Source organism: Watersipora subatra, chromosome 4 (genome assembly GCF_963576615.1).
Source record: "Watersipora subatra chromosome 4, tzWatSuba1.1, whole genome shotgun sequence".
Taxonomy (NCBI): Eukaryota; Metazoa; Bryozoa; class Gymnolaemata; order Cheilostomatida; family Watersiporidae; genus Watersipora; species Watersipora subatra.
The window spans coordinates 26,596,530-26,722,247 of NC_088711.1; the positions used below are offsets into that span (position 1 = coordinate 26,596,530).

A 125,718-nucleotide genomic window follows, 5' to 3' on the forward strand; every position below is an offset into this window, starting at 1 on the left:
AGCAAGGAAAGGCAACTCTGTAATAAGCCAAATATTTATGTAGTCCAGTGATTTTACCCATATCTTGTAGCTACCTCGATTTGTTACAGCAATAACAGAGCATCCATGGCGCTAACCCATTTGATTGTTTAGCCTGTGAGCAAAAAAGTTCACAAGAAATATGCTTACTGGAGCTGATGCTCATGTTAGAGTTGATTCCAGGAGGAATCAACCTTACACACTTTTCGTTTGTCTTTTACAGGCCAGTAAAAGACATTCATTCAGTACTGGAAGTCACCATATATGATGAAGATAAGGATATGAAAAAGGAGTTTATTGGAAAAGTTGCTATTCCTTTAATACTGGTAAACATTTGAATTTGTTTACAGTCGGTCACAACGTATTAAAAGTTTGTCATTTGGTTTTTTAGTGTCTGCTTTATCCATAGTATACCAGCCTGCTTTTACAGAATATTTATTCTATTTTTAAAGAAAAGCTTTGAATATATCTTTGTTTAGCTATTTGAAAAAGATATTCTGCAAAGACAAAGATATGTTTAAATTTTTCAACTTTTTGCAAGGCTTCGCCAACGTCGTTGTACACAGGATATCTTCCGGTCTTTTAAGATCTCTTTAAAAATTTTTATATCAATCTGTTGTTGTGTATGTGCTTTCTAGATAGACAATGGAGTACAGAAGTGGTATGGACTCAAGGACAGAAAACTCTTCAATAGAGTCAAAGGAGAAGTGTTGCTAGAGCTCGACTTGGTCTTTAATCATGTGGGTAGTGTTCCTTTCCTGTTTATCATGTGGGTAGTGTACCTTTGCTGTTTATCATGTGGGTAGTGTACCTTTCCTGTTTATCATGTGGGTAGTGTACCTTTCCTGTTTATCATGTGGGTAGTGTACCTTTCCTGTTTATCATGTGGGTAGTGTTCCTTTCCTGTTTATCATGTGGGTAGTGTACCTTTCCTGTTTATCATGTGGGTAGTGTACCTTTCCTGTTTATCATGTGGGTAGTGTACCTTTCCTGTTTATCATGTGGGTAGTGTTCCTTTCCTGTTTATCATGTGGGTAGTGTACCTTTCCTGTTTATCATGTGGGTAGTGTACCTTTCCTGTTTATCATGTGGGTAGTGTACCTTTCCTGTTTATCATGTGGGTAGTGTTCCTTTCCTGTTTATCATGCGGGTAGTGTACCTTTCCTGTTTATCATGTGGGTAGTGTACCTTTCCTGTTTATCATGTGGGTAGTGTACCTTTCCTGTTTATCACATGGGTAGTGTACCTTTCCTGCTTATCATGTAGCTAGTGTACCTTTCCTGTTTATCATATGGATAATGTACCTTTCCTGCTTATCATGCGGATAGTGTACCTTTCCTGTTTATCATGTGGTATTATATCTGTCCTGTTTATCATGTGAGTAGTGTACCTTTTCCTGTTTATTATGTGGGTAGTGTATTTTTCCTGTTTGTAGGAGTATAATCGGCTCTATCCATAGTATAATGATGATAGTAGAATAGGTTTGACTGCAGAAAAACATCAGACATAGAATTGTATATGTATTTTTCTCTACATAGTACTCCCTTCATACGTGGATCTAACTCTATTAAATATCTAGCTCTATTTCTAAAATAAAACTGCACATTTTTGAAGATATCTGGATAAATCCTCATGTTTTTTCTCATTTTATACAGTGTTTTGCATGTTATCACATTACGCCATTCTACACTATTACGGGTACATATGTATGCACCCATATGTAGATTGGTAGATCACTATTTTTCTTGTTATTAGGTCAAGGCCGCAATTAGGACTTTCAACCCAAGAGAAGAACGAATGCTGCAAGACGAGCCCAAATTTAAAATTTCTGTAAGTACATCACAACATCTTATCTATTTATCCAGCATGTCTTTGAGAATCTATTGATAGACTTTTGAAATTTTAGCTTTTCAAGAGGAATGTGAACAGGGTGCGAGCTATCGGAGCAAGTTTGATGGCAGCTAAGGACTGTTGGCAGAGCCTTGTCGACTGGCACAACCCAACAAAGACTCTCGTAGCCTTTCTGGTAAGTTAAGAGTTGTCCGCCTTTTCTTAGCTCTCTGCGCCTAACGCTACATTACTATCCCGACTTAGGATTACCTCAACACGCGGAGTTGTGGGTATATAACATGAAATTTGAACAGAAATTTATTTCGACATGAGAAGTAATTTCCAGCATACTATGTCTGAATCTACTCAAAATGATGCAGTTTTTTTAAACAGCACATGCGTACAGTTCTTTTTCGCATAGTTTGGTACTACGCTGCTCAAATAATATTAAACACCAGTCTTCCTTTTCAGCTGTAAAATTCTGAATCGCAAGAAGACTAAGATGATTGGTAGTGTCGGTGACAAAAATCAGACCACAATAGTTTTTTTAGAATTAAAACAACAAGTAATTGAAAACAATGAGCAAACATCTAAAAATAATTTTGAAACCTTTTCAAACCATCTAGTCGTTATCTCCACGAAGTAATAAAAGTGACGTGAAGAAAAGAAAACCTAAATTTAAAAAAGTCAAGAGGCTGTTCATGTTAATTAAATTATTAAATACGTTCAATATGAAATAACAAAAATGTCTCACGAGTTCAATATAAAATAAAATATGGATAGGTTATGTTAATTTAAAGTTTATGCAATCTAAGCTAGACTATCTTTAAATCATTCTCACCAGATTTACTTACTCTCCATTCATCTCCTATGTCATCAGGTTTACTTACCCTCCATTCATCTCCTATGTCATCAGATTTACTTACCCTCTATTCATCTCCTATGTCATCAGATTTACTCACTCTCCATTCATCTCCTATGTCATCAGGTTTACTTACCCTCCATTCATCTCCTATGTCATCAGATTTACTTACCCTCTATTCATCTCCTATGTCATCAGATTTACTTACCCTCCATTCATCTCCTATGTCATCAGATTTACTTACCCTCCATTCATCTCCTATGTCATCAGATTTACTTACACTCCATTCATCTCCTATGTCATCAAGGCTATGCCTCAATCCATCTGTCTTTAATGTAAAGTGGAAATGGTCATAAAACCTCTTTTCTTCAATTATTATTTATCTAGCTTTCATCACATAATTTAGTTTTATACATGTAATTTCTTACGTGAGTTTTATTTAATGTCGAATTTGTTTTTATGCTACATATAATGGCAGTAATTAATCATAAAGCGTTTAAACTGTGGAACAAATTAAGCAAAATGCGAGATAGTCTTTTGAACTACATGTATATCGCATGAGATATAGTTCAAAAGACTCACATTTTGCTTATAATACTAAATTATTAGTACTATATCAGACTTATATATTCATATACATGTAAGTCTAATATAATACTAGTACAGTATCATGTCCGATGTCAGATTGTGAACACAGGGAATATGTATGTTCACAACTAATCTGAAAGACATGAAGGCGCATGATTAGTGCAGGTGGCAGCATGCTGGGCGGCTAAACCGAATGTGGCGAGTTCAAATCTTGCATGATGCTGTCTTTTTCCTAAAGTGCATCCGTAGCTTCAGACGGACACTATTATTATAGTAAAGATTACTTGTCCCATCTTATGATAGTGTTAACATTGTTATCTTATGATAGTGTTAACATTGTTATCTTATGATAGTGTTAACATTGTTACCTTATGATAGTGTTAACATTGTTATCTTATGATAGTGTTAACATTGTTACCTTATGATAGTGTTAACATTGTTATCTTATGATAGTGTTAACATTGTTATCTTATGATAGTGTTAACAGTGTTATCTTATGATAGTGTTAACATTGTTATCTTATGATAGTGTTAACATACTAAGCAAATATAAATGGATTAAATTTGTATGTCAAGGTTTGACAGTACTATAAACCTCTGCTTATCGCCAAGCATCAGTTTGCCCAGTTTTGTTTATTTAGCTTAAATAACAAATGTTGGATTCTTGTTCTGTAAATTGACATTGCTTAGGAAGGTGGAGATGTCGAGCGTTTTGCAGGCATTGGTTGCATACCATGTGAGAGTTAGATTTGCACTTTCATTGTATGTGGCTTATTTTAGATTCGAAAAATTGATGTCTATCCGGGTGACTCAATGTTTATCAGTTTTTTGAGTTCTCAACCGTGTGTAAGTCAATCATCGAATGTGTATATGGATAGGCTTGTTCAAAAATGAGGTGCAACAATCGAAAAACATCAATTCGTATTCCATATATATGAATCTCACCGTTTGTCTGTTGGTCTGTCTGTTGTGTGTCCAGTTATAGCGATTAAACTCTAGAAATGAAAAGCCTTCTTCGCACTGGATGTGAATTCGAAACCTCAAAGTCTGCAGACAGGCGCGTCTAACCTTCACGCTAAGCTGTCTTTATCATGTTAATTACCTTATCTATCCTTATCGCGGTTCCAGATTACATTTTCGTTAGTTTTTCTTTTAAAAGCCTTACAACCATTACCAATTTTTTTAATTTGTCCTTTTTAAATGTGCTGTTTCAATTTCAAATGTGCCGTTACACACCTTCTATTTCTGGTTCTTTCAAAGGCCAATCGCTAAACGCCATAAACACTAAAAACCAATATCTCATTTTCCAGTATCGAGAGGTATGAGTTTCATTGTATTCAAAATTCCGATGAATAGCTTCTGCTGCAACAGTAAACCTTTTATACACACACTTCTATGTACTCATTCTTATTATTAATTCAACATATTCATGTTATTTGGTTTTCTCAGTTAGTATCAATTGTATCAGTATCAAATCAGTTTTCATTAAAATCATTGTAGTAGAACAGACTATCCAGCCAGTACTTGCTAACTATATCACATTTAAACACCATCACAGTTGTTTTATTTCTTCTCTAACTTTATTTGAACTGCTCAAAACACTTGTCCCGTAATATGAAGTTTTAATTGCTAGAATAATAAATGTTGTATATGATAAATAAAAATAAAATTTCTGCACAAAAAATGTTTTGCTAGTCGGTCAACGCCGGGCATTCAACTAGTATATATGGTATAATATAAGATGCATTGTATAATAATTCACTCTGCATATAGTATATTGAGTGCTTTTTCTTTATTATTTATTACGATAATAAAACATATATACATTTACATGTATATGAAATTGCTTCGCTTTTTGATTCCATCAGAAGTCTATGCACTCGGGTTTTTGTTCTACTTTTTGAAGGCTTTTATGGTGGCTGTGTGGAACTTTGAACTCTATATGCTGCCGCTGACTCTCATCATGCTGTACATGTGGAACCGTGTAGTGCGAGAAATTAAAGGAAGTGCTGGCGATGACATGGTGCTTTTTGTAAGTTCTTCGCTTGATAATGTCTAATCTTCTGACACACTTGATCAGAACACTTTTACTACTGAGTTCCATCAATATATTGTTGTTTACTGCACGCAGTTTGGCCGTGTCGTACGAAGGGTAAGTGTGGAGTGAGTGCATACTTACAGCTTTGTTCTTTGGTTTTCTTATAAAAAGTTTAAATGTTGTTCTGCCTACAGTGGGTAATATACTGATAGTCCTTATAGAGTAGTGCTAATTAGTGTTTCATCAGCCACCGCCTCAAATACCCAAATAAATGAGATCATGCTCAATCTAGCTGACCCTATTTTATGCCTTCTTATATCATTTGTTTCTATTTCTCTAACACCAGGTTCGTGCTTCCAGGTTCTAGCTGGTGCGTGAGACACTTGTTTTGTCATTACTATGTTGGTTCTCAAAAGTTATACACAACTCTAAAATATTAGCGTTTCTGGACTAATAGTTATGGTCAAAAATGTAAATAATATACATGTATATAGATTATGGCACCATTGACCTTGCAAACATTTTTGGATTTTGGATGACTGGCACTTTGTTCCACACAGGAGCAATCGGTGTTTCCAATAATTACACAATAAATTTAATATATTTAATAAATTTGACCAGCCAAAATGTTATGGAAATTATGTGTTAAGTAGTTGAGAATGTGGGAGTTTATAAAATATGTAGTTTAGGAATACATTTCCATAAATCAATAGTTTATATACACCCTCAAAAATAAATGAACTGATGTTTGAATCTCGACACTTGGACCAACTCTGCATATTAGACGTGTAGAATGCTTTTGCATATATTACTGTGTTACCCTTACTGTAGGAGGCAGACATGGAGGAGGAAGGGGATGAGGAAGAGGATGACAAGGTGACTAGGATTGTATTTATATTAACAGTAGGCCGAGTGTAAGACTAGAAAGAATCTGGAAAGTTAAAAAACTGGTCTGTCGACATTTAAAAATCAATTTCTTAAATGATCTTAATATACACATATTTAAAAACTTGACTGCAGTTTCATGTAAAAAAATATAGAGTATTTGGTGTTTCGACAATCTCATGAGTATTTTTTAATAATTTTAAAGTAATGTCTTCATATTGATTTTAGTCTCTTGTTTAAAATTTTATACAAAGTTTTGAAGGCGAGTTACTTTTGAGTCAGGTCTGTCATAGATCTGGCCCCAAACCATTCTTGTAAAGACGCTCCTCCAGACCTTAATCCTGTTCACACTAACTAATAAAGCTTACCTGCTGTACTAAATATGCTTACAGGAGAACAAGAGATCCTTTAGGGAATATATAGATGTAGTCAAATCGATATGCTGTACAATACAGGAAATTCTTGGCCAAATCGCTGACCTTGGCGAAGCTATCAAAAAGTAAGTAACATCATCAATGTTATTAAGGAGACCTGATTTCACAAAAAGTTTATCCGATAGTTTGCATCTTACCAAATAAGTGCAAGCGATGTACCTAGTTGATAGTTGAAACGCAATCTATTGCAGTGCATGTCAGTGCCGTTGCGTTTATTGGGCGCTATTTAAATACCATCAATGGAATAGGGAATGTTTCTAGTAGACAGTCTCAAGACATGGAGGAAAATTCCTCTGCTAATAGATATTACACCGAGTATCATTTTGAATCTTTATGTTGCAGCTCGGTCAACTGGACAGTGCCTTGGCTCTCAATGTTAGCTGTCTTCGCTCTCCTAGTTATCATGCTTATACTCTATGTGATTCCTCTGCGCTATATTGTGCTTCTGTGGGGTGAGTAAACACGTTTATGCATCAGGGACAGCTCAGAAATCATTCAAATAGTGTTCAGAAATTACTAATGTTATTTTGCTGCATATTGATTAGCGGAGCTAGCTCAAAACTTAATCTGTTGCTTTTCCATGTCTGGATTTTCTAAAAAGAGCAGACAATTCTAATTACAAATAGCTCGCAGCAAATCGAAACTTGTTATAAAATTACTAGCTCAAAGACTATAATATAAATTTCGTTAAAATATCATCTATTAGTCAGCCTTTTTAATGTACTGTAACTGTTGTAAGATGTCTACATGAAATATCTTTATTGCAGGCATAAATAAGTTCACGAAAAAGTTAAGGAAGCCAAATTACATTCCAAACAATGAGGTGCTGGATTATTTGTCTAGGGTGCCATCAGATGTGGAGAAGGTAAGGCAAACTTGGCTTTTAGTCCTACATTCGGTTAACATGCTCTTTAATCTAAACCTTTACCTTTAATTTAACCTAATAGGCCCTTTTCTGTGCCATCTTTTAGATGATGTACAGAGAGATACGCGCTGATCCCACTCGCAACTCTCCGCTGTTAAAAAATCGGAAAGCCGCTAAATCAAAGTGATTGCGAGTTGAACGAGTGTAATACAGATCTGAATTATTTTTGTTATGAACTACATATACGTAGGATGTCTAATTTTGATTCATTTTCTCGTGTATATATTTATTTTTCAGACGTATTGTTTTGTTGTATTTTTATATGCATTCCTTTCTACACTGGCACTAAATAGAGATAATTACACATTATATCATTACACCCTAAATAGGTTGTAATGATTTTTTTATTTGTGGATGTAAAATATTATTATCAAGTCTTTGTAAAACAAATGAAACAACCATTTGCAAGCAGCTTTGTGATTTGCCAATACGCATTCTATAGAATATAGAATAGATGTTACTATTTTTGCAATATACATAATTATATATAAATGTATAGAAATATGTGAGTTCTGTTTTTATACTGCAATGGCTATTTTGGATAATACTTGATCAAGTTAACAAAATATAGTTTTAAATTTAACAGAATTTTTTAAAGTCATGTCATGCAATGTGACACCACCACTAACTATCAGAAAAAGTACCAATCGGTTCAAGCTCATCGTCACTGTCGCTGTCATCTTCGCCACTTTCGCAACTGACAAGCGCTTCCGCCTCAGATCGGTTGAGACTCACCACTTCTCCTGTACATCTGAAGGCTTTGAGATTTGTCTGCAGCTTGGATGTAAACAGCTTCTCATTGACTAAAAACTTACAACCATCTTCTAACAAGCGTACTACAAGCCGTGCAATATTGATGGAGTCGTCTAAACCTGAGTGAGGCTTACCGACGAAAGAGAAGCCAGCTGCTTCTAGCATTTTGCTGAGACTCAGTCTTTTGCAGTCATAGAAGTTGCTGAACGACTTTCGTATGTTGATCCATTTCCTAGCCCACTTGGGAAAGCGCAAACCGCTGAACTGGCATTGTAAGTACATGAACCTACTCATGTCCCAAGGCCTGCGAGAATCATAGCAGGATTAACATGACAGTGGTTTGTGGCATAACATAGTAACATTCACATTTTAGCGACACGCAACTTTATCCAATATTCTAGATCAAAGACCTTTTTAAAATTGACTAATTTATCACATTTTCAGTTTGCACGTTGAGAAACTATGTGAGTAAAATGAAGTTCTTGCATGCAAAGAAGTGTCATTATTTTAATGAAGACGCTGACTAAAATGACATTCTACAGAACAAGTCGACTAGAAATTTTCATATCGAAGATATAGCAGTGTCTGCTCCTTGAGCCCTTATATAGAATATACTATTTCTCACCTTCCTGTCTAGTAATAATCGCAGACAGACAATTAAAAACTTGAAAATAAGGTGAATGAACTGTCTAAGCACTATTCACATTCAATAACATGCAGGCAACTTCTAGATTTCAGACAAAACTTGTTTTGTTTTCATTCTGAAAACATCCATACGTACCCGTCTGTCAGAACTGCCATCCTTCTATCATATTTGTTAGTCCGCACCCAATTCCACATTTTCTCTAGCACCACAGGAAACGGCTCTGCAGCACTGACTTGAGATTGCTGAATGCCAGTGAGAGTGATGCAGAACGGTGTCAGCGTAGGATTCATGGACGGCCTGACGTAACTGTGAAACTGATCCACCTGACAATTCAAAGTAAATGATAAAAATATAACAGTTGCCTATAAGGAGGAGTGGCACAATCTCTGCAACACAAGCATTGTTCGATAAACAAGAAAACATGTGATAGATACTTCATATTTGATATAGGCACAGGCTACATAGTAGCTGTCAAGGTTAAATGACAAATGCAAATGATATACTGTAGCACGCACACTGAGGACTACTCACAATGCTTTTTGTTTCACAATCGACCACCACAACTGGAAACTCTATTATTTCATGCCTGTAGTTGTCTGGGTTCACACTGTCACATGTTGCCTCAAAGTCAATAACTGTAATCAAATATTCAAACATGTATTACATGAAAGTGTCTCCCTTCTTTTGACACATTGTTTATTCGAAAAGCACTGTACAAGCAGCACCTGAAAATGCGACTTGAATATGCCATATATAAGCAATAGCCATAAAGAAGGCAAGGAATGGGTAAACAAACCAAGCCATAATGATCAACCAACTACCTCTAAGTATGTAATACAATTATTTTAAGTCCTTCATACCTAAAATATAATCATATTTGTTCTCTCTGTCCGTTGGAAGTCGTGACTGTACCAGCTTCCGGTTTTTCCAGTAGTTCTTCAGACGTTTCTTTATGACTTCTTTAGCACCACTGAAAAGTTTCATACCCATCATTTAAAACCAATATTCTATAGCTTACCTCGTGTAGAATTAAAAGAACTGAATATAATGTCTGTATTATTGTAACAATAAATAACTTAGTTTACTAGAATTAAAAACAAAATGTTATTTGCAGCTCATATGTCAAAGATTAGCCTTTTAAATTACGATATGTTGTGTAAGAAAAGCCTGTGTCGATTTTCAGCAACTTTAATGATATTGTTCAGAATGTATCAAATGTTAAATACAGTACGATAGAATCTTTGAGGTAAAGAACATTTTGATGTCAGTTGAACTTTTAAAAACTATTAATCAGTTTACAAGTATTAAATAATTGTAAAAATGAGGCTGATTTGGACAAATCCAAAATTGTGAAAACAAAAATTTATTTTTAAAAATCAATGTTTGAACCAATGAATGTAATCAGTACACATGACTGTGCAACGCCTAACTATAAAATATTCAATAAAACATTAAAAACGACATCTTGTCTTGTTCAGAGCAAGAAAACAATTTTGTGTGAAGGTCTTAAAAATATGATGCACAAAGCAAGCTAATCATCCAAAAAAAACGCAGATAGTGGCTTACAAGCTATTGAGGCCCAGAGCTTCTAGTTGCTCTTTCACTTCATCTTTCTTTAGTTTATTTATGGCTCCGTTTATCTGTGATAGTCGCTTAAAAACAGGATGAGAATAGTCTTTGGCTTGAATCGGTGGGTCAGCAGCATCCTCCCTGAAAACCTTTTGTCTAGCCGATTGATGCAACTCTGTCATTAGACTGGTTGTTGCATCCAAAACTGTAAAGAGAGATAAGTAAACTTCAACATGACAAAATGTTTTGATCCTATGATAGTAATCCTTGGTTTTATTAAACGTGTCAACCTTTCATCCTCATGCATACATTTGAGGATAAACAGCTTCAGTCTATTGCTATAAATTAAGCAGGATTTGGGCAGATAAGTAACCACAGAATCAATAATTGATCAGCGAATAATTCAGCGAGTGAATCACAGCTGACAGCAGTATATTGCTCTATATAAATTCCAACAAGGAGACAGGGTGAGGCTGACTGAGGTGGACTAAATGTGAGCGAGAAGGTCATATACTTGGCAACAATGCATGCGTATTATAAGATATTAAACACAATTTGCAATATACTAGACAAATTTTTTGCGTGAATGCAAAATATCTATAAATGTTACATGATAAAACACGACTAGCTCAGCGAAAACATTTATAAAACTGGAATTGGACATCCAGAAAAAAATACCGATTTTGCCTTTTGCACACGAACAGTACAAATAAAATGTTAACCCACAAATAAACTGCAAGTTGTAACCAAACCAAATGTGCACACAGTAGCCAAATGAGTCACCACGCGTAAACCACACTGTGTTACTGTGTAGCCTTTTATTAGTAAAAAGGGCATAATCACTTTTGTTAGTAAAAAAACTATTCAATGCCAAAATCGTTTGATTCCGCGTTGAACGTCACTTGTATCGTTATAGATTCTACATATACATTGGTAAGTCGTAGTCATACCTGTTCCAAAATCGTGGTAAGATTGCTGCAATTTTAACGAGTAATATTGCTGATTGATTAAGAGCGTTGTATATTTAGCTCAAATTTTATAAATATACTCGTAGCATGTACGTGAGCTAACCAACAAATACAGTGTATTGGAAGCAGGCGTGTAAACGTTTCGCGTTGCTGATGAAGCAATATTGTTAATCGACGACTGTTCGTTTGCAGATAGCACGAAGCATTTCTCTTTCAAATGTAGGATGCGCGTGAGCGGCCCCGTAGCTTGATTAGACTATAAAAGGTCAAGGTAAATGTTGACACTAATCGTTCATAACACGCGTCGGTTGAGGGTATGTACCAACTGCCCTTTTGTATTGCAATGTTTGGTTTTAGGTTACGAGTCGCACGAGGGAACCTTTTCTCAACGATGTGGCCACCTAAAGCTCGTAAGCTACTGATATGAAGAAGTATTCGTTAATGTTCCCGTTAGAGCAGTAAAAACTATTTATGGCTTCATTTTGCTTTTTGAACGATAAAACTGTCAAAAAATTTGAAAAGGTAATTAAACAGCTGGATCTGCTGGCTGACATGCAAGTTGTTTAGCAGATACGATGTATACTTACTCGATAGTAATAGTACACTTGTAATTAGCCCCAGGGGCCTTGAGAAAGTGCCTCAGAGGTAAAAATTTGGATAAGACTTTCGTTTACCTAGATTCCAGCATTAAGCTGAGTTATGTTTCAGTCTGAGATTTAAGTCTTAGTCTCTAACGGTTTTGGGTAAAAAACTGTTATAAAAGGGGCGAGTCACGGCATATATTGATGTTGGTTCACCACGGGCAGCAGCACGTGTAATTATGACAGTGTCCTTTCTGACAGTAGTAAGTTCATCATAAGCAGAAGCTAGCCCATTATGCTTTCATACGATAGAATCTTCATCAGTAAAGCTACTCTCTGATTCCTTCTTCTGTATTCAAGCAATTGTGAACCTAGCTTTTCACGGGTGTTACTGACACTATCTCTACTTTTAAGATTGGCTATGAATCGTGTTGCTCGGTTTTGAACCATTTCCAAGTTATGTACTGTCTGTCTGTCACTCGGATACTGTACAAGCATATTTCATCACAGGACGACACAAAGCTGTATAAGCAGGTTGTTTAGACTGTGATGGTGCATCGTATAGGATGTGTTTGATGCATCCAAGAACCTTGAAAGCTTTGGTTTTCTCAGTAATGTGTGCATCAAAGCGTAGGTTAGACTGTAAGGTGACGCCAAGATATTTTACAGTATCAACACATGTAAGAATCTTATCACCCAGTAAATATTGTGGCTGTTGTTGCTCCAAGTTTCCAAATATTATCAGTTCACACTTGGCTGAGTTAAAGCGCCTTTTTCTATTTAGTTGACCAATCATAGACTGCATAAATATCAGCCTGAAAATTTCTATGGCCTTCTGCAGATTTTGCTTCTGAATAAAGCAGTGTATCATCTGTGTACAGACTGACTTTGCACTTCACAGCTGCAGGCAGGTCGTTGATATAGATAAGAAACAGTGTGGGTCCCAGGACAGAACCCTGCGGGCCTTCTGAAGTTACTGAGAGCTGAGAAGATGATGTTTCTCGAGGCACTACAGCTTGATTTCGGTTTGTTAGAAAATCTTGAACCCAATTTGCTATAAGGGGATTGAGTCCTTCGATTTGTCATATTTCAAGCATTATTTCAAGCATATTTCAAGCAGTCGGTGTGGCACCTTATCAAACGCATTTTTGAAATCAAGGGCAACAGCATGGGTACAGGATCGAGTCTCAGCGGTCTTAACTAAGTCATGATAAGTAGAGCAGAGCTGTGTCTCACATGAGAGACCTGAGCAGAAACCATGCTGGCGATTGTGCAGTACTTTATCAAGAGCAACATTTAGATAGTGGAGAACAATATGCTTTAGGATTTTACAAGAAATGCTAGTGAGTGAGATTGGTCTATAATTTGATGGTTCATCAGTTGGGACTTTCTTGTGAATTGGGGTGACATGAGCAGACTTCCACCAATTGGGCAGCTTGCCACTATCAATAGAGACCTGGAATATGTGTGATAGACACTGTACAGTAATGTCTGGGCCTATTAGTTTCTCACACTCTCTTATATCATCTGGTCCAGGAGATTTATTATTTTTCAAGTTTTTGATGAGTGTTCTTACTACTTTCGCTGTAACTTCCATCAAGGGGAGATCTGATATCAGCTCAACTTGGCAGAACTGTTCGTGAAAAAAGAGTTTAAAGTTTCTGCACACATTTTCTCATCACTAGTAGTGAAACCATTCGGTAATTTCAATGACGATAGGATGGATTTAGAGGTATTTTGAGACTGTCTGACATGCTTATAGAAAGGTTTGGAGTTACCCTTTTCAAGAGGCTTACAGACTTTATACAAGAGATAGTGTTTCTTGAGTTTTTTCAAAACCTTTTTACTTTCCCGTCTCTCCTGCTGGTAACGACAAAGAAAGAATGGATTCCTGTTGCCTTGTATTTTAGATGCGTTTCTCGTTGTTTAGCTAGTAGTTTTTCCCCATGCTTGGTTAGCCATTTTGGCCGATTGTTCTGAGCTGGGAATGTTTTAGTGGGTACATATAATGCGACAGCTGATCGAAATGAACTACAGAAAAGATCCCACATTGCCTTCACATCATCCATAGTAAACAGTTGTTGTTCTACCAACTGCATATCATTTTCAAAAGCTTCAACATCTGCTTCATGAAAAATACGAATTGTTATTTCAAAACTAGCTTTAAAAATTTTAGAATTCTGCACTGGAATGCAGATCGCAGCTGTGACAATAAAATAATCACTAAATCTAGGCATAATCATGTATGTAATGGTGACACATGCAGCATTATTAGTACACAGGAGATCAAGTGTGTTACCCAACACATGAGTAGGTCGTCGAACTAGCTGACATAGGTTGTTTTCATTCATCATGCTGATGAAGTTACGATGAATTTCTTTGTACTGGGCATTTGGCTTTACAGAAAGAGTTGTTCAATCAATTCCAGGCAGGTTCATGTCATCAGCAAATATAACGTCATTGTTTGGAAATTTAGCATAGACATCAGTGAATATGTCATTCAGCGTTTTAATGTTCTTGATAGATACATATGGACGATAATAGCAGCATACTATAAGCTTTGAAAAATTTTGATACTAATCATTTCTTCATCATAAGTGTTAATGACAAGATGTAAGGCTTGTAGAGACTTTTCAGCAGCTATCAAAACACCACCACCATATACATTATGGTCTAGTCTAAAAAAGTCAAGGTCAGTAGAATCTATAATATTGTGATTACTAATTGTACAGTCAACATGTGTTTCAGTTAAACAAATAAGATCATAATTAAGAGTGAGGCTAGAAAGTTCTGAACATTTTCCTTTTGATGACCTAGTATTCGCAAGAAAAAGTTTTAGACCCTGGTTGAATGTCTGTTGTCCGTCGTCAGATCTACCCATTCCCCCGAGTTTGATGTTTTCTCCTGAATTTTTTGGTTTCTTATTCTATACTCAGTATTGTTGCCATTGCTTTTCTGTTTAAGGACATGTACGTTCTCTCTAAGTGCGAATTCTCTATCACGACTTTTTTTGCAGAGGTCTAGCTTACAGAAAATGTTTTCATCACGAAGGCCAGAGTTAGCCCGTTTGAGAAATTCTCATTTGTCTTTTTCATCAGAGAAACATAACTTTATTGGTCTTGCTTTGTCATTGTTTTTGTGGCCTAGCCGAATAGCCTGGAGAGGTTTATTGTGGCCCTTGAACATCTTTCGTCTTTTTTCATCAGTTGATCCACCTGGTCAATTACAGATTGCTCAGACTCAGGCAAACCATATAGAATGGCATTTACCACTCTACTTTCATTGTCTTTGTTCTCTAAGTCATGGGAGATCATGGCTTGGGTGTTGATTGAAACTGCAACTGCTTTCTTTACTTCTTTAGCCAGTTCACCTTGATTAGACTTTGCAATATCTGCCCACGAGGTTTTAAGATTATCGACACTTAGAGATGGTTCTTCTTGATATTTTGAAAATTTCTCATTCAGTGTATTGACAGCATGTTCAATAGAAGTAAGTTTCTGAAGTGTTGGGCCCTCTGTTGCTGCGCCTGTTGAAGACAGACCAGGAACACAGCCTTCATAGTGCCATCTCACACCACGCTTCTTTAGTTTGGTGATCATAGCCACTTGCTCCATTTCAATACTTTGACCAGTTCCATGGTATCATTGCATGCATGTGTCACACTCAATTCATTTCAATCGAAGTTTTGTTTGTTTTTTTTGATTAGCTGCTGTGGTACCAAAACATTCTTCACGCTTGCATTGGAAGCATATCATATCTTTATCGTTCACTTCAGCACTACCGGAGGAGTTAGTCTTTTTAGCAGCACCCCCTCTTGTCATAATGTTTCTTTTGAACAAACCGTATTTGTTTGCCTAACAATGTAAATCTAATGTGAGCCCAGGTAACAGAACAAGTTCTGAGAGCCGATGGAAACCAACTAGGTCAAGTGTATTATCACATACGAGTGATTCTTTTTCTCATGTTTTGGTTTGACAAAGGAAGCTATATGCTAGATTTGAATATCAAGTCGCGTCTGAAATTCTTTTAATGCAAAGGTAAATATATAGTAAATCCTCAAAGTTGCTCATTAACAGTAAACAATTGGGGACACAGTGCTCTAAAAAAGCCAATTTCATTACATGCCCAATTTAAGCTGATACAAATTATGACTCAACAAATACGAGCACTATCAAGCAGCTATACAGTAGACGCTCCATCCATTCCAGGAATGTTTACGTTGCAGGGATTTACATTATACGAACAGTAAAATACATATAAATTGCCTAATCCACTCGAAGATCTTTCCAAACTCACCCCTTTGGCCATAAAAAGAAAACACTAGGCTTAATTTATTTTTTGGCTGTACCGTAATTGCAACATTATTAGTTTGCATCGACAATTTTTCTCCTTTTTATGAGCAATTTCACTGGTTTTATAGACCATTATTTGTGGTAATCCTACAATAACTTGATGGGGAGGGCACATCATCAATGTTAATTTACAACGATTTGCTTGTTTTTTTAAACAGCAGTCTATTCTGAAAAGTAAAACTAACAAAAAAATATTTTATATATGTATGTCTACAATAAAACAAAGCAACAAAATATTTAACTCTTAAATATTTTGTTAAATTAAAAAGTTATTTTAACTTCAACAAATTCAAATTAGTTTGTTGGCCGTATCATAATTGGAATATTATTGGTTTGCATCGACAACTTGTCTCCTTTTTTTGATCAATACCTCTGGTTTTATAGACTATGATTGTGGTATATTTTACAACCAGTTGATGGAAAACGCACATATTCCACGTTCATTTACAACGATTTGTTTATTTTTCTTGTAGACAGCAAAGTATATTTTGGAAAGTAAAACTAATAACAAATATTTTATACGTCTGCAATAAAGCAAAACAAAAATATATTTTGTTATAAAAAAGCGGTGTCTAGCTATTTGTTGTCTATCTGTATCTAGGGTCAAGGTTAGGATAAAAGTTAACTTTTGGCAGTACTCTCAACTCGTGACATTCAGATTAGTAGACCGACTCTATAATACCTGCACTAATCGATGGCGTATAAGTATTTATTAACAATTATGCAGCTACCTATTTACTGTTTTGTTGACACATCTGACGATCTATCACGACGAACTAAAATGTCATTGAAGTTGTATATATAATAGATATAACGCTATATGAACGTCGTTTTTTTTCTCACAAGTGCAGCGAAATATCTTACCATTTAAATCGAATTTGAGAAGTTGCCCTTATTTGACACTTTACGTTATATGGAATTTTTTACGTAGTACGAAATAAAAATTTTGCATAAATTTTCAAGTTATCTAAATCTACATTATAGGAGGTATATATTATAGAAGCATCTATTTCTACTGTATAGAGCTAGTTAAAGTTGAACAGTTTATTTATGGGAGCTGAGCAACAGAAGCAAACAAATACTCAGTTATAAGTTAAATCTTTGCATGACGCAAATATTTTTTCATCCCAATTTTTTAAAATCATCACCTTGAGACCTCTATTAGGCGCGTGATTATTATTTGAATTATATCTTCACCTTATTGAAAAGCGCATGAAAGCAAATGTAATAATTTAGGTTGTAGATGTTGACCAGAGCTGAGTACAAAATATTGTTGAAAATACTGATTCAAAGGAAGTTTGAAAGTGTTTTGACCTGGAATCTTGGTTTTATCAAAATTTTGATAGATTTCTGATATTCCTTTCAAGAAGGTCAAGACAACTGCCTAAGCTATGAAACAAAATTATATACTTTAGTAGCTTTGATGAAGGCTTCTCATTTTCCCCCAAATTTTATCTAAACACAGAAGTTAACAAAGCTGTTTTAAAGACACTAATATAACTGCAGTATGTTTCAGCAAAGCTGTCAAACTGAATACAATTTGGTATTTAACCGTGATCACTTGTCATGGTTATAAATAATTTGAGTGGTATCAGAGCAAAAACCTTTGTAAACTGTGAACCAGAAACACCTAGCTATATATAATTACATTAAAACCGCTTATTTGCTTGCTTAGATCTATATTTGTGAATTATCTGTTTAAAATATCTATTTCTATAAATAGATGTTGTGTGGATGGCTGCATAGGAAACTTACAGATGCAGAATAAAATTGTAACAGTGTTAAGTTAAATGGAATGAATGAGTTGGTATGGTTTATCGGTTAAACTAGGTTTATAGTTAGAAACCATCAAGTTCATTACAACAATTAATAGGACAGGAACCAATTGTGAATGAATTACTGACAAATTATAAGTGCTAGCGGAACGCCCGGCGTTGCATGGGTATTAAAAATCAGTTTATAAACAGTGACAGGTAATGTAGTTGCTTGCCATTAGCCTGGCACATTGCCAATGGCTAACTTGAGCAAGCTAGTAATGTAAACTTACTAATACGAGACGCGAGAGCAAGCTTAGTGACGTTGTGCCGTAATGTAATAGTATAGGCCCTACGTATTTTAACCTAGATAATCACTCACATTGCCCAATGAAGCGCATCAATCTCACATACGGTAGTTTAATTGGTAAGATATTTGCCTGGCGAACGGGAGGTTCCAAGATCAAATCCAGCAGAATGCGAGCTTTTAATTTTAAGATTTTAATAGCTATAGCTGGGCAAACTGAAGTACACACAAACTTTGAGATTTATATATATATATATATATATTTAAAAAGGAATTTTTTTGCTTTTTAAAGTCAAGTTGAAAAAAAGTATATACCAAACCTGTTTTCGAGTTGATATTGTAAGCATGGACTAGCATCAGTTATAATTCGTTATTTCTAATTTTTTTTTAGGGATTATTGCAGCGAAGTGCATTTTAGAAATTTAGTAAACTCAGCTGACCATTTTGTTCCTGCAGATAATTATAATTCATGAAGAGAGAGCAGAGAACTTAATCAGACAGTAAAATAATGAACAACCATTTGGTTTAAACAAAATATTTGATTTTAGACATCAACACAACTAGCAGGCCTGTATTCCCTGGTTGCAAATTGGGGCGGCTAATGTTAGGCGACTAGTTATGAGCATCTGGGGGTTTGGAGGCGCGGTATCAGCCCCCTCAACAGGTTTCTTTCATGTAGGGCCTCATCCGGGCATCTCACGTAAAGTTTTAAAAGATTTTATTGGAAAATATAAACATTTTTTCTATTGTTTGAGATTTGTTTGTTTTAGGGGATGTGACTGCCAGGACGTTTTCAGATTAAAATAGGCTAAACTTGACCGCAGTTGAAACGCTCAGATAAAAAACATCTTTCTTTTGAGCGTTTCAACAAAGATCAATTTTGCCGATTTTGTTTTAAGTTCATTCGAAGGTTTTTACACTTTCGTTGGGCCATTGGCAAACGGATATTTGGTAAAACTTGACCTTTGCAAACCTTTATAAAAGTCGTTAACAAAAATATTTTGCCGATCATGATAATAATGACGCCCAAGAACTATTAAAAGTTAACGTTTATCTCTATGGCTTCTATATTCTATAGCGATAAAAACCGTTCCAGTAGCCGTTGGTCAAATAACTGTTCGAGTTAATGATGTTGAGGTCGAGTTATCTAAAGCAGTTTATCATTGCGTGGGAACGGACCAAACAAATCCGTTCGAGTTAACCAAGTGTTCGTGATAAAATTTTACATTTTATCCGAGGGCGAGTTCTCCGAGTTTGACTATACTTAGCCGCCAAAAATTCCTAAAAAGTTGGGGTGGCTCAGCCGGCCAGCCGCCCCAGGGAATGCAGGCCTGACAACTAACTCTATGATAAGCCAAGAAAATATTGACAGATATATCTTTCAATATTTTCTTGGCAAACACACTAACAGATAATCACAACTATTTAATTAGTCAGTTTATTAGTAATAATATATATGTTAATAATCATTAGTTATCTATATGCAAAGAGTATTATATGGTGTGTTTGCAGAAACTATTCTTATCTATTTTCACAATTTAGCTCGATATCTACAAGAAGTTACAGCAAGTCTTAGCTGTACCGCCCGCTTACACTACACTTCGAGTAAACATCCTTAATGGTGATCCGAGGCAAGTCATAGAGTCAGTACGTAAAGAGTTATCAGAGGTGTGGACACCTACTATATCATGTCAACACTCAAATGAATGGTGCATGCTCGTATAACATCACACCCGCAAGTAGTTGGAAATTAAAAATATTTTCTGTTAATATTCTAGAGACATCCTACAGTTGAATTCGATGTTCGTCTGCATCCAGTGATTACCGACCTTTTAGTCATCTCTAGCATTAATCATGGACCCATTCCAAGAGAACAGGTAGGACCAGCTCTTCCATTTATAATACTTGTAATACGAGTAAATAACAGGTTGAAATACGAATTATAATCTTGTTTGATTCCTCAAAGATTATCAGTTGTGCCCGAAATCTCTGAGCTATGATAGAACCCATCGAGTGAGGGCTTACCACCACCTATGAATGGGTAAGATACAGGTCTAATAGTTTGAGCGTTGCAGTTGGCTATGAGTTGAAATTTTATTGTTAGCTCTGCATTATTGCGATAAAATCTTTTTGATTATCGATAGGTCTTGACTTTGTGGGAAGTCAAGGTCATCACTGTTAGTCAATAGCAGTCTGGGCATGAAACCATTTAACCAGACAGTCTTTAATCGAATATATTTCAATAATAATATGTTTGCAATGCTTAATTCCTCTGAAGTATATTTATGGTTCAGCTAATGGTGTCCATCTATTCTAGTTGGAAAAAGAAGTGGTGGTAGACAGATTCTGTGGAGCAGCTGTGTTGAGAGGTGCTGATGTGTTCGCTTCGGGACTTCTTGTCATGTCACCCAGTAAGTTTTTACTTTGTGTAAATTCTGAGCTAAGGATACTGGAATCCACTTTCATGGGGAGGTAAATGTCATGCGTAGTAGTAAAATGTGTAACAGACTCCAGTTGTTTGGTTCATAGATGGTTATGTTATCTGTGGTATACATGTAATATGCATGTAGAATCTACAGCGGTTTTGTGATGGCTGCGGTCAACTGTTCGTTTTTGCGCTTTTAAGAGCTTGTAATCACATTTCCACATACATGTATTTTGCACTTATAAGACAGCAGAGTAAGACATGGTGAATCTTTTTTTTATATCAAATAAGTGTAATGTGAATTTTGTTGCAAGTCAATCTTTAAGTAGAAGTGTAACGGCATATTTGAAATTAAAACAGCACGTTTAAAAATTACAAATTAAAAAAAAAGTAATGGTAGCAAAAAATTAGTTTTTAAATAGTTTCGAAAAATAATAAATGCAAAAGGTAATAATAGTTAATAATCAAAAGTGCGCATTTAGCGTGTGCATACAATGTATGGTATAGGCTAGGGGTCGGCAACCTTTTCCACTCAAAGAGCCATTTGAACCCATTTTCCACAAAAAAGAATGCTACAAACCCCCTTTCATATTTCAAATTAAAAAATAAATACCACATGTAACTTTTTTGTTTAGCTTTTAATGTTTTATACAATGTTTACATCATAAAACGTAAAGTTGTTGCATGTATAATGATTTAACTGCTGAGAAAACAAAATTACACTTTTGCAAAGAACAATAAAATAATTTCAGTGGTTTTATTGGTGCATAAATTGTTATAAAGTGTATTACGTGTGTTAGTGTTGTTGATTGTCAGTAGTGTTGTTGACGATATTGCAGACCTAAGTGGCTGGCCAGCCTTACTAGATTTCTAATTGTTTAATTAACCCAGTTCGTTGACATAATATCAGAAGGTATCTTGTAGCGGTCTGACCTTCCTCGCAAATCCGTTAGTATGTTTTTCAGTACTTTTATGTTACAGTCACGTGACGATCATGTGATAAAGTACTAATAATACAACATAATGTAAATAATGACGCGTAGCGAGCGACAATGTTTGATTTATCGCCATACTTACAATTTTTAAAATTATGTTACAAAATCTAGTTATAAAGTTTTTATATTTTTATGAATTTCTTGGCATATGGTAATAAGAGGAGAAAATTCCAAAGTCAGAGGGAGTCGCATCGAGGGGATGAAAGAGCCACATGCGGCTCCAGAGCCGCAGGTTGCCGACCCCTGGTATAGGCTATGATAAAAGCAGTGGAATGCTAAGCACTGCATAGCTCGGTGGTTAAATGCGGGGTTTGAATCTTGCGGTCGCAATCTCAGTCAGTTCAGATCCAGCACGCAGCAAGCTCTTCATTTCAAGATTTTAATAGCTATAACTGGACACACAGGAAGTACACACAAGGCACACAAACTTTGAGATTTATATGTATAAATAATATATAACTTACATTTTGCAAGCACTTTTTATTGCTACAAAATTTCGAATATTGTCGGTTCTATATTAATTACGGCTGAATTATGTATTTCTTCAAATGAAAAATGTATATTCAAAGAAACCGGATAATTTGCAAGGTACCAATCTATGTACTTTGTAACAAGATTTCTGATAAAATCCAAAGAACTTCTAACTCATCTGAACCAATGATCTAGTATAAGAATCAAGGTTGGCATTTTTCCCGGGAAAAACTGTTTTTCCAAGGGCAGCAGGAAATCTGGTACAAACCGGGAACCACTGGTAAAAACCGGGAACAACTGGGAAATATAACACCAGAATTTTTTATCCAAATTTGCTAAAAAATGAAATTCAATAAAAATGAAAAATTGGACTAAACAATTAGTTGTGTGACTTCATATTTATATCAATCAATAGCAATGGAAATAAAATTGTGTTTAAAAGTGGAAAAAATTAGAAAAAATCAACACCCAAGGTATGGGCCAACGTTAAATAACGATGAGCCTTTTACAGTTTAATAAAAGAAATGTTTTGACGTGTATAATTGTTTAGCACTTTTTCCTTAGTGCAAACCAAGCTGCGCAACAGGCTTGGAGTGGGAAAACGTCCAAACTGGTAGCTTGATACCAAAACCTAAAAACAATTTCTTTAGGAATTGATTCGGCCGAATACGAGGATTAACTTTTCTTGGACAATCAATTCTCAATACTCTAATCCGTTTGTTCAGTTCACCGGTCTCGACTACTTGGCATGATCTTCACGTGTTTTTGTTTTTCAATTATTTTCTAATTGTTGTATTATGCTTACTGTCATGTTTCACACATATCAATTTTGCTTTTCATTTAATATTACTATTTAATATATGTAAATAAACGAATATTATCTTGAGATCTGGTCTTTTCATTCAATATTTAATAAATAAACCAAGTATAAAGGTTATGCGCTTTCTTAGTCTGTGTACCGTTAAAGAAACATAAAGGAGCTCTATGGCAGCTAATAGTATAAGTGTATTGCCATTCTTTGCTTAAGCATTAGTTAACTTGTCAAAAAAGAGGTTTTTTAGTTTTTCCCGCTTTTTCCCACTTTTGGACAAAAATGAGTTTTTCCCGGGGCGGTATAAACCGGCGGTAATAACCACCATGGGAAATACTATGCCAACCCTGGTAAGAATAACATAAGACGGGTCCCGTATTTATCTGGCAGCTTGGTAACGTCAGAGGCGGCTCTTGTTCTAAAGTTTCTGTTACTCTGAATGGCCTTTGATGGTATTATCGCAATTACTGGTTGGTTCCTGGTTGCTGGCTTTAAAATACAACATCAAGTCACAACCGTTGTCATAACTCTTTATTAGCATGGTTTGTTCTCAGAGCATTCACACCTGATTACTCCTATCAGTGAAGGAAGTTTCTGTTTAATTCTTTTAGCAATAGTAGGAAGTGTACGTGGTATGTGAAGTGGCAGTTGTTATTTGTCTATACAATTAATAAGAGAAAAATTTTAGCATAGCCACATATCACTTCATGCGCTTGCTTTATTATCGAGATTAATGTAATGCTGGTATTGCGGCTGCTTGCTCAGTAATCATCCCAGGTTTGTATCTGTTTAAATAAATGATGGTTGTATGAGCCACCATTTGGTACCAGAATTGCTTTAGAAATGGACAAAAAAGTCAGCGATACTTCTAAAAACATCTTTGGAGATACAAAACTGAAAAAGATTGCCAAAAAATTTTTTTCACATTGTTCCTCTTAAATATATGCTGCGTATATCGGCTTATGTTAGAGCATTTGTTTTCTTATTATGTGTGGTGGCCATCAGATCTAGTCCAGTAAGCAGCCTTTTGTTTTTCAGACATTCATGAAGGTGACAAAGTATCAGTCTATATGGATACATTTGGCAAATTCCTCCGTGGCAGCCTGCCCCCTTACACCTTTCCTAGGGTGCACATCGCTAATGGCATATCTATGTACAGTCGTCACAAAGTTTTTTCTGGAATGGCATCTCTCAGGTACGTCTTTGGGAGGTACAGTGGTGATCGATAATATGGGACCACCTAGTAATTTTTTTGCGTTCTGTCACTCATGGCATATAATTTCTTTATTATCTCAGACCGTTCATACTATACATCTTTGAGAAGCAAGTTTTGTAGCCACCAAAAGTATTCTTAAGAAATACGGTGAAACTCGGATAACTCGCCCTCGGATATCTCGAACACATATCTCGAACGGATTTGTTTGGTCCGTTCCCACGCAATGATAAATTGCTTTAGATAACTCGACCTTAACTTCGTTAACTCGAACAGTTTTTTGCCCAATGGCTACCGGGACGGTTGTTATGGCTTTAGAATATCACTTTATTCCAAGTCATAGAGATAAACAACTACTTTTAGTAGTTCTTAGGCGTCATTATTACCACTATCGGCAAAATATTTTCGTTAACGACTTTTCTAAAGGTTTGCAAAAATCAAATTTTAACAAACATTCGCTTGGGGATAGCCCTCCGCAAGCAAGGAGAAGCGAAGTAACCTTCAGATAAACCTTAAGAAAAATCGGCGAAACTGATTTTTGTTAAAACGCTCAAAAGAAAAATATGTCTTTTTTTCTGAGAGTTTTAACCGCGATCAGGTTTTGCCTATTTTAATCTGAAAACGTCCTGGCAGTCACATCACCTAAAACAAACAAATGAATCTCAAGTAATAATGGGAAATATTTATACTTTCTGATAAAAATTGTTAAAACATTACATGAGAGGTCCCTTAAAGATGTGGTTGCGTCAAATTTGAGTCGATCTTAAAAGAAAGCATTTTTTTCTCTATCAGTTGATATATTGTTTTTTGTGTTAGACGATCTCATTGCCAAGATATTTGAAGACTGAAATCGAAAAAATCTGATCGCGGTAAAAATGCTCAGGCCAAAAAATCATGCCCAGACTTGCCCAAAATGATGTCACTCGTGATTTATCTGTCAATATATCTCAGATTCACATCATCTATTTGCGATAAAAGTCTAGTCCTACGCGGCTCTTTTGGCATATATTTTATTTTGTATTTGCTCATGTTGGTTCGAGTAAAATTTTAAACCCTGCTACAGATACATTATTATGAATGTTTCAAAGGCCTCAAATAACGAAAATTGAAAATTTGTCTTACTCACTTTCTCCAAATGCTGTGTAAACATTTGAGTACCGACTACCATTTCTACCGGTCTACGGTAATTCTGTCAAGCAAACTATGTAGAATAAGGTCTTTGTATCAGCACAGTTCCGCCGCTACCCACACTAACGATATACAGCCTCTCAAAAGCCCCGCCCACATTATGTTCGTCGCCTATCCTTGGGTCGGGGCTGTATATCATTGCCCACACCGAAAACTAGTTTCTTACTACCGTAAGTAAAATGAGCAAGCTGCGTCTTTGAAAAGAATATACATAGGGATAGAGTTTTAAGGATGAGAAGTCTGCTGCAAACTGGATTTGAACTCACATTCTCCAGTTCTGCGGACATCCATATACCGTATCCAATTCACTACAATATTTTGCAAACCATGTTTTGCATTATCTTCAACAATATTATTTTATTTTATAATTTTTACAAGCAAAAAGATTTTCATCTCGGCATAAAGCTTTTATTAAAAATATTCATCAAGTCGTGGCCACTCACATAGTTTTAGCTGATACAATAAGACAAATTCATCTACTGCAACAAACTCAAACAAAACATCATGGTTTATGCAGCACACATTCAAGTCTCTCTTTCTCCTTTATGGCAGTTTCCACACTGACAAAGCTGCTTCGGCAGGTGGGACCACATAAACATCCTGTAATCAGTAAAACATATGCAATAAATATATGTCATTCATAGATATGTCATTCTAAAGCGTATCTACTGAAAGCTTTCAAATTGGGAGTTTGATAGATTGCGAGTGTAATTTTAAAAACGAATAAATGTTTAACAAAGGCACAAGTACGCCAAGCCAACGATTCGAAGCTTTGGTTCTGGAAGTTGAAGATTAGCATTGATCAATCAATTTTCTTCACTTTCTACAAGTGAAAAGTAAACATCTAAAGTCAAATCATAAATCTAATTTACTAGATAAAACTGCCACAAAAAATTTTAAACAAATGTAGCTAGGTGAACCGATAAAAAAATATAAAACGATGATTAGAGATAGCAAAAAGTTATAATTTTATTAATTAGTACATGTATTAATGAGTACTAAAATATTACCTTTAGCATATTCATCAATCTAAGCCATTGTATTGCTAGATGCTAAAGATTAAAAGGAAGCCGTCAAGAACTCACTGTACATACATATCTCGCACGCGCAGGAAATTGCATTTTAGCCTCAAACAGGGAAATATAATCTGAATGTAAACTCAACAGGAAACTCTATAGGAGACTCAAAGTAAAAGATAAATTTACCTCCATTCTCCGATCTTCCTCCGTAGAACTTTAACTACCTGATGCCAAGAAAACTCGGAGTCACCTTGGCAGTAACTTCACGGCAATTTTTACAATTATGTTGTTCGCCAATAAAACGTGTCGATCGAGTAATTCATTAAAGTAGCGATGTTAATTAATTTAGTCTAAATATCGATGTCCATGCGATTTAATAATAGAGTAAAATCCCTAAATTTGAGATCACAGACAACGCGTTTTACGAGTGATAACATTTATTACGGCCTATATAAAAATTTTGTGCTGATGATTGGCTAAGGAAGCGACCTCATATTTATCGCTCGTGGTTTCTTTTCAGATTTATTGCTTGTGATGTCGCAAAAGAAGCACCCGCGGGAACATGAGCTTTTTAAAAGAGGGCCTCATTCAAATGCATATATCTCTGGACAGGGTTGGTCTACAAAGACAAAAATGGCATCAAATTTTAGCTGATGTTTTAGCCTTTTATGGGTCTTAATTTCATTCAATCGAATTTTTTGACGCAACCACATCTTTAACTTGCAACAAGCAGCAATCAATGCTTTTGATTTATATATAGTTTGTATATGTACTGATAAATACAATAATACATGCACTTGTGACAGTGTTCTCATAACTTGAACGCTCTGATAACTCGAACACTTTCTCTCGGTCCCGTGAAGGTCGAATTAGCCGAGTTTCACTATATAATTTATTGGGCACCCATTTTATCCGCTCCTTTGATTGACAATAGAGACTGACCAACTAAATTTTAAGACGCTACTAACTCTCCAAAGGTCACCGATTTACTTTCATATAGTTACATGTTTACGTATGTTCAGATACCGCGTTAAATTTGGCCAGTTTTTTTGATGAATAAAAAATTTTTTGATAAACTTTTTTATAAACCAAGTTTTTATTAAATTTTTTGTCATGATGTCTAGATACCACTATGTTGCATCAAAATCAGGCTAAAAAGGCTATTATTAGGCTAAAAAGTTGTTATTAGATATTTAATAATATTCCTCTAAAGAGCATTTTCAACTTTTCATTGACGTGCATATTGCCATAATTCATTTAATAGTTACTCAGCTGACTATGAATTAATATCAAATAACGTGTTTATTCTAAGCAGTCCCATGATAACGATCACAGCAGTAACTTCTTCATGCTGTTGGAGCCTCAGGTAATGACAACTCCCATTAATTTCAATAAAAAAAATTGGTAAAATTTATGAGCAGATTTTTTATTATTACTCTCATTTTAAGGCGATGGTGTCGCAATTATTAATATATATATAGATATATGTGTGTGTGTATATATAATCAAGTGTTTGTCTGTCTGTCATCGTTCAGTTAATAGCGATTGGTAAAAACAAGCACACTTTCAGTCCAGTGCGCCATGAGAGATCATGCTGTGTAATGATTATATGCACAATTATTCGGAAGTGTGGCAAGATGGCTGCATGGTAGAATAGAATACAGTGGTAGTGCAATTGGCTGCACATGCATGCATCCGAATGTGTGGGTTCGATTCCTGTGAGGTGCAATCTTTTTTCTTAGCACTCTTAACTTTTTTCGGACAGACACCGCTTTTATTATAGTAATGATTAGAAATTAGCTAAGTTGCGTAAAGAAATTTAGCTAATGGCAACCACACCTGCCACTGTTTATAAGCTATTTTAAATTTTGAGTGATGTTGTAGCACAAAAAGTAAGAGATGTTTTTCAACAATCTGTTTTAGCTGCGCCTTGCGCTTTCAAATATTTGAATTACCGTATACATTGGCTGAACACGCACAGAAATAAACAAATACCTTTATTTCTAAGATAGAATGGTAATTGTTGTATATGTTGATTAATAATAAATTGTCTATGCAAAAAAATTTTAGTACTCGTACAACGCCAGGCATTCAGTAGTATTTACATAATTGGTATTACTATGATTAGCAGCACTTCTATCCGTCACACCATGTAGAGTCTTGCTAATCGTTACAGAACATAAGCTCAAGGTTTCTACAGCAGACCCCTCCTAACTACTTGTAAAGTATCCATTATATAAAGTAAAAATATTAGATAAAAAAATGTACAATTCAGAGTGCAAATCTGTTTATGTGGCAGGGAAATGATATAGAATGACATGGATTATCATATCACTCATGCCTGCCTAGTATGCTACTATAGGAGTAGTAGTTGCCCACAGTCATCTCAGATTTTATCAGCACTAAGCGAATCAGTCTTCATTGTTTTTTATCTGCGAGATTGTCTTACTAGCTGGTACGATTTTATCAAGAATTTGAAAAAGGTATAAAATCAGGAATAAAATTAAAGCTATTGGCAGATCTTGTTATTTAGCTGTTGTCTCGTCTCATTCTGAAGTCAATGTTTAATGCACGTCGAAGGGAGATGAGAACTTGTTATACTTACTTTTAATTGCCGCTCCTTAAGATCAGCGACAATGTCATTTATGGGTCAGTTAAAACCTAAGGCTATTTTAGTTTTGTTCAATATGTTTGTAGTGGAGTTGGTATAAACATAACAGAGCCATTATATACAGCACCAAAGCTAAACAATTTCCTGCCAAATCTATTATTCGCTCAGAACCTTCCATCTTCACTTGTTGCTCACATCCTTGGACCAAAGGCTGGAGAAACAGTACTGGATATGTGTGCAGCTCCAGGTCTGTGCCTCTTCATGCAGATGTGTTGAGGAATTCTCGGCTTTTATTGGTTAACCTTAGTTACATCCATTTCTTCAAAATCTTTAAAATTGTTTTTCAGAGATGGTAGCTTTTGAATCGGTATAAGTTGGCATTAAACCTTTTAGCTGAGCAACTTCAGACGGCTATATCACGAAAACATAATGGATGATTTGGATTGTTTTGTAAAACAACATAGAACAGGCATAGAACCTTTCGTATTTTACAAAAAAACTTTTCTTCACATAAGAACAAGTGTTTATCACATTTTAATGAAAGACCTAACTACTCTTGTAGAAACACAACTGCGAGGCGATAACTCAGAAACAAATACAACATCTTCGTAAGCTTGACAAATGTGACAAAGCACTACTGTTGAGTATAAATTAACAAAGGTCAATGGTCAACAATAGTTAAAACAAACAAAACAAAGGTTAAAAATTCATGACATGAGTTATTTTTCACGTAAACTTAGACCTTCGGTCTGTTGAGTTATCTCCTTAGCCAATGAGCTACTGTGTGGTTTGCTACTGCAGGATCGTTACTATTACAATGCTATTTTTCTTATTTGCAGCATTGTTGATGACTAATATTACTTTGGGATTACTGCCAAAAGCATATCTCGGGCTATTTGTAATGAGTGAATTTATATTCATGCCAATTTCTGGCAATCATTTTTGTTGCAAACGATCCCAAAAGCCATGCTTGGAAAGCCAGACACTTTTAGTGGAGAGTTATATTTTTTGCTGCGTTATCCCACCTACCAAAGTTACATATGAATATCTTTATCAATAATCTACCATTATTATGCAAATATTTCTTCGTACGTGAAAGAGATCAACACCTAGCATGTGCTAGATTTCAGTTCATATGTAAGTTTTACCTCTCCCTTACACATCTTGTGATTGGCTACGTATATTCTAGTGCTTTTATCATAGTCAACAGCCACAAACTATGTTTAGCTCTGTCCTGGCTCCTTCATACTTGTTGAATTGAATGAAATTCATAAAATTATATCAGGATACAATTCGGGACCATTTTGATCAAATTCTTTGCAGATGTCAGCTGCGCAACCAATGAGGTTGCATTTGTCACCATTTTGTTCAAAGTTAGTTCTGTTTGCTTTTTCCTTGTAAGAGTGTAATAACTTTGGCGCATAACCATGCATAGCTTAATGCATGGTTAATGATATAATGCCCCTGTTTTCCTATGTACTCCCTACTTTTTCTAAACTTCAGCTTCTCTTGGCATTTTGTAAACATGTAAATATTTAATGCAAAACAGAGATTTTGAACATAAATTCTGATAGTGTTGCTTAGAAATCTACTATCGTAACCATGTATTACTCGTAGAACTAACCTAACTATGATATCTGGCTATCTGCCAATTGTTGTCATAGAATGATATGTTGCTGTTTTAGTGAACACTTGATGACAGTTATAATTGGCCTTTCAAATGTTAAGATAAAAATGTTAAATGATTACTGCACCTTCCTATTGGCTCTGAAACTACTAAATGAAACCTACGTCATTCATGAGGTTGAAAGTCAGCTCTGAAGAGACCATTTAGCTGTGTGCTGTTTGTAGGAGGTAAGACTGTCCACCTTGGTAATCTCATGCAAGCAACGGGTACCCTTATCGCCATTGACAAAGCAAAGAAGAAGATGGATGTGTTAAAAAATAATCTATCTGCCAGTGGCTGTCATTTCGCTCAAGCTTTCTGCTATGATTCTGCTAAACTTGTCTGTGAAGAATATGGTTAGTGTTTGTTTTATTTAGAGAACTTGGCCTCTCTGTGTTCATAATTATATCTTATTATTAAAGGGAATAACAGCCTAAAGAAATCGCATACTAATATTTTTTCACAATGTTAAATTTTAATTAAATCAGCATTATGATAATGTTTATGGCAGTATTCCAAGAGTTCAGATCGCTTGTGAGAAGGTAATCAACACTTAATGTCACAGTTCCTTTGACAATTTAGATTTTAATAACTGGGAATGTGAATAATAAACCTGTGTGTATGATTGGTGACAGGAAGTCTGATTAAGTCTACTTCTGCTGGCATGATTTCGCATGCGGGTGTCTTAACCTTGATTAATTCTCATTCGGTTTTGCCATGCGCCATCTAGGAAAAATTATGCGCTCTGTAGCGATGACCAGCTCATCGGTGTTCTCAAATTAATAGACAGGAGTGTATATATGTAAGTCTAAATTGTGACTTTTATTTGTAATTAGCTGTTAGAAGTGGCTGATCAATGGCACGAATTTAAAATTGTACTCCTTTAACTTGAACAGTTTAAACAATTTTTTTCTTTTATGTTTTGACTTGTGAACACTTCAAAATCTGTTTTTTAAATTTTCATAAGGTGATTCTCAAACATTGGCTAATGGGCCTCCATATCCAGCTGGCAGCTTTGACAAGATATTGTTGGACGCTCCATGTAGTGCCTTGGGCCAGCGACCATCCTTCAGCAACCATATAACCTGCAAGGAGCTCGGGAGTTATCCTAGTCTGCAACGAAAGCTTCTGTCTTCTGCCGTTAGCTTGTTGAAAGAAGGCGGGACGCTTGTGTACAGCACCTGCACCTTCACAAGTGAGGAGAACGAGCTGCAAGTCAGCTGGCTGCTCTCTCACTACAAAGAGATGCATCTGCTGCCTCAGGTTAGTCATACTTAACTCATAGTGTGCTGTTTAGTTTCTTGTATTAAAATCTAATGTATTCTCTAGTATTATACCTAATGTACCGCTTCAGCTGACCTTACATTGGAGAGTTGTGTTACCTTGGTCAGTTTTACTGTTAAGTTATTCCTCAAGCCTTTTCTAATTATATGCATCTCACCTTTCTACAACATAATCGATAACTTGATTTTTCTCCTTGCGTTTTATGTTTGGTCTTTGCGCTGACGTGAAGTAATAGTTGTAATAGCCACTGTTCCACAAGTAAGAGCCACATTTATGCTGCTCGGGTTTCCTTACTGTACCCACTTCAGGATAAGTAGTCTATCTCAGAAAGATAGCAAACATGTGATATCCGGTTATTACTTTGTATTAACCATGTGATGGTCTGCTGCAGGGAGAGTTTCACCTGAACAAGCACTCTAATGTTAGGGCAGTCTATCCGGATTGTACACTTACTGACCAACAGCTGTCTCTACTGCAAAGCTTTCATCCTGCCTTCTTACCAGCTGATAAATCAGCTCTCAACTATGATAATGATACCATTGGATTCTTCATTGCTAAGTTTGAAAAGGTATCTAGTTGAGTCCCTATACTCATAGTTGGTCTTTGACGAGGAGAGCGATAGCTAGCATTTGGGGAGGATATGGACAACTGTATCAGGAGAGGACAACACCTCATGCTGATTTTTTCAGAAGATAGATGTATGTAGCACTGGTTTTGGAAGAGGACAACACCCCTTACTGGCCCTTCGGAAGAATAGTATGTAGCACTGGTATTGGGAGAGGACAACACCTAAGATTAGTATTTGAAAAGAATGGGATGAAAGGTTGGTGTTGGAAAAAGACAGCGTGCTATACGAGCACTTAGCAAGACAAGTGGATAAATAAATCCATTATTTTAACAGCTATTTTGTAAAATGTATAAAGTTTTACACTTCGTACCCTTAATGATCTTCGAATTTTACATCACTACTATATCGTATTCCTGCAACCTCTGTTCAATCATTCTACTTGCGACTGGTTGACATTCAATTAATATAAAGCAAGTAAAACATATGTCTTCAGACCCGTCTTGTAAGTAATATCTTAAAGTAATATTGTTGAATGGTGGTATTATATGCCGGCTGGTCTTCAGGTTTGCCCTTCAGATGCTCTCTGCTAGGCTTCCTTGGTAGGCTTCTATTGTTTTACTGCGTAATCTCTCAGTTAATAATCTTTTTTTTCAAAATGGCTGTCGTTTTAAGTCCAAGTAATGTTAGTCCTTGATTAGTTATGAATTTAAACTTGTAGAATATGAAAGCGATAACTACGTATTAATGGAACACCGCAATAAAACCAGCTCATACTCTGGCTCCTGTCTACTAGATGATCGTAGTTGATCACAAATGTCATTGTTGTGTATTGTAGTATCATATTGCTTTAGTTAGTATCCTCCCAATTTACAAAAGCAGTCAAGAAAGATATTTTAGCTATGCGTTATTTTACAGGGAAATAACATTTTACAATGTCATTTCTAATTTACAAAATTTTGTACATTTTAATGAGGCACCAGCAAATAGATTTGTTTCCATATAAAACAGACAATTTTAGCTACAGCTCAAAATGAGTCAGATCCACTCACCTTTCTACCCAATCCATCTCACAGCTGCCTCCTATATCAAGTTGTTAGAAATGTGACAGTAGGACCACCTCTGCCTCACATTTGTTTAATAGTAAATTACTTTTTTGAAATACTTCATTCCTCTACAACTGTGCTGTCATCTTTCATTATCTGTAGTATTGATTGTCTAATTAAATGCCCCCCCCACATTTAGTATAAAGGTAAAGACTTAGACTAAAAATGTGGCTCATGTATTACTAAGTTTTCTACTATGGAATAGAGCAATGTAAGTGAATAAAACTGAAACAGTTCTAGACAATTTTCAGTTTCTGCATGACAAATAAAAAACCATGGTACTTACAGTACCCTAGTTAAGCTGAAGAATGCAAAGGAGTTCAAGTGGCTGAGAAGGGAAGAAAGAATAGTTTTCTTGCAATTATTTTATAGCATTTATTCAAGATAAGAAATCAGACTCAGTCGGGAGAGTTTCAAGTCGATCGGATTAATACAGTGGTTCCTAATCTTGTTGGATGCACCGAATCCTACCAGTTTCACGTGCGCTTTCACAGAACCCTTCTTTATTGAAAAATGAAATAAGATTTTTTTCCATTCAATTGAGGTATATGTTTTACTGATACATAAAATAAACTGAGCAGTGACATCACTGTTTAAAAACAACCCATATAATGCATGAACTCACAACAAACTACATATCTTTTCATAAAGACGTGACCTTGCCAATTATTGTGACTTCTGCTGTTGCCTTTCAGTGAGCTCCAAAGACTGACTCGCCGAACTTTGCGAGTTCGATTGAACCCGGGTGAAGCACCTCTTTTTTAACAGAAAGATGTTGCGTCTTTCTTCAATCATTGCATCAACTATCCATTGTTGAATCTAGACAGTTGTTTTTTTAAGTTAATAGTCATATTATGGTATACATATTGGAATTTGAAAACCACACGATATCAGATACAAAAGTGATGATTAACTCATACCTTGTGTGACAAGTTCAAATACATCTCAATAGGAGCGACTGTTCAATTTGCTTTACTAACTCTTTCTTAGGGCTAAAGCGTTAAGGAGCTGCACTAGGTGGCATCTGCTGCTGTATCACTTTTTGTTCAGATTTTTGTCAGTTCGCTCCTTCCCTTTGTCCGCATAATTACATCACAGTGCATTGCTGCATCGGGTTACGTTTGCAAATTTATTACACAAAACAACATATGCATGGCGCTAGCACTTACTCGTGTTATGCACTGTTAGTTGTTATACCTGTACATACAAGGCAGAACGCAAGAGTGCTAAAATACCCAGTGATCAACGTTATTTATTCAACAATATGTCCATTTAATCGTTCTCTACTAGAGCATGTTCCAGTACTTCGCATTGACCTCCTGCGTTCAAAAGAGTTCAAACACAACTTCATCGGCTTGCTAGTGGTTGAAGCACTTTCGGTTGGAGACGATTTTAACAAACGTCTCAATTTGCTTTTTGAATGCGGTATTATTATATGTACAGAGGATCATTTTATGTTATTAAAATCTTCAGATTATAAGCAATCTAACATATCGAAACATGCCATAGTGTTTTTGACTTCATTAAAAGTACATTAAGAGAAATTAGATTTTTTATTTAAGTAGGCTATTAGGTGACCTAGTTTAAAAGTTTTCATATGTTCTATGAATATTGGGATACCACCTGACCTGACAAATAGATGTATAAGAGCTATTCTGAAGTTGTCTACTGTTACAAAATTGTCATCTCTTGTTTATCACACGTTGTTTATGGTAAGTTCACATCTTTATGAGTTGTTTTGTTTGCTTTAGCACTTCTCAATGGCAAGTCTTAAGCGATGACAATATCCTTTTGACATATGAAAAGAATTATAGCCTCGTTATTACGAACATTCGTATTGACTGATTAAGTAAGGGCCATGCTGTCTGCGCAGCCTATATCGATGTGCACCGAGAGCTGAGCAATTCAGTCAATTGTAGATAAGCATGGAGAGTGCAAGTGACATACGAGTGTTTGTGCAGTTACTCGTCTTCTCCCGCATTCTTTCTTCTGGACTAGCAACCTGCCCGTCTCAAGCATTCCAACCTTTTCAAACTTCTACTAGACACTTTGGAGGTTATTGTTATGCACTTGTCACGTCTCATCAGGTAGTATTTATATTAGTTCATGTTTATTAGCGGCTGTATATACATTTTAACTTATCTATTCTGTTGCAGTGACAAGTGTGTTGTGTTACAGGTTATGTATTCATGCATGGTGTTATTTTACACATTCTGATGGTCTTTACTAAAACATTGTCATTTGAGACGTGTGTATATTCATATGTGTAGGTTCTTAAAACATATGCTAGCTCTGCTCTCCAGTGAATGTATCGAGAGCAAATGTATCTAGCAGTCAAATGACTAGTCATAGAATGTGATGTTCTATGTCGCGTCTTGTTTCGATCAGAGCATCAACTATACTCCACTGAATTGCCGAGTTATTTTAGATTATTGGATGTATTATGGTATACATATTGGAATTTGAAAACCACACGATATCAGATACAAAAGTGATGATTAACTCATATGTTGTGTGACAAGTTCAAATACATCTCAATAGGAGCGACTGTTCAATTTGCTTTACTAACTCTCTCCTAAATACACTGTAGTTAGTAAGGAGTTAGTAGCGGCTATAAAGACTTCACAGCAAGTTCACTTTACGGTAAATTTGCCGTAGAGTAAATCACTTTACAGTGAGTTAAAGTGATTTTGCTCTCCATATACTAGAAGTCTTTTACTGCATTAAGTGGCTGTACGTATAACTTTTATTGGCGTGAGTAATCGTATACAATGTGATGTTTCTCGTTATATGATAAAAGAAATAAGGTTTGTTTTGGTTCAAGGCAATCGCGCAAATATTGCTCTATATAGCTGAAAATGGAGTACCGTATGTTTCACAATGCTTATATCAAGTTCAGTCTTTTATAAAATGTGCAGGTGCAAAAATCTTTTGTCTCAACTCCATCAAAAACTGAAAGTTAAAACATACGGAGTATTAGTAACCTAATATCATCTACCACTAGCGGATGACCTATTTATCCAGTCTGTAGTATTTACTTTCTGTAAACACAGCAGATTTGCAATCAGATAAATAGACATTCCACTAGTGACTAAGTGTATATGCTAATGAACTTGTTATTACTCCACATTGTTCATTACTCTATGAAGTATGAATAGATGTATATTTTCATTACTTAATGAGACATTAATAGATGTATATTATTCATTGCTTTATTAAACATGGATAGATGTATATTATTCATTGCTCTATGAAACATGAATAGACGTATATTTTCATTACTTAATGAGGCATTAATAGATGTATATTATTCATTGCTCTATGAAGCACAGATAGATGTATATTATTCATTGCTCTATGAAACATGAATAGATGTATATTATTCATCGCTCTATTAAACATGAATAGATGTATATTATTCATCGCTCTATTAAACATAAATAGATGTATATTATTCATTGCTCTATGCATATTTTCACTACCTAATGAAATACGAATGAGCGTACAGCATTTTGTGAAGCCTGCTCCTATTAATCTGTCATTATACAGCTTGATAACATTTCTTATTAGCTGTCAAATCCAGCTGTTATCAACTGTACTCATGTCAATACCATAGACATGGTGTGAGATTACAAAGCATTTGCTGCTTAATAAAACATGCCTCTTAAGAGGATGGACTAAATTAGCCGGTGTCTGAACTTCCAGGAGCATTCTATGTAGGTCATCCAATACTGATGAGCATTCTATGTAGGTCATCCAATATTGATGAGAAATGAAACTGTTGGTTGTGAATGTTGACACCCTGCAACGTGTTTTTTTTTTAATTTTGATCAATGTTTTATTCCTAGTCAAGTAGAGCTAGAAGTCAACTAGATTTGCTGCTATGGAGTCTCTACAGGGGTTTTTTTTAGTTATGGGGTTGATTAATTTTTAAGACAGTATAACTTAAATTTGAGTGTAAATTGGAACATTCTGAATAAATTACTCAGCGCTTTTATTGATATCTTGTTTCACGCCTATGATGATGGCCCTTCTTCTCTTTGATGCATTATCAGTAGGAGAATCAGCCTTGCTCTTTGCAGTTATAATCAATGTACAAAAAATAAAAGCTCAAACAGGTGTCAGAGCAAGAACCGACAGGCACAACAAAAATGGTATATCACTGAAACTGAGTGACACACTTGTGCTGTCTTCCTCCACTGCAAGCACAACAAAGAATATTCATCCCTGCACTGGATACTAGCTCACAATTGTCTGCTCTGCGTCGCTTATATCGCAAGCAACGCTAAGACGGAACTACCTTAAATATTATTGTAGATATTTTCACCGAGTGCATTTGTAACCTCAAAGCAGCATAAGTTGAGATTGTTGTAACCTGAGGACTCCTTGTATCTCAGCTGCCTCATGATGTGACTAATGCTCAACAACTGATCTGAAATAAACAAAAAAGATAAAACTTGGCCTATGCTTTTGCAAGAGTGAAAAATAACTGATTTATGTAAATTATCGTGTTGCACGGATAATAAAAAACAGCTTATAGACAGTGGCAGGTAATGTAGTTGCTTGCCACTTGCCATTAGCCTGGCACATTGCCAATGACTAATTTGAGTAAGCTACAACCATATTGCTTAACTTGCTAATAAGAGCCGTGAGAACAAGCTTTATAGCGATGTTGCGTAACGCAGAGTGCTATGCGTATTATAATCGACAACAACTCATATCACCAAACAAAACAATCGCATCTCGCGTAGCTTAATTGGCTAGATTATCACCTGGTGAACAGGAGGTCCGAGATCAAATCTAGCACGCAACGAATGTTTCATTCCTAGATTTTAATAGCTTTAGCTGAAAAGACTGAACAACAGACTCCGAGATGTATATATAGATTTAATAAAAATAGTACTACTGTGATTCCATTGGTTGGATAGAGGTGAAATAACAGTTACAGCAGGTGGCTCCACATTACCTCATTTGTATGATATGCATTGATGGTTAATTGTTGGCTTCTATTGAAGACCTGGACACAGGCCCATCATGCCTGCAACCTGACATCTAGTGGACAGCTTTTACAACTGCAAACAATATCTAAATGGAGTTTTCTGCATTCTTGGTTGTCTTACCGAGAGGTGTGGACTGCAGGTTTCATCATGGACTCATTTGCTTTGAGCACATCGACTCCACTGGACCAATCAGACCATTGGTATTGGGCCAACAGCTCAAGTGCAGGTAATCCAAGGTATAGGGTATGGGAAAAAGCAAATCTTACTTGGGGTGTAGGAGTGGATAATTTTATTAATAATAATGCATATAGTCTATTTCATGGTCTATCTTATAGTCTATTACACAGACATTGGAATTATGTCTTGCCAATATCTTTATTATTTCATGCCAGCATCCTAAAGGTTACTGAATGTTCCCGATGTCTTTTTTTATGTCAAAGTGCTTTGTCAGAAAAGCATAAACAACTTATGCTACTGATATATCTGGTCGCGTCCATAAATAGTAATTTGACATTTAGAGTTATTTGATGCCAACTGCATGCACATTTACTCCCATTATAAAATTCTTTGAATTAATTGATGCAGTATTCTCTTGGCTTTCAGATAATATAAAATTTACTACTTTCAAAATAGTAGTTCTGGAGCTGTGAAGTGCAACATGCGTAAATGGTGGGACATCACAAATGTCCCATCATAACTCTAAATGTCAAATTATTATTTATGAACACGCCCATCTATAACATGTTTTTTCTTTTCCCCCTTTTCTGCATGCATTGGCTTGTTTTACATGGTGTGTCTTTAACAGTTTCCGTATTTTGTTTAAAAAATGTTTATATGTAAATTATGAGTGTTACACAGTGATTGAATTCAAGGGTAAATTTAACCTTGATAAATAGGAATATAATTCAAGAGTTAAACCTAACTTATATGAATAGATATAATATTTGAGGGTAAACCTAACCTAAATGAGTAGGTATAATATTTAAGGGTAAACCTAACCTAAATGAGTAGGTATAATATTTAAGGGTAAACCTAACCTTAATGAGTAGGTATTATATTTAAGGGTAAACCTAACTTAAATGAGTAGGTATAATATTTAAGGGTAAACCTAACCTAAATGAGTAGGTATAATATTTAAGGGTAAACCTAACCTAAATGAGTAGTTATTATATTCAAGGGTAAACCTAACCTAAATGAGTAGGTATAATATTTAAGGGTAAACCTAACTTATATGAATAGATATAATATTTAAGGGTAAACCTAACCTAAATGAGTAGGTATTATATTTAACGGTAAACCTAACCTAAATGAGTAGGTATAATATTTAAGGGTAAACCTAACCTAAATGAGTAGGTATAATATTTAAGGGTAAACCTAACCTAAATGAGTAGGTATTATATTTAAGGGTAAACCTAACCAAAATAAATCTTTACTGTAATAGTGGTGGTGTTGGTCCGTCCGTCGGTCCGAAGCCACGCTAAGAGCATGAGGAAAATCAAACGCAAATATTGGGATTTCTTGCCAATCACGCTACCGTCAGCACCACTCGACCACCTTGCTGTAACTTGGAATAATTGAGCACATAGTTATTACACCTGACGATCTCTCACAAGACTGCCAGAGTACTAGTAGATATGATATTGAAGAGGTACATATACTACAAGAATACTAACGCTACTAGCTCTAGTAATGCATTCTGTTAAATACGTACATCGAACTGCAGGATATGAACATAGTATCCAAACTTTAAACTCTTTGCTTTTGAAAGGCGGCTCATGTATTGGTCGTGTTGGCAGCCCCTCACTTGGTACTTGTGAAGTTAACTTTAGTTAAACTAGTGTACGGGCAGTGTTCTAGGTTCACTCTGGCTTTATTAGTTGTTGGTTAGTTTACTGGTCTTATTATCAAAACAGAGCAAGAAGCTCAGCTACCTGATCACGCATAGAAAATAACCGATCAAAATAACATTATCTATTGTCAGTTAGACAATACCTAGCAGGTACATTACAATTCTAGGTCTGATCTTAGCATCTTTAAACGTTAGCAAGGCATTTGCTAGTTATAAATGCTCATTGTATTTGATATTGCTGTCGATGGTGATGGCAGGTCAATCATGTTTCAATAGTCTTTTTGACAGGTTAGTAATCTTTGTTCTCATCAAGCTTGGCAAATCAATAAAAGTGTATTACTGCGAGTTTCTTCTTTATCACATTTTCCTCGGGGTCTTCTTTAGATCTCAGGGACAGTACGAATGAGGCTCGTCTGGATTGGCTGAATATATCAACAAGTGCTGAAGGTCAATGCTTGGCATTGAAATCCTTTTCCGGTGTTTCTTCCGACTGCACTTCCAACAAATCGTACGTCTGTGAATGTAAGATTCTTATTGTTTCTGAATGCGGGGTAGGCCTATACTCGACTTCAGCAGTTTTCACTGTAGCTGAGTAGAGCAGGAGGGGAATGGAGCTGTACCGGCCAATGTTGTGTACCAAGGTGTTTGACGCATGCTTCCAATGGCATCAGCACAAAGGGCAATACATCGCTTTATTACTTAATTCCCATTGGTTAAAAGTGGTAGTGCTGAGCCCAGTTGTTACATTTTTAACAGTTATTAACATTGATAAGACTAGCGTTTCAATAATTCTTCTAGCAACTGATCAAAATGGTAAAGGGTTATTGAAAATTACTTTGAACTTGCAATTTTATTACCTGTTAATTAGCCAATGCAGACATTATTAAAACCTACAAGTTCACATAAAGCATCATAGAGGAAACATTAGAGAGTATATGATAGGACTAATAGTATACAGCCCCTGAGATTTAAACAACCGGTTTGGGTTGAACTCCTTGAAAGACTAGAGGTGGTGGCAGAAATGGCAGGTGCTCTTGGACCACCTGAGTTCTAAAACAACACCCTATATAGCTATACCCATGGTAGACTATCAGTGCCATATGACAACAGCCTTTATAGCTATACCCATGGTAGACTATCAGCGCCATATAACGACAGCCTATGTAGCTATAGCCATGGTAGACTATCAGTGCCATATGACAACAGCCTTTATAGCTATACCCATGGTAGACTATCAGCGCCATATAACGACAGCCTATATAGCTATACCTATGGTAGACTATCAGTGCCATATAACGACAGCCTATATAGCTATACCCATGGTAGACTATCAGTGCCATATAACAACAGCCTATATAGCTATAGCCATGGTAGACTATCAGCTCCATATAACAACAGCCTCTGTAGCTATACCCATGGTAGACTATCAAAAGGTGCCACACTTCTCGAACTCAAACTGAAGAGACCAAAACTGTTACTCTTATTGTAATTTTCATCAGAATTCATTTTGCTCCCATAAAGGTGTCACGCATGAGTAGCACTGGCAATATGAGTTTGTTTATTGACATATGAATAGGGCATAGTATGATGCTAAAGGGCTAAGATGGCAGCGGTGAAGATGTCTACATGTCTAAACAAATATACTCCTCCCACTCGTGGGCTACTCCTTGAAACACCGAGTGGAAAAGGCTTTTATATATGAATAGAAAACCACATTTAGAAGTGCTTACATTAGGAAGTAAATTTTGAATGCTTTCATAGCCTCAGGTTTTTCGTGTAGAAACTAGCTGTAGGGGCACAGTCTTCCTATTTCAACAGTTAATGAACAGTTAATAAACTTGTTGAATAGATGTGAAGCCCTAAGCTAATATTAACTAGGTTGTTAATTTGTATTGAGTTGTACGAGTGCCTGAGGAAACGTTAAACATTATGTAGTTCTGCTAGCTTGACCTCTTGCATTTGATCTTTATATTCCATCCTTGGTATGGTCAATGTATTAATATGGTCTGCTGCCATACGTAGCCTGTCAGCATGCCATATGTCTAGAAGGCAAGTTGTTAGAGAACATGTTGCATATGTCTTGTCTACGAGAATGACATGATGTTTGAGAGAATCTCTCCAATAAGCCTTAGTTCAGTGAATGATGCTGTTGTTATTTTTGCAAAATTAGGAGTCAGTTTTTATGCAAAGATCAGTTATAAATACGTCACATCTTTATGGCAGCTCTATTGAGCTCTACAATTTACTGGTGAGAATGTAATTTAGTTTCCCTGGCCCTTGTTCTTAGCACAGGAAGCCATTTACCTGGTGTAATGAAAGATTATACCAAGGACTAGGTAAGCCAATTAACGACTTAGCATTTTTAGTCTTGGACAAGTTTGACTAAATTATCTTAAACCGGATTTTGTGTTTTTTTATTTTGTGTTTCAGATTGGCAATTATCGTCACATTTCCAACACAACGTTTGAAGTTTTTTGAATTATTGCAATTTACAAGGAGTTAGTAAAATAATAAGTAAATGTGGGAAATTGTAAAAATACGGAAAAAATATGTAAAGCAAGTTAATTTAAACTTCTCTCAGTTTCAGTTCGAGTGAGTTGACCTTAAAAAAAGTTAATTAGTAAAATCCAAGTTACAGAGAGTTTAGAGTTAGCGTGTAGTTTAGAGTTAACCTCGTTTAATTTAGGGTAAGTTGCACTTTATATATTTACCATTGCCAATACTTTCCAAACTTACACACCGCCTGTTCAAAGCTTTCATTTGTGAGTTTCTTACGTAAAAAGGAAAATCTTTTTTTATTGATTATTACTCTTTTAGTTTATGTTTTTACACATAACTTAATTTTGTTTTATAGTTTTATATAACACATTTGTTTGCATATTATTTGTAATTACCTGTAATATTTATTTATATAAGTTTTTTGGCTTTGGAACGAATTAAACATGTTACAAAGTCTTCTTATCCAAATGTTTGCCCCAACGTACAAAGGTCTTAACACACATATGCAGATTGTGAAACGATTAACTTTGTGTGTTGTGGTTTGACTGTACAAATGTACACTACAGATGATCATATTATGCACTATATTATCAATAGAAGCCTCAAGCTGTAGGCCTTCTGACACTTATAACATGTCATTTTTGGTGTATGAAGAAAAGTCTGAGATTGGCTCAGAGGCATTTCTCTTGAAGAGGCATATTCAGTATGTAATCTATCAGTACCAAAAGTGTTAAAAGAGTAAAGTTGAGTGATACAGTCAGGTGTTTATATTCTTTCGTTTCAGATCCATGTCAAACATATTTAAACGGGCAGCGGTTGGAAGTTATATCTCCTAACTTTCCTAATTACTATCCATCAAACACCGACTGTGAGTGGTTTATTGATGTTGGCACAGGAACTGCTGTCTTGCAGTTTCAAACCTTATATATGGAAGAATCTATTCCCGACTGCCACTTTGACGCCGTTGAGGTAACCCTGCAGATGTTTGTTTTGCTTGTCATGAAGGTCATGGGTGTATGCGGAGCCCTCTCTTGTTTAGATGTTTAACCACATAGTTTAAAGGCATCAACTTGCCTAGTCATATGAGATAATCAGAGGTCTAGGAATAAACTCCATGTCAAAGTAATTCTATTAGAGAAGAGATTGATAAAAAGATAAATGTGGCAGATGTTGAACTTCAGTATTTAGTTGCTATAAGCCTGGAGTATTCGAGTAAGTCTAGCAACATATCAGGTGTATTTAAACTACTGAGTAAGAAACTAGCAAGTAGGGCATAACATCAATAAGGAAAGTACCTCATTATGGAACCAAAAGCACAAAAGCACCTGGTTGGTTCAAGCAGGCGTCAGTATGTAAGACAGTTATTGGCAAGGTCACGCGACATCAGCAAATGACAACCAGTACATATCTCAACACCATACTGTTTGTGTGGTGGGTAAGAGCCAGTGTTTTCAAATCCAGTAACCTTGGGCTCTTGTTGAGATATATAACCCTTGTTATGGTTTATGTTACATGGTTTTCTAAAGTGCTTCTGGCTACATGAATTTAGCTATTTTAATGTATGGAAAACCAATTTACTTTCAAGCGAAAGCTACATAGTTTAAGATGTGAACAGAATTGGCAGCTAAGTGAAAGCATCAGAGACACGATCTTTGGATATGCTAATGCCCGAAATATGTGAAGTAGGCTGAGAGATTCTTTACTGCACAATATTTTTCCTGGCTTAGTTACACCATTACAAGATCCCTCTGCAATCTTCTCGCCTGGTCCGTTTTTCCAAAATTTTACTGAACTTAGCATCCTGATATACAAACAGTTTTCTTTGCAAGAATTAATATTATCCTACTTTTGATTAGCAACAGCTTACACTCAGCTCTGATTTAAATGCTGAAAATATTGCTCAAAATTTCTTGCTGAAAATATTTAAATATTTATTCGCCAACTTTGGTTCCACATTGAAAGTATTATTACCAGGACAACTTCGCTAGCTGCGCTTTTCCGTTTACCAATTCATTCATATGAATTTATCTCGTGATCCAATAACAATAACATATAGAGTTGTAGACACTAGGAACTGAAGCTTTGCTTTAGTTACTAAGCCAGAGTATTGATTCAATTACTAACTCAATCTAGTTCAGGTCGGTCAAAAACCAGGAGTGTGATGAAGCTTGGATGTTGGGAGAATCTGCATTAATAAATCCCACTTTAACCTGTATGTGTGTCGTTCTGTTAATCCACGTAAATGCTAAGCGTTTCCACATTTTTTGGCTTCATTCAAACTTCCCACACCCCGTGCATACGCTCCAAGTTCATACTCTCCGTTCATACGCTCCGTGCATACACTCCAAATTTATACGCTCCGTGCATACGCTCCGTGCATACGCTCCGTGCATACACTCCAAATTCATACGCTCCGTGCATACGCTTCGTGCATACGCTCAGTGCATACGCTCCGTTCATACGCTCCGTGCATACGCTCCGTTCATACGCTCCGTGCATACGCTCCGTGCATACGCTCCATTCATACGCTCCGTGCATACGCTCCGTTCATACGCTCTGTGCATACGCTCCAAGTTCATACGCTCCGTGCATACGAACCAGCCTTTTACAAATGCACCCGTGGACTATCTGATTGACAATGATATATCATGATATATATGATCATATATAATATTATAAAGTATCATATATGACTCGCAGGGCTTACTACTAGTCATATATAATATTATAAAGTATTATATAGCAGTGTTTATAATCTCTTATATTACATAATTAATTAAAGGAACATATAACCCATAATAAAGAGCTAGAAGATGACAGATAAGTGCTAATTCAACTCAATGCTCATTGTATCTGTACTTACCGTGTCACATTTGGATGTTTGCCTTCTATTTTATACATGTGTAAGTACATTGTACATTTACTTGTTTTAATAAAATAAACCAATATACATGTATATGGTAACACAATCAGCAAAGGAAACAAAGGTTTTAACACATAATTATCACCAAAAGTAGCTAAACTTTTACCATCTGAACGATTAGAATAATTAAACTTACTAGCAATGACTCTGTTTCAGTTCAAATGCGATGTGAACTTCTTTTTTATATTGCGGTTACTTTAGATATATGAAGACAGGAACTCGGTAAACCTGCTAGGAAAATTCTGTGGAAGCTCTATGCCTAGCCATTATATTCGCAGTCCCAGCAGATACATGTATATCAAGATGGTGACCGACTCGTCAGATCAATACTCTGGCTTCAAAGCTCTCGTGCAAAGCTCCCTCGGTAAGTATAGACTGGGCTCCCTCGGTAAGTATAGACCGGGTTCCCTCAGTAAGTATAGACTGGGTTCTTAATCAGTTTGTTTGTCACTCTTAATGGATATTATAGATAGAAGCTCTCTGAGAGCAGCCGTGGTCTAGTGGTCTTATTCCGGACCCGCAAACAACAGGCTAGGGTTCAATTCCCAAAAAACATCCAATCTCAAATTGCTCTCTGCAACTGGGCATGTCTCTAGTCACTGTGGTTGCACTGTACTCAGATATGTTCAGCCAACAATCACAGAGCTATTGTTTGTGTAATACTGGCTCTTAAAAACATGCACAGCCTCTGCTTTCAGTAAGCTAAGCAGACATCATACTCCATCTTTGAGGGGTTGCTCACACCACCACCTCTGAGGCTAAGCAAAGCTTTGCGGGTGCTTAGAATAAAATTTCATTGTTTTGAAGTGTTCATATGTGCAGAGTTGTGTTTAGGTGTCAGCAATATGATTTTAGTGCACTGGGCTAGTAAATGCTGTCATTTGAAAATTGCTTACAGTTTGTTTTGGTAATATTATTTACGATAGACACAAGCTTCACCTTTGAGTCTCAACCATTTTAGGTTCTTTCAGAATTTCAAGGTGGAAGCAACTTCTGGATAACGATTATTTATGTTAAATTAAACTGGTCATATTTTTTTTTTAAATATTTACAGTATTTTCAGCTACATATTGTTTATTTCTTACACAACTTTATTCATATTTGAAAAAGAAAATCAACTGTAAAATCATTTATCACATCAAAATGTATGGATGATGAAATACGTAATAATAAGTTGCTAAGTAGAAGCAACTGGCAGTTTAACTGATCAACTTGGTCATTCGGCCTGAATATAGCAAGTCAAATAAATAGATCAAATGACTCAAATAGATTAAATCTGTGAAAGAGAATGCTAGCGAACTTCTTTGTTAACTTGATCGCAATTCATACAAACTTCCCATGTGAACACTACGCTACTTAGTAACTCTTCCTTCTTATTTGTAGCGGTACACTAGATGCAGTGCAAGCTGTTTGTTGTCATGCGTTTGTAATCTAATATCATATACGGTATATTGTATAGTTCCTATAGAAACCAGACTAGAAGCTCCACAAGGTGTGGTATCATCTCCCAGTTACCCCAGTGATTACCCTAATAATCTCAACATGGCTTGGATGATCGATGTCCAGTCAGGAGACATTAATCTTGTTTTCACGCAGTTCAGCCTGGAACCAGGAAATGGCTCATCTTGCGATACAGATAGTTTGACTGTAAGCATATCATTTATAAACAAGTGTTAGCTACTGAGCTGCTGCTTGTGTTGTAACGATCCATATACGCTAGAGATGCTGTGGCCTAGTGGTCTAAAACGCCTGACCTCCCATCAACAGGTTTGGGTTCAATTTCCGAGAGCTACCAGTTGTTCCAGACATGGCTTCTGACCTTGAATTGCTCTCTACAACTAGGCATGTCTCTAGTTGCTACGCAAACACCGTAATCGATCTTCAAAGGACTACTCACACGCAATAGAGATACCCCGATTCTGGTATCGGGGTATCTCTATTATCTGATATCGTCATCAGTTGCTCTGACATAAAGGTTATGCATTTAGGTTTGTCTCAGCAAATTTTTTCTGAAACTTGAGATACGTTCTAGAAATCTCTATTGATCGTGCCAATAGCATCTTTAGCTGCCAGACTACCAGCGAATCAAATGAACTGCAAATTATTATTCGATATAAATATCTAAAGAATTTTAGTAAACTACTTGCATACGCTGGAGCAACATAAGTGGTAAATTTGGCAAACCTTTTATTATTTTTTAGTCAGAGTGTAGATAATATACATCTAAATTCCTATTTACAGTGATGAAACTTTAGTACAGGTAATCAGAGTCTAGGAATGCAATGTAATACTTTTAGTTGCATGCATTATAAGATTAAATTGAAGTTACCGGTATATACTTAATCTTTCTTAAATTCAAACAATTATATAGATGTATATTTGTTATCTGTTTTGTACAAAATGAAACCATCCACCACGTAACTTGATTGGTTTATAGATCGACTTTTGTATTTTGTTGATAATATTTATAATGGTTGTGATATCAGAGATTATGGTTACTTTTTTTGATGATTACCAAAATATATTTTGATTTCAAGTTTATCTACAGGCAATCATAATATATACTGAACTTTACCTTTACTAGCTGTATAATGAAAAGTTTCCTGCTCTCTCTTTGTGTAGCATTGTATATCACACGGCACATGATGTAAGTTGGACCAGATGATGGATATATGTCATTTTTGAAGCATGGTTGGTAAGATAGTCTTAGAGATATATGTAAGATGTAGATATTACATCCTTTTATGAGAGGTTGTTTTGAGCAGGTTCGCTCCGGCAGCCGAGATGGAATGATTGTGGGAATTTACTGCGGCGCTGAGATTCCTCAAAATATATCCAGCTCTACCGGTATCCTACATCTCACATTTAAAACTAACAGCGCTCAAACATATGCAGGATTTCGGGCTATATTCTGGAGCAGCGATGGTAAGCATTTCCGTTTCTAATGCTAAATATCTTTCAGAGTAATATCTAAGTAGTATGTTAATATGATCTACCAATCAGTATTAAATTGTTGCGATGTGCTTAGAATAATACTGATACGTATTGGAAGTATAATAATATAACATAACAATATACTAATAATATTCTTTGTAGCTATATATGATAATATAATAAATTCAATGATACCATTACAATACTAATAATATTTATTGTAGTTATGATGATAATAATCCCACGACCAAACGAGCGGAGCGAATGTTTGAGAGTTTTATGAGAAATGCATGCGCACACAACTCACGAAAATTATTCATCAACAACGTCGCCAACCCTTGTACCGAAATCTCATCAACAAATTTAACCATTTTTGTGTAGAGTCGTTTAAGTATAATAACGATACAAAACACATAAAAACATATTTAAATATGTTACCAAGCCTTTGAAAATTGTCGACATATTTCTAAACCTTACCCATCTGATTGGATCACACACAAATAGACAGAATAATTTGGCCGAAAATCGTTATTAATACTTGCCAAGCCTTGTTTTTATCAAAATTAAGACCGGCAAACGAACCGCCGAGCGACAGAGAATAGAACCATCAAGTCGGGCGCATTTCACGAAAGAATAACGTGCACATTTCACCAGTTTATAGCATTGGCGAATTGCCGAAGGTTTCTGTAATTAACGTAGAAGTACTGAAATCATTTCTTTTTTGCCGATTTCAAAGTAACTGACATTTTGGAAACTTCTGAGTACTTTGGTATTCTAACTGATGTCCAAAGTAGTGAAAGTAAAGGAAATGACGATGATATCTTTTTCTAACGATTATTATGAGATTATTACAATATTTAATTATAAGTTTGGATGACTATTGAAGTGTTATAGTCGCACTAACAACATCGATGATGGGCAATATGTTACTGTTATTATTTTTTTTAAATAGTTTTGTTAAATAGATTTTCTAAAAATCTATATAAATACCACAACTTTTTGATATTGTTAGCTATGATGTTTTGAAATGTAAACAAAATTGTGCATTGGTTTTCTATTATTACTGTATTACTATATTAATAATATTGGTTATTCTAATAATATCAGTGCATTTTACTTCTAATATTGCATTTCTCCTATTGCAGGGGAAGAGATATAAACATATAATCTTTTTCTTTCATTATTGCTGTTTGTCATGACTAAACACTTTTTTAAATAATTTAAAAAAAAATCTATATAAATATCCCAACTTCTTGATATTGTTAGCTATAACGTTTTGAAACGTAAACAAAATTGTGCATTGGTTTTCTATTATTACTATATTAATAATATTGGTTATTCTAATAATATCAGTGCATTTTACTTCTAATATTGGCCAATATTGCATTTCTCCTATTGCAAGGAGAGAGATATAAACATATATTCTTTTCCTTTCATTATTGCTGTTTGTTGTATATAATAACACCCACACCCAGTACATTACAGCTACCATTGCAGTTATCCTATTGCACTGCAGTGCCATTTGACTGCTAATATTGCATTTCTCAACCATTAGTACCTTTTCTTTTTTCCAATATCACTTTGGTCGGGGGCTGTATGACAGGGGAATTTCTAGTATATATTGCAATTATGATAATATGATAACTTCAATGATATAACTATGAAAATAACAAACCAATTCCTCAAGGAAGACGAGTCGGAGAAATCGTTTAGTAAATTTAAGCCCTGGCATATAGCACACCATGCTACTTTCTACTGCCAATTGCTTGAGATATATTACCAGCGTTTCCAGAAGCTTATGTGTAAATTTGTGTCATAGACTTCTGGGTCAATTATAGTAGGCCTACATGATTATTTATATTAATGACCAATTTTTGTATAGAGTTTGCTGCAGAAATGGCTTTTGCTTTGAATAAAAGCAAAATTACAGTCAAACCTCAACTTATGATACTAATTTTTTAAATAATGGCATGTGATCATTTGTTTGAGACGTTACAGTTTAGTAATTAAACATAAAGAAGTTGCTAGAAATAAAAAATAAAACATTAAAAACGTTATAAGTCAAGATAGTTTAAGTTTTATCCGTATAATTATAATTCTGCCTTCAGGTCCAAAAATACAGCCTGTAGAATGCAGCAACATTAAAAACATTGAGTTTTAGCCTTTTACATAGTTTTGTGCAATATTTCCCAAAGTAATTAGTTCTTTATCTGTAGCTATGATTGTATTGTATAATTTGCGTGCTTATACATAAGTACATCTATATTATAGAAAGCTGTATTCACATTATCAAGCAAGAGAGTGGAGAAATAGAGAGTTTCATGTATCCTTCTTACTTCTCTGGAAAGTGTACCTGGTACCTCGATGTCATTGAGGGTACTACAAGAATTAACTTTTATGCATTACCCTACTCAATGCCGTTTCATCTGATGTCATATAGCTCGTGTTCATCAAGTCGTTTGGAGGTACATTATTCAGTTTCATTTTCATACGGTAGTAAAGCGAGCTAATAGTATTAAGTTGTAACAATTATAATACATTGTAATAACAATAACAAGAATAGCAATAATAATATAATAATAATAATAATAATATTAATAATAATAATATTAATAATGATAATAACAGTAATAATAATATTAGTAGTTGATTGGATGCCTATAGTAATACGGTAGTTAATGTGAAAAAATAGCGGTTGATACAACAGACAGCCCTGTTATGATCAGCTAACATCCTTAACATGAACAATGATCAGATTGATTTTTAAAGACACTCAGCTAGAGTATTACGAATCGCTGACCTTTTATACAAAGTGTTACAAAGTTCACCAGATTTCACTGTTAATACAACTATTTTTTAACATTATCAATGCCAGTGGACACTTTGTTTAGAGTTGATCTCAAACAAATGCTAAGAGCAGAGTTATGTTAATAGGCTTATACAGTGCAAAAGGATGATAGTTGAAATTTATGGTTAGTAGGTTAGCTTGGCTTTGAAAGGAAAATAACTCTAGCAATAACCCTATTACTATTTCTCTTTATCGAGTTGTTCTGATGGAGTCCTTTCTTTTTAAATAAACAAAGAACGACTATGAGCCCAATCTAATGAATTTTCATTCTTGTTTACTATTTTCGTTTAATTTTTCTAATGTGAAATTAATTTTTAGTTTTTTTACAAACTAATTTTAATTTAGACTTTTTTAAGACTTATTTAGATGAAGTTGAATATCCATGAATTGCTCATAATTGGCTAAGCTTAAAAGTTCAAGAAAATATTAATAAAAATGTTGTTCTTAAAAAGACCAATCATTAAATGAAGTTGTGCATGTTTGACTTGTAAATTAGACAAAAATTGTTGCTTTGAACCGTATATTTAAAGACACCGTAGATAGCCAATAAAAAAATTAATTATATTTTTGGCCAAAATTTGTACTCAGATTGCAACATGGTCAGTGAATTCAGCTAAAATATAACACATGTAGGCTAATGCACTTGCAGGTTTAGCGACTATTTCAAACAATGTTTGCTTTAGCTATTGTCTAGCCAGTCAATATCATTACCTTTGCTGACACTTCATGTCACTTCATGTCATGCTTGTTTTAATAATCGTTGTTCATTGGTTAGTGTTATGGTGCGTTTACACTGGCCAATTTTGTCACTGATTTTGTCGAGCACAGACAAATTTGATGAGTCGGTGTCGGCGTCGGTAGGTGTGAACAGAGAGATCGGTGTCGCTACCGATCTGAAAGTCGGTGTCGGTGAAACCCAGCAGTGCCCGGTTGCATCGACAAATCAGACGCTCATCAGCCAATCAGAAGCTAGGAGCCTCTGATTAAATGAGCCTACGCTTTAATGACTGCTAAGTTTATGAAACGAAAGGGCTAGGTTTAATGAGAGGCTAGGAGACTGTCATTAAACTTTCCCTCGTGCTCTTTTTGATAGTGAACTTTTATTTAAATTAATTAAAAGTGAATAGCCAGTTGTACGACTACTACTAGTACTACTACTAGTTCTACTACTAGTACTACTGTAAAGGAATTTGCCGGCCCTTATTTGGCACGGTCTAGATTATTTCATACAGAAATAAATTGCGTGTGATTTCATTCAATGTTTTATTAGCGAAGGAAATTCTCTAGCCGAGGAGCGTACGGCCATTTGCTCTGTCTACTAAGTGAGCGTTGCTCCCTTATATACAATAAAATTGCCTGTTCCGGCTAACGGGACCGAGTAGGAACACGTGCTAACAATGTTTAAATGGCCAATAATTAGGCCCGCTAGTGCGTTGATATGACAACATAAACGACGACAATTGATAGCACAACGAGTAACAAGGCTATAATAAAAAGGACAACACATATAATAAAATATTTACAGACATATAAAATATATACAAACATATAATTACATATAATACAGACTGTCAGAGCTGCCGCAGCCGATCCTGCCATCAACAAAATCTCATTGTCATCGGAAGACTCCATTCGACATTCAGTAGTTGCTTCTAGCGGTAGTAGTAGGAGCAGTAGTAGCAGTGTAGTACTAGTATATAATTTTTCACATCAAGCGCGTTGATTTTTATGTGTACTCGTCTTCGCGTGGTCGAGTGAAGGTCAGAACGGCGAAGCGCTGTGATTGGCTGTTGGTACCGACAAAAATAGTGTGATTGTTGCAATGTAAAGGGGGAGTCGGTGTCGGCACCCATACGTGAAATGTCTGAGGTACTTGTCTGAGTCGGGGTATTGGCACCTAATTGGAGTCTGTGTTGGCCAGTGTAAACGCACCATTAGAGTTATTAGGTTAATAGTTACATTCGTTATGAATATATTATGTAATAAATACATGTTGAAGATGCTGCCATTTTATAAAAGGAGTCACTTATTTCGACACTGTTAATTATTAGTTTGTCATATTAGCAGCTCTTTAAATTAGAGTGGATTTTGATACATGGTAAGCTAGTTTTGAAAAACCTATAATCACGGTATGATTATGGTATAATTGTGGTGTGCATATGGTAAGATTACAGCATGATATGGTATGATTACAGTATGATTATGGTATAATTACAGTAGCAGACAGTGATTAAAGGGTACGGAAGGCTTTCAAACATTTCACATCTCATTATGCACTGGTTAAAGAGCGATAAAATCCTATTTTACAGGTACTGTGTTCAGTATTTCTTTTTTTTTCTGATGGTACTGAGAAGACCACCAATAAAACCTTCAACAAATCACGTACATGTGTTTTAAACAATACCATGAAAGTTTACATCGATAAGCTGCGTATATTTATATCACTTCATTTTAGGGATTATTTATTGAATGAACTTGTAATCATTATGGAATCTACCAAACATAGCTACTCGTTTAAACTACAAAAAATAAATACTTAGTTCAGCAAAGCTGTATTTTTTGCACAAATGTTCCAGGACAGATGGTAAACCTCTCTCTAGTGTTGGTTGTACTGAAGACGATCTCACCTTCATGTAGTTGCGAATTCTGTATACATGAATATAATTCTCTTCTCTTTCACACTGAGAATCTTTACAGATTTATGATGGTAGAAGCTCCCAAACTAGTAGCAACCCTTTTCGGTGGTATTGTGGTGAAGAGCCACGATTCAATTTGACCGTACCTTCTAACTATGTCATCCTAACTTTTATGACAGCAACAACCGGTCGCCGTTATTCTAGCCAGAGGTTCAAGGCTTCCTACAGGAGCTCGAGTAAGTATCACAATACATGTATGTACTACTAGGTGAATGCCCAGCGCTGTCCAGGTTATAAAAATTATTACTTTTAGTTAACATATTCAACACTAGCTGAGCCTCCCGGCGTTGCCCGGGTATTAGCAATCAGCTTATAAACAATGAGAAGTGATGAGATTTGCTTACCACTTCCTGGCAGGCAACTCTCCAGCAAGTGGCGGGCCATTGCCAAGTGGCCTGGCACATTGCCAATAGAAAATTCCACTAACCTAGTTAATAAGCTTCAAATGCCGGTAGGTAGGCAATGACATTGCGTCAGCATTGTTATCCAGCTAGGCTATTCTAATAATGGCTATAGCCGGAATGCAGACAGACATACGACACACGGACATACTTTGAGAAATATATATATAGATTTACTACTCTAACTTTTAAATAAATGGGTTTTGTATATTTTTGTGTACTGTGTTTATTTATGTGTAATTCATACTGTACTGGCTGCAGTGCCTACTACAGCTCTATACTGACTGCAATAGTCTTGTTGCCCGTACGAGTTTAAACATTTTTCTTCACATACAGGTACGTAATTTTTTCTGGTATGGCTTTACGCATGATGCTAGCTGAAGGTTAAACATGAAGCCATGAATTATTGGCAGGTGTAATAAGTATGTGCACAATTTATTCCATAGTATAGCCAGTTGGACAGCGTAGCGTATTGAATGAATGCCTGTCTGCAAAATTGGATGCTCTGACTTCCGATACAGGGCAAAGTAGATTTTTCATTCCTAAAACTTTATCGCTATAACTGACACGCGGACAGACAGACAAACAAACAGACAGAATACAGACAAGCTTTGAGATTTATATGTATAGAAGTGCATGCTTGTGATTAACTCACTATCAATTGAGTAATATACATATATATATGATTACCTCACTATCAAGTGTATAATATACCTATATTTGTGAGTACCTCACTATCAAATGCATAATACACACGTATATGGGATTACCGTACTATCAAGTGTGTAAGGTAATTACACAGTAATTACTACGGCTTTATGATCACCTTAATATCAAGTGTACTATATTATATAGGTATACTATATTATACAAGTGTATAATATATATGTGATCACCTTACTATCAAATTTGTAATATGTATGAGATCACCTCATTCATATTACAGTTTTAAACAAAGCCCGCTCCCACTCCCCATGGTTTAAAAGTAGAGTTTATTTTAAACTCCCAAATTTTATGGGTAGAGTTTAGTTTAGCTACATAAGCCTAAGGAATCAACGTTTAAAATACCTTTTTTTAATAAGAATACTACTTCATGACAACGTAGAAGTAGTAATATTATATGACAGCATGATAATAGTAACTTCCTATTACAGCATAGTAATACTAATAATACATGACAGGATAATGATAGTAATATTACAAAGCAGCATTATAATGTTATTGCTAATAAAAATGATGCAAATGTTGTTCCATATTGAATACAGGCTATTTTTAAACCACAACATTTGCTGCCATTTTACTATATTTCAGCCAACTGTTCATATTCGCTGACAGCGTCAAATGGGACTGTGACATCACCAGAGTTTCCGAGCTACTATGATCCTTATTCCAACTGCAGTTGGCTTATTAACGTGCTCTCCGGCCGCGTCACACTTCTCTTCGATAGCTTCGCACTGGAAGAAGCTGAGAAATGCTCAAAGGATAGATTTGAGGTGGCTAGTCATTAATGTAGTTTATTATCAGTTGAAATTAGCTATTGTTTCACTGTGTGAAACCAATGATATAAACCCCCCACAAGGATAGGCGAAGGCTATCATATGGGCGGGGTTTAATGATCGAGCTCTGTTGGGATTGTGCTAGCCTGGGTTTCGGGGCTAACACAGTTTTTACAGGGTGGTCGCGTTGCTTTGTTAAGTTTTTGGGTATAGGTTTATATTGCAGATATGTGTTGATCGCGGATAACAAACCATGTATCAGCAAACCTTCAACTTCTACAGTGTAAGGGTAATACCTAACTAAAAAAATGGATCCATGGAAAATAAAACATTTCAAATTACATATTTTTACCAACTTTGAGATTGGTAGGGGTAGTAATATATGCTTAAAGTTAAATATAATTTACCCGAAGTCACCCGAACAAAGTCCTTTTTTCCATAGTTTTTTATTAATATTTTGCCACCCCTAATATAAAATGACAGTCTTTCATCGCTGTCACATTGTTTGACCTGGCCAACAAGATGGGACAGCAGGCAAACCTGTGCAGTGTAGTTTTCATACTCAAAATCTAAATATAAAACCTAATGTGTGCTTTCCTAATGCGAATTTGGACTATTTCACAATGGCGATTATTGCGAATGCTTGTGAATGGCAACTGACTGATCATAACGGTGACAATATTTGGCAACTATATTTATTTGACAACAAAATGAAGAAACCAACAGAACAGTAAAATAACCACCATTGTTCGTAAGATTTGTAAATTTACAAGAAGCTTTATTCAGGATAGTTTTTTGTTCTGGTGCTATGTTCAGGTTCATCCCAACAGAGCTCGATCATTAAACCCCGCCCACATGATTGCCGTCACCTATTCCGGGGGGGGGGGGGGGGGGGGGGGGGTTATATTAATGCTTGAACCACTTCGATTTATAGTTGCTGAAAATACTCTTATTGTTTAAGAATCTTTCTCTTAGAATATAGATCTAAGATCTAAATTTAAGAAAGCTTTTTTCTTGGATCTGAAAGCTGAAGTTTAATTGTAACAACCCAATGATTTCTTTTATTTTTAATAAGATCTGTGCATAATAACATGTGGCTTTTCTTTTTTTACATTTTTATAGCCAGAGAGTTAATGTGTAAGAATGGGGAGGTTGAAGCAATCTGATGCAATTTGTCACTATAAGGCTGATTGTAAGCGCAAGGCTAAATAAACTTGTAGAACAATACAAACAAAATATGCGTAGTTTTAAACCATCAATCAGAATAGGCTCCCTCAACTTAAATCTGAGACTTTTGCAAATGAAAATCAAGAATACTGAATATTTTTATATGCTAAGGTACCATTTTGCACTGAACTCGTGTATGCAAATTAACATTTGCAATAGATGTATTGGACAATGCAGACGCATCTATTAAATTTTCTACCTCGTTCTAACTGCTCCTACGTAACTATTTGGGTTGTTGAGATTTCCAGCACTATAAAGACTCCAATCCAATTCCATACATCACAATGACACACGTTTCTATTCGCTGTGAATTTTGCCTGCGAGTATTCAGTAGGCTCAATAGCTTGTAGCCAATCTAAAGCCAAATGAGAGAGAACGGGTTGGAAGTGCTGATTGGCTAATCACTAGCCTTAGGCTCTTTTCGGTTTTAGATATATGACGGGAACTCGACAAAAGCTCGAAATTTGGGCTTGTACTGTGGCTATTCCAAACCTCATTCTATCATTTCCACCGGTCCTCAGCTTTTCCTCACCATGACTTCCGATGCAACTGGAGGCTCTGTAGGGTTCTCAGCCCAGTTTTGGAGTTCAGGTATTAATCAGACCTTGTTAGCCTACTTTTAATTTTTAACACTAATGTTAAAGGTAAATATAAGGTAAAATTATATAACTTTAATGGTGACAGTCTTTACTTTTGAAGTTGTTCTCTCATGTAACTTAGCCAGCATATTATTATTATATATGTATAATTATAGAGTGTGACAGGTTGGGCTATGGCATCAACCTTTAGCAATTGATTCTTTTATGAAAAATATGTCTGAGAAGTATTCAATGTTGTCAAGTTCTGAAACGATTAGCAAAGAAGATGAACTCTCTGTGTTATTTTACCATATTTCTTTTACAGCCCACCTTAAATCTAATTTACATTGCAGTATGCTTTGAGCGTGGCTAGCATAGGCAATTAATCTCTACTTATGATCAGATCACTTCAACATAAAAAGATTTCCACTTTTTATATAACATTTTATCAAATATTTAACTTGACAGCATAAGTAATTTTCAGCGTAAAAGTTTTTGCGAGCATCCAATTATTGTTTAGCGGAAACGTGAAGAATATAGTAACAAATTAAACTCGCGCTATGGCTCTAGATAATGAGCCAGATGCGTGTGAAATGAATTTGTGTACATCATTGAGCTGATTGTTCACTAGACTCATGGAAAGGGAACCAGTGAGAGAATTTTAAGAAATCAAAACTTGACTGGAAATGCTGGGTACTTTACCAAATAGTTTATATCATACATTTTAAGACTTAATTACTTGAAGTATTCATGATTAGCTTTAAGAACAGATTAAACTAATTTTAGTGTATTTTAATGGGAATATTTGTTTTGACATATGAAGCATATTTTAAAACAGATCAACTTTGTGTGTGGAGATTTGATTGTACACGGAACTCACTGCTGATGTTATACATTTCAAATCAGTGACCATATTTTTACAAAAATAGAACATCTTTGACAATATCATATACTTTATAGACCTGCCCTGTCCCATGTGGGGAATTCGTGATATCACGACAACTAAGTTCGGCAATATATGCTACGGGCTACTCGAGTCTACAAAGTCCTGGATGGATGCCCGTGATTATTGTGAGTCGCACAACTCGTCCCTGGTACGTTTTGAGAGTCGCGCAGAGTTCAATGCTATTAGCCAATGGCTTTATTCAGTTCTTGGTCTCAGTTTGAGTACTCGCGTCTGGACTTCAGCTTACCAACGGACAAGTAGTGCTAATGTCTGGTACTGGAGCACGATAGATGGAGGTAGGAGACAACTCTCTTAGGTTTTATAGAGTTAGTAAACTATTTTGAGTAGGTAAAATATCATTACAACATTTTGCTTTGATAGTATCTTAAGGTTGTAACCATTGTGTACTTTAATAGTATCTTAAGGTTGTACTCATCGTGTACTTTAATAGTATCTTAAGGTTGTACTCATTGTGTACTTTAATAGTACCTTAAGGTTGTACTCATTGTGTACTTTAATAGTATCTTAAGGCTGTACTCATTGTGTACTTTAATAGTATCTTAAGGTTGTACTCATTGTGTACTTTAATAGTATCTTAAGGTTGTACTCATTGTGTACTTTAATAGTATCTTAAGGCTGTACTCATTGTGTACTTTAATAGTATCTTAAGGTTGTACTCATTGTGTACTTTAATAGTATCTTAAGGTTGTACTCATTGTGTACTTTAATAGTACCTTAAGGTTGTACTCATTGTGTACTTTAATAGTACCTTAAGGTTGTACTCATTGTGTACTTTAATAGTATCTTAAGGTTGTACTCATTGTGTACTTTAATAGTATCTTAAGGCTGTACTCATCGTGTACTTTAATAGTATTTTAAGGCTGTACTCCTTGTGTACTTTAATAGTACCTTAAGGCTGTACTTATTGTATCAATACAACAACAATTGCCATATTTATCCAGACAAGCTTACTTGAGTTCGCTGTTATCATCAAATAACTGTTCTATATCTAAGATTAAATTTCCACGCTTAAATTTTTCAACTAGTTTATTTTTGTCCGCTTTCTAAACAAATTATCTGCTGATCAAGCTGCTGATCCCGTTCACACTTGTTTCCTTGGTCAGCAGAAGAGGTGGTGAAAGCTATGCATTTAATTAGTTTATTGCGTGCCAATCGTCACATGAGTTTGGCGCAGATGTATGATTTGTATTATATTCTATGTGTTTTTAAGAATTTGTTTATGAATATAAAATAATAACTGGTTTTTATATTTTCAATATTTTATTAAACAAAAGTAAACAAGCAGTGGCTTTGCTACTGAACTAAATGTTTTAGTTTTCTATTATTTTGTAGTTCAGTACTGCTGATAACCAATCAGAGTTTTTATGTTTCTTAGAATATATTTCAATGTTACGCAAATAAAAATGCAGAATTTTTACTCCTTTTTTATTACACATCTAAAAAATAAAAACATGTCAGCTACTTTAAATGTTTTTATGAGCAAAGGTGATACCATTTGAATACTGTATCACACTGGTTGTGTATCAAGGAAGGTGAGCCTAAATTTAGTTTCAGCTTGCATCAGAGAATGTAACGAAAGAGTCTCTTTTAGAATAAACTGTACATTTCTCACCTTTTAAAGCCCAAACACTGGCTTGATAGAGTATTTGATTTGATCTCAACTTTGTTTCAATGGCGAATGCCGACGTACATGTAAGCAAATCAGGCAGCATAGAAAAAATATCATAAATTAAATAAAATTATAACATCAGAATTCAATAGTATAAGATTCTTATGATAAAAGGAGTTGTGAAGGTTTAACTGCCAGAGGATTTTTTGTTTTGTTGTTATGGAAACAATAGATGATTCTCAGGTCTGCCATATTTCAGCATTAACCAGTCAAAACACGCACAATCTGCTGCATAGTTTATAAAATATTTGCACAAAAGTTGCTCTTAATTTTTACAAATTTACCTTCTACCTTCATTCTTGTTGAGCTGCCAACATATATGTTTGTGAAAGGTACTAAGAAACTTTATTAGTTCAAATTTTGGAATGAAAGCTCTGTAACTACTATCACCTGACTAGCAATATAGTAGTATACTTCGTCTATAGATTTTTAAGCTAGCCGATGTGGCTGTCCAACTTTAGACCACTCTCACTTCACCTGAAATGAATCAAACACTTACTATAATTTACGACAAGCAACGACCTTTGCTGTAGATATTCCTTTGACAAACGATGAAAACAACGAACTCTGGGCTGCTGATGAACCAAGCACAAGTGGCACGTCTTACATGCTTTCTGACGGACTTTACGCCTTTGACTCAAGCTATCCTTACTCATTCTCTCTATGTGAAGGTTAGATGCCTATAATGTGAAACTTAGATATCATGAAACCTTTATTTTCAACCCTTCTCTTAAAGTGGCGCTTTATTAGAGGTGGCATTCAGATAAAGGGTATGTTGTATTTTTCAAGCACCTTGTCAGAATATTGAGAAGACAAAGTTAATCCATTCACGGGCAAATTGAATGTTCCCTAAATTTTGCAGTCTCCTTTGGGTGGTGCGACATCAGGCCTTTGGATGGAGAAAATTTGCTAGCTTACCTCCAACTTGTTATAGATCTCTAAATATGCACAAAGAAGCTGAAACATATCTCTACCAGTAAATAACTATTGCTTGCGATTAATCTACAATGATCTTATAGCCTCCGTTGCAATTTGTTAGAGCTTCCAACTTTCTTCCAATTAAAAATTGGAAAGCGTATTTTCATTTCATAACTGTTTTTAACAATGTTGCATAATAGCTCATTGCACTCATTGATATGTTTTCTAAAGTTTGCAGCAAAAACCGGCTTTTTATGTGCAATTGAAGAGGAGTTATGAGTGTCTACCTGTTGTAAGCCAAGTTCATACTACTGCAATGAAGCTATTAAATAATATCCGGCTATTAATCTGAAAATGTATAGGTTATATACTAATAATAATTTATCAAATAATACAAATGTATGTAATAAACAATGTCACAAACAAGTGACATAAACAAACCATATTTATAGTACATTCAGACACAAAAATTAACATTTTAAAACCAAAATTAAAATTTTTAAAACAAAAATATTAGCATGGTTTGCTCAGCCAGTTCTGATTGATGTTTTTGTTTGGAACCACTCTGTATTCTTTTGGCTGTTCAATACCTTTCACAGTGTCTTCTGACTTCAAATCATCTTCTGCACAATTGAGCTAGTCAATATTACTCTCAACAGTTTTTTAGCAGAGCAAAACTGTTACACGACACAATTTAGACTTCTCGCGCAAATAAAGATAAAGCTCGTGTGATCAGAGTAGCCTCAAAATTTTCACCTCAAAATACGTAGTAGCACAGATTCTATCGAAAATATCAAAACATTTTTATATGCATCGAAGCATCAAGACCGCATTAAAAAAAAAAAGACTATTAACCTGATAAAGTTACTAATTGTTTTAATGAGGTTGCACTTGATGTAATCGAGTCTGACGAGTCATTAATAGTACGGTTTTGTGGACACGTTTCTGCTGATCACTTGCTACTATGGATTTGTAAAGATCAAGAATGTCAAATAGGGGCAGTAAATTGGAAGAAGTGTTTAATTAAAGGGTCGCGCTCTATTTTTCAACTGTTCTCCCATAGTGGCGCTCAAATAGAGGTGGCGTTCAAATAGAGGTGGCGTTCAAATAGAGGTGGCGCTCAAATAGAGGTGGCGTTCAAATTAAACTGGCATTCGAATACAGGTTTCACGGTATCTATAATATAAAGTTTAGATTTCTACAATGGGAAGATTAAATATCTATAATGTGAAAGTTAAATATCTATAATGTGAATGTTAGATATATATAATGTGGATGTTAGATATATATAATGTGGATGTTAGATATCTATAATATAAACGTTAGATACCTATTAACGACCTTACCGCTCTCAACTCAATAAAAGTAACCTGATGTCTGAGATACCAAAGGGTGGCAATCTGTAAATTTTAACTTTGCTGGTGCTTTTACATATCTGTAAAACCTTTTTAGATAAACAGAAAAGTAATATCAAAATTCTGTTATTTTTTACTTAGGTAGATTAAACATGCATTTAAACAATCTATATACAAGGTTGCAATTAAACTGTTAACACCTTGCATATTTTAAGCAGAAGTAATTAGACGAGCTCGCTATCACATGTCAAGTCTAAAGTAGGCATAATGGGCGTAGCTTGCATGATTGCTAAAGCAAAAGGCATAAAATACAATTTGTTCTTATCGGTGTTGAAATGCATATTTTGAGTCAAATAAATGCATGCTTATTATTCATGAATCTTTGTGTTTTATGTAAAGTCTAGTTGTCACTACGAACATCATGAGTAGCTTGAATTGTAGAAAAGACGAACGGTAGCTCAGTGCGGCACTTAGCCAATGGCTGCTCTCCTCCACCTAACATTAGATACGGTGCATATTCACCTCCCTTGACTGCATATGCTGACGCTGCCAATATAACCTTCAGCTGCTATGATGGTTACCTCCTGGAAGGCAATGATACTCTCATCTGTAACAGCGGCCTGTGGTCGGCTCATATTCCAACATGCACCTGTGAGTAGCAATACATCATGACTATATTAGTACCTTATCAAGTACCATAGGATGTGCGACATGGAGTTTTAACAACTTTACACAGAAATAATTATGTTTTTATGTTTAAATTTTATATCAAAGCTAATAATAAAAGTGTCTCCCTTCGTATGCCTGTTGTGTGATGAAATGACAAAATACTGACGACTATCTGTTTTATTGGCTGAACACGCAATATGCAGTAATAAAACGATTTGGCTGTTTTCAGGAATTGTTATTTGCTGTTCCTCGCTCATTCATCAGGTCAATGGAAGAGTCAAGGCATCTTCAATCAAAAAATAGATTAATAATTTAAGGAAGACATATTTTTATATATAAAGATACAAATCAAAGGTCATTATTCGACTAATGCTAAAGTCAAATGATCAAAGTCACATACAGTCACATACAGTCACATACAGCTAAAGTCACATTATAGGCTTTAATAGTTTAATAATGTGGCTTTTAATAGGCTGATTGCCATCCAACGGTAGCGTAGCTGCTCCTTCATTACACAACGCATCCTTTTTGTCTCAATATTCCTTGATAAGTAATTTGTGTTCAACTAAACCTTTATAACCTTGCATTTCTAATAATTACTATTGTGTGTATTTCTTCTGCTCAATTGAACTGTCATTGCCTCCTTGTAGTTATCACACCATCAAAACCACCTGTAACTCCTGCCTTGCGCGCATGCAGCTCCCCGCCAAGCCTACAGAATGGACAATTTTACCCCAATCTCTCAGTCTACTTCCATGGTGCTCAACTTCACCCCCAATGTTCTCCAGGCTTTACCTACAATGGGGATCAACTGTTGAATTGCTCAGATGGTCGTTGGATTGGTACAATGCCTCGCTGTGAAGGTGAGCTGTCTCTAGTTGGCAGTTGATTTTTTTAATGAGAAATGCAATGAGGAATTAGTAAAATTAATTTCAGCAGTATTGACCATAGATATAGTAAACCCTAGATTGGCGAATAGCTATCAATACAATGGAGCAAAAGTGAGGCCTATAATTGGCTGTTGTTTTCACGACGTTACGTTGTAGTGATGTGCATCACAGCATCAAAGCCTTCAATTGAGCAATAAGTTTAGTAGTGGAAGCGCGCTTGGCATGCTAGTTTTTAAGTCATAAACATAACAATAAGACCAAATTCTTAGTGAAATGTCATCAGAAGAGACCACAACACCCCAGGTATATCCTGAATTGCCCATAACATAACAGAACTTCAACTCAAAACAAGAAGTTCTCAACAATATCATAAGCTATCTATGCCGATTAAGGACACCAAGCTGAAAGCTGCTAGTGGAAAATAATAGGAAAATCATCATCATTTCGTCATTGGTTTTGAGTCAGCAGCCAAATCTGTACATGACATTACTCAATATCTTTTCAGCAACTACCCTTACATCAACTACTTCCTAACCTTTAAGATCAACCAGGATCACATTGAGATTTTGTTTTCCACAATACGATCTAAGGGTGGCTATAACAATAACCCGGATGTGCAGTGCTTTAGATCTGCACTTCGAGCACTGCTCATAAAAGCAGATATCACACCAAGTTCCAATGTTAACTGTATTGATCTGGATGTGAGCAGGGCTGAAAAAACTGGCCAACTCCTGCTACATTCTCTGGCTAGAAAGAAAAAGAAAGAAGAGACAAAAGCTGAGGAAGGTGAAGATGAGGAGTTCGGTGATGAGGATTTTTTTCTAACTCAAATGTGATGAACGTATCAAGTTCTTGACCGATGTCGAAGTAGTGGGAAGTAGAAATAGTGATGACATAACCTTAATCTCAGTTAAAAACAGAGGAGGATTGGTGACCAGATTGATAGGCCGAATATGAATTGCTGCAGAAAAGTGCCTACGTTCACACATGGAGAGCTGTGGTATCACACAGAGAGCTTTTAAACAAGTAACATCACAGACAGTAACATATATGTCTTATTGCATAACCTCCATCAAGGTTTTACATGTACAGCGCATGCCAACAGTCTACTCAAAACTATAGTAAATCGCTATACTAAAATCAGAAAACACTATGCCGCTTCAAAACAGGAATCTAGTTCAACCAACCTTAGACAAAAACTATCTCGTCTAGTTATTTTCAGTCATGTCTAATGGGTGTTTAATACAGTGGTCCAGCGTAACTGCTTCTAAACCTCATTTGATTCAATAGTTTGTTATTAGTTTGATTTCTATTTGGTCACTCTTTGTATTATCAATAATATAGAAGCTTCTAAATCATTGGTATTATTCATTACCATGTGTGTAAGATTCTTGCCTTTCTCATCCAAAGTCATTACAGTCATACTTCGACTTACGAGCTTAATGCGTTCAGAGACTGAGCTCGTATGTCAATTTACTTGCATGTTGGTGCAATTTATTTATATATAGAACAATTAAATATATATTGATAGGTTTTCATACTCTGAAAATGCAAATAAAACACTCAAAACAGTATATTGTAACAGAAAGAACATGTTGGTTATTGTCCTAACTTACCACATGCTTTCAAAAAGCAACAAATAAAAATAATGCAAGGAAATGTGATTAATTAAAATGTAAAATTAAATACATACAATAACGGCTAACGCTAGCATTTGCCAGAGAGGGAGAGATAAGTTATCCTTCATTACAACAGTTGACTTTGATAAATTTAGATTTTATCCAAGTCTTAAAAGACAAACTTAAAAGCAAACCTAAAAGCAAACTTTAATCTTTAACTTAACGTAATTAAAGTTTCTTCGGCGTTCATAGTTTTAAGTTTCTCGCTGGTTAGCTAATTTTTTTTCTGTTTCGCTCTCACGACCAGCCTGCCGTTTTAAAAGAAACCTATCTAAGGACGTTTGCCTTTGTCACCCTTTCAACGTGTTGCGATCAGGACGAACACAGTTGTTGTCACCAAGAGTTAATGCACGACCGCTAGCCAACTTGTCTGAATGTCTACTTTTTATAGTCTTGATAGATAGCACCGGCCATTTTACGTAGCATCGTTTCAGTTACGCAGTCACCGGCCAATTGTTTGTCTTTTATCCAAAACCTGAGCAGTCTCTCCATCAGTGGTCGTGAAGATCGCTGCATCGTTTAGAAACTATGGTTAGTCCTTTTGTCGACTGAATGCCTTGAATATAATCCTTGTGTTTGATAATTGTGGATGTATTTCTGTCATATTGTTGAGCAAGCTCAATTACGCATACATCTTTTGCATATTTTTCAATAATTTTCCATTTAATATCAATTGTTATCATTAGCTTTTTCTTTGCATTATCTATCCTTTTACTGGCAAACTTTCGGTCTACGCACCGTACTTTTAATGCACATAATTCTGCACTGAAAATCGCGTACAAAAAACATGGTACAAAAGTATAATCTGAGCAGTTGAAAAATACAGAGTGATGCTGTTCTCATAAAACACCTCTGACATACTTGGCAACTGTCTCATGTGCTCGTATCTCAAACATGACTCGTATTTTAGTGCTAAAACTTGCTTAAAAGCTGGCTCGTACCTCAAGTTTCTCGTATGTTAGGGCACTCGTAAGTTGAAGTATTACCGCATATAAGTTTTACATATTTTCAATAAAATATGCAGTCTCAGATGCACAAACTATGGAAAAATTGAGCAGTTTTTAGTGCTAAGTCAATAGGAGTTAATAGATCAGCTGATTCGCTTTGCACATCACCATGACGTTGCGTCATGCTAATTATAGGCCTCACTTGTTTTGATTATTCGCATATCTAGGGTTTACTATATCTATGGTATTGACTGTAACAAAATTGAGTTGCTGATTTGTTATGGGAACTAGTACCCTGTCAGTCTCGATGTGCTAATAAAGCACAGAGAATAGCTACATGCACATAAATTATAACTCCATAGAAGGCGAATGGTGCACATGGTAGTTTTCTGGGTGGCTATGTTAAATGCTGTAAGTTCGAATCCTATATATTGCAATCTTTTTTCAACTCCCAACTGTTGCTTCAGACAGACGGACGGACGAACACAGACGGATCTTGTTATAGTAAAAACTAGTCTGCTATCAGTCTTTTGCACCGTGAGTGATCATCATGTGTAATAACTATGCGTACAATTATTCTTAGATGTGGTAAAGGTAGTCGAGTGGGTCAGATGGTAGCCTGCTTGGTTTGAGAATCCAAACATCTAGGCTTGATTCTCGTATGGAGTAATGTTTTTTTGTAACACTTTTAGCCTGGCTTTGGACAGACTTATTATAGTAAAGATTGATACGATAGCTTACTACTTTTAGCTTGAATTCAACATTAAACTTTCAAAAGTCACACTTTTGAAAGTTTTAACTGTAAAAAATTAAAGATAAACTGAAAGTAAAATAGATAACATATTTTATTTTTGCTGTTAATAAAAAGCAATTGTATGTTGACTGGAGTAACTGGGATATGGTCAACTGACACAGAGTGATTACAGGCAGATTTATTGAGCAACCAACTTGAGGAAAAGTAATTGCTGCTGATAGCATAATGGAAGCCAATGTTTTAGTTCAGCCCAGAACCATTTTTAATCACAGTAAACTTACTACTTTGGTGGTACATTATAAGAAATTTGCTTTGTAGCTGTTGACCTAAGTGAGTGTCTCCCACCCACGAACTTATCTTATTATAAGTTGGAGCCAGTTAAAGATACTTACTCTAATGGAGATCAGGTTACCCTCTACTGCATCTCACAGACAGATATATCCTTGAAAAGTCGCACCCTGATATGCTTGCAAGGCAGATGGCTCGCAACACTTCCTTTTCACGAATGTCCTGGTACGTATGTTCTTTAAAGCGTATTAAATTTTTTTTATAGTCTACAGTCTTGTTAATCTTCAAGATAGTCCAGTGTAGCCCTGTTATTCTGTTTTCTAATTGGCCACTGCCTTGTTGAACTCCCTGTTAATTGGGTATAGTTTTGTTATTGTACTTTATGACCAGCTGTAAGCTTCTTATGCTATCTGCTAATTGGGTAAATCCTTTTATTCTATATTCTGATTGGCTACAGGCTTGTTACCAGCTGATTGGGCATTTTTTCCTATCTCCATTGAAATTTATTATCATTAGGACTAACTAGTTTTTGTCATTAGTTTAAGAAAGTTAACATGTAAGATGACTTTATCATATTATACAAAACTGTTTGTTTTCTGTTCAGGTTCAGGCGGGGTCGAGAGTATGGTTCAGACAACTCCCACCAATGATGGCAGATACAATAAACTTCTTGGAGGGACTGTAGTGCTCATAATCATATTGGTGATTGTTGTTCTCAGCATGGTCGGAGTTAAACTAGTAAAATATTACAGGTACGGGCTGATACAGGTAACTGGTAGCATTATCTTGGGTGTAGGTTTTCATAAGTACTTTGCCTGCAAAGTCTTCAATGATACAGAAGGGACAGGTAGCTATACTCATTACTGCTGCGGCTACATGGGAAAATGGAACTTTTCACAATAAACTTATCATAATAGACTTATCACAATAGACTTATCATAATAGACTTACCACAAAAGACTTACTTAACTCAGTAGACTTATCGCGATAAACTTGCTACCATGATCTGCGACAGTGAAACTATCCCAATAGAATTATCACTATAAACTTATCATAATAGATTAACCGCAATAAACTTACCACAATAGACTTATCACAATAGACTGATCACAATATACTTATCACTATAGAATTATCACAATAGATTGATCACAATATACTTATCACTATAGAATTATCACGATAGACTTATCACAATAGACTTACCACAATAAATTGAGTTATTTATATTTGCAATAGAATATCTCAGAGTTTTATTTTTTACAGAAATCGGGAGCAGAAATCAAGTCCACTGTTAGAAATGGAATATCACGAAGTTGATCCTATAGGCATCTCTTGATCTTTCACACTTTCTATCCGATCCATACAGTACTGCTACTTTTTATAATGTAAATACATGTATGTGTATAGCAAATAACAGATATCAAGTTGTTTTTTACCTTTAAAACTTAAAAAAAAACTGTTAAGCTTAAAAAATTTGGATGTCGGTCAACCCTCATTCAACTCAAAGAGCCCCCCTTAACTGTAGGCCCCCCTTAACTGTAGGCAATTTCGGGTGCCCTGTTTAAAGATAATATTGCAAAGCTGTATTTATAATAACACGTTTGTGATTTTTGACGCTCTTCTGTGCATTAATAATGTTTTATAATATTTTTCATACATTTTAGCATCTTGCTATATTTGTTTATCAACCTTGCTGGTTTTATTGCAAATAATTGGTACGTATCTTTTAAAAATTAACTTCATGTACAGTTGTATCTGGTTATTTAGTAAAATATATTTACTGTGATTGCAAAAAAAATCTCATGTATATATATGTTGCCAATATAACATGCGTTACTTGGCTGATGTTTGTTTCCCAAAAATGTTATTTTTTAATGAGGTTTTTAATATTTAATATCAAATTACATTTTTATGATCATATTAAGTTTATCATAACTAAACTTGTGAAATTTTTTATTAATTAACTTGTATTATGTCATTAGGTGGAAGTAGCTGGTCTTTTATTTTCTCTACCTCTAAGCTTTTAGCTATGGAAGATTCTAGAATGCTCCTAGATTCTAGAATGATTTGTTTCATGTCATTCAGGCTAATGTCACAGCTGTGAGCTATAACACCAAGACTTCCGATTAGCTATGCTGTTATTTTGAGATCCAAAAGCTCTCTTATCTATGGTTAGCTTTCTCATTCTAGCTCTTTTTTCTATAACACCCATTTGTGTCGACATGATGGTGGGTAGAAGCATTTGTGTTGATATGGTGGTGTGTAAAAGCATTTGTGTTGATATGATGGTGTGTAGAAGAATCTGTGTCGACATGATGGTGGGTAGAAGCATTTGTGTTGATATGATGGTGTGTAGAAGAATTTGTGTCGACATGATGGCGGGTAGAAGAATTTGTGTTGATATGATGGTGTGTAGAAGAATTTGTATTGGCATGATGGTGTGTAGAAGCATTTGTGTTGATATGATGGTGTGTAGAAAAATTTGTGTTGGCATGATGGTGTGTAGAAGCATTTGTGTTGACATGATGGTGTGTAGAAGCATTTGTGTTGACATGATGGTGTGTAGAAGCATTTGTGTTGGCATGATGGTGTGTAGAAGCATTTGTGTTGGCATGATGGTGTGTAGAAGCATTTGTGTTGACATGATGGTGTGTAGAAGCATTTGTGTGATGTCAGATATTACACGTTGTTAAATCAGGAGTAAGTGTGAAGTAGAGTACTTAGCATATACTGTCTGTTACTGTAGTTGTACAGCGTAACATGGACAGAGGGAAACTTGGAGTTATCCTCAGCAATTTAAACAGGGGTAGACAAGTCTTAGTCCAAGCCGATTTAAAGCCATTTTAAACGAATGAGATCCATATAACCAACTCCAAGCATGCCTTTAGTAACATTGCTCATTTCTCCGCAGTTCAAACTTTCAAAATTTTTGACCACCATGTTGTCTAAAGCATGCATTAAGTAAACATGTAGTCTATGAAGCTGTCTGATCCCTGACCCTCTGTTCACAGAGATTGCAACTCCAAAATTTCTGCTGATTTCAAAGGAAAAATACCACTCTTCTGTGTTTTGGCAAGTAGAAATGGCAAGAGAGATACAACTGTCTTGCTGGTGCACTGTGTTACTGGTGAAATTTAGGAAATTTCCAACTTGGTCACTTATTGATGATGATGCTTGCTAGTGCGCTGTGACTATTGGTGACTATTGGTGTAATGCAAAAAGTTTCTAGTTAATTGATGCTAGTAGAAAGATTCAGAGAAATCTGTAGCATGGTGCCCAAACATGAATATAGTAACTAACCATATAGGCAGAGGTATTTATATCCTAGAAAGCAAGTTCAAAAGCATGAAGAGGAGGCCTAGTTATATAAAAGTTACAATGATCTGTAGTAAGATCTTCAATACATGATTATATAATGGCTAGTCCTATTATACACATGTAATAATTACGCAAAAAGAATAATTAATGATATGTATAGTTTATTGTTTGCACAAGCCCACATCATCTAATTCTTGTTAATAAATATTGTTTTAAATAATTATGTTCTCATGGAAAATCGTATTAAACCTGTGTATTTCTTAAACAAAGATTGTTTAAGCCATGTTTCCTTGTATGGCTTAAACAATTTAGATCAGAGATTATAGTAAAAAAGCTTATATCCATATGTTTTTGTAACCTTTTACTCTTATATTTTTAATGCTAGAAATACAAGCTGAATGAATGAGAAAAATCTAAATATTGTGCTTGCCACAGATTGGGCGCTTAAAGGCAATGATATACAGCCCCCATGAGGGGCTGTATATCATTGTTGAAGAATATTAAACTATATAAATATTAATTGCAAATGTTGTTCAATACGTTTGACTACATTAAATATTTTTCTTGCATTGCTGCAAAGTTTCTGTTAACAACATTGGAATAATTCAGACATTTTATAAGAAGCACATTGTAAATATTAATTAAATGGCCTTGTTTGGGCTTCGTTCACAACTTTCAACAGTACAATGCTGCCGCGCGTTGATCGTTTTACTTGTCTTAATCAACTGTCTAAAATTTAGACAGTTGATTAAGACAATATTTAGACTCTAAATATTGTGTGTGCGTGCGTGCGTGCGTGCGTGCGTGCGTGTGTGTGTGTAAAGTTGGGAGTTGTTCGCTTGCTAATCAAAATTTCAAAAGCTTTCTCAACAAGTCATGTACCTTTTTCTTCGCATGCAAATTTATTGAGATTGTGTGAGAGCACGTCCATTTTACAAATACAGCCAGCTAATATAATTGGCGATTCAACTTAAACCGACTTTCATCGATTTAGCTCTCGGTAATTTTCATGTTAGCCATGTCGTTTGACGATGCTGTATGTATGCAAACATGATAGTATCATTGTTTGAAGCGAAAGATGAAGGTAACACGGAGTTTTTAAAGACAGCTATACGTTTAATATAGCATGTTGAATTGGTACAGTGATAGCACATATCAGTTATTTCATCTACTCAATATAAAAATTGACCATTCATTTAGAGCAAACTCGTAGAATACACCGTAGGCTACTTGACAAATTACTATTGCTAAAATATAATAGTATGTAATGGCAACAAATATTGATAATTCATAAATATTTTGGTGGGTTTGTCTTCGCAGTGCTCTTTTTTATTTGTTTATTCAGTTCTGCTGTCAAGCGAAAATTTTCGACAAAATTTTGACCAAATGCTGTGTTGGGAGATTTAGCTTTATAGCCATATATGAGTATATTGCCAAATATTTATTGCAGCGTAAATTATGCATTATAAATAAATTCCCTAACATGCCCAATCGACTTCGCGCAAGCTAACGGATTCTCCATACAGTGAGATAAATAGAAATGTCTGGAAACAAATGTTCTGGCGTTTTGCATGCTAACCGAAACTTTTTTATGCTAATTGTCCAACCATCTTTGCTGCTACTTTCTGTCTTGGTCGCTCCCCATGATGCTGTTGTTTAGTTCTGAGACGATGTAGTTTTCTGCCGGTTCTATACTGGGGCTTGTCGTTTGGTATAAATTCTTTTTGAAACCTGTGCCATTCTAATCGCAATCTGTGCTGAGTCTAGTGTATTCTTGTGAGGCTGTTTGGGAATCCCCTTGCCACAACTTGCCTGAGTGTTAGGCTTACTGATCATATCATACTCTGTCCTTTTCGCGCTCTTCAACCAATAATACAACTGATTTTAACATTGTCCTTGCTTGTTGGAAATTTTTATGACTGATGAAATAACTTGTAAGGTCCTGCTTTCTCATGTTGCTCCACACTTGAGATCTTCAACTTTAGTGCTCTTTTGAATGGAAAGAATATCTGATGACTTGAGATTCTGATATTTAAAAGAAAGGTATGGATTCTGCTCTATTTCTAGCACTGAGCAGATGACCTTTCGATTAGCCCTTTTTTTAATCCACTATAGGTTGGCTATCTAGTGCATACTTGAAACAGGGTGCCACGTTTTTTTCAACTTCTTATGATTAGGTTTTTTGATCTCGCTTTTGATGGAATTATTCTGGTGGTATTCCTTGGTTTGCTTTGGTTTCAATTGAATTAAGATTGTATCAATATTTTCGACTATCTTGTTCTTGGAAGACACTTAATGCCACCAACATGGCCAATCACAGAGATGTAATCATATCTAATATATCAGAATCTAATCATAATTTTTAATATTGCTTTTAAAATACAATTGAAAACATTTGATGACTGTGACCACTGCTACTAGTTGTTTTTTATTGCATGTCAGCAATAAAAAGTGGTTTTTTTATTGCACTCAGCTGGCCACTACTTTCATTTACAGTCATACCTCGGCGTACAAGCGTAAAGATGAACTCACACAAAGTTTTTGTATATTTTATCAGAAAATATTGGTATTTTTCTATCATTTGCGATTGTTTTTTATGTTAGAGGTGATCTGATTGCCAGGATGTTTCAAGATTAAAATGATAAAACTATCGACTAAAAATCAATAAAATCGCTATTAAAATGGCTCAGAAGTTTTTAGTTGACATCACTAATTGTTATCATTACGATATTTAATATCGGCTATTTTGTTCAAGTTGAAGCATTATACATTCTATTCTGTCTGTCTCTATGCGATTATGGGCATCATAATTGCATTTTTGATGGGTCTGAGCACTTTAATTGCGATGAAGTTATATCGATTTTATTCTCGAAATATCCGAGCAATTGGGTTCAAACATAAAAAACAATCGCAAATGATAGAAAAATGCCGATACTTTCTGATAAAATCTACAAAAACTCTTGTGTAAGTTCATCTTTTATGTGTTCTGGAACTGAGCTGTCAATTTACTCATGTCTCAAGGCACTGTTTCATATATAAAATAACTATATTCAAATTAATCTGTTACCATACTATGAAAAACACATAAAGCAGGATATTATGGTTGAAAAGTGTGTTTTCAATTGTTGTAATTCAGTTCCTACGCTTACAAAGTTTACAAATACTTATTTAGTTGTTAAGATCTGCAGTAAAATGTAGCATTGTTATGTACACTATTGTAAGCTTTTACCTTCGAGACAGACGTAGTGGCTAACGGTGGTCTGAGAGCGACTTGACAGCAATGCGTTTGGTACACTAAAATTTTGTGACGCCACATAACAGAAACTTTGAATTTAACTTAAATGAATTTAGCTTACCAAATACACACGTAAAGCTAAGTTTTCATCATTTACAAAACTGACTTAAATTTTGTCGTCTTACTTTGCCTCGTCTTAACTTTTAGCCAACCTTTTAAAAACTTTTCAAACTGATTTGAGGAGAACGACTGAGCGATGCTGTTGTCGAAAGCGACTTCTCACATACTTGGCCATAAAGTGGCTATCCATAACCGGCTCGTATCTCAGAGATTACTCCGTATCTCAAGGAAAAGATTTTTTGAAAATGCCGCTTGTACCTCGATTTTCTTGTATGTTTGGGCACTTGTATGTCAAGGTATGACTTGTGATTTTTTGTGCCACGGCAAAACACAAAATAATGTGAGCCTTCATATTCAAAATATACATGGGCCGATGTATCCCACTTATTTTTAGGGCCAGATTTTATGAACTTCACCAATGACTTGACTATAGTTGCATAATTATGGATATATTCCCAATCTCAATAATGCTTGCGTACTTTTTGCATGAGGTGATGGTGGTTGCTTTTGAACAGTTTTTATTTATTTTTGGTCTGTAGCTATAGGATCAGTGCTTATTATTCTTCTTAATTACCAAACGTGGTGCTTCATCTGTTCACAATGCTCTGGCTTTAGCGTAACATCGTGTAAAATCTGGGAAATTTGCTCCAGTTGTAAATAATTTTTGTCTGCAAAAAGATGTGGAACAGCTTGCTTGCAATGTTAGAATTTATTACACTACCTCTTTTTCATCTTTGAAGGTTGACTTGCAACAAAATTCACATTACAGTTATTTGGTATCAAAAGATTCACCATGTCTTACTCTGTTGTGTTGTAAGTGCCAAATATGTGGAAATGGGATTACAAGCTCTTAAAAGCTCAAAAACGAAAAGCCGCCGTAGATTGGGATCTCTTTATTTCGATGACGTACCCACGAAATTTGGTTATCGTCTTGTCACGTATGTTCTCACGTGGATTGAAAGGCCAATAAAAAGCTCAATATAAAACTTATCGTAGTACTAGTTTATGACAAACACTTCGGGTTTCACCGAAGACCTTGTATCAAATATAGATGCTCGCTACTTTACAGTTTTGTTTCGGCATTATTCAATCGTCAAGTCGTTCTCTGATCATGTGACCCAATACTTCGCAAATAATTTTTGCAGCACTTTTCAATTATCACAAGTGACCAACAGGCTCGTCATGATTATCAGACAATGATATGTACTCCTTCGAGCTAAGGTTGAAAAGTTTAACGATTTTTTACGGTAAGTTATAAGATATCATTGCTAAAAGTGACAGCATTACGATGACGATAAAATAGACGCGTAAGAACAATAGACATAGTTTTATTGAATGCGTGAAGTATATTTGTGAAAATATTTCGACGAATAAGGTTGCAAGAAAGTGTAAACAGAAACCATCTCTCACAACTACATCACATTTGAGCCGTTTTGGAAAGGGAATCCAAATTACGGCGGTTTTCTGTTCGTTTTTGAGCTTTTAAGAGCTTGTAATCACCTTTCCACATATTTTGCACCTACAACACAACAGAGTAAGACATGGTGAATCTTTTCATATCAAATAACGGTAATGTGAACTTTGTTGCAAGTCAACCTTCAATGTTAACACAAAAAATACTTTTAGTTATAACAAAGATAGTTGTAAAAATTCTTACAAAATAAGCAGCATTTATGGTTAGTGCTTGTTGACTCTCCTTGTTCAAGAAATCACTCTCTCTTGGATGGAATGCTGCAATTATTGTGATTACCAACAGAAAGCTTAGCATTACTAAATCGTTAGTTTACAGTTATTGCCTCGGAGTGCAAGGCGATAGGAAATCACTGAACAGCAATCATAATGTCCCATTCTGTTCAGCTTAGCATTGAAAGGGAACATCATACTAGTTAACACTGCAACCATTGTTAGTAGATTGTTAGTAGATTGAGAACTGGATGTAGTAAATCATCTGGATGATCAGACAACCATGACTGATTCGATAGAAAATTGGACACCAATTGCTGAGAAGTACCATCCTTTGACATGCGGCAGCATAGATGGAACGGATGACTATCCTCATGACAAGGCTGTTCTTAGGGCGCTCAATTCTTCCTATAAGCCTAACAAGTTCGTTACTGTGGTTATCGGTTATGTTAATATTATTTGTTTTTCTTTTTACCTTAATACAATAGATAACTTGTAAATCGTTAACAGACCTGCATAATATGCTAAAGGCCATATTTCAAATGCATTCCTTAACCAACTGGAAGTTATTCAAGTGCTGATTTCTGCAGACCTTTGTTAATTTAGAAAACAATCATCTTTTGATTAATACAGACAGGTTGAAGGAGATCCATTATGCACCATTTTTGTGGGCCGACTAAATCCAGATACTATAGAAGAAGCATTACATCAGGTATTATATCAGAGAATCTCAAACCATCTTATAGACCTGTGGTAGTTGATAGTGCTTTTCTATATCTATTCTCAGTATTTATCCCACAAAACAGGCTTTTGTGACCTCAAGTGAAGCACATTTTGCTCTGATGTAGTAATTTCATTGGCATATTTAGTAACTACTGTAGTTTTTTGTTTGTTGCAGGTGTTTTCAGAATACGGTAGTATAAAGCATATAAGACTCGTTCGTGACATCATTAGTGGATTTTCCAAAAGGTAAGTCAAATGTACTTTACAGCAACGCAATTTATCAGCATAGAATGCAAATAGATGGGGCTACCATTAACCTTTGTGAATACCGATTTTCTGCACATACATATAACTTCTGGCGCTATGGATAGTTTCCTGCGATTCTCACATTCCTTTTCTCCTCATCCTGTTCAGCTAGTTGCAAGCGCTTACTTTTAGATACGCCTTTATTGAATATAAATCTGGCACAGCTGCACGAAAAGCGGCAGCAAGAGCTAACAAAATGGTGCTTGATGACAGGGAACTTCTAGTTGATATGGAATGTGAGAGGGAACTTGAAGGTATAGAATAGTTCTTTCTCGCTAGTTATCATACCTGGGATAGCGATAGCTCTTACTGTATAACAGTGAATCTGCCATTATCACAACTCTTGGTGGGCATAAAAACCTTGTGCTATAGCAGTAGCATATTCACTTTCAGTAAGGGCAAAGGCACACTCTCTGAGGCTGGTTCACACTATATCGCCATGTCGGAGTTGTCCTCTCGATGTTTATTTGTTGCCCATAAAGCGATGGCACTGAGGCAACGGAGATACGTCGGGAAAGATTGCAACTGTCAAACCTTCACGAACCTGTGCACCACTTCGGCGATGGTGATTGGCTGTCACGGATTGCTTGATCTATATTTTCCTTCGTGGTAGTTGCTGCGTGACTCGTATTTTATCGTTTTTGCTACCGTACTGTGTGAGAACTCTATGCTGCAGGCTATTCGCTGATGTAAGCGAGGATGGGTTTATGGATGAGGATGTGAGGATAGCGTGAACATAACCACTGACAATCACTGATGTACTGTGAGATTAATGTCGAACCACGTCGGATATAGTGTGAACCAGCTTTTTGTCATAATGATCCTGTGGGACCATTCCTTTTGCACAAATCACTGAACAGTATGTTCATTTAATAGAAAACATTTAAAAATTGCTGTTGTTGCTTGCAACATGCATGCTCTACCATAATGCGCTACACAAACTATGAGTCAGACAAGGTAAATACATGTGTATTAGCCTATTGGGAGAAGATAGGTGTACCAATAGTAGCTTATCTATCATACAACCGTTGGATTATCAATCATACAACTGTTAGATTGTCTATTATACAACTGTTGGCTTATCTATCATACAACTGTCAGATTGTCTAATACAACTGTTGGATTATCTATCATACAGCTGCTGGATAATCTATCATACAACTGTTGGCTTGTCTTCATACAACTGCTGGATTATCTATCATACAACTGTTGGCTTATCTATCATACGACTGATGGATTATCTATCATAAAACTGTCATACAACTGTTAGATTATCTGTCTTACAAAAGGAGAATTACTTAGAACACTAATGGTCGATTATCTTCCCATGTAATGGTAATGATAAATATGGTGGAGTATCTGTGGTGTTGTTCGCTATTATTTTTTAGGTTGGATTCCAAGGCGATTAGGAGGAGGATTTGGCGGTAAGAAGGAATCTGGGCAACTTAGATTTGGTGGAAAAGATCGACCTTTTCGAAAACCTATAATTCTTAACCGGTATGCGCACGTTGGTGCCAGTCAACATCTGAAAACTGATGTAGTAGTTAGCAGTAGGAATTATTCCCAGGGCCGGGAACATGACCAGAGGGATCGACAGACGAGTAGGCACTCCAGAGAGGAATCAGAGCATAGGACTCGTAGCTATAGTAGTTACAGGGGGAACAGGGATGATTCTCATGACTCTAGAAGACACTACAGCAGAGATAAGCGTGAGCGGAGCAGGACACCAACCAGCAGAAGTAAAACGAAAAAACACAGTCGTGATCATCGAAGTAGATCACGAGATAGAGCACATAAGAGGTCAAGACATGAATGATCTTTTGTATTAGGTGTGCACACATAAATGCATGCAAAAGTTAAAACTATTAAGTCGATGAATATACTAATACAAATTACGCAATTGTATGTCATTGTATGGATCATAAAACTAGCCAAGTATTCTTTTAAACGAAATAAATACTTCAAACATTTAGAACAGTAATAAAAGTAAAAATTGTCGAAATAGACCTATTACATCGACATCTTAGCCTACAGTTGCCTTGAATGCCTTATTTTATAACCCTTGCCTTTGCTGGACTAGAGTCAGGCTTATTGTCGGGCATATTTTGAGATCTGGGCGTCAGTAGATTTGCTGGTAGTTCCACATCAGATTTACTTAGAGTTGTAAAATTGACTCTTCGTGGAGATTTGCTAGACTGGGAACCAGAGGAAGGAGTTACTTTCTTTTGTATGCTAGTCTGTGGTTGTTTAGGAGGAGTGGAAATAGTGGTTAATGGGATTCTTCTTGGTGAAACGGTTTTAGTGGTGAAGGCTATGGGTGTCAACGTTATACGCCTCGGAGCTGCATTATTTCTTGTGGAAGGTGTTTCGGGTTTTGATGGTATAGAAGCGGTAGCTGATGTTTTAGAGGCAGCTGGCTTTGAAATCTGTGGAGAATCAGATAAGACCACTAATTCAACTTTTGAACCAGGTAGTTCCTTTTGATTTGCAACGGCGTTTGCCGAGTTGAGTGGGTCATTGAATGTTACGGGTGATTCATCAAGAGCGTGAAAGGAGCTGTCCGGACTGGAGATGTTGCGCGTGTCCAAATTTTCCACTTTCAACCTTTTCTTTGCTGGTTTCACAAACTCAGTCATGCGCTTTTGTGAAGAGTCGTTGGATTGTTTCAACGTAGAACTATTCCTTGGTTTCAGAGTTGAGCTGACCTCCAAAGGATCTGGTGTACTTTCCACTGCAAGTATAGATAAACACAGCTGTCTGAGACCACTTCTTATGTAAACAGTAGAACGATCCTGTAGTCACAAATAGATAGATTAACTTGAATAGGTAGCGAAAACTATTTACATGGAAATGACATAGATGAGATATTCATTGACATGACTGACACAACAGTACTCTGAGGAAGTAGTGCTGTGATCTAACATACAGAAATGTCAAAACTCAAATGCATTGCACAGAAATATTAACAGTTTATAAAACATGTAAAACACCAACATATTAGTTTTAGTTGCGGAATTTTATGATTATTACCTTAACATTGACAGTCCGGCAATAAAATTTAACAAAGTAAAACAGATTGTTTTAACATTATTTAATTGCAGTATGAGGATGATTCGACAGTTCATTTTTAGCTAGTTATATCACATGTTGAAGTAAGTGGGGCAGCTATAATACAGCTGGGATACTAACCTTGCATGGGAGTATGGAGTGGTTTAGCGGGAGTCTCCATATTGTATGCTGGATTAGGCACAGGCAGATCACTAAGGCTGTACTTAAGCAGTAGCTCCTCTTTTACCAGCCACATGCAGCGACTTGTCTCCCTCTGATACGATGCAATTGATTGTATCATAGCTTTTAAACCTTTCTTTGGTAGACTACAACATATTATCCATTACTCAAGAGCTGCTTATATGTCACTCAGTGTTCACACTACTCCTTCGATAATCGTAGTTTTCTCTCTTGAAGGAACTCTGTCTATTTAAGATGAGCGATTATGACAGTTAAGGGAAAGCGAATTGTAAATGTTACCTGTTTAAAATGAATGCCCTATAATCGCATGACCAATAAGTTTGAAGTAGGGAAAATGTACACAGCAAATCACATAACACTTGCTAACAGTCATGACGTAATCAAGCTTAACATATTCACCAGGCACTTTTGCACAGCAAATAAAAACTTGTACATTATTCCAAAACACCATTGTTACATTCCAGTACAAAAAATCATAGTCACCCCGTTGCATGTGAAACCTGAGACACACTGGACAGGTCTGGACTAAGCTGCAATTATCTACTCACAGTACAGATGTTTTCCTCTCCCAAGATTTCTGAAATGCTTTGATAATCACTTTCATTCCTTTAACACATCCATGCACAGCTCGAATGAGATCAGGTATAGCTACAAATAAAAATCGCAGTTCACAATGCACGTTATATGTATCTACAGACAAGCATTTATGACAAGAAATGCCGCCAAGGCCTGTCAAATTTTACTCAGAGTAAACGTGATGGAAAGAACCATACTGACCCTAGGGTTTTGACTCACCTTCTTCTGGCACTGGAATCCGAGATTTTTTAGAAGCTGACGCAGTCTCAGGATTATCAGGCGAACTCTTGACTGGTGTGGTGAATTCTATAGGACACGGCTCAAACAGTATTGCCTGCGGGATACAGAAGTAGTATGAATGTATCACTACTAACAACTCAAACAGTATCACTTGTGGGATACAGAGGTAGTATGGGTGTATCACTGATGCGCAATTATTAGGGATACAGCAACAGCATGCAACTATCACTGATAACTAACCACTAACAGAAAAAGTCTGACATACGTTTTAACAGGATTTGTCCCACCTAAACTGCAGAATACTTGCACAATACACTTAAAAGTTTAAATATCTTATAATTTAGCTCCTTCAATCACTTAAACCTGTAGATGACACATTACCTGCTCCTTCGCATCACACATGATAAACATGCTTTGTATGGTAGCTAGGTGGTAGAGAGTGCTGAAAATCTTAACAAGTATCAGTTCTACAAGTAACTTAGTTTTTTGTGTTATACTACCAATTAAGCTCCCAAACAGCTAGGTACTAGGCCTTTATAGAGATAGTTCCATGATTATGGAAACATATCTATGGAAGCGTATCAATCCCTGCGTTTTCATGCTTTGAATGAATTCGGAATTGCTTCCACTCTGAATCATAGAAACAGTAAAATCCAAGCGCATTCGACACCATTTTATACTTCGAGAATACTTTGACATCATAAAAATGCTGATGGATACAGACTGGTCGTATGTCTGCTAAGCTTTCCCCAGTAAAGTTAAAGCAATTCAGCACACTTCAGCCCGGAACCACGCGGGTCTCTGCTATGACAACATTATATTGCTACTCATTACCGTTTCAGCTTGACCTTTTGCCTTTGCTTGAACCTTCACATGCCAAGGATCTGTTGCTCGTACAAGGATGACAAAATAATTACCTTTTATGTGTAACTAATTAGTTGACTAAATATGAATTAAAAAGTGACCGTGATCCGAAAGTGGGTCTATTTTAACAAGCTTTGTTCTGATGGATGCATCGTGAGTCTTGGAAAGAAAACACAGTGATTATAAACACAAAGACAACAGCAGCAATCACTAGCTATTTAGACCTGCTCTCCTCTAAATACTCACGGAGAAGGTCAGCAACCGCTGAGCATGAGGATGTGGTTCAGAAGAGCCCTCTTGCTGCCATACAGTGCCATATACGGTTGGCTTGAGTTTATTTATCTTCCGATTGCGCTTGCCGTATGTCCTTGCGATCATCTGCTTTGTCTTTTTTGCTGCGATCGTCTCCTCATCATCTGAGGCTCCACCTTGCAACGATGTGGTAGAAAAGACATGTGAATTTGTTAGAACAACGCCATCCGCTGTACACACAACTAGAACAAAACAGCTAGTTTCCTACCTTCGCCATCAGAGAGATAGTTATGGTCAACCAAAAACCCATCCTCCCTTAGCTCTGGATCAAAGTCAAACTCATCTTTTTCTTCCTCCTACAAAATATATGGCCAAACTCTGTGATACAATTATCTAAACATTGACTTTTAATTCGTAAGAAAAAGAAACAAATGTTTTACCCAAGTAGACTCGATGATGAAACAGCTGAAAAGTTTAGAAACTGCTGTTTGTGTATATGCTGCCAGCATCTGTCTTTATCTATGAGCTGCTGTATATATTGTGTATACGCTGACAGCATCTGTCCTTATCTATGAGCTGCTATATATATTGTGTATACGCTGACAACATCTGTCCATATCTGTGAGTTGCTCAAACTTTCGACAACTTGCAAATGCTATCAGATCTTTTCTTTAATTTTTTCTATGAGTTTATGGTAAATATTTTGCATGCTGTTAATAACATTTTACGGCTAGTATCAAGCGACATTGGGCAAGCCTCGATGGCTTGAGACACGAGCTATTTACAAGACTTTTGCTGTAGTAATCCTAACACGCAACAAAAGTAATAACAATTAGCAGTAACAAATTATAATCATAAATATGGCCCCTCATTTGTCGAATGTGTTCATTTCTACACGACAAAGTACTAACATTTATCTTTTGTAACCAATACGCTGACTCTGAATAATTTCTTGCAGACAAGTTGCAAATTGTTTCAAACCCGGTCTCATGCTATTGACACAAAACCACAAAGATGGTCAAACTGAAGCTGGTTACCAACAGTTATATAAAACATCATACAAGCTATAATGAATATATCACTGTGTTAAATTGTGTTGAGAGCGTGACAAAGTCTTGAAAATTTAGTTTTTGTCTCAACATTTTTGTATCAACAACATACATCAATGCAAATATCTCTTCAAGTAGATCTGAACTACTCTTGAACTATCCTCAATACACAGCCAAACCTCTGCGATGAAATCCGCATATGAACTCCTTCTACACTCAGAAGAACACGTTTGACTCAATAACCAAATAGCTTGCAGTTTTGCAAAAAAAATGAAAAAGTTGATGACAATTAAACAAATAATAATAAATAACATGTAAGCTAAATTGTTTGCATTTTACCTAGTCCATGTTAGAGTAAGTTATACCTAGTCCATGTTAGAGTAAGTTATACCTAGTCCATGTTAGAGTAAGTTATACCTAGTCCATGTTAGAGTAAGTTATACCTAGTCCATGTTAGAGTAAGTTATACCTAGTCCATGTTAGAGTAAGTTACACCTAGTCTATGTTAGAGTAAGTTACACCTAGTCCATGTTAGAGTAAGTTACACCTAGTCTATGTTAGAGAAAGTTACACCTAGTCTATGTTAGAGTAAGTTATACCTAGTCCATGTTAGAGTAAGTTATACCTAGTCTATGTTAGAGTAAGTTATACCTTGTCTATGTTAGAGTAAGTTACACCTAGTCTATGTTAGAGTAAGTTACACCTAGTCTATGTTAGAGTAAGTTACACCTAGTCTATGTTAGAGTAAGTTATACCTAGTCTATGTTAGAGAAAGTTACACCTAGTCTATGTTAGAGTAAGTTATACCTAATCTATATTAGAGTAAGTTATACCTAGTCTATGTTAGAGTAAGTTATACCTAATCTATATTAGAGTAAGTTATACCTAGTCTATGTTAGAGTAAGTTATACCTAGTCTATGTTAGAGTAAGTTACACCTAGTCTATGTTAGAGTAAGTTATACTTAGTCTATGTTAGAGTAAGTTACACCTAGTCTATGTTAGAGTAAGTTACACTTAGTCTATGTTAGAGTAAGTTACACCTAGTCTATGTTAGAGTAAGTTATACCTAATCTATGTTAGAGTAAGTTATGTCACATATCTTTATTTTCACTTCTACTTTCTTTTTAAAATTATGTGTAAAACTAATAAATTGAACGAACTAGTCAATGAAGAGGTTTTTATAGTGCTGGATAACGATTCGAGTGCATTCGGTTTTTCGATAGTTGTTCTCTCTCGATACATCGATTCAGAAGGAGAAGACAACTGCGTTATGAATTTTACATAACGATTCGATTCAGTGTTTGCGCATGCCCACGCAGCAGCTTCCTAAACAAAGTTTCGCGAGAGCATTGATCGGTCAGCAAATGTGTTTAGAGTTTTTTTTTCATCCAAAAAGTAGCAACAGTCTTGACTCTTGCCAAATTAACTCACGTGATGTTTCGTAGTTAAGAGACTCAAATTTGTAATATCTTATTATGGTATTAATCTTCATTGATTGTATTTGTCCTGAGCATATTGTAATTTTTTATTTATATTTATTCAATTGTTTGTAAATTAATTAATTTGATGTTGATTCATTAAATTTTAAAGAGGATAACATTTTTCAAATTGTATTGGTTAATTAATATTAATATAATTGAAAATGACACCATTACTTAAACATTTTTTGCAAATATTAATTATTAGTTTACTATTTATTAATAAATATACAAATCTCGGTTCGATGCGGTTCATAATGCCCATATGAGCAAACCGAAGTAACAAATGAAGATTCGGTTTCATTCAATTTTCAGGAGGAAACAACTCTGAAATCGAATGCAGAGTGCAGATAGACACCGACCAGCTCTAGGTTTTTAGTGTTACTTTATCTTCGAAACACGTAAATGGAAATGTAAGCTCGGCGATGCGCAAAGTTAAAATTTCACATCCTGTGTTGAAAAATTCACATTTTGCTGCGGTCGTAAGAAAAGGTTTGACCGTATGACAATGACGCAGATGATAAGTGAGTGAAAAAGACTCACATCATCCTCGCTGTCAACACTCTCTCCTGGCTCCTCTTCCTCCCACTCATCCGCACTGTCATTCTCATAATCAAACCACTCCTTGTCCTCTCCAAACGGCCTTCTTGGTTTGATAAACTCCGACTTCTTTCTCCACGTGCCAAAATAGGCAGGACGCACATCCGTGTGAAACTGAAGAAACTTTACTGGCGCCTTAAAAGTTGAAACCAATGAAATATCCTCTTCGCTCCTGTAAAAACATGAGTACTGCTTCTATCAACAATGAGCTGATATGCTGGCTGCATCGATGGCATCAGTTGTTGATCTCAATGACAGTATTGATGGTTACCTAACATAAACAATGCTCCATGCAGTTACACATGTCTACCCGTTGGCCCTACATGGCTTCACATAGATTCTAAGTTGTCAGTGGTGTTCAATAAAGCATGAAATAGTCATAGCAAAGTCTGAGTGATCAGCCTGTTTCTAACGGATGTTAGAGTTTCCAAATTTCTGGCATCTTAGAATTCACAAACTAATTTATGAAGCAATATGTAGGGCAGTTGACAAAGGAATGACTAATTAGTCTCTCATTATTTAGGGGTTTCCTGAGTAGGAATAGGAAACGCATGGTTGTTAATGGCAACTGTTTTTCCTGTTAAGAATCTGATTTCATCCAAGAATAAGACACAGTGAGCCCTTTTGAGTTACTTGCTGTTAGTTTGTGTCAGAAGAAAAATTATACAAACTTTATGCAATAATTTTTTGATTAGTGTAAAAACAAAATTCAAGGTTGACCTGCAACAAAATTCACATTACAGTTATTTGATATCAAAAGATTCACCATGTCTTACTCTGCTGTGTTGTAGGTGCAAAATATGTGGAAATGTGATTACAAGCTCTTAAAAGCTCCAAAACGAACAGTTAATCGCCGCCATCACAAAACTGCCATAGATTAGAATCCCTTTCCAAAACGGCTCAAATGGGACGTAATTGAACAAGATGGCTTCTGTTTACACTTTCATGCAACTTCATTCGTCGAAATATTTTCACAAATATACTTCACGCATTCAATAAAACCATGTCTATTGTTCTTACGTGTCTGTTTCATCACCATTGTAATGCTGTCATTTTGAGCACGGATATCTCAAAACCCACTGTAAAAATTTGTTTCATTTTTTAACCTCAGCTTGAAGGATTGCATATCATTCTCTAATAAACATGACGAGCCTGTTGGTCACCTGTGATGGTCGAAAAATGCTGCAGAAATTATTCACGCTGTTTGGCAGGAAATATTGGGTCAAATGATCAGATTGCGGCTAGACGATTAGACCAAGCCGAAACAAAACTGTAAAGTAGCGTGCATCTATATTTGATACGGCCTTTTCAGTGAAACCCCGAAGTGTTTATTATAAACTAGAGCTACGAGAAGTTTTATATTGAGCCTTTTATTTCACGTGATAACGTGTCAAAACAATAACCAAATGGATTGATTACGTCAGAAAAATAAACTGATTACAATCTACGGCGGTCTCGTGTGGCTGCGATTAACTGTTTGTTTTTGAGCTTTTAAGAGCTTGTAATCACATTTCCACATCTTTTGCACCTACAACACAGCAGAGTAAGACATGATGAATCTTTTGATACCAAATAACTGTAATGTGAATTTTGTTGCAAGTCAACCGTTAAGATATGGTACCTGATACATTTTCAATGTTTCTGATTATGCTGTCTTAACACCAATTAATGCAAACATGAATACAAGAAATTGAACAAAATGACTGTTTTCGTAATTCTAGTACCCCCAAATTGGGAAATTTTGCATATACTGCTTTTACAGTATTTAAAAAATTCTGGAAAAATTCAACAATTATAAAATTCGCTGACTTTCATATTAATGTCATATTACTTCAGAAGCATTGGCTTATATATAAACAAAATTCGATGTACCAAGATGTACAAGGGTAATATAACTTATTTTTTTGACAAATATTAGGATATCTTATAGAAAGCTTTACAAAAGCTTCGAATAAAAGAACCAGCTCAGTAACAATGCATCACTCTTAGCCATCAACATCTCCGAGTAACCGACTGGATAGATGGTCACTTAGCTTTAGTGACAATATATCGGAATTGCCATTGACCTGCACTACTGCCCTGTGCAAACATGCCAAGCAATAAAAAATGAGTCTACAAAAAATAACTTCAAAGGAAAACACACTCGTCTGTCTGGCAGCCGTTTTTAGAAGATGCACAGACATTGCTGCTGTCAGACCGTAATTGTCTCTCACAGCAAATCAAACACAATAGCTTGAGACAAGTCAAAGCAGAAGAGTAATAACATGCTGCAGCACCCTACCAAGGCCATGTTGAAGGAGAACTTCTCGCGCCGTTGGTCTTGAGTTCAGAGAAGTAAGTATTCTCGAGAGGAGACTGTGCGGTGACTGCCTTATCAAACACCTCGTGGTTTATTGGGGGTACCCGGTGCAGCACAGCCAGCTTCATGTCAGCCTTTGGACAGAAAGGCTTGAATCTATTAGCTGTAGCTTCAGGCTCCTGCACTTCCTCACTTGCCTCTTTTACCGGCTTCTGGATGAACCGTAACAAGGCATTCTGTTGGGCCTGGATAGCCTTTTGCTAAAACAGCACAAGAACTTTCGATTAATGAACTGACCGAGGCCAAACAAGCTGACAAACTGATGTAATGTTTATGCCAGAATGGTCACATTGATTTGACACTGGAATAGGGCCACATCAAGCACCTGTCAGAGGTTGGAGTGATCAATCCCTATCAAGATATCCTATCAGCACCACATCAGAAATGGTGGATTAAGTGAGATTAAGATTAAATGATTAATCTGCTGACTTTACTTGAACCCTTCCAACATAGAAGTATGCTTACTTGAAAATTAAAAAAAATGATTACGACTTCCACTCGGACCTCTAGGAATAAAGAGTATAACTCCCATTTGAACATTTAGAAAATCAATCACAAACTTTTTTCACTACATCGCTGTGAAATACTGTACCAAACATTTTGGTTTCATGTACATTTTTGTGGCTGATCATAGAATAATCAGAACCCGATTAGTTTTAGCGCATGTTAAACTCACTACAAATGGTCAGTAAAAGAAATGGTAAGTGAGAGAAATGGCAAGTGAGAGAAATGGTAAGAGAGAGAAATGGTAAGTGAGAGAAATGGTCAGAGAGAGAAATGGTCAGAGAGAGAAATGGTCAGAGAGAGAAATGGTCAGTGAGAGCAATGGTCAGTGAGAGAAATGGTCAGTGAGAGAAATGGTCAGTGAGAGAAATGGTCAGTGAGAGAAATGGTCAGTGAGAGAAATGGTCAGCGAGAGAAATGGTCAGCGAAAGAAATGATCAGTGAGAAAAATGGCCAAAGTGCTGCTGACAACTAGACATTAACAATCATGTATAGCTGCGAGAAACCAGTTGGCGAGATGGTTTATTTCCTGTTAGACCAAGGTCTGTCAGTCTAAACCTAAAGGCTTGAAACTGAGTATGTAGCACAACAGTATTTGAAGACCTGATGCTATTCTTAACATTACCAGTGACACAAAAACCAACTGAGCGTCATGGCCACATGCATGACCAAAACACAAAATATTTTAGCACCAATAAAAAGATTAAGGTGCTAACTGCTCAACATGAGAGATGTTCTTCCTTCTACCGAAAGGTCAAAACACACGAACACGAAACTCGTGATGGCGATATTTTATGTCGTGAAAAACACTGATCAAACGAAACCGTAATTAATTACAGCTTGTGTTCCAATACGACCAACAGGAAACAGCCCAGCGTAAAATGCAAGCAAATTCTTCTCTGCAGTATCTAAACAGTGTGATGGATGTGTCTACCAAAGAAACATCGAACTTTATGAGCTTTGTCTAATGAACACGTTGTCCAATACCAGTGGGAAGGGCTCAGTGTGTTGACCTTATACAAACGTATTGGGCGACTTTTACATTATTATACACTTGTTTTTTTGGGCCTTAACCTCCTAAAATAGCTAGAATTAAAACAAACATTACGTACGACCAAACTGTCTTAAATACAATATATTATAGAATAATCTTTGCTGTAATAAAAACCGTCTCCGTCCGTCTGAACCCACGCTAAAAGAGTTAGGAGAAAGAAATTGCCTTGCACAGGAATTGAACTTAGATACTCTGTTTTACAGACCGGCGGGCTAACCACCACACCACTCGGCTGCCTTGCTACTTAACGGAATCATTATGCACATGCTGATTACCAGTGACAATCTGTCACGGGCGCAGACTGCCAAGCATACTAGTACATATAGTATACTATAATAGATAGTATGCTTACTGGGGACAAAGTTTTTACATTATAACATGACTCACCTTCTCTTCCTTTTCACGATTCCGCTCCAAATCCTTCAGTCGCTTTTCTTCTTCTTTTTTTAGTCGTATTTCTTCTTTACGCTGCCGCTCAGCTTCTTTAGCAGCATTTTTGGCACTGAAAAAAAATCGAAAGCATCCTTGCCACTCACAGCACATATTGAAGACCCACGTACCTATTCCAATATTGTTGAGATCTATAGCGGGTATACAGTATCAGTAAAAAATAGTTTGCATTTATCCCAAAAGCAGCCGATGAAGTGAATTACACTATGGCAACTTAATCCACTTACAAGAGCGGATAAATATGTCAACTATATCATGTACATAGAGTTACTACATTGGAAACATGACCTCCATTGCTGACCAAATATATTGGCTTGTACAATATTATAACACTAATGTCAGTGTGTTCACCATTCAACCACAAAATAACTACCGTAAAACATCTATTCGAACGTCACATTGATTTGAACGCCAATTTTATTTGAATGCCACTTCTATTTGACCGCCATTCGGAAATTCTGTGATCTTTACGATATAATAAAAATTGAACACTTAAAAAACATCTTTACAACCCATAATAGAAAATGATCAGTAGAAAAATGTCCACAAAATGGTGCTAATATTGTCTCAGTTACATCCATAACAATTAATTCTTTCGTTCTTGCTGTAGTGGTTGCCATGATTTTAGTAACAGTGTATCTGAGAAGATAGATCGTCACAATAATCAGAACTACACTCTTATTCAAAGTCACTATTTGTCCATAATGTGGTTTACAATCTGACCTGAAAACCTTGAAGCGTTTTGATGAACCATGAAAATACGCTTGAGGAACATCGTACCATGTAATAGCAGCTATTGTTATGGTGTATTCTAACTTTAAAACTTAAAAACAACTTTAAAACTTAAAAAATTATGCTCATTTTCTAACTCCAAAGCATTAAAGTTTCTCCTTTAAATATTTGAAAGCGACACCATCAAAATAATTAATAACTGCATCCGGCTAATATTTTACTTAAAGTTGCTCCTTATTTAACTCAGTCTGATACTTTGACGTGTTTGCAAAAATGGTTTAGCATAAATGGTGAAGCCAACAGCGTTAATACGATGTATCGATACGCCGAAGGAGAGTGCAAAACATAGGCGAGATTAGCATCGCTTCGCCTGTAAAAGGGTTAAATTTGTCGTCCAAAAATTCTGACGAGCGAGTCAGAAATACAGTATCACCCTCTATTTGAACGTCACCTCCAGTAAAGTTTTACAGTATAAACCAAAAATTAACTACAACATGAGCAACATGCCAAATCTTATAACATCCATAGCCTGCAAACTTTTACAAACTGAGAAGGTGTACAAAGTAAACTACAGCAAATGCCAAAAATTATTAACATAAATGTTCTCAAAAACATATTGTAACACCTAGCAAAAATATTTCATCCTTTTTATTTGTTTACGTATTAACTTCAGTTATTTCATTTGATTTTATATAATTGTTTGTTACGGATTTCCTACTAAATTCTAAGTCATGGAACCTTTCTGACTAATCTTAAAAAGGGCTGCACCCAATAAAGCTGCCAAACATAGAATCCAGACTATTCCTAAGAGACTAACTGCAGAACTAAGGCTATTCCTAAAAGACTAACTGTAGGATTAAGACTATTTTAAGTGCATTTGTTAGTCTCACTCAATCTCCGTCTGCTTCTTAGCCTGGAGCTCTTCCTTCAGCTTCTGTTTCTCTTCTTTCTCCTTTAACTTCTGCTCAGCCTTCACACGTTTTGCCTCTTCTGCCTCCCTCTCCTTCCGTTGCTTAACAAACGCACATAAAAGTTAAGCAGACTGCAACTGGCCACAAGAAACTAATTCTTTCACAATCCTTCGTACTCACTTTCTCTTCTAATTTTTGAACTCGCTTTTTCTCTCGTTCTTCCTCCCTCTGCTTCTTCTTTTCTTCCACTGCAGCTCTCTGTGCCTCCTGCCGTTTTTTCACAGATAAGCTTGCACTCTAACAATAAACATGAGTATAGCGTTTTTCTTTAGTAAGAGCAACGATTAAATCAAAACTGTGATTACCTAATTTGTGCTATTATACAATATCAATATATTTCAGTGGCTCTACCTTTGTAGCAGTTGTTGGAGTTTTTCTATCAAGGCTGACATCAGGACTAATAAATGAGCTAGAATCGCCTGGCGGGCTACTGACTTCAGTAGATGTTTCAGCATTAGACAGATCCTACAAAGAGGGTCATGATTAATGCCAAAATAGGTTGGCATCACAAGCATACGCTGATCAATAAACAGTCTCCGATTTGATTTACCTTTTTTACCGGAGTAATAGCTAGAGGTTCTGCATTATGGCTACTTTTTAAGATCGATGAAGGGTTAGATGTGTCCAATACAATCACATCATCAGATTCTGTACTAGATGTTACTTCTATTGAAGCAGGTTCATCACATCTACTTAGTTGAATAAATGGTAATAAAGTGTTCGGGGTAGTCTGATTCTTCTGAACTGGAGAGACCATTGGAGCTGACTCCGAGCTAGATGATACCTCTGGTTCGCTTGCATATCCATCCTTAGCATCTACAAACATACGCTTCCTTTGCAACAAAACCAATCTGAGAAAACAGCAGGCATGAAATGTCTGAGGCTGTGGATTCTTACCTGTATTGTATTTAGAGTTTACATGCTCCGATAACTTTGATTTTTTTCCGCATGTTGGCTTTAGTTCGGTTGGGGGTGTGGGCCGCTTCTTGATTAAAGGTGTCTTAGGATGGCAGATCTGTTTGGGTTGATTACTAGCAGTTTTTGGCTTGATGAAGCATGATAAGGTAGCTAAAACCAAATATATCTAATTCAGTCACTGTGAAGAAACTGTACATTGGTTCAACTGTGAGAATATTACTAAATAGCAAACAATAAGGCAAAACACTTACTTTGAGTGAATTTTTTTCCGTTAGACATTTTACTCACGTTCACGATACATTTGCAACCATGTATGTTTTATATATCAGATCACCAGCCTACAAATAAAATTAAATGATGATATCACAATAAACTTGTACAAAGATTCGCCATCAATATATGTAAGAGAGTTTAGTTACAGTAAATGCTAGCACTTCGTATTAAAACAACATTTGAATAGCCATACTAAATGCTTTTGACTTTTTAACTTGGTAGCTAATTTATACAATCATGAGCTACAATGCAGTTGTATGCAATAACTTTACCTAAATCAACTTCAACAAGGAAAGAAATCGTAACATTTTGGATTTCTTTTATCGCGGCAAAAGCAAAAGATAGCGTTAGTGCTCTAAGATAAACAGCGGAGCTTGACTATACCCCGAAATACAAAACTGAAAATCTTCAAACTACTGGTTACATATATCCAACGAGCGCAATAAATAGTTTTCAGTCTAGCCGTAAAAAGCAACAAAGGTAGGAAGAGCGATTCGTCCGTTATACCTATTCACGCGGGTAGCTGAAAACGAAGTACGCTTGCATGTACTGTACTAAAAACAAGAAAGTTAGAAGGCTAGCTAGAAGAGAGAGTAATACATTTTTAAACACAGTTAACTGACTGTTCTAAAAGTTATGTAATTGTTAATTGAAACAAATATCAACTTCATGGTGAGTGACATTATGAGAGATATACTTGTTTAGATACTAGACCAAAACAGGTAATGCACAATAATGTGTAATCGTGCCAAGTGACACATCCTGGAAGGATTTTAAACGGTTTGCAAAGGTCTTTGCTGAAGCATATGTTGGTTCTGGTTTATAGCTATGAATTCTTCAGTCTATAATAGTTGTTTTATGAGTTTGTTTGGTAACGATGCCTTTGTATTCCAAACTATAGACTACGTCTAAAACCAACTTGCAATTATTGAAACTTTGGGTCATGTTTTAGTAATGACTGTAAAGCAACAAAATAAAATATTACTGCCTTTTTGTAAAAAAGGTACATGTAATGTAGTTTTAAATGTGCTAGATTATCAATACACGGATCGCAGCTTAGTTCTTCTTCTCACTAATCACATCTGCTCCTGTGCAGAAGGCTTATTGTGATGTCTTATAGAACTACAGATTGGGGTCAATAGTTTTTTCAAACTTCAAATTACCAGATGGTGTTAGTGACTAGTATACAAGTGGTTAAAGACTCAAACAAGACTATATGTTATAAGCGTGCAGTTCGATGAACGAAGAAGTTTCTCTTAGTCTCTGTATTTATGTGGGATTTAATTCTACCTACACGAGTAGACGGGTATGCCTCACAATGCTGCACAGAAAATTCAATATCCGCTGAAACAGTTTTACTTATTTTTTTCCCTTACTGTTATGTCAGTAAGTCTCATTAGTTGTAGGTAATTAGCAAGTTTAGTAGTACAAAACCGGTAATTTTTGAAGAGAAATGGTTGAACGATCATTTTATCAGTCAGTGAATACTAACATTCAACATTTGCAAGTTATTAATATAATCTTTGCTTGAATCTACTGCTTTATATCCAGAAAAAGCTTACATAGTGTAGAACTTTGCTTTTAATAAAAATCAACAAAACTATGTAACACCATTTAGATTAGGTAATGATCTGTTTTGTACTTCATGTAGTTCTAAGAAGACAAATTAGAAACAAAACATCTTCATGGTGATGCAATTCTAACAAAACAACTAGGAATTATCATATCTACACAAGGTCCAAATATTTTACCGCCTACAAATAGTAGTACATTGAACAATCTTTAATTAACTCATTTTCATAAACTATGGAGTATCAATTTGGCTTTTGATTATATAATAAAGCGACAATTGTTAACAACATTTTATTTTCTTCAAAATGATTATTATTGTTGGTAAGGTTGAACAGGCTTGATCACCATCTGCAGACTGATGTTTAACCAGCTTTAGGCTTATATATATATACTATTTAGGAAATTATAAGTAAGTTGAGAAATTTTGCATCTGTATTGTGGCGGATATAGTGCAAGCCCTAATGGAATAAAGATTGTTCCACTTATATCTCAAAATCTATGATCGAGCATCTGAACTATAAATTACGAGTGTAAAAAGGAATTTATATTTTAGCGGTCTGTTGTATATAATTATGTAAAATAAAGAATAGTAATTACTTAATTTTACCTGTTGCATTGTGATTTACAATTTTAAACGGGGTTGGTGAAATTTGGTAAAAATGATTATACTTTGCTTTGAAAAAGTTTAACTGAAAACAATTAAATGGTGGGTACTTTAACATAATTTTAACCATTTTGACAATATCTCTGAAGAAATGGTTGAATGTCAATTTAAGAAGATTTATTTCGCCAATAGCATTCAAAATTTTAGGTCTGGTTAGTTATTGCTAAATTAATATGTAAGAATATTCTAATGAACGCTAGAAGTTTTTTTTGAGGTCCTATAACTCTCTACTTTTCATGTGACCAAGATTAAACCCAATCCAATAGCCATCAATTCATAGTAGGCCTATTTGATTTTCTGGTCAAAGTTGTCTGATGTTTCAGTTCATTCACTATTTGTATCTAAGCATTCATGCTTCTATACTGTTCATCTTTGAAATATCTTTAGTTAAGCTGAAATGTTTAATAGCATTTGTATACAGTAAACAGTTGTGCGTGTATTGACGAGTATTGTACCTATGTCCTCAAAAAAGTATTGAAATGTTTCATACAATTAAAAAGCAGGGTTGCAAAATTCTGATTTTTTTATTGGTACATTCTTTTTGACAGATTTGATTTTCTCCCTCATTTCTCGCTCATAAATTATTGCATTGCACTTGAGAGTGCTGGTGAACCCACTTTTCAGTATTGGTTACTTACATGCTTTAATTTAACAAATTCTTATAAGATATAAAATTGTAATGTGCAAACAACATGTAAGTTAGTGTAACAGAGCCGCTAGCAGTTTCCACCAAGGACGAATGAAGGCCAAAGACATAGAAAGGCACTATGAAATGTTTAAGCACATTATTCCTTGATGTGTTCGACGCAGGTGATCATGCTAAATATGACTACCAGCTTGCCAGTTTTTCTGTACCTCGCTGGTTTCTTATTTTGGAATGAGCCAAAACCAGAGGTGAAGAATATTCTCCTGACAAATACGCACTTGACCTGATTGTAGTAAAGAGTGTGATGTCATAATGTCCTTTATCAAGTAGAGTTGTAAAGGAAAACTGTACCAGTTACAGTTGCTACCTCCCAATTACTCCTGCTTTGAGATTTACTATATAAACTCATATGTTCCCACTTCAAAGGTCCTTCTGTAGCATTGTAAGAACACATGTAGTCAATTATCTCCATCACAATTGCTAATTCATGATAGAGAAGTCTTTACAGGTTTGTTACACTCACATCACAACAAGATTGTTTGTCAAGTAACACAGATTTTTGGGAAATTATAAAAACATAAAAAATCATAATTTTCCTCTCAAAAAAATCATGATCTAAATCAACGATTTAAATCATTCGACTTTTTCATACCAACCCTGTTGAAAAGCACCTTTTTTATGCACATCTCATACAGGATGTAGTATACCAAATCACTCTACATGAAGTAGTTTATGGCTAATGGTTAAACATCTGTAAACAACCGATTTAACAAAATAAAACCGTATGTTCTTTTACTATGAGTTAAATAATAAGCTTATAAACACACTGGATTAAAAACTTTTACCCTTTTTTATTTCATAAGGAAGAAAAAAGCATAACTGAGCTCTTCAGAAGATATTTATATTCTAGATTAGTAGTTAAGTCTGACTACCTCTCAAATTCTTATCAGTACTACATTCACACTCTTACAAAAACTTTTGGGTCAAATCTCAGCCAGAAGTGAGATGTTATACAATTATACAGTTATATAATTGTTTCAGCTTGAGCGATGAATCTATTCCGTGATACTTAGTTGTGTATCATTTGATGTGCTAGGCACAAGTATGTAGATACTCATCCTCCTCCTCAAGAGTTCTTGATTGTTTCTATGCAGTTTATTATGTAGCTTTTTATATCAAGACATAAAAAGATCCCTCTCCGGGCTTCCGTATCATGTATACATGTCAAGTCTCTTATCGTGCATAGAGAATAGTTGTAAACATCCAACAACGTTAGTAAACACTATTCTTCCACACTATATTTTTGTGTGATCCTAGCTTTGCTATGACGTAGTAAGTTAAATATAGCTGGAATTTGTAACAAAACTCTCTATTCATCAGGATTGAACGCTCAATTGTTAGTTCATGCTTCTTTGTGGGGTGATTACTAAAAGCTCTGCCTCTGATTATCGCCTCTGGCTATCGTACAATATTGCCCCAGATTACATGACAACAATGCTTCGAGTGTTTGAAGTAGTTAGCAGTGCTCATCCCGTAATTGACTGTTTATTAGGGAGAGTCCCTTGTAAATACAGATGCTGCAAACAGGCTCTTTCTAATTTGATATTGTTCATTTGGTCTTTTAATATATTTCCTGAAATATCTAATACCCTCTTTTTAAAATTTTTAAACTCCATTTTCTCTCAAGCAAAGCCTTTACGCATCAGTAAAGGTTTAAGAAGGCGTCCGCCCAAGGTGATTATCATACTGTAATATATCTATTTAATGTACAGCGCATCACTGATTTACCGCTACTTTATAATTTGAACCTTTTTAAATATTTCAATATTTATGTATTGTTATTAATAATAAGTAATTGGAAATAGCAATACGTAAGTGTAGATTTGCAAAAAGATTCAAATTACAAAGTAGATTTGTGGTGGGTTGTACATAGGTTTGTTACAGTATGATAATCACCTTTGGTACAGACTGTTATAGGTCTTTGCTGTTGTGTAAAAGAATAATAGTAAATATTTACAATTATTTCACCCAACTACATGTATATCGTTGTCTCCAATTATTTCATAACTTTTGTCGCGCCTAATTTCCGTGAAACTCCTTCAGCATTCATTCTATACTAGTTTTTCCTTTATTACTCTATTGTAGAACCCTCAGTGAGTTTTTGTATGATTGTATTGTAACACTTCAGCCATGCTAGTTCTTCCCATGTCACTCTGTTTTAGTTGTATGGTTCTCCTGCTTTACCCTATTCTATGGGGCTACCATTATGTGTCTCTCTCTCTTTCAATTGATTTTAGGACTCCATCCATCCTGCTATCCATTGTAGAAATTACTAAGTGACTTCAGCAAAAGCTCATCTGGTTTATACACGACTGTTTGAGGACCCATGTCTGCAGCTAGTGTCGGTTCAAGTAAGTTCGGTTGCGCTACTTTTATCTTGTTTTCAAAAGGTGGAGTTATACTACATACTAGCTGGCATTATTTGTTCAGCAGTGTATGTCTAGCACATGACATGGCTTATCTGCTATCCAAGAGTGCTCTAACTTGGGTTGTAAGGCTCTCGGTATTCCACTTTTGGGTGACTGATGAAGTGATTGCATGTTATGAGAGTTGCGGATTGCTCTGCTGGTACGTATCTGCACCAGAAATATGCTGGCAGCACACCTATAATAATCAACTAGATCTGCTCTACTGCATTCCCATTAAAGTCCTCTCTGAGGTGTGGAGTAAAAATAATATGAGACAATCTATAGCGAGTCTAGTTTTGGTCCAGTACATAAGGGTGGCTTGTTTGACCGACTTCAGAGATCTTGTTCGTAGATGTATCAACAGGTGTGGGCAGCGAGTCTTGAGATTTCATTTAATAAACAAAATTGATAGCGGCTTAGCTGAAACCTCAGCCCTACTTTTCCTTATGAAACTATCTTTAGTTGTACCTTATTATGAAGAGTGTCGGCTAGGCAGTGGTGACTTTATTCCAGACACCATATCTTATATCAAAGCGTGCCTTGGGTGCTATAACTGAGAATATGTGTCTGCAGGAGATGCCCTTGTATGTGCTCGGTTGCACCCGTGCTAATTTCGTATGCGCATTTGTAATCATCCCATAGCGTCTAACGGCTAGACTCTAGCTGGTAACCTTGGCATCTAACCAAAATCTCTCATGATTTGTCACTGCAATAGGCTCACCTAGTTCTGTGATGCGCGGATAATATATATAATATATATAATATATATACCGTATATATAGTGACTATGTAGCTAGTAGAAAGTCTATGTGATAAGGTGATGATATGTTGCAGTTGTATGTTAAAGTTGTATGCTGTTTTATTTTTGTTATAAAGCAAAAAATACATAACAAAATTAATGTTAATTTCTTTGTATATAACATAAACTTATACTTCGGCATTTGATTGATCAATCAAACTGCAGAACTAAATCATTATGCATAATTGCATAAGTTTATATGACATAGCGTGTTTTTGCTTGTCAAATCTTTTTCACGCAATTCTCTATGGAGTTTGATGTTTCATCAATTACAATATATTATCATGTAATTATTTGCAACTTGATTGGTCAAGTATTTCTTCCGATTTTTACAAAACTGCAATGTTTTGCCACTTCTTAAGACAACTTGTAGAGAGAAGAGAAGACAACTTGTAGAGAAAGTGCTTCATAGTTTCTCATCAAACTTATGATATGAATGAGACTGAAAAGGTTTTGGTTTTAGAGCTGCTCTTCTGGGAGGCATTCAGTCCTCGTTCGATTAGTTTTAGTATATCTCCTTAATCAATGTTCATTGTTGGATAAGAAGTCATTTGACTGTTAGGGGCTGATGGAAGATCATAGACCTCAAGAGGGTAGTAGGTCCACATCATCGTCACACATATCTAGGATTGCCAAACGTCTCCGACATCAATGTATCGCCATATCTCATCCTTCCATTCCGTAAGTCTCCTTATACTGCTAACCGTTTGTTGTGTGCGTGTGTCGCTCTCATACCTTGCACTCTTTCCCAAATGTTGCGGTTGTATTCTCATGAAGTGACCAATGAGAACATTTGCATTATTTGGATAAGCTAACCAGATCCATTTTCTCTGTATAACCATTTGATTGATCATTGTAGGCTACAACTGCACTTAGTCAAAGCGAATAACAAGTATATGATTAACCGTGTCAATGAACGGTTTCTAGTGAGAACTGCACATTTGTCGACTTGAAAAACTTCAACAATTTGAATAACAATATAAAGATGGTCTCTCAGTGTATGTTGCATGAACATTCTATGAGCACACAGAATAGATATAAAGATTCTATTAATACATAGAGTAGTAGTGATAACTCTATTTACTAACATTTAAATAAACAATGGTTTCTTTTTGTTCCATCCCTGGATCGTATACCGATGAGTTGATAGTAGGAATATAACATAGTACAGACAAATCTCTACAATGTTAGTTCATTCCAAGATTTGTGTTTTATGTACAAACCGTCATCTGCTGGAGTCAATATTCTCGTAAGAATACGCTGTATTTCGTTTAATTTGTTCCATAGCCAACAAGATCTAAGGATAGATACTGCAGGTAGTTAGTTACACATAGAATTAAAACAAATTAAAATAAAACTTTTTCGTAATAAGAGTAAAAATGATCAACAAAGAGTGTTTTTTTATTATTGCCTCACTACGGAGACAGTTCAGAGGTAGAGATAGTGATAGAGATATTCAGCGTGACTTACTCTAAATAGACTTACCCTAGTGTGACTTACTCTAGCATACTTGTGGTGAAGCCTAAACTAGCTTAGCTTGTTTATTCATTTTTGTAATTTTCACATACGTAACTGCAATGTTGTCAAACATTTCCAACATTGTGTGCTAGAGATTACTTATGGTATAGACTATAGAGTCGAATATTTATTGAAGTTCACACCATATATTCAAAAATTTGTGTTGAGTTGCTCGTAAATAGAGGTTTATCTGTGATAGAAAATGTTGCTCTGTTCGGAATAGAGTATTTCTTGTCTAAACAGAGCCCGCTAAGTCAGAGAGGTCCGTGACCCTAACATCAGAGAGACCAGTAAGATGCAGTACTTGATAGATAAGACTGACTCTGTGCAGCTGTACTATTCAGATGTCATATCTTTGTCTGATTATTATATCTCTGCATTAAACTGCGCTAGCTTGTCAATCTTACCAATAAAATCATCTACCTTCTCTCTTCTGTTTTATTAAAATTCTAGGATTTGGCAGGGATTTAGAGTATTATTAATCTATTATCATTTATTGATTAATCCTATATAATATCGTTTGCTCGTGTTCTCCGCCGAAACATTTTAGTCTCACATTTACTCCGCACACAATGTCTTGCAGATCGCTAAACACACTTAGCAGCGCACCGCTACCAGATTCTCTCTCTCCTTCCTGCAAAGTAGATGGTAAAAGTCGGTCTCGCAGTATCTCAGCGCTGTCAGCCGCCGGAGATTGCGCTCTTGCGGAGAAGACTTTATTACTATCGCTAGAAGCTCAGGCTACACCTAATTTACAGAGATCAGCTTCACTTCATGACTTCAGTGAATAGTGAGTCTCAGTTAATATTAATAATTTTCTTTAAAAGAAAAGTGTTAGTAGGTAGGCACTCTTGGTCTCGTCTCACTTTCCTTTATTAGCACAGAGGCAGCAAGGATTGGTGAGTTTCTCTTATAGTCTCGGCTCACTTTCTCTTACTAGAACAGAAACTGCATGAATTGGTGGGGTGTCTTTGTTGGTCCCATCTCTATATTCCTTACTAGAAGACATGCAGCAAGGGGGTTTAGCTAGCAAAATCTACTACGACTAGTATTTTGGGAGTAAGTTTGTTGGAGGTCTCTTAGTTTGGCGTAAGTGTAGTGTCTTATTATAGCTGAATGTGTAGATTTTTCATTAGTTATTTGGATGAGTGAGAAATATTGCTGTAATAGTTTTCATTGTTGGTACTCGTTGTGGTACCGTCAATGCTTTACCTGTGAGAGAGACTCAAACATTCTTAATGTTGTTGCCGCTCTAATATTTTTAAATGTATCAATATCTGTTTGGTTATGTGGTTAAACTATCAGGAATGGTTAGGATTGTGGTGTCCTAAGCTAATTGTTTGGTATAGAGCTGCATAAGGCCCTTTTCACATCTGAGTAGATGCATAGCAATTAATACTCGGTGTTTGCAGTGCTCTCCCGGGAAACCTCGCTGGGCCACCTAGTCCTATGCCTACCCCTAAGTCTCCTAAACGAACACAGTTCATAACACGAAGGTCATCAAGTATCCAAGGTGAAGTCTTTACAAGCAACGAGCTCGAATTCGGTAGGACTCTTGGCACCGGTTTCTTTGGCAAGGCCATACAGGTAGCTGATGTCTCAACGACCCTTTTTTTAACCATATTTACACCTTTTCTTCAAATCTCTCTACTGCCTGTAGTTGCTACATACTAACAGTTATGTTTCACCACCAGTGCTTGTAAAATATTAACTGGGCATCTCATTCAGCTTTTATTAAATGAACTGATTATTGATTATGTGAGTGGATCAAATGCTGAGGTTTTTCCTGTATGTTGCTGCAGGTCAAGCACAAGAGAACAGGAGTTTATATGGTAGTAAAACAGCTACTAACTTGTGATGAAGATGCAAAGAAATCTTTTCTCAAAGAGGTACTTGAGCCGCTTTATTCTTGCAAGGAGAACCTGTATCGCATATACATGTAGCTATACTTATGCAATTCAAATACATCTTTTGTTTGTTGATGCAGGCAGCCATCTTGAAAGCGTTAAATCATCCCAAGCTAGTAAAGTACATTGGATTTCTATACAATGATAAAAAGGAACTTCACATTGTTATGGGTGAGTTCATCATTTGCTTTCATTTGCATATCTGCTATAAATAGCTCTGGTAATGGCCTGCTCCTGTCTAGTTAATAGAGTTACCTGCTCCTGTCTAGTTAATAGAGTTACTAGAGTACAAAAGATAGCCTGCTGTGCTTTGCAGACGACCCAATTAGTCTATACAATCGGCATTCTAAAGCTGCATCAAAGTTTAACTTAAACCATAACTGTCACGAACAACTTTTATTGTATTTACTAGGTAAATCAGACACGCTGATTCCGATTTTGTACTCAAAATAAAGATTAGTCCACTAACCTTCAAAGTCATTTAGGCTTTTTTAAAGCGTTTCGATATCCGTTTCGAAAACAACACAATCGGCATTACAAGCTCCGCCCATAAATATGTGACGAAACCTAGCTTTTTCAGAAACGGAAGTTAGGAAAGTTTAGTCCGATTTAGAATAATAGAGATGGGTGTCTTAAAACCCATTATTATCTAAATCCAGCCTGTAAAATAATTTCAGTTTTTTATGAAAGGGATATAAACTATTTAAAATTGCTCGCAGCTTGTTACATGACGTTTAAATGGGCTGGACGCCGAGAAAAATGAGCTCAAAAAGCGCGGTTTTATCACGAGCTAGCGTTGTTATCGCGCTTTTTAAATATGCAATGCTAAATAGCTTATCTACCTTTCAGAAAAGACTGATATTATTTTTAAAGCTGGATTTAGATATTAATAGATTTTAAAACACCCATCTCTATTATTCTAAATCGGTTTAAACATCTCTACGTAACTTCTGTTCCTAAAAAGCTAGGTTACGTCAAGTATTTATGGGCGGAGCTTGTTATGCCGATCGTGTTGTTTTCGAGACCGATATTAAAACGCTATAAAAAATCCTTTATTACTCTGAAAGTTAGTGGCCTAATCTTTATTTTGATTACAAAATCGGAATCAGCATGTCTGATTTACCTAGTAAATACGATAAAAGTTGTTCGTGGCAGTTATGGTTTAAAGGTGGACTTGCAACAAAATTCACATTACAGTTATTTGGTATCAAAAGATTCACCATGTCTAAAGGTCCGGCCACACGTAACGAATTGTTCGTTCAATCTGACCGAATCCACGAATTTCACAGAATTCACAGATTTATTCTGCCGAATATCATAGATTCGTCTGAGCTGTGCATGCACACCGAATTCGTTAACGAAACGCTTTTAATTGGCTAACCAATTTTTTTAGCGAGCACGGTTCTAGTAGCTTTGGCAAGTGGTATAGTCCAAGACACGTACGACGACCCACAATAAAAGTATGACCGCGATATGACTTGATACATACGATGCAACGGCCTATATGCGCTATTGTTGGTTCTCTCTCGTTGGTTCACCATGACAGGAACTTCTCATCGTGTATCCAGAATTTTCTTTTAGATATTTTAGAAGTTATGAATTATTTCTTTTTCAATAATAATAATTTCTTTTTATGCAGCAAAAGCTCCTTCGCAAAAACAGTCGCTATCTCTAGCGCATATAGGCAATTGCATCGTATGTATCAAGTCATATCGCGGTGATACTTTTATTGTGTGTCGTCGTACGGGTCTTGGACTATATCACTTGTCAAAGCTAATAGAATCGTGCTCGCTAAAAAAATTGGTTAGCCAATTAAACGCGTTTCGGTAACGAATTCGGTGTGCATGCACAGCTCAGACGAATCTATGATATTCGGCAGAATAGATCTGTGAATTCTGTGAAATTCGTGGATTCGGTCAGATTGAACGAATAATTCGTTACGTGTGGCCGGACCTTAACTCAGTTGTTTTGTAGGTGCCAAATATGTGGAAATGTGATTACAAGCTCTTAAAAAGCTCAAAAACGAAAAGCCACCGTAGATTGGAATCCGTTTATTTCTCTGACATAGCCATGAAAGTTGGTTATTTTTTTGTCGCGTGATGTTCTAACGTGAATTGAAAGGCCAATAAAAAGCTCAATATAAACTTATTGTAGCACTAGTTTATGACAAACACTTCGGGTTTTACCGAAGACCCCGTATTAAATATAGATGCTCGCTACTTTACAGTTTTGTTTCAGCTTGAACTAATTGTCAAGTCGTAATCTGATCATGTGACTCAATACTTCGAAAATAATTTTTGCAGCACTTTTCGATTATCACAGGTGATCAACAGGCTCGTCATGATTATCAGACAATGATATGTACTCTTTCAAGGTAAGGTTAAAAAATTATATGAATTTTTATGGTAAGTTATAAGATATCACTGATAAAAGTGACAGCATTACAAGGACGATAAAACAGACGCGTGAGAACAATAGACATGGTTTTATTGAATGCGTGAAGTATATTTGTGAAAATATTTTGACGAATAAGTTTGCATGAAAGTGTAAACAGAAACCATCTACCACAGCTACGTCACATTTGAGCCGTTTTGGAAAGAGAATCCAAACTACGGCGGTCTCGTGTGGCTGCGATTAACTGTTCGCTTTTGAGCTTTTAAGAGCTTGTAATCACATTCCCACATATTTTGCACCTTCAACACAACAGAGTAAGACATGGTGAATTTTTTGATACCAAATAACTGTAATGTGAATTTTGTTGCAAGTCAACCTTTTAAAATAATTTTTTCAAGAAAGTTGATTTCAATATTGTGTACTGTATTTTCTTTTGTCTAACTAATTTTGAAGCTAAATTATTACTTTCTATTAATTTCTATAAATTAAATTGAATTTATAGGAATTAAAAATAGTTTTTGAAGCGCAAATAAAGAGTAGATGAGTTTAGTTGAAGTAGGCTAAGGAGTGGGTACAAACAGTTGTATACATAGTGTTTGGACTTTCTCATTTATTGCATAATTGTAGTCATACACGCTATGTCATAAAAACAGACAGCTAAACATTTGTAAAAGACACGGCAAAATCGAAAGACCATTTCTCCAAGTTTCAGTCGAGTATAAACCTTCTGCTCTTTGGGAGAAAAGAGAACCTAAAGTCATTAGAGAACCTAAAGTCACTTGAGAACCTAAAGTCATTAGAGAACCTAAAGTCACTAGAGAACCTAAAGTCAATAGAGAACCTAAAGTCAATAGAGAACATAAAGTCATTAGAGAACCTAAAGTCAATAGAGAACCTAAAGTCAATAGAGAACCTAAAGTCACTAGAGAACATAAAGTCAATAGAGAACCTAAAGTCAATAGAGAACATAAAGTCAATAGAAAACATAGTCACTAGAGAACATCAAGTAAATAGAGAACATAAAGTCAATAGAGAACCTAAAGTCAATAGAGAACATAAAGTCAATAGAGAACATAAAGTCAATAGAGAACATAAAGTCAATAGAGAACATAAAGTCAATAGAGAACCTAGTCAATAGAGAACATAAAGTCAATAGAGAACCTAAAGTCAATAGAGAACCTAAAGTCAATAGAGAACCTAAAGTCACTAGCGAACATAAAGTCAATGGAAAACATAGTCACTAGAGAACATAAAATCAATAGAGAACATCAAGTCAATAAAGAACATAAAGTCAATAGAGAACCTAAAGTCAATAGAGAACCTAAAGTCAATAGAGAACCTAAAGTCAATAGAGAACCTAAAGTCACTAGCGAACATAAAGTCAATAGAAAACATAGTCACTAGAGAACATAAAGTCACTAGAGAACCTAAAGTCAATAGAGAACCTAAAGTCAATAGAGAACATAAAGTCATTAGAGAACCTAAAGTCAATAGAGAACCTAAAGTCACTAGAGAACATAAAGTCAATAGAGAACCTAAAGTCAATAGAGAACATAAAGTCAATAGAAAACATAGTCACTAGAGAACATCAAGTAAATAGAGAACATAAAGTCAATAGAGAACCTAAAGTCAATAGAGAACATAAAGTCAATAGAGAACATAAAGTCAATAGAGAACATAAAGTCAATAGAGAACATAAAGTCAATAGAGAACATAAAGTCAATAGAGAACCTAAAGTCAATAGAGAACCTAAAGTCAATAGAGAACCTAAAGTCACTAGCGAACATAAAGTCAATAGAAAACATAGTCAATAGAGAACATAAAGTCAATAGAGAACATAAAGTCAATAGAGAACATAAAGTCAATAGAGAACATCAAGTCAATAGAGAACATCAAGTCAATAAAGAACATAAAGTCAATAGAGAACCTAAAGTCAATAGAGAACCTAAAGTCAATAGAGAACCTAAAGTCAATAGAGAACCTAAAGTCACTAGCGAACATAAAGTCAATGGAAAACATAGTCACTAGAGAACATCAAATCAATAGAGAACATCAAGTCAATAGAGAACATAGAGTCAATAGAGAACCTAAAGTCAATAGAGAACCTAAAGTCACTAGAGAACATCAAGTCAATAGAGAACATAAAGTCACTAGAGAACCTGAAGTCAATAGAGAACATAAAGTCAATAGAGAACCTAAAGTCGATAGAGAACATAAAGTCAATAGAGAACCTAAAGTCACGCAAACAAAGAGCTAGAGTCAAGCTAATAGGTAATCCGGTTTTATAGATTATTGCTTTTTGTCTTCGTCCTTCGATGTCAGCCCAGCTACTGCCCAGTGAGTTGTAGGCGCTTGAGCTCCCTCAGCATCATAAATCATTTAGCAATCAAACATATTGGTAATGATTATCAAGTGAGTAATGGCGATGAGTATACAAGGAGCTAGCGATGAGTATACAAGATGAGTATACAAGGAGCTGGCGTGTCAAATGAGCGTCCTTAAATGGGCCTCGTGCTGGTTTGTAACTGACATGGTTGATAGCACCTGCCTGTACTGTCCTATGTACATTTAATAGGCTGTTGAAGTGTATTTAAGCTCAAGTCAATCGAATGAGGATGAATTTAAATCACTAAAGTTAGCCATTTTAGCCGTAATATTCTTTTAATTTTATTAAAAACTAATACTACATATTTTTTGCAAGTTACTCCTACAGCAAGAGTTTCTTGGTTCCACTATTAAATTGTGAGTTACAGTCGTGTGAGAAATAAGATGGACGCTCTGTTAGAATATTGAAGTTCTCCTTTACAGTATTATTACTCATTGTGAACTTAGTCTATAGGCGTAATTATGTATTAAATTAGTTCTGATTTGGTCTTGATTTCAAATATGTAAACCAAACAACTAGAAAATTATGTTTTTGAACGATTATGTATCTAGGCGAAATTCTGAACATTTCAATTTTTAATGCTTGGAGATGAAACTCTCTACTGACATGATCACAGACACTTTTATTTGCTTACTTCAAGGCATATACGTGTGAATTAGGACAAAATGAGGATTAGTTTAATATATAATTATGGCTTTTGACTAAATTTGCAATAAGTAAAAATGTTGTAAATAAAAATTTTACTTCTCCAACACTAGGGCCCAGTTTACTTCACACACCACTGACTCATACAGCTGCATAGAGTTGTGAGCCAATTATTGTTTGTAAATGAATGGTTCACAGGCCACTAACAGCATTGAGATCTATGAATGAGATAATTATATTAGAGTGCTTATAGTCGATAGAGAACAAGCAGATTCTGTATGTTTCCTATTTATCTTCTGTAATACACTTTTGACTATGCCTTCTGTCACCTGTATGTATAGTAAACATCAACAGATTTAGGTGTGTCATTCAATAACCAATTGCTTTGGTTATTTTTTGTCATTTGTGAGACTGTTCCCAGTTATCTGAGTATATTATATGCATCAGCTGCTGTGTCTGCTTTTTCAATAGGGTCTGGTCATGATTCATGCTGATGATTTCATGGTAATTCTAGTGTGTTTTTAAAGAAGAAGAGCCTGTTGACAGTATTTTAATGGTTGTGTTATAGATTAATAGGACATACCTGCTAAAACACTTGACATTTCTGGCAGCATTTCTGGCAGCAAACCTGCCGTTTTTCTCTATGCTTTATATAAATCAAAGAGCCTTTTAATTACCCATAGCATAAAATACTGTAGCACTAACAGCTCATAGCTAATGTTTCTGTAGAATACATTCCTGGTGGAACCTTGGAACAGAGGCTTCAAAGCTTGGAAAACATTGAATTTATGAAAAAGCTCAGCTTTTCTATTGACATTGCTTCCGCTATGGTGAGTCAATCAGGGCAGTCTTTGCTAGTTTTAGTCGTTTACACAAATACCGTGAATTGCGGGCATCTTCTAGACCCCCATCAATATGCCAATAAATCATCTTTGTCTGTTGCTGTGATCGCCATGGCCAGCATATGATCTATACGCCGTTATGCAAACTCTAAAAATCATGGTGACCTTTTATCAATACTTTAACACTAGCACAGTTACTGACAAGCATTCAGTTTTGCTTGACTAGAGGGTTTATTAATGAACTAGGATTAAGCCAAGGGCGATGGGCTTTCTCTCATTTTTGATCAAAAATTATCTATCATGCAGCAGGCACGTAGATGTTCGGCTTTCATGGCAACAATCCATGAACGCGGTCATTGAGGGCAAATATACTTAATGTATATGAAGGCACATTCTTGAGTTTTTAATCAGATTGGGTTTTCAAGAGGCTGGTGCTCAGAAACCAGATGGAGTTTTAAAACTAAATATTTTTGACAACCTGGCGGAAGGCACGAAGCAGGTGAAATTTGGATAAAATTAGCCAAAAAACTTGGAAACACAAAGTTTACTCAGATAACTGACGCACACTCGCAATGACAAAGTGGAATCTATTAATAGAGGTGCAACAGATAGAAAGAAGACAACTTCCAGTTCGCTTATTACGTTTATACATTGTTGCTAAAGGTAGCTGTGTGAACAGGAAGGTAAATATATAAAACAAACATGTAAAACATATTTATTTTGGCTAATTTTGCCTCAGTCATGTTCAGTAAATACCACAGCTGTTTCATTATAGCATGTCGTCTAGCAAGTTGTGGCGTCGTATCATCTTTTGGCATGATTGTCGGCTCAGCATTTGTGTAGGCAAGTGCTAGATATTGATAAGAAATTAAGATTGTTATTTAATATTGCAGGAATATCTTCATTCTCAGCAGGTGATTCACAGGGACTTGAACTCACCCAACTGTCTGTTGAGGGAGGTAAGTCACTCAACTGTCTGTTGAGGGATATAAGTCACCCAACTGTCTGTTGAGAGAGGTAAGTCACCCAACTGTCTGTTGAGGGAGGTAAGTCACCCAACTGTCTGTTGAGGGAGGTAAGTCACCCAACTGTCTGTTGAGGGAGGTAAGTCACCCAACTGTCTGTTGAGGGAGGTAAGTCTAGCGCAAACTTGAGCAAAGTGGATGGTTAAAGTGATGTCTCTGGCACCTTCATACAGGGAATCCACTGGCAGCGGCAAAAAGTACATTGCACTCATTTCTCTGTTTCACTAAATTTGGCTGGAGGCGTCATATTTTTTCAAGGATAAATGTGCTTACAAGGAAACCACATTTTGTGGTTATTCGTTAACAATGTTTCGTGACTTTTGACATGGCCTTTTCATATGTTTGCTGGCCTGAGCCCGAGGACGTGTGAAGGTAGCTAATCGCATAGAGAGCCTTCCTGTAATACAGTGTAACGCTGTGGTTGTTTTTGCTCTTAGGATGGTTCCGCTGTTGTGGCTGACTTTGGACTATCCAAACTTGTCCAAGAAAGCATTGGCTACTCTAAGAATTCTCTACCAAAAGTAAAGACCAAAAAGAAAAGGTTTGTCCTTGATTGATCCGTAACCTCAGCAAAAGTACCAAAAGACTTGTTTACATAGAAGTGAATATTTTGTTCATTGATTATATACCGTGAACCCTGTGTACACAAAGTGTATTCGTCCTGACTATGCTAAAACCAGTGTATATTGGAAGGAATTTAGCCATAAGAACACACTGTAATTTGTTTAGATCATCTTTCGATTGGATAATCAAATATAACAATAATATTGAATGCATTATAGAAAACTTTGTAAAAACTTAGTGTCAAAATTCAGTAATACCGGTACATGAAGGGAGATATAAAAGTTACATTAATGAAGAGATAATGAGTAAATGGAGGTTTTATTGCCTTTTTTAAAGCATGCAAGCCAAAGTTAAGTCGATGCGGATAGATAGAGCGAGGTAGATATGTTGATAGGGATACACGGTGTAACTTACTCTAGCTTACTTTAAGTAAACCTTATACTAACTTATTTTATTCTTATTGTTTTTATATTTTACATTTTAATTTTCGCCTTCAGTCCCTTCGTTCTCATTTCTGGATCATTTTATGTGGAAAATTATGCCAGGTTTTGAATAAAAAATTAACTTTAAGTTTTACATTAGTATGGAAAACAGCTTGTCAGGGAAATCATAAGTAGAGGTTATACTATACAGTATAAGTAAAAACTGTATACTTTTGTAATCGTTTCTGAGACACTTTTGGATCATTCGTGAAATGAACTTAGCGTAAGCTTTTTGGGACCGAGCAAATCATATGCCATCTGTTCACAATACTAAATATTGCTTTTGTTACATTTCAAATACTCTATGAGGATGTTATTGTAGCCAACATTCTCTTGCAAGATGGCAGGTTATTTGTGCAGTGAGAACCTGTCAATATTTTTCTATCATGGGATCAGGACAATGCAGCCACCAACTTGATTTATGTTGCTTTTGGATTCTGATTCTTTAGTTGTAATCTATAGGAAAACACTCTTATCTATTAACTGAGAGTTATGCTTTATCTGTTGTTTTCAGTGATGTGTGCAACACAGTAATCACTCTATTGATGACCCAAATGAACAGAGTTAATGAAGGGTTTTTAACATACATCAAATGCGTTTGTTATAAGGCAGTCGTACAGTTATCGTGGCCTAAAATATTTTAATGTATAAAGATTCTAGTTTATGGTTTATTGCAATGCATGTACTTATTCGCGGTCAATCGACCCTGCCTAACTCACTAACTCAGTTATCCCAGTTATACTTCAATCAATACATCAACTACTGTAACTATCCTATTATTTGTAAGGGTTATAATTGGAATCTGAACTCCTAAAGTACACCCATCTGCATATCCTCTACTCATAGAGAAGTCGAACACAAAACCAATCAAAATGCTTGTGCATTGCTGTCACTGTCCTCTCTTGAGTGTGTGAATATCTAATAAAAGTCCTATATATATATTTATATATGCATGAACTAATTTTAAACATTTTATCTGAGTGTGAGAGTGTGATACTTATTGTACCGCATGAAACTATTAGTACTAAAATGTTCAACTTATAGAGTGAAGTTCCACTTTTACATATTTTTATTTATATATAAAATTGTGCAGCTTGCCTTATCGATAATTTTCATCAGGATTTTTCTATCAGTAGTTTTAGCAATTGTTGAAATTTTCGTAATATGCCTAAATTATCCAGGCATAAATGTCTCCTACGAATTTCTGGTTCTAAAAAGAAGCAGAAATCTCAGAAGAGACTCGCCGTGAGATATCGTCACCCTTTTAACCCTTTCACTGCCAACCATGTACAAATTCGGGTATCTGCCTAGTGCCAGCCATTTTACCGAAAATTGCCAATATTTCTTCATGATATGTATACAGTATTTTTTCAATTTTAATCTCTATCTAGAACATTTTTGTTACATATTTTATTTTGCCAACATTTTAACCAACATTGCTATGCAAAAATTCAATGGATCTATGCTTGGTGCAATGATAAGGCTGTGTGAAGCTACGATCGATGCGAAGCTAAAACGATCCTCCACAATGTTCCTTACTCTTACAAAACTATTACTTTCACCACTATCAGAGACAGTGCTGCTGCTTTAATTATCTGTATAATCACGAAAATCTGAATCTGAATTGGCTATAATGTCATCAACATAACTAATTAGGTACCTGTTTTCTGACACGCGCGGTAATTAATGCACTCACACAAAAAATTTTCGTTTTTAGATTAGAAATTCTCAAACAAAATTTTAAAATTGCTCCGTTATTTTAGGCTAATTTTATAGACCAATCTTCGGACAACAGTGTCAATTTCATAAAAGCCTTAAAAACTGGGTTATGTTGTCAACGAATAATAAAATCAGGTAACTACACAATTGCTGGGAAAGTCGCGTCTATGGCAGTGGTCCCTAGAAAACGCATAAATGCGTTTATGGCAGCGAAAGAGTTAAAAGCTCTGCCTGTGTGTTTTAAGGACAATTCTTCATAGCAATGGTAGCTACTCAGTTTTATCCTACTGTAGTTATCTTCAGTGTAGTTTATAGATCATAAGTGCATCATTGTACTTCGGAGATCTGAAGTTATTTATACTGATAACCGACTCCGCTAATGAGTGCATCATTTGTCAATTCAACTAGCTAACAGTCTGAGAGCTGTATATTATTTGGGGATGTCAAACTAATGACAGCTGTGAAGTTCCATGCTTCCCATCAATGTTGGTCTGTTAAGTTGATTTACTACAGCAAATCTGCTTCGCATGTACAAAATTGGTGATTAGTTATGCAATTCTATCAGGCACACTGTTGTCGGAAATCCTTATTGGATGGCACCAGAAATGCTCAAAGGGGAGCAGTATGATGAGAGGGTGGATGTATTCTCTTTCGGCATCATCATGTGTGAGGTGAGTGAATGATTGAATAGTCGACAGCACCTCTTAGCAGGAGGAAGCAAATGAAAAGGTAGTAAAATAATTACACAATGAATTTGAATAACTCGAGCTAGTAACTGGAGCTAGTTAAGTTCTTTACTGTAATAAGAGCTGAATTTGAAACCCGCTCAAACCATAACTGTCACGTACAACTTTTATCGTATTTTCTAGGTAAATCAGCTACGCTGATTCCGATTTTGTACTCAAAATAAAGATTGGTCCACTAACCTTCAAAGTCATTTAGGCTTTTTTAAAGCGTTTCACTATCCGTTTCGAAAACAACACAATCGGCATTACAAGCTCCGCCCATAAATATGTGACGAAACCTAGCTTTTTCAGGAACGAAAGTTAGGAATGTTTAGTCCGATTTAGAATAATAGAGATGGGTGTCTTCAAACCCGTTATTATCTAAGTCCAGCCTGTAAAATAATCTCAGTCTTTTATGAAAGGTATATAAACTATTTAAAATTGCTTGTATCTTGTTACATGATGTTTAAATGGGCTGAACGCCGAGAAAAGTGAGCTCAACAAGCGCAGTTTTATCACAAGCTAGCGTTGTTATCGCGCTTTTTTAAATATGCAATGTTAAATAGCTTATCTACCTTTCAGACGAGACAGAGATTATTTTTAAGGCTGAATTTAGATATTAATGCATTTTAAAACACCCATCTCTATTATTCTAAATCGGTCTAAACATCCCTACTTAACTTCTGTTCCTAAAAAGCTAGGTTACGTCACGTATTTATAGGCGGAGCTTGTTATGCCGATCGTGTTGTTTTCGAGACCGATATTAAAACGCTGTAAAAAGCCTTCATTACTCTAAAAGTTAATAGACTAATCTTTATTTTGAGTACAAAATCGGAATCAGCGTGTCTGATTTACCTAGCAAATACGATAAAAGTTGTACGTGACAGTTATGGTTTAATGATTGTTTCATTAGCGTAATGATCTCTAACACAATCATGGTTATCAAGTATGCTAGTAATAAACAGTAGTATTTTCCCAAGCACTTTTAGAGATCAATGTATTAGATGGTCAAATGTCTTGTTTAGGAGTCCAAAGCTTTTTAAATGCGAGAGATCAGGCTCTCCTGTCTTATTCTATTTGCTTGCAGAGATTGTCACCACTAATAATGTTTAACTAAAGAACTAAAACTTTACAAATTTGAACATTTCTTCTCAAGTTTGATCCTGAGGGTTAAATCAGAAATTTTTGTTAGGATTCTGAAAAGGGCATCTTGAATTCACATGGACATTTGATAAGTTGATGTCTGGTGAATTATCTCTCTTTTATTGATACCTTTTATTTAGGAAAATATTCCACTCGCAATACTCATTCAAAGTGATTTTAAGACAACGTTAGGTGCATGATATTGTTAAGTTGAACACTGTAGTTATGGTTGAATATACTTGCAAAAGTTGTTTTCAGCTGTACATTGGTAGCCTATTTAAGGTGTGTGTCTAATCTTCCTTGTCTCTAGAAGCCTTAAATTTGAGTGAAACTTAGCATGAGTGGATTAGCAGTACAGTTAGTCATGTGGAATTGAAAGCACTTAGTCATTATTGAATTAATATGGTAATAAGAAAAAAATGAAAACCCTGCTACGAAAAAATAACTTCATTTTAAGGTTTGAGAGTTTTTTATATGCTAATTATGTTTATAAAGTTTCATGCTATAGTCCGACCACAGTTCACTTTCAATTTGTGAGCTCATGGTGAGTCACCTCCTTGCCATGCCAATGCAGTGTCATGGCATGTCATCATAGTTAACCAATGTTCTCAACATTATTGGAGTAATATTGTGAAATTGTCAAATCATTGTAAATTGAGTTTCTGCTTGCTAGGATCACAGGCATATGAAAAATGTGGAATGGTTTGAGACAAATAAATAAGTCAACACTGTCCCATTATTCACGTAGTAGATTGCTACAGTAAAAAATGCTCCCACGTGAAGGGTCTTTCAACTTCAGCTGCAAACTCAGAGTTATCATCACCTGGCTTTTCTCTTCCAAAATATTGTCATTATCTAGCAAGAAAGTTTTATTAAGTTAATCAAATGACATTGTAATTACGATTTGATATTTATGATTTGTTCTTACTTCTGTCAGATTGCCTTTTTAATAGCATAGCAACCACAGAGAAATCCAACGGCCTGCTCCTTGTCATATTTGTTTGATCTTGTACTGTACAGAATTATCCGCTCTACGAATTTTTGCCGATGTTTTCAGCATTTGAACAGGCCCAGAAGTATATTGTCTGTCGAGTTTATATTTATATAACATGTGCTATTTTCAGAAGTTGCGTGCAATTTACACTAGCGGACAACTTTCTCATTTTCTCTACAGATCATTGGACAAGTCAAGGCTGATCCCGACTATTTACCTAGACTTGCCAACTTTGCCCTCGATGAAGCGTTGTTTTTTAAGAAGTTTGGCAGTTACTGTCCACAAGAATTCTGTGAATATGCTTTTAGCTGCTGCCGAGTGCTGCCAGAAGACAGGTCAGCTGCTTATCTTGCAACTCGTTTTATTGCTTTAGCTTTTTTCGTTTTCATGATATCTCCAAATGTAGACATACGATAGCATCATATCTCCATATAAGGACATACGATAGCATCATATATCCATATATTGACATACGATAGCATCATATCTCCATATATTGACATATGATGGCATCATATCTCCTTATATGGACATACGGTAGCATCATATCTCCATATATTGACATATGATGGCATCATGTCTCCTTATATGCACATACGATAGCATCATATCTCCATATATTGACATATGATGGCATGATATCTCCATATATTGACATACGATAGCATCGTATGTCCATATATGGAGATATGATGCTATCGTATGTCCATATATGGAGATATGATGCTATCGTATGTCCATATATGGAGATATGATGCCATCATATGTCAATATATGGAGATATGATGCTATCGTATGTCCATATATGGAGATATGATGCCATCATATCTCCATATATGGACATATGATAGCATCATATCTCCATATATTGACATATGATGGCATCATATCTCCATATATGGACATACGATAGCATCATATCTCCATATATGGACATACGATAGCATCACATCTCCATATATGGACATACGATAGCATCATATCTCCATATATTGACATATGATGGCATCATATCTCCATATATGGACATACGATAGCATCATATGATAGTCTAGCTCAGTGGTTCTCAACTACCTTGGAGCCATGGACCCCTGAGCTCATTATCTAAAAGTCACGGACCCCTTTATAAACATCATATTATATGGTGTTTATAACAATGCATTGTAAATTGGAATGTTTTATTTTTCATGGATCTTAGTATATCGCTGAAATTGAAGAGGGAGAGAGAACTAACTAACCAGAAATTAGGTACTATCCAGCGATTGATGCACATAAGTGATAAAAGTCTGGACCCAAAAACCTAACAAGACAACGCGATCACCCCGCGGGATTGCATTAGCCCCGAAATCCAGGCTAGCACAATCCCAACAGAGTTCGATCATTAAACCCCGCCCATATGATAGCTGTCGCCTATCCTTTTAGGGTTTTATATCATTGATCTAATCACTACAAGACAGAAATAGCTGTAAATAACTAGCTAGAAAAACCAATACTGGCACCAGCCTGTGGACCCCCCTCAAAACCTCCTGTGGACCCCTAGGGGGTCCATGGACCACCAGTTGGGAACCACTGGTCTAGCTCATAATTAAAGAAACAAATACCACTTATTTTCTTTACGGTGTTCTTGTTGGAAATTTCCATACCTAATAACAATTCTTTCACTGGAACCAACTGTGTGGTCATTGGTAAATAATAATAATGATTATGGTGACCTGAGAACTAAAATCTTTTTATTTTGCAACTTAATATTAGGCTGAAGCTGTTGAAGCTGATACTGTAGGTAAAATTCAGGTGACATATCATCATATTGCTGTAATTATGGCTTATTGCTTGCCAGTGTTCTGAGTTTGCCTATAGTCATGAAATAGTAGGATGGGCTGTGGTAATACTACAGACATTAGTGAAATATTAATAATTATACCCTAGCGGTAGCAAATCAGCTGGCTATTGTGATATTTATCAGAAAGATATAAAAATCAGCCATTTGCAAGAAGTTTTTAAGCTATTTTTAAGTAGGCTACTTAAAAATGGCTTGAAATTTGGTGATTATAAGTAAAAGATTCCGCTGCCTGAGATGGTATTAAATATAAACACACTAATTTTTTGTAGATTTTATCGGGAGCTATCATTATTTTTCTATCATTAGGGATTGTCTTCTGATGTTTGAGGTGATCTGATTGCCAGGATGTTTCTAGATTAAAATTGATATCAATCGCGATTAAAACGCTCAAAAGAATGATGCATGTGAAATGACATCACTAGTTGTTATCACAAATGTCAGGAAGTAGCCATCAACCAATATAGCATCTGGACATGTGTTAGCATCGTACATTTTTTATGTAATTTCACGGTTTAAAATATATAATGAAGAGTCATTGTGTGAAATAGTCATTCTGTTTTGTTCAGGCCATCATTCCAGAAGATTCACCAAGATCTCATAAAGTTCTACAAGTTTTACACAGTCGCTGAGAGAAGGCTCTCTCGCCACCCCGATATTCATACCAAGATTTCTAAGTCTATCTCTTCCTGCACATGAGTCTACCTGGTGGTGCTGCCGCGCAGTTTTAATTTGTGGCCGTGTAACCATGACAACAGTAATCACCTAGTGCTATACTTATTGCTTGGAACAAAGTAGTTACTATTATTGTTATTATGTATTTTTATTTCGTACCACGTTCTCAGGATTCATCTAAAACTTATACAAGCCTGCAAATATATGTGACGAATCATTCGTTGCATTTGACAACAGCATTGCAATCAAAGGTATAGTCAAATGAGCAAATGAGTAAATTATTATAAAGAATTATTGTTTGTCACATGAGAGTATTGACACGTCATTGGTATGTTTATTTTGATGGTGCCTTTTTGTTAGTCATATTTATTGCTTATTCTGAACAGCTGCATAATTATGTTCACTTCTCTGAGCTAGCTATCCTCTTCATGAAATTATCGGTATTACTCCAGCGGATGCAAACTCTCTCTAATCAAGGTATTGTCATTATCATCTATATTATTATTTTCATTCCTTCTAGTCTTCCATTTTTATTTGCACTTTCACTTATCGTTCTTCCATCAATACTCACAATTTAAACACATTTTTATGTTAATAAACCCTTAATAAATTTCCTTCCTGTTTGTTGTTTTACTCCATTGTTAGACGCCATTACGCAGCGCACTTGACCTCACTACACCCAGCAATAAATAATAGTTTCATTCATTTACTTTTCTAACATGGCGATGAACACACTTACTTGTGGTGAATGTTGTTGCTTGTTTTGTTGTCCGCCATTTCCTACATCCATAGCTTCAAAACTTGCCTTCTTGCCTCCGGAGTCGTCATACACTGTTGCTACAGAGGATAACGGTGCGAGTTATAACCTTCACCTAACTGACAGAGCAGAGTTTCAATACAGCCAGAAGGAATTGGACTCAATTGAGGTATTTAAGGCTAAGACCAAGCGTGGGAATAAGATATGCGTTATGTTTGTTCGCTGCGCAGGGCCTACTCGTTATACGCTGCTGTTTAGCCACGGTAACGCCGTCGATCTTGGCCAGATGTCAAGCTTTTTCATCGGCCTTGGCACACGACTAAAAGTTAATATATGTAGCTATGACTACTCAGGATATGGGTGTAGCGAAGGAAAGCCCTCTGAAAAGAACTTGTACCACGACATTGACACGGCCTATTTTATTCTGAGGACCAGGTATAGCCAGAATCCTGAAAACATAGTCCTGTATGGCCAAAGCATTGGAACTGTGCCAACTGTGGATTTGGCATCACGCTATTCAGATATTGCAGGCGTAGTCTTGCATTCACCATTGATGTCTGGGCTGCGGGTGGCGTGTCCCGACACCCGTCGTACCTACTGCTGTGATTCCTTAGTAAAGTAAGTTTCATCCTTCCTTACTATACTTAGGGTATTATGAATCATTTGACAAAGGCTGTACAGACTCAGTTATATGCCTTGAAATTAGACTGAGTATTCTAACAGTGTATCAGGTATTTTAGTGGTGTATCAGGTATTTTAGTGGTGTATCATGTATTTTAACAGTATCAGATTTTTAGCATAGCATATATTTTATGTACCCTTTTAGTGTTCGATATCCAACATTGAACAATACAAGATGAGTAAGTAGCTCATTGGAGATAGCTTAGGCACTTGATCTGTTTTAGCTATTCAAAGTTTAACTTTGATTTTCTTTTACCAATTTTCGCTGAAGAAAACTGCTGTTTCGACACATCATAAGGTAGACTTCCACCCAAGTGATATGAAAAAAAACATTAATTTTATGACGTTTGTATATTTGAAGTTTTCTACGATTACGTTTTCTCTACCTAGATGTGCAATTGACTCTAAAAAGAAGTAATGGTTACATTTTTACAGCATCGACAAGATACATAAGATAAAGTCACCATTGATGGTGATACACGGTACTGATGATGAGGTCATAGATTTCTCACATGGTTTGGAGATTTACGACAGAGCTCCGGTCACAGTTGAGCCTTTGTGGGTAGAAGGGGCTGGGCATAACGATGTAGAATTATATGGTTCATATCTTGATCGAATAAGGAAATTGCTTGAAAAAGATTTGCCAAAGCTTCAAGGACTTGATCTCAGCCAACCACCAAGTGACACGCTGGCTACAAAAAAGACAAGCAAGCTTTGAGTATTGGCACCGGACAGTGTAGTTTCACCATTTGACCATAGTAGGTTTTGGCGCTCCATGCACGTAGTTCTTAGTGTATACAATTTAATGGAGCCATTGTAAATTGGTATAGTGATTATCTCCCTTGCTATTCTGCAACCAAGGAGCTTATGGCTTTTCATAACATGCTTTTATGTACATGTATACATGTAATAGTCATGCTTGTTGCTGCCATGCATTTCTGCTGAAGATCACCTCTGCTGAAACTAAATCCGTACCAGCCATGTCTGATTTTTTTTTGCTTTCTGCTGATTAAAGGTTCCATTAACTTTCTTATTATTATTCTATTAGTGATGTAAGATTCTACACATGGCATATCAACACAGGGTTATATTGACAAGCACAGATTAGGCTTAAATATATTTATTGCATGCATGTGTTACTTTTTGTAAGTTTTCTTGTTTATAAAAACCTTTTGCTCAGCAATTCACATGGAATAAAATGGTTTTGTTGCAAAGTTTCAAACCAGGCTTAATATTCAAGGCCACATACGTTTTATGTAAACTATCAGTTATGCATACCAGCCGCGCATGGACTGTTCCCAATATAGCAAGAATGTTCTAGAAAGACCTCATTTTTGAATTAGGCCACTAATAGTACATTATATACTTTTCTAAATTATTCCATAAGTTTGTGATTTGAAAATTGTTTTGTTTCTCCTTTCGTTGCAAGTAATGTTTTAGACTTATTCATTTGGGAATTATTTAACGATGAATAGGGTAAAAATTCATAACCTCGCAGTATCAGTGAATAACTCTGTTGTAAGTTCCTGTTTATGGATATTTTCAACTTTACAGGGTCTAACATTACACCGTAGAAAGCTTAAGTCTAAAAGATTAAAACGCATACTTTACTGAAAAACTGAAAATTTGGCATATAAGGATTTTGATATATACAAAAAGATAATTCTAAAAATAAGTTGTGCTGCCATAAGAGAGAATGGTTGTAGCTAATCTATATATATATATGTAAATCTCCATCTTGTCATCTGTGCGGATGTCTGCCTGTCCAGCTTTAGCCATTAAAATTTTGAAATTTAAAGGTTGCTGCGTGTTGTATTTGAACTCACGGTGATTGCTACCGCAAGTCTCAGAACCACAAATTTAACTACTGAGCTGTACAGTTCTTAGTGTTCTTATCAGGTATCGTATACTCTTTTCTCGATTGCACACGCTAAATGACGTACTAATTAAAACTATGAACTCTATGAAACACAATGCTTTTTCGTGTTTTCGTGAACTTCCATTTACGGTTTTTTGTAAAGTTTAATTGCTAAATTGCAGTAAAGGCTAATACTTTTGACGCGGACAATTGTATCATCTCGAGTAGGAACAGCCTCTACATTCTCTCCGTTCAGTCAGACAAAGTAACAGACAAAGACAGACCGATATCTCATTTTTGCGTTTGTACCGGTGTCGAGAGGTACCAGTATAAAGGTATTCAAAGTTTTGATGGATAGCTTCTGCTGGAACAGTGAACTTTTTTATACACACACACTTCTATGCACAACTCATTCACAATCACTATGTTTCCATGATGCGCAGTGCTTCGGAGTTGCGCTATCTCCGAATCATGGAAACGGCGTCTTCGCACTGAAATCACTGCGCACTGATCAGTGCGAAGCCAGTGCAAATTCGCAGCAAGGAAACAGCGACTGCGCAGAGGCTGCGCATAGCTCTCATGCCGTGGAGACGGATTTTTCGATGGCCATAAACTAGTACAAAGGTTGTCCTGCTAATCTTGTTTTTTCATTATTCTTCCGATCTTCTTTCACATAAATTTAATTATGGTCTGCATTCACGAGGATGATGAGGTGATTACTTTCCTGGACTTTGTTATCGATGCCAACACTTCGAAAAATAGGTGGCAAGTCCTAAATTAACGTTTAAATAATATATTACTTAAAAATACTTATTAAAAATATATTACTATGTAAAGCGTGTGTTAAGGTTTGTAAAACCTTGTGAATGTGTATTGTAAATAAAAGTATAATGACGACAGAATCATAAAAAAGACTGTTTATGACATTCGGTATCCGTGATCGATTCTATTTCTCCATCAGGCGATTCGATTTATACAATTTCTCTCCTCTGGCTAATTTGCGGTATTTGCTGAAAACCACTGCGCAGCATGGAAACGTACAATCCCCTCGACTTCGGAGGGGGCTGCTTCGCAGTACTGCGCACCATGGAAACATATTATTAATTCAACATATTCAAGATTTTTATTTTCTCAGTTCATATTATTTGTATCATCAACAAATCATCTTTCATTGTAATCATACCAGAACAGACTTAATTTAGCTATTACTTGTTAAGTACTTCATGTTTACATTTTTAACACTTTTACATTTTATTTTGTTTCTTAATTTATTCAACCCGCCCAAAATATTTTCCTCGTGATATGAAATTTGAAAGTTACAGTTGTTTGACAAAGTTTGAAAACTTTTACAGTGGTTTTATTTTTTTCCTAAGTTATTTAAACTGCATAGAACACTTTCCCATGATATGAAGCCTGAAAGTTAAAATGGTAACTGTTGTTATGCTAAATAATAAATTTTTTATGCAGAGACATTTATTATCCGGGTAACGCCGGGTAATTAACTGGTAGAGAAATAAAGATTAATTTCTAAAATATTGTACATTTAATTTAACTTCCTTATATTATGCGTACACATGTTTTACTACATGTTTTACTACTTGTTTTACTACATGTTTTACTACATGTTTTACTACATGTTTTACTACTTGTTTTACTACATGTTTTACTACATGTTTTACTACATGTTTTACTACTTGTTTTACTACATGTTTTACTACATGTTTACTACATGTTTTACTACATGTTTTACTACATGTTTTACTACATGTTTTACTACATGTTTTACTACATGTTTTACTACATGTTTTACTACATGTTTTACTACTTGTTTTACTACATGTTTTACTACATGTTTTACTACATGATTTACTACATGTTTTACTACATGTTTTACTACTTGTTTTACTACATGTTTTACTACATGTTTTACTACATGTTTTACTACATGTTTTACTACATGTTTTACTACATGTTTTACTACTTGTTTTACTACATGTTTTACTACATGTTTTACTACATGTTTTACTACTTGTTTTACTACATGTTTTACTACATGTTTTACTACATGTTTTACTACATGTTTTACTACATGTTTTACTACATGTTTTACTACATGTTTTACTACATGTTTTACTACATGTTTTACTACATGTTTTACTACATGTTTTACTACTTGTTTTACTACATGTTTTACTACATGTTTTACTACATGTTTTACTACATGTTTTACTACATGTTTTACTACATGTTTTACTACATGTTTTACTACATGTTTTACTACATGTTTTACTACATGTTTTACTACATGTTTTACTACTTGTTTTACTACATGTTTTACTACATGTTTTACTACATGTTTTACTACATGTTTTACTACATGTTTTACTACTTGTTTCACTACATGTTTCACTACATGTTTCACTACATGTTTCACTACATGTTTCACTACATGTTTCACTACATGTTTTACTACATGTTTCACTACATGTTTCACTACATGTTTCACTACTTGTTTTACTACTTGTTTTACTACATGTTTTACTACATGTTTTACTACTTTATACACCAAAGACCTGCAAGTAATTTTATTTCCAGGAATTGTACAGTCATGGGACCACGCAGTGCCTGATGGTATTACAATTAATGTTCTCAACTGCTTTAGGCTGCCCTAACACTCCTCATCTGTAGTTTAACACTAGCAAAAAACTTGAGAAGTGTTCTTCATGAACCTAGGTGCAAATATATTTAATTTGTAAATTCTGACTGTTTTAGCTACGAAAAGTTTTTAACCGTAAGGTCACAATATTCCCATTATTATTACATTGTATTTGGAATATCAATATTTCAAATATTAATATTTCAAATAACGATATTTCCATTAGTGATATTCCAACTATCAGCATTTCAAATATCAGCATTTTGTATATCAGTATTACTTTAAGCATCAATGTTTATAATATCGATATTTCAAATACCAATATTCCAAATGTTATAACAATATAGATTTCATACACATAAACAGAACACGCGACATCAAGTTTGATCAAGCACAAAGGTTGCTTTCATAACAACCTTTGACATTAGGGCCACCTATATAGCTAGCAGAATCTTACATCATTATTTTGGAGAAAAAAACAAGCACTGAGCTTACCAGGGCTATTACCCTAATCACCATGCTATAGTCAATCCAGCAAACCAGTCTACAGCCATGGGCTACCTGTTGTGTATTCACTCACCACAACATCACTCCCTCGTAGCAGGAAGAAGAATGCCTCTTATACACCCTTCTCCATATCTAGTAAGCTATTCTTTAGCTTTATCAATAAACTGAGAAAGCTACATAATCCTGCAAGCCTGTGTGAGAGGCTTTGCCTCCAAAAGCCTATCTGGCTTTCTTAGCCCAAGTTCCTGTAACATAGTCAGACGCACAAGAGACATCTGCATATACAACACTACCAACCCATATACACCGCCTGTGAATAGTTTTGATCTGGTCACGGTACTGGTGATCTATGTATGTCTCACACTTGCTCAAAATTATGCTACTGTTATGCAGTGGGATGCCCTCTTTATTATAAGAAAATAGAAAGAAAAAAGTCAACAATATCAGACAATACTAGACAACTCTCTCATCACAAACTACGGGGTCTGAAAGTATTGTGATCACAAACTTAAAATTTATTCATAGATGTCGCGCAGATTATAGATATGGCATAGACATTCTGGAGATAAATTTTTGACAGCATCCAAAGAGCTAATAACAGGAATTAACATGTATCTAAATGCTTTGATGTGAGGCACCAATGGTCACCTGTAACTGGTAATGAATGCACAATTGGGTGATGAAATTACATATATGGGATTTGTAAAAAAGTGTAAGTTTGTTTACATAATTATAACAACAAGAATATTTTATATCTCAAATATGTAGAGTTGTTTGTGGGTAGGAGAGAAGGTAGCGTGCCTATATGTGCTAGACAGCAATGTGTATATTTTGTATAGTAAAATT

At 35.7% G+C, this 125,718-nt stretch overlaps 8 protein-coding genes across 10 annotated transcripts in view; 6 read left to right on the forward strand and 2 right to left on the reverse strand.

The window, feature by feature from the left end:
- Positions 1 to 8,088, forward strand: part of LOC137394986 (multiple C2 and transmembrane domain-containing protein 1-like) — a 28,299-nt gene extending 20,211 nt beyond the window's left edge. The window contains exons 13-22 of the mRNA XM_068081767.1: positions 242 to 344; positions 657 to 758; positions 1,774 to 1,848; positions 1,925 to 2,044; positions 5,204 to 5,329; positions 6,167 to 6,211; positions 6,613 to 6,719; positions 6,997 to 7,106; positions 7,422 to 7,519; positions 7,626 to 8,088. Coding sequence (XP_067937868.1) covers positions 242 to 344; positions 657 to 758; positions 1,774 to 1,848; positions 1,925 to 2,044; positions 5,204 to 5,329; positions 6,167 to 6,211; positions 6,613 to 6,719; positions 6,997 to 7,106; positions 7,422 to 7,519; positions 7,626 to 7,706 — 967 coding nt within the window. The 3' untranslated portion in view covers positions 7,707 to 8,088. The remainder of the gene's footprint in view (positions 1 to 241; positions 345 to 656; positions 759 to 1,773; positions 1,849 to 1,924; positions 2,045 to 5,203; positions 5,330 to 6,166; positions 6,212 to 6,612; positions 6,720 to 6,996; positions 7,107 to 7,421; positions 7,520 to 7,625) is intronic.
- Positions 8,089 to 8,199: 111 nt separating this feature from the next.
- On the reverse strand, positions 8,200 to 11,736 carry LOC137394988 (3'-5' exoribonuclease 1-like). The gene is made up of 6 exons (XM_068081769.1): positions 11,498 to 11,736; positions 10,545 to 10,752; positions 9,839 to 9,948; positions 9,510 to 9,613; positions 9,114 to 9,301; positions 8,200 to 8,636 (listed from the first exon to the last, which is right to left on the reverse strand). Exons 2-6 carry the CDS (start codon positions 10,727 to 10,729, stop codon positions 8,204 to 8,206), a joined length of 1,020 nt encoding a protein of 339 aa, XP_067937870.1. The 5' UTR covers positions 10,730 to 10,752; positions 11,498 to 11,736; the 3' UTR covers positions 8,200 to 8,203.
- A 165-nt stretch (positions 11,737 to 11,901) lies between these two features.
- Positions 11,902 to 33,520, forward strand: LOC137394987 (tRNA (cytosine(72)-C(5))-methyltransferase NSUN6-like). Its single transcript, XM_068081768.1, has 9 exons — positions 11,902 to 12,037; positions 20,052 to 20,177; positions 20,288 to 20,386; positions 20,827 to 20,920; positions 24,250 to 24,406; positions 29,329 to 29,489; positions 31,094 to 31,264; positions 31,876 to 32,171; positions 32,584 to 33,520. Exons 1-9 carry the CDS (start codon positions 11,987 to 11,989, stop codon positions 32,770 to 32,772), a joined length of 1,344 nt encoding a protein of 447 aa, XP_067937869.1. The 5' UTR covers positions 11,902 to 11,986; the 3' UTR covers positions 32,773 to 33,520.
- Positions 33,521 to 35,803: 2,283 nt separating this feature from the next.
- On the forward strand, positions 35,804 to 70,206 carry LOC137394626 (cubilin-like). The gene is made up of 18 exons (XM_068081371.1): positions 35,804 to 35,950; positions 38,879 to 39,089; positions 41,097 to 41,234; positions 43,996 to 44,180; positions 46,336 to 46,498; positions 47,594 to 47,781; positions 48,900 to 49,059; positions 51,340 to 51,533; positions 54,614 to 54,788; positions 56,325 to 56,506; positions 58,168 to 58,327; positions 59,275 to 59,556; positions 61,484 to 61,621; positions 63,665 to 63,874; positions 64,543 to 64,755; positions 68,481 to 68,675; positions 69,055 to 69,202; positions 69,717 to 70,206. The coding sequence occupies exons 2-18, from the start codon at positions 39,011 to 39,013 to the stop codon at positions 69,787 to 69,789; spliced, it is 2,883 nt and encodes a 960-aa protein (XP_067937472.1). The 5' UTR covers positions 35,804 to 35,950; positions 38,879 to 39,010; the 3' UTR covers positions 69,790 to 70,206.
- Positions 70,207 to 72,758: 2,552 nt separating this feature from the next.
- On the forward strand, positions 72,759 to 79,738 carry LOC137392749 (U11/U12 small nuclear ribonucleoprotein 35 kDa protein-like). Its single transcript, XM_068079072.1, has 6 exons — positions 72,759 to 72,855; positions 77,049 to 77,232; positions 77,443 to 77,521; positions 77,708 to 77,778; positions 77,971 to 78,092; positions 79,227 to 79,738. Exons 2-6 carry the CDS (start codon positions 77,093 to 77,095, stop codon positions 79,652 to 79,654), a joined length of 840 nt encoding a protein of 279 aa, XP_067935173.1. The 5' UTR covers positions 72,759 to 72,855; positions 77,049 to 77,092; the 3' UTR covers positions 79,655 to 79,738.
- Positions 79,645 to 93,747, reverse strand: LOC137392748 (chromatin assembly factor 1 subunit A-like). The gene is made up of 16 exons (XM_068079070.1): positions 93,681 to 93,747; positions 93,387 to 93,473; positions 93,115 to 93,285; positions 92,768 to 93,033; positions 92,569 to 92,682; positions 92,338 to 92,454; positions 92,137 to 92,258; positions 90,452 to 90,566; positions 88,429 to 88,706; positions 86,091 to 86,319; positions 83,288 to 83,375; positions 83,014 to 83,195; positions 81,883 to 81,997; positions 81,636 to 81,735; positions 81,028 to 81,212; positions 79,645 to 80,569 (listed from the first exon to the last, which is right to left on the reverse strand). Exons 2-16 carry the CDS (start codon positions 93,412 to 93,414, stop codon positions 79,887 to 79,889), a joined length of 2,793 nt encoding a protein of 930 aa, XP_067935171.1. The 5' UTR covers positions 93,415 to 93,473; positions 93,681 to 93,747; the 3' UTR covers positions 79,645 to 79,886.
- A 174-nt stretch (positions 93,748 to 93,921) lies between these two features.
- LOC137393801 (LIM domain kinase 2-like) lies at positions 93,922 to 119,027 on the forward strand. 3 transcript variants are annotated; one of them, XM_068080496.1, is made up of 13 exons: positions 93,922 to 94,080; positions 98,588 to 98,701; positions 100,120 to 100,238; positions 101,659 to 101,865; positions 102,488 to 102,662; positions 102,878 to 102,964; positions 103,063 to 103,153; positions 109,137 to 109,237; positions 110,143 to 110,208; positions 110,712 to 110,815; positions 113,605 to 113,710; positions 116,082 to 116,236; positions 118,308 to 119,027. In XM_068080496.1, exons 3-13 carry the CDS (start codon positions 100,126 to 100,128, stop codon positions 118,435 to 118,437), a joined length of 1,335 nt encoding a protein of 444 aa, XP_067936597.1. In that variant the 5' UTR covers positions 93,922 to 94,080; positions 98,588 to 98,701; positions 100,120 to 100,125; the 3' UTR covers positions 118,438 to 119,027. The 3 variants fall into 3 exon arrangements, with proteins under 3 accessions (XP_067936597.1, XP_067936595.1, XP_067936596.1); XM_068080494.1 differs by having other exon boundaries at positions 98,617 to 98,701; XM_068080495.1 differs by lacking the exon at positions 93,922 to 94,080 and having other exon boundaries at positions 98,553 to 98,701.
- A 105-nt stretch (positions 119,028 to 119,132) lies between these two features.
- LOC137394101 (alpha/beta hydrolase domain-containing protein 17B-like) lies at positions 119,133 to 120,569 on the forward strand. The gene is made up of 2 exons (XM_068080820.1): positions 119,133 to 119,788; positions 120,287 to 120,569. Exons 1-2 carry the CDS (start codon positions 119,133 to 119,135, stop codon positions 120,567 to 120,569), a joined length of 939 nt encoding a protein of 312 aa, XP_067936921.1.
- The last annotated feature ends 5,149 nt before the right edge of the window (positions 120,570 to 125,718 follow it).

Bases quoted from the DNA above. Each gene is read 5' to 3' on its own strand.
- LOC137394626 (XM_068081371.1), top strand. From the start codon at position 39,011: ATGGACTCATTTGCTTTGAGCACATCGACTCCACTGGACCAATCAGAC. The intron at 44,181-46,335 runs GTAACCCTGCAG...CGGTTACTTTAG, and splicing joins GCCACTTTGACGCCGTTGAG to ATATATGAAGACAGGAACTC. The intron at 54,789-56,324 runs GTAAGTATCACA...ACTATATTTCAG, and splicing joins GGCTTCCTACAGGAGCTCGA to CCAACTGTTCATATTCGCTG.
- LOC137393801 (XM_068080496.1), top strand. From the start codon at position 100,126: ATGGAAGATCATAGACCTCAAGAGGGTAGTAGGTCCACATCATCGTCA. The intron at 102,965-103,062 runs GTACTTGAGCCG...TTGTTGATGCAG, and splicing joins AGAAATCTTTTCTCAAAGAG to GCAGCCATCTTGAAAGCGTT. The intron at 110,209-110,711 runs GTAAGTCACTCA...TTTTGCTCTTAG, and splicing joins CCAACTGTCTGTTGAGGGAG to GATGGTTCCGCTGTTGTGGC.
- LOC137392749 (XM_068079072.1), top strand. From the start codon at position 77,093: ATGACTGATTCGATAGAAAATTGGACACCAATTGCTGAGAAGTACCAT. The intron at 77,522-77,707 runs GTATTATATCAG...TGTTTGTTGCAG, and splicing joins TAGAAGAAGCATTACATCAG to GTGTTTTCAGAATACGGTAG. The intron at 77,779-77,970 runs GTAAGTCAAATG...GCTTACTTTTAG, and splicing joins ATTAGTGGATTTTCCAAAAG to ATACGCCTTTATTGAATATA.
- LOC137394987 (XM_068081768.1), top strand. From the start codon at position 11,987: ATGGCTTCATTTTGCTTTTTGAACGATAAAACTGTCAAAAAATTTGAA. The intron at 12,038-20,051 runs GTAATTAAACAG...TTCACAATTTAG, and splicing joins CTGTCAAAAAATTTGAAAAG to CTCGATATCTACAAGAAGTT. The intron at 24,407-29,328 runs GTACGTCTTTGG...ATATGTTTGTAG, and splicing joins TCTGGAATGGCATCTCTCAG to TGGAGTTGGTATAAACATAA.
- LOC137394101 (XM_068080820.1), top strand. From the start codon at position 119,133: ATGGCGATGAACACACTTACTTGTGGTGAATGTTGTTGCTTGTTTTGT. The intron at 119,789-120,286 runs GTAAGTTTCATC...ACATTTTTACAG, and splicing joins TGCTGTGATTCCTTAGTAAA to CATCGACAAGATACATAAGA.
- LOC137394988 (XM_068081769.1), bottom strand. From the start codon at position 10,729: ATGACAGAGTTGCATCAATCGGCTAGACAAAAGGTTTTCAGGGAGGAT. The intron at 9,614-9,838 runs GTATGAAGGACT...ATTTGATTACAG, and splicing joins CAAATATGATTATATTTTAG to TTATTGACTTTGAGGCAACA. The intron at 8,637-9,113 runs GTACGTATGGAT...TGATTCTCGCAG, and splicing joins ATGGCAGTTCTGACAGACGG to GCCTTGGGACATGAGTAGGT.
- LOC137392748 (XM_068079070.1), bottom strand. From the start codon at position 93,414: ATGTCTAACGGAAAAAAATTCACTCAAA. The intron at 92,259-92,337 runs GTGAGTACGAAG...GCGTTTGTTAAG, and splicing joins TTCAAAAATTAGAAGAGAAA to CAACGGAAGGAGAGGGAGGC. The intron at 90,567-92,136 runs GTGAGACTAACA...ATTTTTTTTCAG, and splicing joins AAGAAGCAGACGGAGATTGA to TGCCAAAAATGCTGCTAAAG.